Below are 144,179 nucleotides of genomic sequence, written 5' to 3'. Positions count from 1 at the left end.
ATTACACAGCCTTGTGGTGCACTAGTGTTGATGGTCCGTTTACTCGATACAGACCCTTTAACTCTCATGTACTGCACAAGAAGGTTTCGGCCCACTAATGATATATGTGTTAACGTATAATAATATGTGGCTGGATGGTGTTGAAGGCAGCTGAAAAGTCAACAAGAGGATCCTGATGTATGACTTGGGGGTCTTTATATGTTTTTAAACATTATTAATGAGTGGCAGTGTGACATCAACCACTGCTCTTCTTTAGACCCATAGGCGAACTGAAGCGGGTCCAGTATTTCGGCAACTTTCTGCCGGAGATGTCCAAGTAAGATGTGTTCCAGCGACTTCATTGCTTAGATGAGAGAGCAACTGGCTTGTAGTCGTTGAGCTTTTTAAGGTTGTGTCTTTTGAGGAAACTGATACAATCTTTGCTGTTTTCCAGATCGATTGTGTAAACATTTTTTGAAAGAATCTAGTGTAGTGTACATAGTTGAATTCTGATCTCCTTCAACACATTCAAGGTTGTCAGGTGTTGTTAGTTTCCCTATATTAATTATGGAGAAGCTTAGAATGACCCCCTTTTCTGACATCTGGATACGACTTTCATTATCTTATACGGCCTCACTGATTTGATCTCCCACTGGTGTATTCATGTTAATCAAACTGGCTGTAGAAAGTGTTGATCCTGAGTCCTCAGCAAAGATCTTTTTGTCACCGGTGTTGATTGTTTGTCGTCGCTTGATTTTGCCAGTCATCATGAACGCCTTGCCAAGTGTGTTGCAGACTGCTTTTGTGTCTTGCTTTGTGGTGTAGATTTAGTCAGTTAGTCAGTAGCATTATTTGGATAATACACTATATACATCGCCATCAAGTGAAGGTAGATTATCATACTAGGTTCCATTGGGACTTACGGTACTGGTTCCACTACCTGCAAGGACCCACCGCTACAGCCGATGGCGATTGTGCTGAAGTTTAGTCAGTATCAAAATAAGAAGTATTCTACGATTAAAGGTGTGATAGAGGTAAATAGACCTTTTGATTGTTGGGGCGTAGTACCCTATCAGGAAGACAATAATTTTACGCTCATTCAATCCCCTTTGGGGATACAGGCACTAAAGGCACTCACAGTTGCTAATTTACACTAACATGTTTAAAATACTAAAATGTATCTATTTACAAAACATGCTTTAAATTTATCACAGTAATCAACAATCATAGTCTGCCACTATTCATAACCTCTCAGAGTCATTAGATTACAAGCATTTTGAATCATTACTACATGAAGAATTCTACCTATCATTATCTATCTCTCCTTATTTCAAACATCTTTTAAAGGTCAGGTAATTTTGGCTGAGGCATATAGAGGCAGGATAGCATACCAGGGCTGCCAGAGTCCGTTTTTACTGTAAACTAGATACATTTAATCTTTTATAGCATTAATACTGTGTCCAAAATTATATGATGGTAGATATTTTACTCCATTTTCTTGCATAATACTGCTGACAGCAAACAAAACGTAATCCCTTTAACAGTAAAGGCAGAAATGTTCAAAGCAATTTTTTGTATTTTTAAAAATAATGTATACGTAAAACTGAAGCCTGTCACTGTCAAAGCATAAGCCTGTAATCTTTTATGTGCGCTTCTTTCAACATTGTAATTTGTTTGTATTTTGGGCATTTGAGATTTACGCTGAATGCACTGTCTGTCAGTCTGTCTTTTTGTCTGTCTGTAACTCTAAGCCCAGTATCGCAAAGCATAACGAACCCCATAACTGAACACAACTTAAATAAGCTAAAAGAAAACACCACCCCGTCCAGTATCTTCACACCTAAACAAAAATGCCTGAAATAATAACAAAACTCTAATAAAGAAATAAACAAACATGCCAACACATCTCCTCACACCAGCGAAAATTGGTGTAACATTTACACACAGAGATCCTCTGACACAGGTACAAAAAGCACAGGTTCCGGCACCTACATATCGCCACTCTCCAGACAAGATACATCATACCCCAAGATAGCCAAACAATCTTCATTGTAGAATTAATGAGATGGCCAATTGAGGTTATAAATGCCATACACAGTAATTAATGAAAATGACGGAGTGGTATACTATGACTGATAAGTCAAAGTACAATTGCGGTGGTGATGAGGATTAAGAATGCAGATTAGCGTCATAAAAAAAATTGCAATCAAGTACAGCATGTCCTGGCTAGATCATTTTTTTCCTTCGGAAATATTTGGACGATGGCTGTCTGGAATTACTCGCTATGACACATTCAAAATCAAAATTAGTATAATTTTTTTCTTTAACTGTGATACTTACAACGACGGGTAACAAAGTACCACAAGCAAAATTCAACATTCGCGCAATCAAATTTCGCCAGCGGTAACGCCATGACAGTTACCAAGTGGCTCGACGTTCATTCGTCCATGCCGGGCGACTGCCGGGCAAGGTAATTGTTATCGAAATGTGGCACAAGATCTGTGGCGGGTTCTTCCTGTTGAAAACACTGACCACTGAGTGTCCCAATTACTGTAACGAGCACCAAGTTGTAGTCACACGAACAACAACATTACAACATCACTGATCCACCATCAACAGATTCAACTGCATTAATTATCTCATCGTGATATGTCTCGTTAGGACGTATCCATGTGCGACAACGACCATCCATAACCTGTACCAGAAGGTAACTCTCATTATGCCACTGATGGCACCTGTGCTCTATTTGTTCAAATCATTCCAAGGGGAACAGGCACCTGTGTCGAGCCGCCACCTCGTGCTGGGTGCTGGGTAACGCTAAGAGCTCGCCAACAACCCCGTTGTGATGGGGCATATTTGGACCACCAACCCGTTTGCCGTGGGTTGCGGCACTGTGTCGGTGGAGGACGGGATCCTGGTGGTCGGGGGCACTGGTTCCAGAAACTGTGCCCAGCACACCACTTCTGCCCTTACTTCACCTATGCTCTGCCCTGAGTATGTATATTCTGAAGCATATATTTCCGAAACATTTTAAAGTTTATCAGATGTCTTGGCTACATGATTACATATTTGAATTTCAAACGAGTGACTTCAAGTTTGTAATTTGCCTATTCTTATGCCCAGAGGGCAGTGGCGCATGGGTCAATCTGGTGGAGTAATTACTTTGTGATTATTCTGCTTGAGTATATCATCCAAGTATCCTTGGTGCTGCGAGTTGGAGATCCGTGGTGGCTGGGGAGCTCGGATGATGAAACTATGCACAACATGGAACCTTACAAAAGTCAACTTGATAATGATCAAAGCACAAATGAAAGTTGTAGGTCATCAAAACAAATCGACTTCTGGCCACGATTTCTGGTTATATAATCTCCGGACAAACAATCAATCAAACTGAGTCCGTTATTATTTCTAAAGCAGTTTATGGTATAGCTAGTGATATAAAGAATATCAAAAGACTGAGATCTGGATCGTTGCTCATAGAATGCAGCAAACGACAACAAGCAAACAACCTGCTTTCAACAGATCCTTTAGCTGGATCTCCTGTTACAGTGCCTATCCACCGGACTCTCAGTTCAAGTAAAGGTATTGTTAGAGAAAGGGATAATCTTTTAGAGGACATGACAGAACTTGACAGCATGATAGAACATCATGTTAGATCAAAGTGTCACGTACATGAAACGATTTACTCGACGTCAGAACTCTACAGCAACTGCAAGTTGAACACTGCATTCCAAATCCATTGAGATGCTTTAAATGTCAAGAATTTTAATTTACGTGGATACAATCAACCTCACCTGAACTTGTCCCAAATGAAGACCTTGTGCAACAAGGAGCATTTATCTACACAGACTGGATCCTTGCCAGTTACATTGAAGGCATCTCAATCTCGGTCTATGTCTTCTTCCCCAAAGGATTCTGCAAACCCTAAGACACAATCAGATACAAAAAAACACTAACAGTGAAAATGTTCCTCAATACACAAAACAGGTTCATGTTCCTATAAAAAAAAGAAAAATGAATCTCCGGCTAAACAAACTGTAAAAGGAAATCAAAAGTTTAACAGAATCAACTAAAGTGATGGATTTGCTCAAGGTTAAAAAGTTATATAATACGTTTGGGTCCCTCGGAAATATGAATGCATGTGAACACATCCATCATAGCACGGTGTGTTTATCCAAAACGAAGCCGAGGCGTGATATGTCGCCCATGAACGCTCCTAAACCATGAATCATTCACAAAATATAGTACAGTGAAATTGTAGAGGCCTTAGAAATAATTCTTGATGAAATGCAATTGTTAGTTCAAGATTTTAAACCGTTTGCATTATGTCTGCAAGAGACGTATGTTAAACACACTGATCCATTTGATGGCAATACAACTGTCGTCATTCATTTTCTCCTCTAGGGGATAAAGTGACTGGAAGAGCTAGTAATACCAGTTAGAAATGGCATTGTCCATAGTGGCGTTCAGTTGAATACTACTCTTCAAGCGATAGCTGTTCGTCTGATATCGCACAATACATTTACTATGTGCTCTCTCTCTCTCTCTCTCTCTCTCTTTCTCTCTCTCTCTCTCTCTCTCTCTATGTATATATATATATATATATATATAGGTGAACACTGAACAGTGCAATGTATACAGGTGACAATGCATAAATAAATGCTAAAGTAATTGATAGATTGTGCTTGATGTTGGAGTTGTTTCCCTTCCATCATGAGCCAAGAAAATGCTTCCTCACTGTCAAGGCTTTGAAGATAAATTCTGCTAATAAAGACTGGTTCTCACAATTCATGATATATATAAACTTCATTTCATCTGACAGAGTATATAGGATATTTAACATATGAACACGAAGAACATGATACTGGTTGCAAGTTATAAGAAAATGGATTTCATCCTCAAGGATAATACTGTTGTATACAGACTCACAGAATTTACAAACTCTCTCTTCTATTGTAGTTCCTGTCCATCTCCCTGCTCCAATTGCACGATTGCGATTAATACACCTGAATCTTACAAGCGGGGTTCTATATCTTGTTGTTTGCACAACACTGAAATAGGATTCCATTTCCAGAGGAGATTTATATTTGTGATAGAGAGGTAACTTTCTGCTTTCTTTCATATCAGCCAGCCAGTTCTGTTTCCAACAATCAATAACTCTTTGTTTGAGGAGATTTAAGAAGAGTGTTTTATCTTCAACTCCTTGATTTTCCCACACAATGCCGAACCCATAGGAAAAGAGTAAGTATCTTACAGAAGAGGCCCATGTTTTTCTTCCTGTGCTGTCCAGAGCACACAGCATTGAATAACATGCTTTAGGATAACGTTGGCTGGACATACATAAACGTTTAAACCCAAAGTTCAGCAATCTGCACATCTGACCAATGAATAGCCGAAATCTCCCAAGTTCTCCATAAATGACTGAGTTGTTTGTACTAGATTTAACTGACAAAAACCTTTTGCAAAATTTCATATGAATGCTTTCACCCCAATAAGATTCTTCGAAGCCCCAAATTTCCGAAGCATAGTTAAGTATTGGGACAACCATTCTGTCGAACAGAAAGAGCGCATCTTTGGTTTTGAGTTTAAATTTGTTTATAAAATTCAAAAGAGTATACATGACTTTATCCGCTGGCTGTGCAAGAATCTGTCTAGCTAAACTCTATGACAGTTTGGATGTGAAACAGATTCCCAGATACTTATAAGAACAGACTACTTCGATCTCTTGCGACTTGATATTCCATTTCTCATTTATTTTCACAACTCCACCTCTTCTGAAAACAATAATTTTGGCTTTTTAAGTTGATCTTCATTCCGTATCGGTCACAAAATTCCACAGCAGTGTCAATGGTTTTCTGTAATCTTCCAACACTGTCACTCACATTTGAAATATCATCATCAAACATCAGAGAAGTAATGTTGTCAAAAACATCATTTACAAACATTCCCTTGCAGTCTTTGGCCTTGCACATAATTGTTAATTCATTGATAAAAAGAGTAAATATAAGAGGACTAATCATACAGCCTTGACGGGCGCCAACCGTGCAGGAAAAGTTGTCTGTTAAAGTCAGGTTTTTTCTGCAGGAACACAGGATTTCAGTTGATCATACACAGATGATATAGCTCTAAACATTTCCCACTTAGTCCATGAGGTGGTGCTGCACATTGTCAAATTCTTTAGTGAAGTCAATAAATATACAGAAAAGGCGACCTTTTGATTTGGATGGATACTTCTTGGCTAGGGAATAAAGAGTAAAAAATATGGTCCACAGTACCTCTACCCTTGTCTGTAACCACACTGTTCTTCACCCAGTATTTCCTTATCTTCACACCAAGCACCTAGTCTGTTATTCATTATTTTTGTGAAACACTTTCCCATCACTGAGAGATACCTCTATAATTGTTGGGGTCTGACTTAGTACCGTTCTTATGCAAAGGATATACAATTGGTTCACTCCATTCTGCAGGGAAGATTCCAGACTTAAGCACACTATTAAATAACCTATGGAAGTACGGTGTAAGCTCAGCAGACCCATGATTAAGATGTTCATTCAATAGCTCATCAGGACCAGCACACTTACCACTAGAGAGATTTCGGAGGGTAAATTCTATTTCCTGAAAAGAAATTTCAATGTCTAAGCCGTCATTAGATACAGAATACTCCTCTTCTGGAATGATTTCTGCAGAATTGTAACCAAACTGTTCATTTACCGTTTCAAAGTACTGCCTCAAAGTGTCTTGCGCATGATTATCTACAAATGTCAAAGTGGGTGTCTTGAAGCAGAGTCTTAAAATAACTATGCCATTCGCCTGGTGTAATGCGACTACACTGACTACTGCGGCGAAAAAATACCTTTACTTTCCTCCATATATCTTTTGTGTCAAAATTGTTAGTGGGTAGAAAATCAGTTAATGTCATGTTTTGGCGTCTTTTCTTTTGAAGACACAACATTTTAAAGGTATTTCTAGTCAGACGATAATTACAGCAATCTTTTTCCTTTCCAGCCTAACGAAAATTATCTAACCGATCATTTTTTTCTTTCTTTAGGGCTGTCAATTCAGTATCCCACCAGTCAGGCTGAGAGGCATACGTACATGTATTAAACTTGTAACATAACATTTCACACTGCACTGCTGAAGATGTAATAGCTGATGTTAATAAAATTTGAGCGCCTTTAATATCCGAACACACAATGGCATCTTCAAAAGAAGGAGACATATCCCTGAGACTGCATTTGTATTCCCTTTGTATTCATTACACACACTATCCATCCAATGTAGCTTATCCCACGCATGAGTATTGCAAGCAGTGGATTGAGACTAAGTAGACATATTTAGATTTAAGGAGCAAGATACATGAAAATAGTCTGACTCTTCATTTTGTAAGACCTTGAAATTTGAAGCATAGCTAAATATACTTGATGATAACAGGATATAGTCTATCAGACTTTTACCCAAATGAGAGAAAAATGTGAAACCTCCATTCTTATCTAGTAGCGACCTCTCATTTAGCATATGTATTCCAAGAATTCTACACATTCCTAGGAGCGAACTTCTAAATGAAATCACAGTTTTATCCTTCGAAGTGCGCTTTTGATCGAACCAATCACAATCATATTCGACATCTACATACTTCACAGAATCATCAAATATGAAATCCTGCTCCTCCCCCACTCGAGCATTCAAATCGGCCATTATTATCACATCACAAGCTTCAACTGCACAATATTGCAATATTAATGTTGTAATGTAGTTGCTCAACACCATTTGGTTCATGCTTCTCTACATAAATCTTGGAGTTTTCCGGAGGCACATAAGCAAAGCACATCATCAAGGAATTATAAACATCATTAACATTATTTTGGGGTATAGTTACATGACAATATATGCCATTGACAAAGCTGAAATTAATCCTCTTAAAATGGTGCACAATGGTTTTCCTTATGTAAACACAAATACCACCCGATCGTCTACCTTTCTCACTATAATCTCTTACTAGTGAATGATGTTCATATTCACCTTCTTCTGCTCTTAGACAATGTGATCTTCAGAATCTGTATGATCAGTTACCAAAGCCTTGCATCATCATGGGCGATTTAAACGGGCACTTTCCTCTTTGGGAAAGTACAAGTTCAAACAATAAAGGCAAAGTTATTGAAGATTTTGTTTCTGATAATAGTTTTTGTATTTGTAATGATGATTCAAACTGCTGTTTACATTCAGCTACAGGAACGTATTCAAGATCTTCAATTTGAAGATTCAGATGTCTATAATGTCGAGTGGTCTGTTCATGATGACCTTTGAGGAAGTGATCACTTCCCAATTGTCTTAAAAATTATAAAACCGAATGATGAACCCCTCACTGGTTTAGTGCCACTATGTGAGGATTTGTATAACAAAAGGTCTTCCCTTGTTTCGCCTCTCGGGCTCAGAATTAAGCCATTTCTTACTGCTTCTAGCATTGAACTGAAAAATATAGCTCCTTCCCGAGTCCTTTCTTCTCCTCCTTGGCAACTGGTTAAACCACAAGTTGACCTGACATTAACTACATTTAAAAAATTAGAAACGAATGAATTACAGTATAAACAAGAATATAATCAATTGAAACATAAATATAGCAATTATAAATCCTTATGTACAGATGGGTCCAAGGACGGTGGCACTGTGACTTGTGTCACTGTCATTGGATCCAGAACAATATCTTCTAGATTACCAGATAATAGTTCTATTTTTACAGCAGAAGCTAAAGCCATACTAACGCTCTTAAACAGATACAAAGACACCCTAAACATAAACAGTACATAATCTATTCAGACTCTCTTTCTTGCCTTCAGGCTACTAAAAATATTTCTTGTAAACATCCACTTTTCATTGAAATTATTGAATTGTACAATAATCTTGCTACTGGCCAGTGCGCCATAATCCTTTGTTGGTTACCTAGTAACGTTGGCATTTCTGGTAACGCAATGGCCAAGGCAGCACTCAACATATCTGTGACACCACTTCTTATTCCATACTCAGATGATAAAGCTACAATACGATCTTATATCCGTGATCTGATGCAGAAGAAGTGGGACACCCAGTCAAGTATAAATAGATTACATGAAATAAAACCTTATATCGGTTATACTTACTTGGGTCCAACTTTTCAGTCCAGATTTGAGGAGGTCATTATGCGACGATGTCGCATAGGCCATACGAGGTATACTCACGAATATCTATTAAAAGGTGAAGATCCTCCGTTTTGTATCCCTTGTGATGAAACAATCACAGTCAAGCATGTCCTGCTTGACTGTGTTGAATATTCCATCACAAGGGATAAATATTTTAATTCACGAACTTTGAAGGATCTCTTTAATAACGTTAGCTCTCATTTAATTACTGCATTTTAAAAAGAATTAGATTTGCTAAATCAATTGTAAATAGATAAATATTTTATGCTTGGAAGTTTGAATTAGTAACTTAGAGTGTTAGTGGATGTATCCTCGAGGGGGGTTAAAGCATTGTAAAATTATTGTCCTCACGATATTGCTGCAATACTGCCGATGTGACGTTAAATATTAACTCACTCACTCACTCCTTTCGAACTTCACCTGTTGACAGCCTGTATGTCGAGGCTGATGAACCATCTGTTTAGCGACGACGTATAAAATAACCTTTAGAGTATGTAACAAAACTATATTCCAGTGAGTCAAACCTTGCATATAACTGTGTTTTCATCATCATCATCAACTTTATTCCGTATTTCAGGCCTCATGGCCCATAGTACAATTGTATTATAAGGTATACAGTTATGTTCACGTGACCATCGTTGTATTAAGAAGATCTTAAGCTAAATATTTTTAACAGATATATAGCTGTTAGACGTAATACATTTACATCAGGTGTGCTGAATATTTGTTGCAATGTTAATCTAGTTTTGCAATATTTTTTGATGGACAGAAAGTATTCATTACGGAGCAGAATATACCTATCACAGATAAAGAAAACGTGGCATTCGTTTTCCACAACGTTCATATCACAGTGCAAGCAATTCGATTCTGTGTCGGATTTATCACAGCCTTTCTATTTACGTTGTTGGTTAACCCTGAAGTCATGGAGAGATATACGAAATTTATACATAGATCTAATTAAATTTCTATTTTCAAGTTTATGTATATATGTTTCACATGGAAATATGTTCTTAATACTAGAATAATGTGATAGATATGATGATTATTCAATATTCTGCTGCCAGGACAGGATGTACATATCAATCAGACGTCTTTTGAATATTGATATAAAAACAGTGGCATCCCCGACATCTTGCATAATCCATGCATAGCTACAACCACTGATGAACACCATCTCACGAACATGAGAAACCCAGTTAATTTTACCAAGTTCGTCATGTAATTTAAGCATTTCATAACACCGTAAAGGGTAACGTGAAACATTCATTCTTAATAACTTAATCCAGTATTTTATGACTTTTATCTGTGTTGTTATGAATAAACAGTATCGTCCGGTTTCTCCAAGAATAGCTTTGTTTGCTGCATATTTGCCCACTCCTAGAAATCTTTTGAAGTAGCTTGTTTGCACTTTTTCTATAACTTCGTGGTATTTTACACCCCAGATTTCTGACCCATATGTGAGAATAGGAGATATTTTAGAATCAAATATTTTGCAGGCACTTTGAAAATCAGTATGTTTGTTGCTAGTTAACAATGATAACACTGGTTCCATTGCTTTCCGTCCTTGCATTGCCAAAGTTTCACATGCTTTTGTCCATATCAGTCTTGAGGAAAACACAATACCCAGGTACTTGTAATAAGTCACAGTTTCAAGATTTATATTATTATAAGTCCATTTTTCATGCTTGGAAAGTATACCTCCATTTCTGAAGACAATGATTTTTGATTTGTTTATGTTTACACTTAGTCCCCATTTCAAACAATACTCAAATAAAACATCTAATTGCCTTTGCAGACCAACAGTGGCGAAAGAGAATATAACAACGTCATCTGCAAATAACATTAAGTCGTCAATACTCTGGTTAACAAATATACCATAATTGCAGGCTTCATACATTTCGTGCACAAGTTCATTGATAAAGAATATAAATAATACCGGACTTAGAATACAACCTTGTTTAACTCCAGCTGATGTAGTGAACGATGGTGTCTTATGATTACCGACTTTGACCGCTGCTTTAACGGAAGAATACATGTTTCTTAAGACATTATAGATTTTACCATGACATCCATTTTTTACAAGGAGACATAACAATTTTCTTCTGTCAACGAGGTCAAAGGCCTTTTTAAAATCTATAAATGCACAATAAAATCTACCTTTGTGCTTACTCAGATATTTAGTACATAAGGCCTGTAAAGTAAATATTTGGTCTGCAGTGGAATACGCTGGGCGAAACCCGGCTTGAGATTCAGCAATTAGTCCATTAATATCTAACCAAACTCTTAAACGTTTTTCTATGATTGATGTAAAAACCTTCCCACAGCAGTTCAAGAGAGATATGCCTCTGTAGTTGTTTGGGTTATTTCTTGGCCCTGATTTAAATAACGGGATTATCATACCAGTATTCCAGCTATCTGGAAATACGCCAGTATCCAAGACTTTATTGAACAACAAGAGTAGAAAAGGTAAGAAATATGAAGTGCTCAGCTTTAAAAATTCAGGTGGTATACCATCATCACCAGGGGCTTTACCTGGTTTTAAATCCCGAATACTGTTAAGTAACTCCTTTTCTGTGATTACACAATTCAGTATATCATTAGTAAGATCTATTGGGAAATTATCACAGGATTCACAAAGTTCACAAGTGTGGTTATCAACAAAACTATACGCTGCATCATCGAACCAGTTATTTTGGGTTTTATTGTTTAGATTCAGTAGATCGGAAAGTAGGAGAACCATGCGTCTGGTGTGATGTTACTCGTTCCTTTATCTGATAACAATCGACGTTTCACTGTTCACCAGAAGAATCTGCAATCACTTTGTGAGGCGGCATTTGAGATCTCATCTGCAAGCATTTTATCGTATTGGACTTTCCTCAACTTGCAGTAACGTTTAAAGTTTGCTTTAGCTTGCAAATAATTTCTTACGTTATTTTTGCAATGATACTTTCTAAGTTAAGTGAGATATTAATATTTCTCTGATTTCAGAAAGTTGCATTCATTGTCAAACCATGGTGGTTGGTTACTAGTTTTTTTCTTAAAATTGTTTGCATTATAGCCCACGCTGGAGCAGAGTATACGTAGTTGGAAAATATTTGTTAATTTGGAAACAGCGACATTAACATCAATGTCTAGGGATGAAACAAATTCCTCCATGCATGTATCTATAATATTATCAGAGACCACCGCCCGTAGGGGTTCATAGCTAGTATCATTCATTCTAAAGCGAGGTACTCGTACCATCGGTATGTCATTATGGACGTTTGTATTGCTGTGTAGGGAAAATATTAGTAAAGGTACAATACAAGTGGTAGGTGATCTAATTCTGCCCTTGTGAGGACTGACATATCCTCCATATTAGGAAATAAGCAAGTGCTGATGACAAAATAGTCTACTATACTGGTTCCAGTGTTAGAAATAAATGTCCAGTTAGCAGAGGTATCACTGGTGGTACGTCCATTGACGATATGCATGTTCATTGTTTTACAAAGAGTGAGCATCTCAAGACCATGCTTATTCACAACTGTGTCGCGGTTTTACATAGGGGTCTTCAGTATACAAGTCATTATCTACAGGTATGTAATGAACATTATCGTCAAAAATGAAATCATCGTCAGCTGCTGTTCTCGCATTAAAGGCTCCACATATAATGAAAGTAGAATTCACACCAAATTCTGTTTTCATTTGGTGAAGCTTGTTCTCCAGCAAGTTGATCCCACTGTCGTCTAGACCATGGTACTCCGTCGCCCCAGCCGGGTGTACGTATATACATATATAGAAGACGGGGTAAGGGAAATCAACATTAACTAATTGAATGACAATACAGTTGTCCCATGTATGTTTAATTCTGGAAAAATACATCTTTATCTGATCCCTAACACAAACAGTGACACCACCGGAGTATCTGCCACGGCTGTGGCGACGTTTCGCTTCGCTTGTAAAGCAGAAATAATTATGCAATGTAGTGTTAAGTAAAGCTTGTGTATCATTATACATAGTTTCTGTAAAGCCTATTACGTCAAACAGGTTAACAAAGGATACACAATCTTGAAAGATTAAAGCTGATCGCAACCCATTTACGTTCCAAGTACAGAAGGAAACAGTTTCATCAGGTGAGTCAATGGACGGGTCATTACAAGTACGAGTATCACTGGGGCCACGGCCATGCTCCAATGCAATATCCGGTCGCCCTGGACTGGACGTCACTGACGTCACGCTGTAAGAGTTATCGCCCGTGGGATTGTCAGCCTTGTCCTTACGTTGTGTAGATGAGGGTCTCTGAATCCAGTTACGTCGCTGACCGATCTGCTTTAGATCGTGTTTAAGTTCATCAAAAATATAGACGCTGCCGTTGAAAACGAGCTTGTCATAGCTCAAGAAGGCAGTACAACCCTCACTTCGTGCATGGTCCATGAATGGGAAGAGCTGTGATCTAAGCCATCTCACCCTCTCCGTGAAATCTTCTGAGATGCAAAAATTTGTATCACCTTTCAGGAGCGATTTTCCAGCTTTAAGGATGTTACTTTTATCCTTGTAAGTGGCAAACCTTACAATGACAGGACGATTTGCTGTTTTGGCTTTTAGTCGATGTGCCCGCTCTATCGGTACAGTATCAGCGTTTTCTAGTTTAAGGGTATCGCGAAGGAAGTTTCTCACTTTGGCTTCACTATCCTCCCACGATTCCCCCTTATGGTCAGTGAGTCCATGAAATATCAGATTTGATCTACGTGACTGTGCCTCGATGTTGTCAGTTTTAATTTCTAGATCAAACAGTTTCTGTTTCAAGTCCTCATTTTATGCCTTTAGGTCAGCTAATTTATCTCCAAAGTCTTTAGAAAATCTGTCAAACTTTGAGTTCATAGCTGATATCTCATCCTGGATTGTTTTCAACGTCTTTGCAATGGCAGCCATATTAGTCGGGTCGGACTGTGCCTGTTCACTCCCACCCGGTAAACATTCGCCCGCCACGTTTTTTGTTGACAATCTTGTTTGTACTCCGTTCTTACTGGAGTCACTATTATAGTACCGCCCACCAGTTCTGGGTCCAGGATTGCTTTCAACGTCACCCGACAAGACAACAAGCATACACATGTACACAAACACTCTTGCGACCATCTTGATACCCGGCGTTAGCGTAATAACGGGGGTCTTCCAGCCACGTTTTTTCAATCTTTGACAAAACGTTCCAATGGTGGCCCTCCAAACATCAGTTGAAACTTCCATGGTACTCACTCATATATCTGGCACGTCCTAGCGCCAAATATGTGGCAGTATGTTCCCTATTTCTTGACTTGTACCAATTTTATCTCGGACACAACACACCCAGCTGTCAACACTGCTGGTCACTGTGTTTTCAATCCTCTGTATGAGGATTTATACAATAAGAAATCTTGTTCCGCCTCTTTGTTTATGAACAAAACCACTTATTTTTGCTGCCAGTATTGAGCTGAATAATATAGTGGACCTAACATTGAAAACATTTAATAAATCAGAAACTAATGAACTCCAATATAAACAAGAATTCAGTCAATTATGTACTAAATATAATGCATATAAATCCTTATTTACAGACTGATCCAAGGATGGTGGCGCTGTAGCTTGTGCCACTGTCAACGGATCCAGAACAATTTCTTCCCGATTGCCTGATAACAGCTCTATATTTACTGCAGAAGCAAACGCCATATTGACGGCTCAGAGACATCCTAAATATAAACAATATATCATATTTTCATATTCTCTTTCTTGCCTTCAGGCTATTACAAATCTTTCTTGTAAACATCCACCTTTAACAGAAATTATTGAATTATATAATGAGCTTGCTACTGGCCAATAGGACATCGTCCTTTGTTGGTTACCCAGCCACGCTGGCATTTCTGGGAATACCATGGCCGATCTTGCTGCCAAGGCAGCGCTCAACAAATCTGTGACTCCAGTTCTTATTCCATACTCAAATTATAAAGCTACAATTAGACCTTTTGTCCGTGATATGATGCAGAAGAAGTGGGACACTCAAGTAGGTATCAATAAATTACATGCAATAAAACCCTACATTGGTTACACCTCATTATACGACTATGTCGCATTGGCTATACAAGACATACTCATGAATATTTGTTGAAAGGTGAAGATCCTCCGTTTTGTATCCCTTGTGATGACATCACAGGCATGTCCTGCTGGACTGTGTTGAATATTCCATCACTAGGAATATTCTAACTTTGAAGGATCCTTTTAACGATATTAGTCCTTATTTAATCATTTCATTTTAAAAAGAACTAGATTTGCTAACGGATTTGTAAATGGATAAATATTTTATTATCGGTAGTTTGAATTAGTAAATCAGATTGTTAGTGACTGTACCCTCGGCGGGGATTAAAGTGCTGTAAAATTATTGTCCTTCTGAGAGGGTACGTAAGTCCCAAAACATTCACAGTAAGTTTAAACTTTCCACTGTTTAGCATATGTGTATTATAAATTTTTGCCTAGATGTCTTGACTGTGTCGAAATAATATGTCGATAAATATTTCAAATCAGGAACTATGAAGGATCCTTTTAGTAACAAAAGGTCTCGTTTAATTCTACCATTTTTAAAACACATAGATTTGATAACAGGCTTGTCAATAGATAAATATTTTATGATTGGAAGTTTACATCGATAACTAAGATTGTTAGTGGCTGTGTCCTGAAGGGGGTTTAAAGTACTGTAAAATTATTGTCATCCTGAGACCGTACGTAAGTCCATAAACATTCAAAGTAAATTCAAACTCTCCACTATTTTAATCGTAGTATATGTGTCCTTTTAAATGTATGGCTAGATGTGCCCAAATTGCTAACGACTGAGGTGATGGTGTAAATCCAGCTAGGGTTCATGCAGGTAGCAAAAGTAGTGCAAGTCCCCGTGATGCCTAGTGTGGTGATCTGCCTTCAGTTGTTGGCAATCTATAGCACATTTTTACATTGTATTGTCCACTATCGTAAACTGTTTCAGATTTAATTACTAGTCTTAAATGGATATCTGTGATATACAGGGTTTTATTTTCTTATATTAATTCATTCTACAATGCCATTATTACTTGTTCTCGTCACGATATGGATGCAATATTGCCGATGTGACGATAAATATTAACTCACTCACTCACTTTGGCTAGATGTGTCTAAATTGCTAACAGCTGAAGAAATGATGTAAATCCAACTAGGGTCTATGCAGGTAGCAAAGTCACCATGGTCACAAGTATGGTGATCTACCTTCAGTTGTTGGTGATCTATAGCTCGTGATTTATATTGTATTGTCCCCTTAATTACACTGTTTTAGTTACACATGCTAGTTTTATGTTCATATCTGTGATAATCTAGTATTTTTACTGTCCTTCGATGGCAGGTTTTTATGCTCCAAATTTATTAATTTTAATCTTGATGTAAATTAAAATCTTGTCACGATATAGCTGCAATATTACCAATGTGACATAAACTATTAACACAATCACTCACTCCAAGGGGAACATATTGACAAATTTGATTAATTTATACGTTTTGTTCGCGTAACCTCTTTCCATTTAGATTTAAATCAAGTACCTATCTCCAAACATCACATTTAGCTTTAAGTTTTGAAAATGCAAGGTAATCATGGCCATTTGTAATATTCCGTTTTGAAGCCAGTTAAATATAAACAGATTAACCAAATGTGTTGTCGTCCCGATATGGTTCAAATATTGCTGAAGTGATTTTAAATTTTAATCTCACCTAAATAGGTTGCATAAGAATTTCATCATATCATTGTTACATTCATAGCGCAAAATAGTTAATGCATCGAGTGCGTCTTTCCGAAGCGAGTTTTCGATTTTGCATTGTTTACTAGGATTTAAGCATAAACAGAAGAATGTATTTTACTATAGCGTTTAGGCCACATCTCTTTAAACGTGTAGGCTTTACGTAAACCACCCTCTTCATATTTTTGCTTTAAATTAAATCGCTTTATCTTGTCTTTCTTATCGTTCCATATGAACTTTAAAAATAATATTTTCTGCAATGCATCTACCAAGGATGAACCCAAATTTGGTGTTTTTGCCGATCGTGAGCATGACCCTGACAGGTGGTCTGACTCTACACGCCGCCAATTTCGGACCTCCCTTTGGACACAAGACGATGCGTAAGATTACCAAAACATCTGTGGCAATAGCCTTGAATGACATGCCAGCATTTTGTTCGTCGGTAACTTTCCATCTTTAAGCAGTTGTCGGTTGAAGAGGCCCTGTGTTTTATTATCACCAATAAATTCAATTGAGGTTATAGTTTATCGAGTTCTAAGGAAGGTTTTACTTTACTTGATATTTGGTAGATTTCAAGTGATGTTTACCTCTGATCATAGCGGGTCCACATATAAAATCTAAACGTATTATGGTTAAAGGTTAAAAATAATCATACCAACAATGAATATCAATGCCATTAATCAAAGTATACTAACACATTTTAAGCGAAGTACCAAAGAGCTTATGACTTTCTATTTCTTGAACTAGGGATGTCGTTCATATAAAGTTTATACTGGTAAGTGTCATGCTTTGAGTCTTTTGTTAACCCGATTTTAACATTTTGGTGTCTACCACAGCACGATCATTTACGATGATTTGTACTCAGGGGCAGAAGACACTGTGACAGAGATGTTTTATTTGGTAATCTCGTGAATACATAACTGGATTTAAACCCTTGAAAGAGTGTGTTAAAAGCGTCAAAGAAACGCATCTGTAGTTGTTCTAATTGGACACAGTTTTGCAAGACGAGAGACATTATCAAGAAACATGGCCAGCAATGCACTTTCAGACGGCAGACAGTCAGATCGTTACCATTTCCACTAAATGTAGTCTTAAGACGTGCGGAAGTGCCTCAATTCTCCGTTCTGGAACAGTTTCGACATATGTCACACCTTGGGAAAAATAAGAGATGGAGCGCTAAATAGATATGCATCAGTTTGTACTCTTCTTCAACGTCCACAGAAACACCAATTAGCAATCCTGAACCTAGATTTTCGAAGTTCTCTAACCGCTAACATAGTCATAAGTATCACGTACCAAAACAAGTAATAGGGCGTCCCCGCAGTGGCCGTTCACCAGGATAGACGTCACGTCAAGACCGATGGATTCGAATCATGCACCTCCGACACGAGTTCTGACCAGTAACCTTGATGAATAAACTACAGCCGTGCAAAAGAGATCTGCTATTACAGCTAGACGACGTCTACGTGTCCACGGAATAGGTCCACGACGCCCAGTTTTCGAGTCTACGTCGTCCATTCAAGACGTCCTCTCAGACGGCCAATTCTGATGAACGTTAAATCACACCATATGTTTTGGACTGGGATCACTCTGGAGGTGTGAGGCCTTTTTTATGTTCTGCGATGGGAAAACAGCTGTAGCAAGGACACCAGTGACTGGGACTAAAAGAAATTTGAAAGCTGTGTAGTACCAAGACGAGGTGTTGCAAATGGCCACTCTAGCGTTCCTGCAATAAGACGACCCTAGACTTTTCAAAGCCATACACGCTGACCGAGATGAACAGCAGAACAATTAGGAGATAAACATACTGTGTTGGAAAATCAGAGGTAAAAAACGAAAATATAATAGCTCTAAATTTGATTTAAAACCGAAACCGTGTCATCACATGAGGTTATCTCCATTCTGCTCTCCATAACGTGATTATATACTAGTAAATCTGGATGACTTTAACCAATCCAGTATGTACTGAAGTCATGGTAGAATGTTATGTGTTTCCCTGGACCCGCAATAAGCAGAAGGTGCAAGGAGTCTATCATTGCATGAGGTGGATACACTCTCTACTGACCTTGTGGATTTACTTGTGAACCCTGCTCATGTGAACTGTTGGTCGTTAACATACTCATAATATTTTATTCGCGACAGTAAAAGTTAAATCTTCTTTTTGTTTGCTGTTGGAGGGTCACAATAACTTTTGTCGTATTTTCAACAGAAAATGGAAATTTGCTCTGTGTTCGTTCAACAGCATCATGGATGTGATAGATAATTAACAGTGGTTCCAGCGCAGATGTGTCATGTTCGCCAGTTAGTACATACGTGTATATTTATCTTGAGGTAATACTATAACATAGCACCTTCTCTAAGAAAGCTGCCGATTATGTAGCAGATGCCGTAGCCATGGATGCATAGGCGATACACACCCTATGCCATGATCTATCAAAGACATGACATTAGTCACTCTGAAAGATTCTTTTCACTCGTTAAAGGCTCTGGCGATAAGTGAGTGAATGAGTATGGTTTTGCGCCGTTTTACAATTTAGCAGGAATATCTCATCACGGAGGGGAACCCGAAATGGGCTTCACACATTTTACCTATGAGGGGAATCGAACCCGGGTCTTCATCGTGAACACTTTAACCATTAGGTTACCTCATACACCCACTCAACATATGTCGTATTTGGGATTTCAAATACAAGTACATGTACGTTTTTGGTTGAGTCTCATCCGGGATTCGAACCTGCCCCCTCAGAGTCACAGCAAAAGTTTGAGCGAGTTGTGTATCACGCCGCACAATTGACCGGACAATTCTGTGGTCAACAGCATGAGCGTCGATTACACAAAACATAAAATATAAAAACCGCTGCAATTGTATCATATTCTAGGTGAGTCTGACTACTTTTCGAACGTCCCTTCCTTATATGGATACGTATCAAAACCTCAACAGACATTTGCGAAAGGACATGACACAGAGGACAGTTAGAGATATTATATTGATCATGTTGGAATATCATTTTCATCACTTAGCTAGGATTTGTCCATTTGGGTTATCGCGGTAACAATCTTTATATTGGCAAAATCCTCAGATTGTTGCTACTCGTGAAGGCCCGTGTTAGAATATAAGCCACCAATAACTTGTGTTCAGTAACCCATGTCAGAAGAAGTTACTAAAGGGATCGGGTGGTCAGGCTTGCTGTAGTACATTGAAAACAAACACGATACGTGAGATCGGATAGGTTTTGCAAATAGGTTTCGGATAGGTTGTGTAAATATTTCTCGAGAAATATTCCACCAAGCATGTAAGAAATGTATGCTGGACCTATCTTAGAATATGCTTCTGAGGTCTGGGATATTAAATAATTATCCCGTGCTTAATGGTTTACCTTGAAGGAGCAAACATTGTAACCAGTCTGCCAATAATATTCGCTTTCTACAGTAAAACTGGTTGGTTACATTTATTAATTAGACTTAAACACAAGAAACTTTGAACATTTTGCAAAATGGCTGGCATGCAATCTTCTGATTAGGTTATAGACTTATTTCCACCATCTACTGAATGTTTTTCTCAATGCAATTTGCGCAACAAATTTATTTTGGCTATCCCCACGATTCAAACCACGGTTGTTCTTTTGTATACAATTGTGCTTTTTATGGAAACATCATTCCTCATATTTAAGTTTAAATTATCTGAAAAAATGATAAATTTCCTTTGGTGAAATTAAGATGAATACTCTAACGGGTATATCTAACAAGGAAAACTTTCATGTATTCATGTGTTCTATCCAAAAAAGAAAAGGAAAAGAAAAGAACAAAGAAAGAAAAGAAATGCGAGAGACGAGTTGCGAAAATGTTGTATTTTCAAACATGTATAACTCGACCACAAATACATTTTGGTGCACGATTTTTTTACACTATTTTAGAAAAAGGTAAACTCTATACAACCAAGTGGGGTAAACTCTATACAACCAAGTGGATACTTTCAGGTAAGGGAGACACCGAGCATGATGATGACGACGTAGCACGACCCCAACGTCGGGTCTAATGGCTCTCAGACAATCTCTTTCAACCTGTTCCGTATAGTCTGACCGGATAGTACAGGCACCTTTGCTGAAGTGCTCTCCCCCGTGGAAGTGCGATCTTGCAAATGTAGTACCCGGAAGTACCGATCTTGGGCTGCAGTGGTAACTCGAGGTCTGCCTGTACGGGGACGTTCATTTGTTATAATTGTTTGACTGCGTTCCAACCCCTGATATCTTGCTCATACTTAATATTAAGACGCCTGGCAACAAAAGTTTGGTAATCTCCAGCGTGTATTCTTTCAATGTCGATGTTCCGGGTCGCCGAGTCAAGACGTGGCGTAATGATTTGACTTTGAAGCCCCCCTCAAAAAGAATGCCAATAACCAATATCCAAAAGTAATTTTAATTATTATTTTGCCAAATAATGCAAGCTCTTCGCTGCACAGTTTCAACTGGTAGGTGGTTTCTGTTGTGTTGCGCCGATGCCTCTTTAATTCATGTGAGAATTCACATCACAATCAACATTTGCGGGTAAAATCGATGATATATTTATGACCCGAACCTTCTCTAAAAGGAGCTGGCAACAGATTCTTAACGAGCTTCATCCTTCAAGTCTGAAAACCTTTTAATATGTTTGAATGATCGGAACCAGAAATAAGATATGCCAATATCTGGGTCCTTAACACGATGTGGTCACAAATATGAGTTTCGTTCATTACCGAAGTCTTTAACTGAGGGAATTACGCGATAATCTACTTTTCAACAATAGCTGGCTTCCAGTTGAGGTTAATATCACAACCAAGTCAGCGAAGGTCAGGGTTAGAATATAAGTCATCAATAACTTGTGCTTCAGTAACCAGTGTCAGACGGGATCGGGTGGTCAGACTCGCTTACTTGTTTGAAACAGTTCATTGGCTCCCAACTGCGCAGATCGACGTTCATGCTGTTGACCACTGAATTGTCTGGTCCAGACTCAGTTGAATTCACTGACCGCCGCCATATAGTTGGAATATTGCTAAGGGCGGCGCAAAACACTCAAATGTTTGCTATGACCTTGCAAAATATTTCAAGGTCACTCACTTTAACGGGTGTTAATCTCGCCAATATACCTTGGAACCAAATTTGAACAATATCCATCATTTCTGTCTTGAGTTATCGTCACAACAATCTTATATGATGTATCATGAAATGCAAAGAAAAACAAACACGCGTTTTTTACGAGTGATTAAAACTGTTAGTAAATATTTATTACATTTTACCGCAACCAAACGTTATTACAAATTACATCTATTTTATTACAATTTGCGCTATCACGATTCACGTCAATTTGTGTTACAATTTACGTCAAGTTTATTACAATTTGCTGCAAGTATTACACCTGGCGTTTGTATTACAATTTACGACGTAACACCCTGATTGTATATTGTCAAGAAATTAAACGCGTACGTTTTCTATTAGTATCTTTGATAATCAGCTGGCATGGACTGCATGACGACAATTCGAACCATAATGTACATCACCATTTGGAACCATTTTGTCTTTGTTTATGTTGCTGGTCATGTATAATGGTTTATGTTATGAGTCCCATACACTTTGCTTTTACCTGATAGGCATATTTCTGACTGGAGAGGTCAAAGTGAAGGTCAAACCAACGTCAGACTCACACCTGACGTTTTGAATGCGGGCGGTTGTGGTTAGGGGCGGCATAAATACATGACAACTCCATAGTGTACAACAAAGGTACACTAGAAGTATTATCACGACAACTCCATAGTCGTTTTCTCTCTGTGGTCACCTCCAAAATCCACAGAATGTGCATCAGTGCCATAAGCATGCGAACACATTGAATGAACAATCGGTGGGAGTGGGAAAGACTCGGCCACATCGCAGTCGGGATATTCATACGCAGCTGTCTCTACGAGTGGATCAATGTTTGACAAATCGTCTGTTCAGTACCGATGATACACAAACCGATAATTTCCCATCCTTCCCTTACCGCCCTTCAAGACTATAACAGCAAACCGTCTTACTGGAAATGTTTAGTCTGTTTTCCGAGCGTCCATTCTTTAATAGGGGTCAGTTTGTAAATTTTCGCCAAAACACGAATTCAAGGCAATGAATTCAAGAATTCATTGTGGTAATTTGGACAACAATAAGCTGTTGAAGTAGTTTCAGATAAGCCAATGTGTGAAAACAAGTTGTCATAATTTTAGGTATTTTTGATAATTATTACTCACAATAATACATACGTGATTAATTTCTATCTCATTCAAATAGATAGCGCTTGTATCAGAGGCATTGTCTTAGTTCAGTTAATAGCTTTTCTAAATACCATTTGTGTTTCTTCTGTGTTAGCTTCACAGAATACAGATTCCACTATCAATCACATCCTTAGGCTAGTGTTTGATAATCGTTGTTTTGAGAAATTTGTGATTTTCAAAACAGATGCTACTACTTTGTAGGTTGCTACGAACGTAACTGTAAACAATCTATGATTATGTGTTGGAAAAACAGGCGGGAACACTATTGTAAACAGTGTTGAATGTACACATGCAGTCACTGCATAGAATGGACCAGTTAATTCTATGACATTCATTATATGTGGATCCCCATTCTGTATGGTACTATGTAACAATGTACAATTCCAGTCGAGCTAGGTCATCTTGTCCATCTGGAAGTCGATAATTACCTTCTCTGGTTTCCGATGTGACAAAGATTAGCATATTGTCATTGTATTGATTGTAGCCATCTATTCGGTCTGCGCGCTAGCTATACGTACTTGATAATTAACCATGTCACACTACCGGTTCGCTTGAAGTAGATGACGTTGGCTCGTATGTTCTTGTAATCTTGCCAAAATTAATCATTGCCAGAGACAAACTCGAGGAAGTGGGAATGCCACAATCGAAGCCTTTCACGACCAATATATTGTGAAAAGATCACGTTACGTCATTGACTATAGATTCCTAAAACATGCCACATTCTCTTCGCGCTAATATGTCTGAGAACGGGTTTAGGGAGCTTTTATCCAACACCTTTCCTGTCGCAAAACAAGTGCACAAGAGAGAAGACGAGTCTAGTAGGGACAGTATGGCGGTGATGCTTGTGAGGTCGACTGCATGCCAACCTGCAAGTGCCACTGAGATAGGTAGTCAGCCTGCTGGACACACTGGACACATGAACTTTGATCAAGCGACAACCTGTGCGACTGTGGACGGCATTAGTGGAAGGATGCAAGATGCGTCACGTGCATACACACCTCTTGTTGTCATTAATGGTGGGCACTCTTTCCTTACTGATTCTGGGCACTCTAAAAGCCAGAATCTGGAAATGGCACACCCCTCCATGCCTAAAGGGTCGGACCCTTCTTGTCTCAGGGTCCCCCACACACGAGAGGATCATGGTACCCAGAAGCCCACAACTGCCAAAGAGGAAAACAGTTTGTTCGATGGCCCTCGCCGCGAGGCAGGTTCTACCTCAAAGTCAATCATCTTCTTTGTTGTGTTTCTCTGTGTGGTGTCAGTGTGCAGTAACATATCTCTGATGATGTTCATTTCAAAACACGAAATCGACCTTCAACTGAGAATGTTTGTCCATGTCCAATCTGCGTCAGATATTGGCATTGTGATAACTACTGTGTGCATCCTGTTGTGGATTAGCTGGGAAAGGTACAACAAAGATCGTTTAATGGACGCCACAACGCCACCATCACAGCATCACCACACGCAGCCGATGGATAACGAACTACAACAAGTCTCATACCGTAAACGTGCCAACGGAGGGATCTCGTTTAACCGTTCGTAAGACGAGGTCGTTACTATCGAATACTGAGGCATGGGGGTAGCGATCTGATAATATCACAAAGTCTAGGGTGATATTTGCTACATCCACCAGACATACACCAAGTCGACCTGTCTATGACCATGGTTTGTGATATATTTGAAATAGGAAGATTACATGTGAAAGATATTGCTTACTTGTAGGATGTAGCTACTACAGACCTAGACATTTCATGTCATTTCAACACCCGAAGAATTACATTCTGTCTTAGTAGCTAAGACGTTCACTTCTCCAGAGGAAACTATTATTCAACCGTCAACAACATACTTTATCTCGACGTGCCCAGTCATGTCGGCTACCCATTGGTCAAAAACCGGTCACGTGCTGTAGGTATATTTTTTCTGTGTTAAACTGGATCATGCGAGTCCCTATAGTAACAACATGCCAAGAGTTACCTCGCTTGTTTACATTGTTTGTAAACAAATACTAGACGACGACATGAACACCATGCCATCACTAAGCAAGAGTTGTACAAAAATCACTCTATCCATACCATCGGGGTGACCGTATTGACGAGGTGTCACTTCGGTGCAGCTCAAATTATGGCCATCACTGACCACAAGACTGTATACATATTGTCTCACTGTGCTTATTGGCGATTCGGGACAAACCATCTAGACTAAACTAGCACAAATTCAACTTCTCTTATCCCATCTTCAACTCGCCCTGCCTTGATGCTATCGACCCAAATATTCTTTCTCGCAAGGTCCCGGAGTCCGCCATGACACTTCCAAGCGGTGATCATGACCGATGTGTTGCCTGCTACCTGTGAGGGGTCAGGGGTCATCGAGGGAAATGCTGTAAGTTCTGAGCCACAAATGCCACTTGTCCAGCAGTACACCGTAAACAGTCCCGACATTCATAACAATTATACCCATGTGTTTACCAGGTGTACGACATCGACCTGTCTACAGAATAACCTTTCGCTAAGTCTAATGCGAGTGTCGTCTTTGAGGCTTGTGCATTGCAATACAATGCTGACTAAACCTCGACTAACCCCAATTTTCATGTTAACTAAATAGCTCATATTGTTATGTGTAATTTGAGCGCTCCTTAATATACAAAAGTTTGACAATCAATGACAGTGTGGATTTCGAATGTTTGAATCCACCGTATCTAAGGTGGAATGTCTGCACGAGGTGACGTGAGGTCCCGTTCGCAGTTTCATCTATATACCATTTAGCTTAATTTGTATAAATACTTCATTGATACTGGACTTTTTTAACAAAATGCAATGCTATGAACCAAAACATTGTACGTTCACAAATAAGAAACGTGTACAGGCACGAAAAGTGCAATTTTAACACAAACAACTATATGTTTCTGTTAACGACTAATTGTGTTAAAAACAGCCTATAATTCTCACTGTATATATTTCGAAATCATATGAATGTGCTTTTGGAAAGATCAAGTTAGATCTGGTCCTTGTCATGATTTGTAATTTACAAATGTTAATTTACAACATGGATGATATGTTATTATCCCCACAACCGAATTGATTAATCTCTCTGTCTCTCTGTCTCTGTCTCTCTCTCTCTCTCTCTCTCTCTCTCTCTCATTCTCTCATTTTAGAGCAATAAGGTTTAGAAATAAATGTTTTAAATATTGTCTTGTGGGTGGATATGTTTTATTTGGATCCAGCTGTGTTTGGTCAGTTCTTAGGTGTGAAGGCTGCCGATTCGGTCGATGTGTATCCACCAGCTGTTACTCCTGAGACGAAAATACAGCCGTGTACACTCCACTTACTGCAGCTCCATTACCGAGAAACATTTTTTTCATAAAGTAATATTTTCATTACCATTTTAATATGGAAGGTTGAAATAGTTGAAACTATACAGAAGAAACCAACAAAATATTGCCAGAACTCCAATTTCCCTCCCACGCGTTTCAGCTTTATCTTCAGCTAGGAAAGTTCTCCCGGTCGTTAAGTTATATTCCAAGCACGTAGAACAGAGTCATATTCAAAAGACACTGATAACTATCTGCCAGACGTAAGCAGTCCTATTCAAAACATACAGACGACTATCAAAGACACCTAGAAGAGAATGTTGAAACGCTTTTCGTGCTGTCATTCTTTTTTTTACATAGACTTATGTACTCTGCTGAATTTCACCCCTTTATATACAATATTATGCATCAGAATGTAGAACATCTTTACGTGAAAGCTCTATTGAGCACTCACAACTCAACTTACAACTGAAAATACATGACTCACCTATATTCTTATTAGGACAAAGTTCTACCTCGCAACACTCAAATGGAACTTTCTCCCAGTGACACCCGTCTGCCATGTCTTCTGTTTCACGCTTTGGGCAGCTGTGTAGTTAAAAAACACATTTAGAATTAAAGCAGCCGTGCGAGCAGCCATGTTAACCATATGTTGCCTGCTGTAGACACCCGTATGCCTACATGCACACTAATCAGTCTCGTACGCAAAAACATGACAAAACGTCAGATAACAATTTGCCAAACGTGAAGATATCCACATTCAAAAAACGCAAGTAATGATCTGCCTAACGTAAAGATAACCTTATTCAAGGCTTACAGATAATAATCTACCTAACGTGATGATAACCACATTAAAAACATACAGATAAGAATCTGCCTAACATGAGGAGGGATATAATCCAGACCATACGAATACAGGTATATAATCCAGACCATGCGAATATAGATATAATCCACACCATACGAATATAGATATAATCCAGACCATACGTATATAGATATAATCCAGACCATACGTATATAGATATAATCCAGACATACGAATATAGATATAATCCAGACCATACGAATATAGATATAATCCAGACCATACGTATATAGATATAATCCAGACCATGCGAATATAGATATAATTCAGACCATACGTATATAAATATAATCCAGACCATGCGAATATAGATATAATCCAGACCATACGTATATAAATATAATCCAGACCATACGTATATAGATATAATCCAGACCATACGTATATAGATATAATCCAGACATACGAATATAGATATAATCCAGACCATACGAATATAGATATAATCCAGACCATAATTATATAGATACCTTCTGCCGAATTATTACTGGCTGCCGAACAGTTATCGCCATATTTTCGCAGGTATTTTGCTAAATTAATGAAACAGAAATAATTATGATACGTAATTAGCTATTCACTGATGTGTCCAGCCGCTTCATTACCGCCAATTGTGTGTTATAACGTGGCGGAAGGGAATCATGGCAGTACAAATATAATGAACTGCAAAAGAAACGCAACTCCGTCAAGTTTTTAAATAGAAGACATGAACATGACCACTTACTTTTATGAGATTTCATTTTTTTCGAAATTTGCGTTCCTTTTGCTATTCAGTATGGTTCTTTTCTCACGTTATTCGTGAAATAATATATATCTTTATCACCAAGTAACCTCGAATAACTGATTGCGTGACTTGTTGGGTGTGTTTTCACAGTAGATCGGAAGGAAATGATACGATTAATGACTCTTATGAAGTTGCTGTTATGTAGATCGTGTGAACCGTTTCTTGACGGTAAAGTCATCAGCGGCGAATTGTTTTGATTACTACGTCAGTCGATATTGGGCAGCAGTTATCAGAGCCTACAGACCCTTCCAAAAACAGGTTTTGATCTCTTAACACAGCCGTCACAAATTGCGTCACTGCAGAGTCGTTAGCAGCGAAGTACTCTGGGTCAGTGATAATGGATTCTTGCTGTCCTTGATTGTTATTAAATACCGTGGGAGAAATGACCGAAATTGCGCGCGCGTGACACTGATGTATTGGCGATAACTGTCACGCGGCGATAACACTTGCGGCAGCCAGCAGGGAGCTATAGTTATAATCATGCAGACAGCTATCTGTTAAACGTGAAGAGTGCTGTGTTCCAAAAGAGTTGGAGTTAACTTCTCCCGAGGGTCAAGAATTATATAATCCAAAATACCAAACCGGCACACAACTATCTACCAAATATGCAGAGACCGTGATAATTTAAGTCATTTGAGTTATGTGTAAAAAGCGGTGCGATGATTACCAACGGAAATATTAACATTTTCCACGGAGAAATAATATTATACACAAATAAAATACACATAATATTTGTCATTTACCATAGGCTATTGTGATTAAAGTGAAAAGGGTTTTTAATACAAAGTTCTGTCGAAAATACAAGAACGATTCAGAATCTGTTTTGATTTCACTTAATCAGCAAAGGGCATGGGTCTAAGACAATGAAACAATGTACGTAATAAAGAAAATGCCCCATATCTAGACCTGCCAGACACTGTGAACACTGTAGGGTAGAACTCACATAGGGTGGGACGTGAGACAACGTGTTGTGTCGAGAGCACACTTGCCTCGTATTTACATGTTTCTTTCTTTACAGGCTGCACGCATTTCCACTAGTGCCCTTATACAATTTGATTGTAGGCATCTCTCCAAAGTATCACCTCTGGATGTTCCGAGCAAGAAATATTGCAAACTATATGTTCAGCATGTTATTGGCCATGTATCCACCCATGTACAGGAACGGATTGGGTTTACCCTTACTACCGAAGATATTTCCTAGGTTCAGTAAACCAGCACTTACTATTCTGTACACGTAAAAAAGTTGTTGCTAGCGTCGACACATGTGCACTTATAGTCACAGCCGTCCTCCCATGTCTGGCCGTCGTGGTACGTCACGTTTTTGTATGTGCAGCCGTGACTGTGGGCGTTTTTTGAAGTGTCTGTGCGATAATACACATAAAAACACATAAACCACGTGAATAACGTTCACACAATGGCAACCTGGTGTGAATATCAACCAATGTTTCCATCAACTAAAATTCCCACCCACCTTTTCACCTATATTTTGAAAACATAACGTTTCGGAAACCCACTTACAAGAACCATCAGCACGTGCAGCCATCGCCAGGCTGTTTTAAGGTTACAGACTGACAGTACACAGGACAGGGCCAGTTCAGGCAACTCACAATAGGTAGATGCCACAGGATGCCATGTACATGCGTTGTTTTCAACTGTCCAGCATGACGACGCGTTGTGCTATGTCGCCTCCGTGTAGCAGACATACCACCACCCCTTCTGTTGAGTAACCTTGACCCAAGAACACAACCGTCGGGAAGACTGGACCTGGGTGCCTTAGCGCTACACCAGTAGTAAGCATATGTTTAGGTATGGGTGTTAGGATCGCCGTAGCTCTGTGATGGCTTCATATACAATGTCGCCCTTTACAACAAACGCTGGCAAATTCGTGACACAAGTCTGTTTTCCGTTAGTGCATACAGCTACATATGGTTGGGCTGATCAGAGACCATATAATATTATATGGTCTCTGGGCTGATTTGATGCTTTCAGAAGAAATATTGTTTCAGTCCATGGGGAAAAACTGTCATTATACTTTGCAGATTTAACAGAGATGACGCACTTCAACCAACCATCGCTCACAATATTGGTGATAGGTCTAATCTCAGTATATGTAAACATAGTTTCAGTATTATCCATTGCACTCCTAAACCCTAGTAGGAGGTCGCGTCAGATGACCTTTGAGTGACCCATGAGTGTCCAATAAAACGCGAGACGGCCGAACGGATTTAACCAGTCAAACAAAGGCTACTGTTTTTTGTTTGGCAGGTCTTACAAAATTTCCCAGTCACTGACACTGATCGTCCAACAAACGAAAATTTGCATAAACACAGATATTTTACCTGTAGCATATACACTTAGGGCATTCTGATGACATAGATACCATTAGCTAATATTTCTGCAAACTGACAACATTGAATACTGACAAAAACGCTATTTTAGCGACCGTTTATTCACTGTTGACAGTGTTGCATAGCATACTCCCATTCGTAACTACTCATCTCTTACCGTGACCTACATGTAGACTCGTACCCCTCTCGTACGTCATTATTGCCAAGAATGGCAAACCAATCAAATCGCGCTTAGTAAAACGCATTTCAAAACATGAAAATAGTGGAACCGTTGAACTTTGACACTTCCCTAAACTATGCAAAGCACTACTTAAACATAAACTTTGAGTTAAAGGCTAAAACAACTCTCAACTCTGAAACATATTTGCAAAAGAAATGACCGTTTTGCTAGTTTGCACACGGGAAGTAGGATATTCTAATAGTCATGGACTAAGGCGTCTAATTAGACTGGGTCGAACCTTGGCTTGGTATTCGCTATTGGGAATAACAACTGCTTCTATTTGCACATTCATTTGTACTGACACTGCGACAGTGAGATACCGATTGATATGATGGTTGTGATAGTGTCTGAAATCCTCATAAGACCACAGTCGCATAACCACCGCTTGTCAGTTCTAATTATAGCCACCATCAACCATTGAGAAAAACAATAAGATGTACATTTAATTTCATTTTCAGGCATGTAAGTAAAGTAAAGATCAAACATATACACGGACAGAGAAATATATATAAACACAAACTAAGAAAAAAGTAATAACGGAGTTGTCTCTCTTGAATGAAATCAAACATTTGATAGCTGGTTATGGTTGTTTAAATACAAGAAATGCAATTAAACATATTCCTAAAATTCTCAACCACCTCTGGCCATACTATAACACTATTAATTACTGACTTACCACAATACCCGCATGTTGCTTGGCAGTACGCTCTCGCCCAGAGCCCATTGTTTCGACTACACATGTCTGCACCATAGGTAGAGCATGTGCCAAGTTTATCAAAACATTCGCCCTTAACGTTATCTGAAACACACAACAAACTGCCATATGTGTTTTATACCACTTGTATGATTTGCAGTCACTGTCTCCTTGTCTCGCCCTTTTCTCTAGTTCCATACATTCGTGTAGATCAACTGTTCAACTGGTGAGTCGTCGGTTGTGCATGGCACACAGGGTTCTTGCCTATCTACTTGATAGCCTCTTGCATGTATTTCCTCCACTTCTGTCATTTTGCCAATTTTGCATAATTTATTATACACGAACGTATATATTTATTCTGATGTACCCCTGGTGGCTGGATTTCGAGAATAAACTCTTCTGTTTTAACTGTTTAATAAGAACAATATGCGAATGTCCCAAGAGTCAAGTTGTATAACTTGCAAGGTGGGTGTTAAAAGAGAGCCCGAAGGTGAAGCAAAGCAATTACAAGGATGTACCAGGATGTTTGAAACTAAATCCAAGCACATGGCAGTCTACCTGGACGTTACACATGTTCTCAAATGAGATATATCATTTATCGGGCCACGGTGAGTTACCTCACAAGGAGCTGCAATATTATGTTTGTGGCATACAATATGTGCAGAAAGTACAGTAGCGAAGTTGGTGAATCGATCGATAGACAGTTGTAATTACTATTTACCATTGAGAATGAACGCCCGACTCGTCATCGCCCACGCAAGCAGCAGGTTCAGAGTAGAACCTGAAACACATGCATGTGGTGTATAGAAACACAGCACGAACTGAAAGACGTTAACCTATAAAAGGAAGAGGAAGTATGAAGCCGGTGACTTACAAAACTCCAGGAGGACTACCAGTATGAAAAACGCAACACTGACCTGTTTGAAACATCATTGCCTCTTGTACTACACGAGTCGCGGTCAACAATGACGTGTAAATATATATGACAGACATACAATGCTCCCTATATATACATGTACGTGATCTTTTATCTATTTAGCAACCCACGCAGCTATAGACTTGGTGGCGACGGCTTACAAGAATATGGCTACATAACACATAAATATTTCAATAACGTTTCTATACACGTCATCGGGTGTTTATTATATAGTGAATATGCATAACATAATCTTTGAACGTCAACGAAAGAATTATGAAGATGCTCTGTATCTTAAGTACTAAGTTAAATAAAAAGTGAATAAAAAGAAAAGCTAGTCTATATCTGCTAAAGTAACACAGCTGGCGATTCACATCTCACTGGCATTGCAAAGCTTTATTACAGTAACTTTGAATGTTCGGCCATACGGGAATACGCTAGATACTATTCATGGTCTTGCAGAGACTTGGATGGTGTCGCGTGATGACATCTTTGATCTCTTATCTAATTATACACGCCGCCATTGCTTTAGACCTACTAACACGAATCGTCAAAGTGGTAACATTGCTGTATTTATTAAATCTGGACGTCATTAAAATCAGGATTTGTGATTCGTGGGTGGATAATATATTTAGATATAAGACGTACTAAACATGGTAAGTAAAACATCAAGTTCCAGAACTGTGTACATAAAAACAGTAACATTAGCAGCAAACGTCAATTGTAAGGAGGAATGCCCTTACTGGGAATGCACATCGTGTGGTGCTATTGATCAAATTCGACAGGCAACAGGTGAAGATAGGCCACTTGGGCGCAAGAGTTGTTATGAAGGATTTCAGTAAAGAAATTTTCAACTGTGTAGAACATTTAATATTTGTTTCCTGATAGATCAGTTCTCTAACAGTGGCGGTTGGTTGGTTGCAAATACAATAAGCACCTGCTAACACCTACGTAAACTATTTGTTATAACATTGTTTTAGGGTACTGATTTCAAGGTACTGGAAATCTCATCAGATGTCAACATTTTCCTTCTGAGTCACTAGAAACGTAAAGGATCATTATACAGCCTATAAAGATTTCGATAACAAAAACAAAATATTGTCATACATAATTGCAACATCCAAACGAAACTGCCAACAAAGTAGATTATCGAAGATGACATGATACCAGTATATCGTCAAAAAACGTCCTTTAAAGCAGCTTTGAAGCCTGCACCCTTTTCATACATAACAGATGATTATTTCAAACGAGCTGACAACATATTTGCGAACCCATATTGCAGCTGCTTCTAACGAAATTCTGTACCTGCATGGGTACACACATGCGACAGACAATCGTTTGTTGTTTGCAAAGGGGCATCTTTCCCAGAGCTTTAATTTAGATATATACGTTGAAATACCTGGCAGACATCTTCATCAAGTTTTGAGTCGAGATCCACCCGGGAAAATGTATAGTGTCACAAGTGACATATACTACAGATGCCTGAGATTGATACGTTTCGATTTTACGATTAGTTTGGAGTGTGCTTTAGCAAATGCTTGACGACGGGCCATTATCAAGGCTGTTGTTAGGCGACGTCATAAGCAGCTCAGCTGTTGAAGCTCATCACCCTAGGTCCCTTTGAAGTTGAGCTCATTATTGATGATATATAAGGCTCACACTCGTCACCTGTGCCATTGTGAACTTTCTTGTCTGTGTCAGCCATAACAATTGTACCATAAATTACAACATACAGCAATGAAAACATCGACTGGAACTCTAACGTTGTGGAGCACTGAAAACACTGGCGAATGGTAGTATTGGCAAAGGTCATGGCCGAATGTCGCCACTCTCAATAGTGACGCCTTCTGTCTTGTTCTCTGACATGTCCACATTAGTAAAAAGTGTGTCAGTGTCCTCCGTCGTTTGTTGTTAATTTCAGCAAACGCTTCAAAACCGATGTCTTTGTTTTCATTCTTATTTTATCTAAAGTTCTATCCAGTTTAGCCATAATAACGGTAACGCTGTTTTTCATTGCATTGTCATTGCAGTAGCCCGACGAAGGAGGGCAGTTGAAAAGACCGATGACGCCTTGAAAATAGCCTTACCCTTATAATAGCTAACACGGAATAAATCTGTGTTCAAAACCGACAAGAGAGTATCAAAAATTTAAATCTAAGTTTACTTCAAACATCTCGCAACGGGCTGTTGATCCAACACTGCATTCCTAACTACTCGAGTCTTTCCGTGATCTGCATAGGGCTTGGAGGAATGACACAGTACGAATGTCAACACTAGGGAATGGAACAAGACTTGTGACGTCATGACGTTATGACGGTATGTTGCTGTGACGTCATTTGAAGATGCCATGCTGACCCTGTCAGACAGCCTTCTCAGCACTGTTTTTCATATGCCAAAAAATCACAAACTTAAATTAAGTTATAGTATAATCTAAATAACAACTTTCACGGCATTTTACAAAAATACCTTTGACCTCACATCGACATTAGCAAGTTTTGGACACTCTGAACGATTCCGTGGACTATTTTACATCTCAAACCACGCCTTCGTATACCAATACCCAGCACATAATGAAACAAAATCGTTGTAATGTCTGTTTAACGTCTGTTGATTAACGTTTATTGAAGGAACACTCATGCATGAAAACTTGCAATCATTTATTGTCTGGATGTGAAAAAAGAAGCACTTTCAAAGCGACATAGACATAACCTTTGGTTTTCTTTGTGTCAGGAATACATAAGTAGTTATTATATGCGAATATATGTCATTTATAGCTAAAATGGATAGAATTATCGTTAAAACGACCGCACGTTATCAGAAATGAGCGGTCCACTGTAACTTGATAATGCCCGCAAAATGCTTAACGACGGGCCATTATCAAGCCCGTTGTTAGGTGACGTCATAAGTAGCTCAACTGTTGAAGTTCATTATAGCTAAGATGGATAGAATTATCATTAAAACGACCGCACGTTATCAGAAATGAGCGGTCCACTGTAACTTGATAACGCCCGCAAAATGCTTGACGACGGGCCACTATCAAGCCCGTTGTTAGGTGACGTCATAAGTAGCTCAGCAGTTGAAGTTCAATCACCTACGGCTCGTTTGAACTTGGGTTCATTATTGACCATATATCTGGCTCACATTCGTCACATGTGCCTGTGCCATTATGCACTTTCCTGCCTGTGCCAGCCATAACAATTGTACCGTAAATGAAACCATAGAGCAGTGAAAATATCGACTTGAAGTCTAACATTGTTGATCACTGAAAACAATGGCGGCTAGTAGTATGAGCAAAGGTCAAGGTCGAATGTCGTCACTCTCAATAGTGACGTCATCTGTGTTGTTCTATTACGTGACTATATTTGTAAAATGTGTGTCAGTGACCTCCGTCATTTTGTTGTTGGCAGTAAATGCTTCTAAACCGATGCCGTTGTTTTTATTCGAATTTTATTAAAAATTCTATTCATTTTAGCTATAATAACGGTAACGCTATTTTTCAGGGCATTATCATTTGCAGAAGCCCGAGGTCTTTTCATTAACTGCCCGACGAAGGAGGGCAGTTGAAAAGACCTCGGGCTTCTGCAAATGATAATGCCCTGAAAAATAGCGTTACCGTTATTATAGCTAAAATACATGGAATTATCATGATACGGACCTCCTATTATCAGAAATTTGCGGGCCGCTGCAAATGATATTGGACCGCTCAACCTTAACGACGGGCCATTATCAAGCCCGTTGTTAGGTGACGTCATAAGTAGCTCAGCTGTTGAAGTTCAATCACCTACGGCTCGAATGAATTTGGGTTCATTATTGACCATATATCTGGCTCACATTCGTCACATGTGCCTGTGCCATTATGCACTTTCCTGCCTGTGCCATCCATAACGATTGTGCCATAAATGACAACATACAGCAATGAAAGTATCGACTTGAAGTCTAACGTTGTTGATCACTGAAAACAATGGCGGCTAGTAGTATGAGCAAAGGTCAAGGTCGAATGTCGTCACTTTCAATAGTGACGTCATCTGTGTTGTTCTATTACGTGTCTATGTTTGTAAAATGTGTGTCAGTGACCTCCGTCGTTTTGTTGTTGGCAGTAAATGCTTCTAAACCGAAGCCGCCGTTTTTATTATTCTTTTATAAAAAAAAATTCTATTCATTTTAGCTATAATAACGGTAACGCTATCTTTCAGGGCATTATCATTTGCAGAAGCCCGAGATCTTTTCAAATGCCCTCCTTCGTCGGGCAGTTAATGAAAGACCTCGGGCTTCTGCAAATGATAATGCCCTGAAAAATAGCGTTACTCTTATATCACCTACAATTCGTTTGAACTTGGGTTCATTATTGACCATATATCTGGCTCACATTCGTCACATGTGAATGTGCCATTATGCACTTTCCTGCCTGTGCCAACCATAACGATTGTACTATAAATGACAACATACAGCAATGAAAATATCGACTTGAAGTCTAACATTGTTGATCACTGAAAACAATGGCGGCTAGTAGTATGAGCAGAGGTCAAGGTCGAATGTCGTCACTCTCAATAGTGACGTCATCTGTGTTGTTCTATTACGTGTCTATGTTTGTAAAATGTGTGTCAGTGACCTCCGTCGTTTTGTTGTTGGCAGTAAATGCTTCTAAACCGAAGCCGCCGTTTTTATTCTTATTTTATTAAAAATTCTATTCATTTTAGCTATAATAACGGTAACGCTATTTTTCAGGGCATTATCATTTGCAGAAGCCCGAGGTCTTTTCAACTGCCGTCCTTCGTCGGGCAGTTAATGAAAGACCTCGGGCTTCTGCAAATGATAATGCCCTGAAAAATAGCGTTACCCTTATAATATATACTTCACTGTAATTTTGAATTTTTCTTCAAATGTAGGGAGATCCATGAGTGGTGACTATATAAGACGAGTATATGGATGGCAGCTTCTTCTTTATTGTATAACATGACGTTTCTGGGCTACTTCTCACCCATTCTTCAGGTGATTGAATTGTAGTTTCTGCAAATGTTGTTTCGAAGCACGATCATCTTTCGTTTTCTTCTGACGCGGTCTTTTGGTAACTTCGATTCCAGCTTTTGAACCCAACAAGGAAGTGTCATGGCGTACCAAGCCATCTTATGCTACCTGTTCGGCTCACTGATTCGTTTGTGGTTATTCAGAACATCTTTACCCAAGTGGTTGTCGTCGCGAAATGAAGTTGTTACACCTCTTACATCGTGGGAACGAGGTAGCTCAAATGTCATTCACTATTCCGCAGGCATGATTTGGAAATCTTTACGCAACAGACAGTGATGAGACACATCGTTGAACAAATGTTTTGAGTAAGCCACAGGTCGTGAACATGGTCATGGATTTTATTTTCGGAAGTAGCGTGTGATTACCTGTTCTGGGCAAAACAATAATGCATTTACTCACGTTCCAAAGCGGTGAAAATAAAAAAAATGACCATGTACAGACACAAGAACCCGATATCGCACTGTTGGTTAAACATAGATCATAGATATACACTCACGTCAAAGATATCGGGTTCCTGTGTGTACCGACTAGGGTATTTTTCGGTTTCTTCCTAAAATGTTGATTGTCAGAATACTTACAGGTAAGAGTTCCGCCCGTAGCACGGGCTTGAAAGATATTCTATTTCTCGGGATTGTTTCGAGGTTTTAGGTTTGCACGTTTAATGAAAGAAATAACATAGGCCTACTTTCTTAGGCATAGACTCCACTTTTCAAGAATATATAATTTCGTACTAATAAACAACAATGTGGAGTCATTTGTTATTTAGCAGTGACTGCATCCTGAACAATGTGTAAGTGAGAGGTTTAATTTCTCTTTTGAATTGTAGCACACTTGCAGACATTTTTGTTTAGTGATTATTTTCATAATTTAAATTTTACAATTCTATTGATAGTGGCAAATGATGTTAGTTATAACACCAGCAAAAGGGAACAGTGTTCCGAGTGTCAACAATTGTCCCTGTGTGTTTAGGGTCACCTTTGTACAGCACAAACTTTACAAATATGTCATTATCTACCCTTTTACGTAACTTTATGTGATTTTGTTCCTATGAATGTTCTCCAAACAATGACTTATGAAGCCGGCAGAGCAACAAGGTTGTCCAGCTCAGGGTTTGGATATAAGCTCCACTCACTGATGTTTCATCTCTACTAGCTATAGCATAGAATAAGCCCAACAATTGTGAGAGTTTACAGTAGTTGTTTACTGGTGCATTTTGGCACATACCAGTTTATGAAAGCACTTTTCTTTTAAATATATTTATATTTCCCTCTCCAAACCAATCATATATGACTAAATGAATTATAAATATGAACTGATATATGTATATAGTTCTTATATCATTCAACTGTTTGCAACGTCTGGCAAGTTTTTAAATCATTACATTTGAAGCTGTAAGAATGCAGTACCCATCAGCCATTACCTCCATCACTTCTTAGTGTGATCCATATTATCCTTAGTTACAGTGTTCAATACAACACTTTTCTGTGACAGAATCACCAAATGATTTATTTTAAAGCACATAATTCATATACACCATGAATTTGACATCTGGTGCTTGACGTCAACAGCCACTTTCAGTTTGCCCCATATCAGCTCGTTCTACACCACACAATATGGGGTGAGTGTGTCAAATGACATCAGATCAGTTATCCGTAGATTCAAATCATGAGACATCAAGGCTACCCGCAACCTTCGTAATTGTTTATGATCTATTCGATTATTTCCTAAATGTCTCATAAATATGTGCATTGTGTAGCAGTGTGGACGAAGCTCAGGTGATTGGCTGTTGGGCTAACATTCCAAAGGACAGGGATGGATGGATTCCCACAAACTGGATGTGTGTCTCAGTGACATCTGATCTACAGTAGAGTACATTCTGACAATAAGTTGTGGTGCTGAATTCCAGAGGTGCTCTGTATTTTGTTTTATATACTTTCACAATACTAATCACACTAATTGAGGTAAAATACTGATACTGTTTCAGTTCAAGAAGGAATGGCTCTACAAGACACTTACATTTCCCCATACACAGGAGATATTTTTCATGAGGTAAGTGTGATAAAAAAAACCCATGCAAACTATTCTTATTTCTTGCCTGTCATTCTGTCTTTTTTAAAACCACTGTACCACAACCAGTGAACAAAGAGAGGCAGAGTGTGTGGAGTGAGTGAGTGAATTCATTTTATGCCACACTCAGCAATATTCTGTTTCAGAAGCACAACTCAAAAACCCTTTGAAATAAGCTTGATACCTTTGAACAGAACTTGGTGGATATGTGAGGCAATCCCTAAGGTTGTGCCTTTTGTTATTTGCAGATGTTTAGCCTTTTTCTTTTCTGCATTTCTGTGAAAACAATTCAGATTTAGTTTCAAAAGGGAGTGATGGGCTCCATTATTGATATTTGGCATTTATATTTTTCATGATTTTCATGGAACTTAGTCTAAAAATACATCAAGTAACTGTCAGATGCTCTTTCAAATATGTAGGTACTGGGGGATATGTCATCTTGTTACGACTCTTGTTTGGGTAAACTGTTGCACAAGTTAGTGATGCAGTATGATGAAGCATAAGTAATAGTACTATTCCTAGTGAAAATACACATTCTTCAATGACAAAGAGCCAGAAAACCAATAGCAAAAGTAGCTTCCTGTGTATGGTGGCTGACATATGGTCTTCAGATGGCTGGATCTTCACAGTTTAAAGGTTTTAGAGAATAAAATAATATTTCTGGATAAATTATCTGAGTAGATGTCTTGAAAATATTAACAAGTGGGGAGCTTAAATTGCACCCTACATAAAAAATTAAAGGATATGTGAATTCAGGCTTGCAAAGACTAACGAGCACTTACTACATTTTGTCAGCATTGTTGGAATCATTCTACCTACATACATTCAACCTGCTGATGGCTTAAAGTGTCACATGTGTTATATTGCAGACACCCCTCCTCCTGCGCTTGCTCCAGTGTGTGGCCAAGGTGCCACAGATGACAGACATACTCTTTGTTGTGAGTTGGAACAAGTCTTTTGAATGAACTGCCAGAGCTGCAGATAAGATTTAGCTCATGTGGGTACTGTACCCACTGAAATTTTTGGGAGTGGGTATTATGGATGTCTAGTGGGTATTTCATTTTCAGCTACCCATTGCTTTCAAATGTTTGGGTATTTCAGTGGTTTTTGTCTCAGCTAAGTATAATGTTATTGAGTAAGTTTACTAAGCAGGTATGTAGTGCCTTATGTGATACCTCATCAGAACTACCTGAAATATAACGGAAATGATTTCATATAAAATCACTCATCCTGTACTGACAGTACAGCACTAGTCCTATACTAACAGTTCAATGGGATAGCAATCAATGTCTTTTTATCCCCCCAGGCATGTAAGAGTTCTATATTTTTCTGAAAAACTAGGTAGATATATCAGTCAGAACCTGAAAAGGTGCGTTTTGGTACTTACAGGATTTTATTATATATTATGTTCTCGGTTTCAATGGAAACATTTTGGACTTTGTCTCAAAAGTGAGACGTGTGTTTCGTTTCCGGAGCAGATCTCAAAAAGTTCCTAATATCTGTCTGCAAAACTTGGTAGATATGTGTGCCAGACTCCAAAGTGGTGCCTTTTGCCATTTACAGGTTTTTGTGATTTATAATTTTCTTGGTTTCCATGGAAACGTTTTGGACTTAGTCACAAAATGGAGGGATGGGCTTCATTTCCAGAGCAGAACTCAAAAACTCTTCAATATTTTTCTGCAGAACTTTGTAGATATATCAATCAGAACCTAAAGTGGTGCCTTTCGGTACTACAGGATTTTATTATATATTATTTTCTCGGTTTCAATGGAAACAGTTTGGACTTTGTCTCAAAAGTGAGACGTGTGTTTCGTTTCCGGAGCAGATCTCAAAAAGTTCCTAATATCTGTCTGCAAAACTTGGTAGATATGTGTGCCAGACCCCAAAGTGGTGCCTTTTGCCATTTACAGGTTTTTGTGATTTATAATTTTCTTGGTTTCCATGGAAACGTTTTGGACTTAGTCACAAAATGGAGGGATGGGCTTCATTTCCAGAGCAGAACTCAAAAACTCTTCAATATTTTTCTGCAGAACTTTGTAGATATATCAATCAGAACCTAAAGTGGTGCCTTTCGGTACTACAGGTTTTTGTGATTGATTATTTTCTCGGTTTCAATGGAAACAGTTTGGACTTTGTCTCAAAAGTGAGACGTGTGTTTCGTTTCCGGAGCAGATCTCAAAAAGTTCCTAATATCTGTCTGCAAAACTTGGTAGATTTGTGTGACAGACCCTAAAGTGGTGCCTTTTGCTATGTACAGGTTTTGTGCTTTATCATTTTCCCAGTTTCCACAGAAAGGATTCTGACTTAATCTCAAAGTGGAGGAATGGGCTTTGTGTGTGGAGCACAACTCGAAACCTTTCACCCAAACTTGGCAGATATGTGAGACCACAAAGTGGTGCCTTTTGCTATTTACAAAGTTCTGTCATTTTTTTCTAGTTTCCATGGAACCAATTCTGACTTAATCTCAAAAGGGAAGGATTGGCTTTATTTCTGGAGCACAATCAGTTTTGATATCTTTCAACAGGTCTTGGCAGATATATGAGACAGATCTTGAAGTGGTGCCTTTTGCTGTTTACTGATATATGGCATTTATATTTTTCTTGATTTCCATGGAAACGAATCAAACTTAGTCTAAAAAATATCGTGTAACCTTCAGATGATTTGTCCTTTCAAATATGTGTTAGCCGGGGGCATATGTCATCTTCTGATGATTCTTGTTCAATGTGTAAGCGATTGTTATGAATCTATTCCTTTCGCATATGTTTTAAACTGTTCGGGTATCTAACATTTTAAACATGTAATTGGTGCGCTACAGTTAATCTGTAATTGGAAATTTTGTATGCATATTTTACCTGGATTTGCAGCTTATCTGGGCCTCTGGAACAGCTGATATATACCGCTACAGGAAAATTATCTTACAATAAGTGGAACTGATGGAATTGAGTCTTTTCATCGATTATTTGCTTGATTGACTGGCTTTTGTCTAAGTGTTGGGTAGTTTTTTGTTTTCCAGTAATATAACAAACCATAATGACTGAAACTAGGTATATATACATAATGTAGTGTGTATTCATAATTGTTCCTTATCCTGAATCTTACCAATTGCTGATCTCATTAGTCTCTCATTATAGTGGGTTCCCCAAGGACAAAAGAACATAAATAAACCCTTTGCTCCATGCAGTGGCATGGGAACCACGTGGTCTTTCAGGTTAACTGGTCACTCTCTCTGTTTTTGCCCAACAGAAAAGTTGGGGAATACTGTTTCATTGATTCAGTCTCAGGCATCCTGCCAGTCCAGGTGCATCACATAACATTTGAGGTGCAACACTATGTTTGGGTTGTCTGTTAAAGTGTCTGTTTGCAGCCAGCAAACAAATAGCAATTTTTCTTGTTTCGTCTCCATACACATTGGCTTGGACAAACAATACTTCAACAGCCTGCTCACAAATGTCCTTTTGTCCACTGGCAGTGATCCTGCTTATCTGATTTTGTAAATGAAGGATTGAGACTCATTTTGGCTTTGTCTTTATTGACCATTGACAACATAATTTATAAAATCAAGTAGCAACAGCAAGACATCCAATTCTGAGACTTCTAAACTGGCCAAATGATTTCATTGAAGACCAGAACTGATCAGGCTTCGTGTGTGAAGCATATAACTAATATTGTCACCAACCAAGGATATTTCTCCAGAGGAAATCTATGTTCTATGAGGAATTTATATGAGGAAGAATTGTGCCCAGTTCACAAAATTTAAAGAATTAAAAATCATTTCGCTCAAGATCACATGGACACGTGAAGTTAGGCATCCCATTACCATACTGTCCATAGACTGAGAATCCCTGGCCCATGTTATGCTTCAGAGCAGTTGTTAAGTCTACAACGTAATCTTTGCAAAGAGACCCAATTTAAGATCAGCTAAAATTAATTGCCATGCAGGTCTTACCAAATCCACAAAATCAAGATTTACTTTTTTTGCACCAAAATAAAAAAAAGAAGTTACCAAAGGAAGAATCATGTTTTCTGATCAACTCATGATGAACATTTTTGCAGTTAGTGTGATTATGCAGTTAGTGTGAGTTTGAACAAAGTACACAATATTATTTATACATATTCCTACTCTTACACTAAAACTCAAACCCAAGTATCTCCATTCTTCTATACTCTTCAGAAAAAGTAGGGGATAATGAACTTTCAGTTTGTATAGGAAGTGTAAATGTTTCAAGGACAAGCATCTTATGAACACACCACCATTTCCCTCTATTACCACCACTAAACACAACGCATGATATGCACATGCACAATGCAGTAGCCCCATACACATGCATGGGGTCCCATTCTTGATATTGACAATTTTGACACTCATCTGCATCACACATTTGTTAGTGTTCCTTTGTAGTCTTTTGTTTTGAAATGCACCAGTCATCTTTTAAAAGTGACTACATTCCAAATAACTATGGTTGTAAGGAAGTGCAAATTTTGATGCACTCTCAAAACATTCAATAATATCATATCAACATTGACTCCGATAAATCTCCTAAATATTTTTAATCGTAAATAAGTCCCCTATTTCTTTTGAAGAGTATATATGAATATAAACTCCTCAAAAATAGAAACGCAAAAGGGAAATATATCTGGTTAATGTATGCAAATGGAAATTTTGTGTTACAAAAGGTGAACATATGGCTTGAGACAGCCTAAGGAATGCATTTTCATCAAACAATGTTCATTAAGATCACACATTTCCAATAGACGTGTGCAAAAGTGACAAATCGCCAAAACGCAACTGTGTCTGTTTGAGTCACCACAGCAAGTTCATGATCTGCATGTGCAACATGCACAACCAGCTCTATAAAAGTGTAGGGTTCCCGAATATCCTCCACTTTGGTTACAACTGCCAGCCCAATGTGAATAATGCCAAGACTGACTGAAGCAGAGGAACAACGCTATTGGGCGAGTGGAAGCTGGCATAAGCAGATCTGAGGTTTCCAGATTCTTCAATGTGTCCCCTAGCACCATATCCAGACTCTGGAATCGCTACCAACAGCAGGGATCCACACATGACTGACCCAGGTCCGTCAGACCAAGGGTGACTACTCCAGCCCAGGGCCACTACATCCTGTTGCGCCACCTACGCCAAAGAACGACCACTGCCACCTCTACTGCCTCGGCAATACCAGGTCACCATAGAATTTTGGACCAGACTGTGCGGAACCGTCTGCAACAGGCAGGGTTGCATCCAAGACGACCCGTTCGAGGTGTCATTCTGACACTGAATCATCGACAGCGTTGACTCCAATGGTGTCAGACACACAGGGTCTGGCCTCAAGTACGATGGAGGAATGTCTGGTTCAGTGACGAATCCTGATTCCTATTCTGCAGAGCAGATGGAAGGGTTCGTGTCTACCGTAGGAGACGTGAACAATTTGCAGCGAGCTGCATACAGGAAATTGACAGATTTGGTGATGGAAGTGTAATGATGTGGGGGCGACATCTCTTACAATGCTATGACACACTTGGTGCAGGTGAGAGGCAACCTGATGGCACAGTGCTACATGGACGAGATTTTGCGTCTGCACGTTGTCCTCATTATGACCAACATCAACGCTGTTTTTCAACAGGACAATGCCTGCCTGCATACAGCACGCATCACCACAGCCTAACCTGCCAACAACAATGTCAGCGTTATGCCATGGCCGTCCAGATCCCCCGACTTGAACCCTATAGAACATCTCTGGGACGAATTGGATCGACGTGTGCGACGGCGACAACCCCAGCCACAGATACTGCAACAGTTGGCTGATGCGTTGACCACTTGGTGGGCTGCTATTCCTGATGATGAGATGTCAAGTAGTGATTGCCGCGCAGGGAGGTCACACCCGTTACTGACTGTGTGGGACGGTACATGTGACGTTGGGAATTGTACTGGCCACTAACTAAGGGTGCCGTCATGTTGTTCAAGTCTGTGCAATTTCGCATTCCTACTGCTAGTAATTTCTGAATTATATAAATTTGAAATTTACCATACAATATGGCTTTGCGTTTCCTTTTTTGAGGAGTATATTTCAGACTAATATATGTGAAAATGGAGTTGCTTGCTTCCATAGTGCCTGTGTGTGTCAAGGATGTGATTGGATGAGATGTTTTTCTGTTTTGGAGACTGAAGAGATACACAGTTATTTTGATCAGTTTAAGATTAAAATGATATGTTTACTCTTAAACAATACACCATTTGCAGTTACTGGATGTACTCATCGGTATGGTTCTCTCCAGAATTGCCAAAGAATTTGGACGATATATGGTAAGATTGTTGTTACATCAGGTGGCTGTCTTTGACTTGACTTCTTTCATAAATCTGGTACTAGCTGCGGTACATGTTATACTGGCTATGGAGGTATTCTACCACACTAGTTAAACAGATCAGTGCTTTATGTCACACTGTGTAATCTTCTGTAGTGCTACATGTCACACTGGTCATACAGGTGTAGTTCTGCATGTTACTCTGGTCATACAGGTGTAGTGCTGCATGTCACACTCGTTAGACAGGTGTAGTGCTGCATGTCACTCTGGTCATACAGGTGTGGTGCTGCATCTCTCACTGGTCATACTGGTGTAGTTCTACATGTTACACTGGTCATACAGGTGTAGTGGTGCATGTCACTCTGGCCATACAGGTGTAGAGCTACATGTGCCATGTTACATGTGAACAAATTGACACTTCTTATTCTTGGATGATCTACACTGACATGTCATGCTAGAGCTCTTTCTTCAGCTGGAGAAACAAGCACAGGGCGTATCCAACTATGCAGCAAATGTTGAGAAGCTAGTTCTTCGAGGCAGTGATCTCAGGTGGTTGCAGACATATGTTCTGGTGGCGTGAGTATGTTTCCTTGCTAGAAATTAAATCAAGTTATTTTAAATTGATATCTTTACAACAGTATACAGCTTTCTTTCTTGCTGTGATTTTAAAAACAAATTCAAAGCGTTCACTTCCCAGCATGCCCCGGTGTTAATGTGTCAACATTTCTTTCTTCGACCAAAGTGATAGGACATGTCAGTTACACTCTTGAATTATGATATAGATTCTCCATGTTTATCATTTAGGTTTTCTTATGTTAGTCTTTAGGGTCCCTCTAGTCTTTGTCCTAACAACTAGTTTCCCTGTTTCCCGTATCAGTGAGTGCTTAAAGTGTTTAAAGTATCCTGTGAGTCTCTTTGATGAATACTTGTCAGATATACCACTCCATAAGGCATGTCACCATGTCTACCCTGCAGACACATTCATTGAGTCTGCTATCCACTCTTCTGCATCTTAAGAAATGACATTTTAACACACCTGTGGGTGAGATTGAGAAACTAATGTGAGAAAACTGGTATCATGCATATGTATGAGATTGATTTGCAGTCCCATGATTGGCTACTATATGGTGACGACCTAGGGTCAGATTATGATAGACTACTTTCCTGATTAATTATTATTCATTGATAAGTTACTCATGTCAAAAACAAACAAGTTACTCATACCAAAAACAAAAACCTTCACACCTACCTGTTATTTTCGCGATTGAAATATAAACAGATATTTGTCCATGGAAAACAATAAGAATAATTATAAGACAATTCTAGTAATTTTCTAATTCATTTTATTAAAACTGTTCATTAATTAGAAATGGCTCGAACAATCAGTGATACATGTGTAAACAATTCTAAGAAAGTAGCTGTTAGAGATATGGCTGTGATTCCCTTGTAATCTTCAAAGTCTTCAACACAGATACTTTACTGGAGAGAAGTGTCATGTATCATCTTACAAATCATACTTGACATGATAATCTCAATGCCTGTCCATTTTGAGATAGATTTGGCTCCTGGTTTCTTTTATAAATATTAATGAAGATGACATTTTTCACTGATAAAAATGGTGATTCTTTCCATATAGGTCCATTCCTACAATTCTGCATTGTTCTGCTCCTTTATGTAATCATAGCAAGGAAGAATATTGCATACTGTTGTGTCCGGATAAGTAAACAAATAGGGGAAAAACTAAATGTTTGAATTTTTCAGGCATTTCTTGAACCCATACAGCATTGCAGTTTGTCTTTCCAAGTCAACAGCAGTGTTCACCAACCTGGCAACTGTGCTCACTATCCTGAATGCACTACAAGGTAGGCAGTCTGTACATTGTCAGGAATGTACAGAACCTTTGTGTTCTGAGATGGCTGTTGCATGTACTGAAACAATAACTGAGATTGGTATGCGCCCATATTCTTCATCTTACCATTGTAACATGATCATAGGTGGTTCTGAAGTATTTGTTTGTTCATGGGTCATTATTGAAAGTGAATACCCATGGCTTCCATTTGTCTAGAATGCTAAACTTCTATAAGAGGAATTTTTAAAATGTTTAGAAGATAGAATTGCATTTTTAGAAGACAGAATGTTTATCTTGCCAGATATGAAAAGTTGTAAAAAATACTCAGTCTGTTCGTGACATGAGAAACTGTCCAAATTTGTGTTTCAGGCAATGAGATCCTGTGTTCCCTGTTCCTAGCTTTGGCAGCCTACCAGTCACTCTATCCTTTTGTGTACATTGTGCCTGTTGCACTGCTATTTTATAAAGTAAGTGTCTCACAATGAACTGCAGAGGTTTTAAGACTTGTCACTTGTTTGAAATGAAACATTGATAATGTCAGTTAAAAGACTCATGCTTATTCTTCTTATCCCCACCCACAAGAATGATAGTGAAACACTTGAATTAATTGTAGTTCCCTTGAAGAGGATATGAAAGTTCACTCACCCATGACTTGCCTTCCTTGAGCGGCCAGCACAGTCACACAGCTAATCATGCCTGTCACTCTCTCCTTTATTGCCCATGTGGATGGTTGGGGGAGCACTGGAGTCATGTATGTGGCACTCTATTCTTTCATATTTAGATCCTATTATCCAGATTTAGCTGTGTTATGTGTATGGTTCTTGGTTATAATTAGCATTCTTTATATGTCAGAATTATGTGTATTTTGTGACATTTTTTCATCATGTAGTTTGTTTATGTATGATGAAATCTTGCAGTCACTGCAGGTTCCGGTTATCAGCAGCTGATCCTCACCCCCAGTGCCCTTCATGCATTTATCCATGTTCTTCCAGCTGGTGTTGCAATTAATTTATCAGATTCACTATTTAATTGTTATTTATATTGCACCAGTTGAGGAAGTCATCTCATGCTACTGGTGTTAAAACCTCTAGATAATGCCAGCAACCGTATGTTGTTGACTACTACTGAAATTCATAATCCAGGTGAGTTGCAGAGTACATTACAGTGGCAATCATCTGTTGCTGTCAGGACTTAACCATGTCGAAGGAGAGGCCTGCCATTACTGAGTCAGTGTTGGTGAAGAATGAAAAGCACACATTCATATTGTCTGCGGTGCAGACAAAAGTTGTTTTCATCTAGAACCTCGTTGAAGTCATCTCGTTCCGGTAAAACAACACATCAGAGGACATTTAATGAAGATATTGTACCTCCTGCCAAAGCAAACATGAAGCTGATCCTCTGATACTTTTGCCTGAAGTTCCAGGAAGATCTATTAGAACATCAACCCAGGCTAAATCCACGGCAAGACAATTGTCCCCTGCAATCACAACAACTGTTCAGTGGTTCGAAGACCAGCCTCCTGCAATGCAGTTTCTGTCACCAGAGACAACACCATCAAAGCTGCCATATGTAGAAGATGATGCTTCAGCATTCATCTACACTGCCTCAGTTCTAGCACATCAGAACTCCAACAAACATTCAGAGAAACACAGGCCTACAAGAACGTGTTTCTGAGAGATCTACATCCTCATCCCACTACTCCATTGTGGAATATGACATTTAGAAATGTTCTCGTTCCAGAAGATCCTAACGTTCGGAAGACTCAGTTGCCATGGAGGAAGAAGGTTCCATTAACGTTCCTAAGACTACAAGAGACTATGAAGTCAAGTCCGCAGATCTTCAGCATTGGAGAACATCAAGTAGATGGGAATACACTTTGAGATCTAGCCACTCCACAAATCTTCAGCATTGGAGAACATCAAGCAGATGGGAATCCTCTTCGATATTCATCAGAATCCCACAGCTCTCACAGAAATAGATCAGTGTCATCACAGGAGGAGGAGGAATATATGCGAAGGGAAGGTTCACAAAAGGAAGGTTCACGAGGGGAAGATTTACAGAAGAAAGGTTTGCAAAAAGGAAGGAATTGTAGTGTTTTCATTCATCTAACTGTACCAACAAGGGACACAACACCGTGAAACCTTCGTCCTTTTATTTTACAGCCACCACACATGGCTACCGGAGTACAGACGCTAGCGCGCCACACGCATGAACTGCACAGGCTTTTACAGCATACAGGGATGCTGTGGCCAGGCCATGGGACCAGGTTGCTAAACAAAACATGGTTGACAGCAGACAGATATAAAACAAACAAAAGGTGTATTCTACACTTTTCCCCTCTTTACGAAAAGTAATTAAAATTAAACCAATGAATTTGAAGTAAACTGCGTTTAGTGCCAACAGTTTCAAGGGAATCAAAACATTTTTTTAAATGTCTTTGTATCCCACTTAACTCTCCTGGTCACGATGACACTAGGTCACTGGAACGTCAGGTCACACAACACTAACTCACACTGCCCTACTGGAATGTTAATCAGAAAGCCTCTCTGGCTTTTTCCGCTCTATTGTGGGATATCTTTTCACTGGACTTCCAGGGACAGGTATCCTTTGTGCCGTATGTTTATGTGTAGTTTGATGCGATGCAGATGGCATGACATCACATTGGGAATTTGGCAGTGTTGCCGCCCTGATATCTGCACTCGAGTTAACATTTACCTGCACATCTGAGGTAGAATTTCTCACATCAGTGCTGATATCTTCAGTAGGAGCTGACATAACAATATCTGACGCACCTGCCAGATTAACCAGCTGGTCGACATGACGCTTCCACACCAGGTCCTTTACTTGAACTCTGTATGTGACAGGACCAAGGGCCTTTAGCACCACACCCTTTAACCATTTTTCTGTTCCACCCCTATAATCTCGCACCATCACCGGGTCACCCACCTGAAAGTGTCTTTGACTGGAGTTTCCATTTGATGATACTTTTTTCTGCATGGCTTCGTTGAGGTTTGGTTTTAACAGATCCATTTGGATTCGAACCCTCCTTCCTAGGAATAACTCAGCAGGAGTAGTCTTTGTTGCTGTGTGAGGAGTTGTTCTGTACGACAACAGAAATCTGCACAGCTTTTGTTGAAAAGTACTACTGTGAGGCTTCATTGCTTTCATAGCTGACTTGAAAGTTCGAACAAACCTTTCCACCTCACCATTAGAGCTTGAATGGTAGGGTGATGATTGAATGTGCTTTACTCCATTCTTCCTCAGAAAGGTAGAAAATTCATCAGAAGTGAATTGTGGCCCACTGTCTGATACAAGTTGTTCCGGGATACCATAGGATGAAAACAACCGTCTCAAAACTTGAATAGTATTCGCTGCTGAGGTCGATTTCATTGGTATCACTTCAGGCCATTTTGATCGAGCATCCACAACAATAAAAAACATCTCACCCATAAACGGCCCTGCAAAATCAACATGAGTACGCTGATAAGGATTCGTAGGCCAAATCCAAGGGTTGTCTCTGGTCATGGTTGGAGAAGACTGAACATTTTGACACGATTTACAACTCTTCACAACAGTTTCAATGTCTATGTCCATGTTGGGCCACCACACATGTAATCTTGCCAGCGATTTCATCTTAACTATCCCTGGGTGAGCATTATGTAGACTTTCCAAAACGCTGTCTCTGTACTGATCTGGTACAATTACCCTGACAAACAGTCTTCTTCAGTACTCAGCTCATCCTTCTTCCTGAAACAGGAGACAAGATCCGGAATCTTATCTGCATCTGAAGGCCACTCACAAATGGTGAACTGTCTCACACTCGATAAAAGTTTAACCCTGGATGTAGCAGCAGCAGTTTCCTTTGCTGTGATGGGCAGTTGCTCAACCTTGGCTGTGTGGACCGCTGTGGCTTCACTGGTCAAGAAGGAAAGCATAGTCTGAGGCTGATCTGTGGTTTTCAGAGGAAGTCGAGACAGACAGTCAGCGTTAGCGTTTTGTCTGATTGTCTTGTATTTGATGTTATAAGTATATGCAGATAGTTGTATGGCCCACCTCTGGAGTCGAGAAGCAGCAAGGACTGGAATCCCTGTTTTGGGTCCAAAAATGCTGGTCAGAGGCTTGTGATGCGTGTACAGTGTAAAATGTCGTCCATATAGGTATTTATGGAAATGTTGTATGCCAAAGATGATTGACAATGTCTCTTTTTCAATCTGAGAGTAATTCCTTTCTGCCGAACTGAGTGTTCTTGAAGCATATGCTATGGGACGTTCACCATTGTTTGTAACATGTGATATGACCACTCCAATACCGTGACTAGAGGCATCCGTTGCCAACACGAGAGGTTTTTCGGGGTCATAATAAACAAGCACATCAGATGTTGTCAACAAACACAGAGTTTCTGGAACGCAGCTTCACATTCATTGTTCCAATCGAAAACAACATCTTTTTGTAACAATCTGTTCAGAGGAGCACACAATGTGGACATATTTGGAATGAACTTCCTATAGTAGTTCACGCATCCGAGAAAAGACTGCAGGTCTGTTAGATTGGTTGGTGGAGGAGCATCTCTGATAGCTTCAACTTTAGCTTTCGTTGGATGAATTTCTTCATTGTCAACCCGACAACCAAGGTATTCCATTGAGGTGTGTAGAAATGAGCACTTAGATTTGTTCAGCTTAATACCATGAGATTCCAACAGTTCAAATACATTGTCAACGTTTCGCAGATGTTGTTTATCATTTTTCCCAGTTACGTAAAGGTCATCAGTGAAATCAGCGGTGGCTGGAAGGGCCTGCAATACTTGATCCATTACTTTCTGAAACAGCGCTGGTGCTGAAGCGACACCAAATGGCAGTCGGGTATACTGGTAAAGTCCTCTATGTGTGTTGATAGTAACATACTTTCGGGATTCTTCATCCAAGAGACACTGTTGAAAAGGATGAGATAAATCCAGCTTAGTAAATTTCTTGCCTCCATTCATGTTGTTCAGCAAATCTTCAGGTAGAGGGAGAGGATACTGAGGAACTTCCAGATCTTGATTGACTGTCAGTTTATAGTCTCCACAGATTCGAACCGCTCCTGACGGTTTCAGAACAGGTACAATTGGTGCAGCCCACTCAGAACAGTCTACCTTTTCAATGACACCAAGTTTTTCTAGTCTGTCTAACTCATCCCCAACCTTTTCCTGTAAGGAGTAGGGGACTGGTCTAGGTTTGTAGAACTTGGGTTTTGCGTCAGGCTTAACAGCAAGATGAAGTTTTACTCCCTTCACAGTACCCAGGCTTCCATCAAATAGTGAAGAATACTTTGTCATCAGCTCTTTAATTTTCTCACGAGCAGGATCCATTTCTGATGCATTGATCCTCTTGATTGAAAACAAGTCAATCTGTATTTTGGATAACCAATTTCTACCCAACAAAGGTGGTCCTTTCCCCTCAACAACATGTAACGGAAGAGTGAAAGTTTGAGAGTTGTAATTAACATCTACTTTTATTGTTCCTAGCAGTGGTAGCTTCTCATTTGTGTATGTTTCCAGATGAGGGACAGGTGAAGGTTTGATTGACACATGTTTGAACTCCTGTATGTACAGATCTGCTGAAATGAGTGAAACTCCAGCACCGGTATCCAATTCCATGGCAATTTCTGTCCCTTCTACTGATATCGGAATGACAATGGGTTTGTCAACTTTCACAGTGTCGACAGAACACAGTGAAAATGTCACTATTACTGTCACTATCCGAACTCATTTCGTTGTCAACCGTTTCAATGTGCTTCACCTTAGATGATTTTTTCTTCAGTTTATCTGGTTTGTATGACTTCGAGACTTTGATTTAGTCTTATCTGGACACTTCCGACTCAGGTGCCCATAGTTACCACATGAGTGACACTTCGATGACTTGTGAAAACAGTCATCACTTTGATGGTTTGATCTACCACATCTCCAACATTCACGAACAGGACACGAGTTATGATTTTCCTGTTTCTGTAACCTTTTTGTGAGTACTTCTTGTCTGTATGTCTGGTCAGCACATTAACTTTGTGACTAAATTCATTTGTTTCCTTGTTAGTAGCTTCCATACCCAAAGCAATTTCAGTGGCTTTCTTTAAGTCCAGATTCTTTTCAGCCAACATTTTTCTTTGCGTAGCCGATTCAGTGAGCCCACGTACAAATATGTCTCTCAATGCATCATCAAGAAAGTTTCCAAAATCACAGTACTCACTCAGTCGACAAAGCTCTGCCAGGAATGCATTCACAGTTTCACCATGGCGTTGTTTCCATTGGTACAACTTAAATCTCTCAGCTATCACCAATGGTTTGGGATTTATGTGGTTCTTCAGAATACCACACAGGCCATTGTATGACTTTTCAGAAGGTTTTGCAGGTGAAACTAAAGTTCTCATTAGAGAGAATGTTTCCCTGTCCTACTACAGTAAGCAGAATAGCCTTCTTTTTGTCAGAATCTGTAATGTCATTAGCCACGAAATATTGATTCAGTCTTTCAATATGCTCAATCCAATCTCCACTTTCGGATAAGGAAAATTCTTCCATTCTACCATTTGATGAAACAGCAGCCATCTTTAACCGCACAGCACTCACTACATCAAATGCTTTCAGTCTCACCTTAACGCAGACGAATGTTCGTTGCCAATATTACGTTCTGAGCAATTCCCATCCTCGTCGCCAATTTGTAGTGTTTTCATTCATCTAACTGTACCAACAAGGGACACGACACTGTGAAACCTTCGTACTTTTATTTTACAGCCACCACATGTGGCTACCAGAGCACAGACGCTAGCGCGCCACACGCATGAACTGCACAGGCTTTTACAGTATACAGGGATGATGTGGCCAGGCCATGGGGCCAGGTTGCTAAACAAAACATGGTTGACAGCAGACAGACATAAAACAAACAAAAGGTGTATTCTACAGGAATGTTCGCAAAATTAAGGTTCACGAAGGGAATATTTACAGAAGGAATGTTTGCAGAAGGAAGCTTCACGAAGGGAAGATTTACAGACAGAAGGTTTGCAAAAGGAATGTTTGTGGAAGGAGGATTCACGGAGGCACAGTTCGGTAGACCTGGAATTATCTGAGGGTATATATGCAGAGGAAGAGGGCGACTATTTCTTTTCTGAAGCAGAGATCACATCTTTTGACAGTTGACTTAGCATCCCCTTATAGGAATAGAAAGCAGTGTCCAATTACAAGAAGCAGGAAGAAGACTTTGACACCCTCATGATTCCACCAATTGAACCGATTTTCAGGGTGCCTGCAAACTTCTGTACAGTTTTCGAGAAAGCAACTCAGAATCAACACAATGTTCATTGCTAAGAAGTTTCCTCTTTATCACATGGACCCCTTTATGAGAGCGACTGACCTAGATGATGACTTAAGGCTGATCAACGAATCCGGTGACAAGTCATATAAGGTAGAACATTGCTCAGCTTGACACCACGACTACAAGGACGTTCTTTGGCCTGGCAAGATTTAGAGCGATGAATGAGGTGTTGATATCTAGGTTGAAGAACCCTGAAACTGAATTGGATAGGATGATGCTTTCAGCACTACATACTCAGAAGAACCAGCACTCCATGTCTGATTGCCAGGCCTCGACGTCGAAGGGTCTCACCCAACTATGGAGACAAGGTCTTCTATCGTCATGTTCCTGCAGTGACAGGTTCATGTAATCTCTACTAAGGGCTCTTTAGGCAGTGCCTGCTATCTTCAGCTGAGCGATCAACAATGTTTCAAAGGAAGTCATGTGATTCCAGAGAAGTCATGATAATCAAGTCGATTGACATGTTGGCCAATGTCATCTGTCAAATGTAGCAGAGGCACAGCACTAAGTCAAAGTTGTAAGTTTGAAGTTTATGCAGTGCTTTTTACCCGAATGATGGGATACAAGTTCATCAAGAAGTTAATCAGCTAAGACAGCAGCTAAAATCAGAGTTGGAACCAAAACATGACCTTCAGATACTGGGAATTAGGTTCATCACAACACTGAATCATATTGTGGTCCCAGAAGATCTTTGGGTCAGTATTGAAACCAGGATTCCAGAAGCAGCCATCCCTCAGTTGCCACTACGAACATGGCAATGTCTCTTTGGTCTACTCATGTCACACAGGACCTGACTTGTAGGGGAGGACTACATACATACATACTTGTTATGGTGGATTCACAAGTGGAATGTCTGCGAAAAGACCAACTGAGAGGAGCCAGTCTTTGACATGCACCTTTCCGTAGATGAATCCCTATATGGATGGGGATGCCTCTCAATAACAGAGTGACATGAGGGAAGTGGTCAGTGAGAGTCTGGTTTCTAGATCTTACACAAGAACTCAGAGGTCCAACCCTGAAACTACCTTGAGTGGCCAAACCTACTTGTACATCTCTACACCAAGCAAGTTTTTGTAAATGATCTAACATTCAAGCTACACATATGGAGTGTATGAAGACTTAATTGAAGAATAGAGGATACTCTTTTTAGAGCAGCGAAAGTAGTAACCTAGTGAAATCCCAAATATGGCATATGTTGTATTTGACCACTTTCAAAAAATGGCATTGTGTAATCATAGTAACCTTAGTTTTGCAGATCAACCTGCAACTTGCAACTTACAATGACAAGTGGCAGAGATTTCAACAAAATGCAGTGCGGAAAGGCTTCACAGTGAGGAAAGTGATTCATCCTCAAGTGGTGGAATATCTGTTTCACCTTAGATATTTGAGGCAGTTGAATCTTGCAGCAATCAGTTCAGTCATCACGATGAAGTTGAGCTAAAAGCTGATGAAAGTACCAGAATTACTTGCTCTACTACACTCCATCAAACTGGAAGACCAGCAGAAGAAATTCATAGCACCAACCTGGGATTTGAACGTAGTTCTACAACATCTCACAAGTGATGTCTATGAACCACTAGAGCAATCAACCTTCAAGCTACTCACACAGAAAACTCCTTGCCCCGGCCACAACAGCATGGATGTCAGAAATACATGCGCTGGACTTTGGGTGAACTAGATTTGACGTATGAGACCATGCTGTTGTACAGCACTATCTATGACCCTCGGAGTGAGTGAGCATGTTGAGTTTTGCGCGACACTCAGCAATATTCCAACTATATAGCGGCAATCTGTAAATAATTGAGTCTGGACCAGATAATCCTGTGATCGACAACATGAGCATCAATCTGCGCAATTGGGAGCTGATGGCATAATAATAATATAATAATATGTCGTATATTATGGCGCCAAGTGTCCAAGTGATTGCTTTCGGCGCTTCGATGCTTGCTTTGATTAGCTGCCAGTGTAGTTTGACAAGGATTGGTGTGATGTGTAACCACTTCCTGCTTTTGATGATGGTGTGTGCAGCTGCATTCTGAACGTGCTGTAATTTGGTGACAAGATCCAGACATACATTACCCAGTAGACTGTTACAGGAATTCAACCATGAGAGGATAGTGGGTCTGGCCAAATATCAACACGTGACGGATGTTGGCAATGTTCCTCATGTTGAAGTAGCATGTGCGACATACAGTATTTACATGGTCCTCCATAAAAGGTCCATGATGACCACAAGATTTCTTACTGTTGTACTGAAAGGTAGCATGGAATTACCAATCTTGATCGAGTCCACTTTAATCTTGGCCTGATTCATGCAAGATGTCAGGTTCGATGTCATTCCATTTTAGCTTATTGATTGACATCCAGGATTTCACATCAGAAATGCACTGTGAAACATGAGCTATCTGAGATTTGGACTGATTAGGAAAAAATGACCTCTGAAGCTGAGTGTCATCTGCATGGCAGTGATGATGTACAGAATGCTGGTTGATCAGCTCACCAAGGCTATGCATATAAAGAGTAAACACCAAGGGTCCCAAGACTGACCCTTCTGGAATTCCATACTCCATCTTCATGTAAGTGTGATCAGACACCATCAATGAGGACGAACTGTGGTCTGTTTTGCAAATATGATGAAAACCACTTTAGCATGTTAACACATAGCCCAAAACGGTCCTGTAACCACACAATGAGCTTGTTGTTTAAAGTGTCAAAGGCAGCAGACAAGTCGAGAAGGACAAGCACACTTGTCTACGGTTTCAAGTAGAGTATCCATAACACTGATCAGTGCTGTTTCCGTGCTATAATTTGGTCTATAAGCTGACTGAAAAGGATCATAAAGACCATTGTCACTGAGATGTGTCACAAGATGAGTCTTCACAGCCTTTTCCAAGAGCTTCGCCACATAGGAAAGGTTAGATATGAGTCTGTAGTTAATTAGATCTTCGGTAGCTAGTCTATTCTTCATCAGTTTAGGTTTCACTAAAGCACATTTTAAAGAAGATGGGACATAACCAACAGAAGGACTGAGGTTTATCATCATGGTAAAAACTGGCAAAAGAATATCCAGGAATTCAAGCATTAACCGTGTTGAAATGGGATCCAGAATGCAATAGGTTTGTTTTGATTGAGCAGTGATTTTTCTAACTTCAACCTCACTCAAGTGTATAAAGTTGTCAAGATGAGCCTGGCAGGAAGAATGTGAGAGTTGTGGAATGAATGCTGGAACAGTTCCATCTAAGTCCAGGCAGATCTTGGTAATCCTGTTTGAAAAGTGATTACAAAATTCTTCTGTAAGAGATGATACATATGAAGTGTAGGGAAGACTAGAGTCCTTCTTCCCCAGAAGGGATGACATGAAGTCATAGAGTGCCTTCGTAGATATAGACTCCTTCACATGAGACAGACAATAACCTGCCTTGGCTTTCCGGATCATCATGGTTGTTGTGTTCCATGCTGACCTAAAGATCTGTCTGTCGACTTCCAGTTTAGACTTTTGCCAATTCCTCTCAGTCTTTCTGCGATGCTTCCTGGCAGCAGCGACTTCCTTGGAGTAGAATGGGATGCTTGATCTCTCTGCGATACTATTGACAGTACAGGGCTCATGTTTCTCAAGGAGTTGAGTCATGGTGGTGTCGTATGACTCAGCATCTGAAAAATTCTTTTGTAAGAGGTTTGACTGCAGAAGATCATGACGAAAATCTATTCTATTCACGCTTTTGATGTTACGACAAACAACCTTCTTGATCGGTCGTTCAGGAAGTTTCATGAAGAGGATTTGCTAATACAGCATGATGATCAGACATCTGACTGTCGACAACTGACATGTTCTTTACAAGGTTATCATCTAGCCGGGTGATCACCCAGTCAAGAGTGTGTCCAGATCGATGGGTTGGTTCTGCCACATGTTGGACTAACTCATGAGATTCCAGTAGCTTGACAATTTTCTTCACTGTTGGGTCATGGGGGCTATCATATTGAAGATTGAAATGTCCCAGTAATAGAAGATAGAAAAATAGAGTGGTTGTCAGTTTATTTTTCTTGGATGGAGGGGGCTGGTAGATGCACACACACCTGAGTGAATACTTTTGACAATCAACAACATATTCATTAATTCAGAGGAGTCATGTGATGAAATAAATGTGTTATGACACTGTTTCACATTCAAATGTGACCTGTGAATGAACATTGCCAAGGCCACTGCCTTTTCCACTTGTCGTCGGAACATGCTTAAATGTTTAGGTCGGCTGGGTTAACTCTTTAATTAGAGCCTCATCACCATGGCAACGAAACCATGTTTTTGTGATAATAAGAATGTCAATCTTATTCTCAATAATAAAATCTACTATATCCAAAGTTTTGTTTCTGGCGGATTGTGCATTCCACACACACAATTTGAGCGACTGCGACTCATAACACATATCAGTGGTGACGTATTTCTCAGATATTGTCACATTATTTGATTGTCCAGTTTTAGCTTTATTTCTGCTTCCACCCCTAGTGCTACTCCTGGTAGGTTTTGTAACACAGACACTAAGAGCTCTGATTGAAGAGAGTACACTTGATGAGAGTCTGTATCTGTTGCTGTTCAACGATAGGAGTTCATCTGAGGTGTAAATCGTGCTTGCCTCCCTATTCAGTAAGTAGGGCCTGTTGATTGTCTGAGTCACACACGTCTTGTCCAGCAGATTGACTCCAATCATGCTCACACTGTCCCCAGCTGAATCTGGCTAATAAATAAATTGTGTATGTACCAAAATAGAAAACAAAATTTTCCTGAAAATGCACATAATCCGGATCTTAAATGCTTCTAATTTTTTTAAGAATGATCAGAAACTGATTGATAAGTGTCCATGCCACAGCTTACAATACTGTAAGCAAAATAGATATCCAGAAATGTCACTTGATGTCAGAGCTGTCACAGCGTGTCAACCAAGTCAGCAAGTCTGACCACCCGATCCCGTTAGTCGCCTCTTATGACAAGCATAGTCGCCTTTTATTGCAAGCATGTGTTGCTGAAGGCCTATTCTACCACTGACCTTCACGGGTCTATGACCCTCGGACCAGAGGACACCTAACACTTGTTCTGGAGTCCTGACTGAGCCCTGAAAATTTATCTTCTAAAGACTAAAACAAGGATAAGGAAATTCAAGTGCCTATTCAGCTTGTTGTCCACACAGAGAACCGTAGAAGTCTCAAGAATGATACTTTGAAAGAAAAAAACCTTACTAAGGGCCTATAAAAGCAGCAGGACTTTGAATCTCGAACCTTCCAGCCCAGATGAAGTCAGAGTACTGGCATTCGCATTCACTCTGCAGAGAAACTGCTTCATGTCATCGATAATACAGGGCTGCCTTTGGAAGTTGGATATACTGTTTGCCAGCCACTACATCAGAGACATTACCTCTGAAAACGTATTGGGTATTAACCAGTTTGGGCCTCTTGTTGTAGCACAACAACATTTCCACGAAGGCACTGAGTTGGAAATTGTACCTTTTATCATGTTGACTTGATAACCTTCACTCTGGAGAGTTTTGGTTGAGAGTCAATGCACACGGTCTAGACTAGACTAGAATGAGTGATTGAGACTCTGTACTGGTAACAACATTGGTTGTTGATTCAGGGGTCATAACTTATTTATGGTAAAGATCTTATCATAATCTATGGGTTGTTATAGATAACTAGTAAGAAGATACTAGTATATCTAAAATCCACACGAATGTTTGAGCAATTCACTTGGGTTAGAGAAGTATGACATGATGTGATCCTGCGAAGTTGGCAACAGAAGTCTGACGAACCGAATCCAGGAAGTGCTGTTATGCAGAACCCACGGGAGGGAAAAGGATTATCTTATGACAGCTGATAAATCCAAGAGGTGGCCTGACTCAACACCGTTCTGTCGGATTCTGGAGGCATAATAAGTACAATATGTCAGGATAAGGAAAAATGTGTAATTTATTAGATAAAATTGATTGTAACTATTTTGGCGCGAAAGGGCTCAAGGGAGGCAACTCAATGGTGCATGAACTTTTACATGTTCTTCATGGAAGTGATTCAAATGTTCCACTATCATTCGCATGAGTATAAAATATCAATTTTATCTAAAAAACTTACATTTTGTGCAGAGGTAGAAACTCAACTTAACGTAGAACTCAGTTGTATGAAAGTGTATTATTAGGTTCCAAAAATTAAATTTTAGCACCATCAAAACTACAGGTAATATTGAAAATCCACTTACTATCAACTATCCTTTAGCAATGCTGATATAAAGCTTTACAATAAATTGAAGAAATATTTGATCAGTTGGTTAGATGTATGTATACCACACAAAGTAATCAAACCGACAACCTGCTATTATTTCCAGAGAGCATACCCGAAAGCCACGTGTTACACATCAGCAGAAGCAGTGGGCAGTTATCTGTACACTTGTGCCGGCTTCCTCATTTTCATCTTGCTACTGATAGGAGTCTCATATGGCCTGGAAAATTCCTGGAACTTCCTGTACTCAACATATGGATTCATGTAGGTTGAGTACACAATACTTTTGATCATGTATCCCTACCTGTTTGTGGAAGAGGTAGAGCAGTGCTGGGCAATATGGTTCATTCTTTTGTTTGATCCAGAGGGAAAATTGTACAGTATATTGTAATAGAAAACTTCCATCTATGTTATCTACTGCTAACGTTTGTAGAATTTCATTATCACTCTTCCACTTGCTGCATATTTAATGTCCATTGGTATAATTAGAGACAGGGTTTAATGTGTCTGTCTCATGAATATCAAGCTTTTGTAGTCAGTAATGGTAAACAAAGATCTGGGAACATACCATTATAGGCCATATTGCAATCACCTGTCAATCAGTAAAACTGCATGTTGTGAAAGTATTTGTCGATGTGTTTCCTTGTCCTGCAAACTCAAATCTAAAGCTTGCTCAATGGAATATGGTATGTACTTGTCCATGGGAAGTGCTGTCATACTAATTCATTTACTATTGATTAGTCACTGATTTGACTAACGTTAACTTCTTTTTAGACAGTTTTCTCGTTGGATAAAGTTCCCTAACATAGGATATCTTCAGATCTTTGTTGAACAGTTGCAGGACTAACGCCTGAATTTTGTGAGAGTGTGACACTGTTTATTCATTCCCTGCATTAATACACAAATTTATTCAGATATCTGTCTCTGATATAAATGAATGAAGCTACACAGAAAGAATGAGTGGATTATGGAAGTGAGCAAGGAATATGTGTTCAGTCAGTCAGTGCCATTATCCCTACAGCTGCTGCAGTTTATATTTGCACTCTTGAGTTTTGTGGGGCATGTTGTTATATTTGGATTAAGCGATACCTTACGACAAGCAATCTTCTTACAACTTATCTCCATCATATATCAGATTTGCATCTATCAAAGAACATATATCATATGAAGTAATATGTCAAAATACTGGGTCTGTGATTATGTTAAGATTCAATCACACTTGTCAAATGTGAGAGGAAGAAAACACAAACACTCTGACGAGGTTTGAAATGTAGAAATGTCTACATAAAGTGACCTATCCAGTTTGAACTTAAATGACAGGGGTAACTTTAGTGTTTCAGGTGGTTGTATTTTACTTGACATAGTTTTACTGTACAAGAATGTACAGAGTAGCAAAGCAATGTAAAGTACATGTTTAGTAGTATAGGGAATAGCGGTTCTATGATGCATAGGTGCACCAAGGCCAAGGAGCCTCCAAACAGCCACCTCAGTTCCCGCAGCCCTGAAAAAAAGTTTTGTGCAAATCTAGTTCCAGAAGACAAAGAATTCTACTGGTGGAAGTGCACTCCAATAAGAGATATTGTGGGTTCATGGATATAGAAATGCCAGGAACCAAAGCCTATGCCAAGATCCAGTCAGGTCGTTTGTTCGTTCATGAAGCAATGAGGAAATACCACATATCACAAACCAGATATACGAGAATCGGAGGCCCTGCTGGAGATGTGTTCCTGTGTCTTGCTATTTGTGAGAGAAACAAATCCTTGAGTGATCAGGCCACACCTACTAGTGCTACCAGATACCTCACCAGTTTCTGGAACTGTATTTGCTGTGCTTTCGCAATTTCATAGAGGACGGCAAAATAGTGGATTTCGTCTACATACACCCAACCAACCAATTTCGGCCCGCAGCGGGCAAACACCAAATCATTTTTGCCAACAACTGCTCTCCAGAACCCAAGGACAGATGCAACCACTGATGCACGGACTGCCTTGCTACAATATCAGGACTTCCCACCATCTTCGAATGGGACAACTCAACTTGCAAGTGCAGAGCCATTGACCATTGCATCGACAGCAAGAAATGTGTTCTGTGGAAAAATAAAGTGATAGACTACATACCCCGGGATGGCCTCCCACTGGAGATTTTGGAAGAAATCGAGATCCCCAACTGCATCTAGAATATACAGAACCTGTACGATGACTGTGCTCTCTGGAGCATTCGACACAAATTACTCCTCGACAGATTGGCGGACAAATGTCCATGCATGAAGAAAGATTCTTGTACCTTCCGGCAGCTACAGGGGAAAGCAGAACTGTCTTTTACTGTCTAGAAAGCAGTCTTTTTGGCCTTCCCCAGCCTTTTCTCGTAGCTTTTCGTTCTCAGAAGAATGCACCATGGGATTCTCCTTTCATGATGCAGCCTCTGCTTTGTCGCATGCCTCGAGTTGGAAGCAAGGAAGATTTCCTCTGTTGTATACAAGATGGATGCTCAAAGATATACAGTGTATGCACAGTACAATATATATTTCCAATTGTGTATGCATTTTTTCTACCCCATATAATGGAGGCCCCTGTGTTGGACCGTGGAAACTGGTTTGGGTGTTGCTGTCTTCTTGTGTACCTTTCATTCGACTGGACCAGTGTGCTGTGCTCCCAGATCTCATGAACAACTTTTCAGAGAAACATGGCGACCATCAAAAAGTAGGTCCATCTTTGGATTGATTGTGCCATCTGCCCCACTTTCTGGATATGGAAATGGGTCTCTTTTGTTTCTCCTCGATATTTTCTACATCCACCTCTAATTTGTCATTGTTGTTGTCATCCAGCCTAGAGAAGATGATGACCAGCGAAGTCACTGTTTGCTCCACACGAGACGGCAACATTGACTCAGTTTGCAATTCCATCGGCGGTTCTGCGGCAGTCAGTAATGCCGATCTGTACTTTTTTTTCGGGCTGTGGGAACTGAGGTGGCTGTTTGGAGGCTCCTGGACCCTGGTGCACCTATGAGTCATAGAACCGCTATTCCCTATATTACTTGCTTGTTCGAAAGAGATTCCTGTTCAGGCAAACTGAGAATGAGAGCACATACAAATCCACCTGACTGCTTTCACGTTGCTTTACATGAAAGTTTCGTATTTGAGAGCTGAAGGAGCTTGCTAATCATAAGCTTGATGTGCTTCTAAATGCCATGCATTTTATATTTCAGCCTGACTGTCCCTGATCTCAGTCCCAACATTGGAGTCTTCTGGTATTTCTTCACTGAGATGTTTGAACATTTCCGAATCTTCTTCATTTGTGTTTTCCAAATCAATGCAGTTGTATATACTGTGCCTCTTGCAGTCAAACTCAGGTCAGTCAACAACACGTTTTATGAATCTGTTATAATTTGCTGTTAAGTAGATAATTATGGATAACATTGCAACAGACCAAAGTGGGCCAACTACATGGAAGATGAAATGTGTCAATACAACCTGCTCTTGTAACTTTTACCTAAAAGGAAACTGCCAAGTTAGACAGAAGGTTCATTCAGTCAAAATATTTGACTGTGAATACACAGTGCCATGTACAGAGGTAAAGATAAACTGCATATCCACATAAATTACACAAATATTTATCTGAAAACGCAATTCCTATTAAGTATGTTCCGTACAAGTATGCTTGTATTTTTATTCTCCGACATGTAATGCAGGGGAATATAGTCGATGCCTCCTCAATCTGTCTGGCTGTCTGCCTGTCCCTCTGTCCGTAAAGTAGTATGGTTAATAGTGGTTCTTGACCATGCCCAATATAAGCTATGTAATTTAAAATAATGTGGATCTAGACCCCTTTTAAAAAAACTCCAAAATAAAAACACACTACTCGTCTTCCTTCACACAAGCCTATTCCCTTTACTACTCAAAAGTTTAAATGTGAATCGATCGACATTGGCTGAGAGAGTTGGGGTCACACAATGCAGATGGCCTCGATAAAGTCTGCGCCGGCTGAGAGTTGGTTACAACCTTATCAGTAATCATGTGCTATATTCAGAGTAACTATATCTATTATGGGCTCAGTGTCATATTCTTGTCTTATCATGTCGTTTAGGTAGCCGGATATACACATATGCAAACTATCAACAATGAATTCAGTCAGAAAATACTCTTTGAATGCATGTTCATTAATAACAATAGTCAACTGATAGATGCAGTGCCCTAATTCTTGTTAACAATCAGAGGTTCAACATCAGTCAAAGATATTTTTTGTCAATGGTTACTTATGGTGAAAAGTGAAATTTGTGGTAAAATAAACCACAGTGAGGGTTATTGTTCTTATCACCGAAAAGATAATATCAACTATATGTGCTCGGTGTGTGATATAGGGATGAAAGGTCATTACCGATTATCCCATAGCGCGGATAAAAAATGATTTCAGCTTATTTACGAGAAGAAAAAAGACTACATCAGTGAAGTTAAACGCTTGTTTAAGATCAAGGTATGATTTGTAATTCCTCACGAACGAATCCTCTACATGGCCCATTTTCCAAGAAATACAGGTTAGGTTGCCTGTCGATCCACTCGATCGATATTTATGTTTTCATAGAGCAGATAGGATCTATAGCACGTTTACGGGTGTCTCCCTCATGTTCACCTGGTTGATATAAATATCTAACGAGTGCGCGATCTGGATTTTTTTGTTCTTTTTTATGACGGGGTGCTGCCACCTCCACTGCAACGGATTTCATATGGATTGCGTCAACTGGTCTTGTGGGGGTCCTGTGGACAGCCGACTGCAAGTCACCCCAGAGTAGTCTAGTTGTTTCATGATTCATAAGGTCAACCACCCGTGGAAGTCACACTACCCATTCTCTATTCCTATGAGGGGGCCTAATTCAAAATCACATGAATATTGGTGTGCAAACAAATGTTCAGCTATGGAGCAATTGAATCTTCTGACTGTGGCTTGACTTCAATGTTCTCCTGCCACACCCCTCCTTACCTTGACATGGGTCGACTTGCAACACAGAGGGCCACGTCAGTGGAGTGCATTTGTATATGCGCTCGAATTCACGGGCTACTTGCACCGTGTCCTTTGCTGTCAAGGGTTCGGCTTCCTTATAGCAGCTTGCTACATCTACAACTGTCAGTGCATACTTGTAGGTTTTACCTCTGACTGTGTCATGTGGAAGAAACAACAGGTCGGCCTGGTGAACTTGATTAGATGTATGAATACCAAATTTTCTCCTGGCTGTATATTTCGGTGCTGGTAAGTATACTTGCCATATAGCTTGTTTTTGTAACTAGGTTTTGGCTTTTTCTTCTGAAACATGTGCAGCTTTAGCTAATTTTTTAATAGTGTCTGCCCCTTTCCAGTATCCCCGCGGGCTGTTGTAAACCTTCTCCATTATGTACATGTTACTTAAATATTTGTATGCCCATAAGCGATAAGTGTAGGTATTGACACCACCTGAGCCTAGTCATTATTTAGTATCCATCACTAGCTTCATGTTGACATGTTTTCGTAAATTCTCCATCGTTTTACTGAATACGGAGTTGTTCATTAGTTTGTACAGGTTTTTCTCAAAGTCGTTAGTGGCCAGCTTTCACAGATCCGTGTTCATCCTCATGTATGATTCCATAAATGGGCTTTGATTGAACTTCAGTATTCTATGTACTTTAGTCAGCTTCATACCCGGCGATAGATACAGCTGTAAATTACGATAGAGAACGATATACTTTGTTTTATTCATCAAATTCGCTACCAGTTTTTCAATGGGGGATACCCCCATTACCCCCAAGCAAGTTATGTTGGTACTCAGACAACCAGTCTTGATCAACCCTGAACCGTTCGGTGTTCTAGTGGGTAGCTGTTGTGAGACTGATTCAATTCCACTGGGTACTCTAAGTCCACTTCGAGTATATAGCCAGTGGGGCAATCCAGCGCTACGCTCATGACATCCACCAGTGGGGACACCCCACACCCTATGCCCACAGACTGGACCCATTCAAATCCCCCTGTCTCATAGCCCAGCCGTATATGTTGTTTTCATCGAGGTAGAGTAGGTGGTTTTTAGGTTCATTAGGGTTACAGCCTTCCACATACATGTTGTCAGCTTTATCATAACTTTTTGATACCATGGAAATACCCTGCGTAACCCTTTCTCAGTTAAGAGATGCATAATGTAATCTGTGAATAATTCTAACTTCACACCTGTTTTCTTCAGTAGGGTATCCCACGATAACCCAGGACTCAAATAATACCATGCGGGGTCCAACCCGTATTTCTTTCGAACAAGTTTTTCTGAATATCTCAAACACATCAGCCAATAGCAACACATCCATTTTTAAGTATAAATCTTGGTAATCACCTAGATTCTTACAGTTGTTCTTACAGATTCGCCTAGTTGTTCCCATACATTTTTCGCGTGTTCGTAATCATCTTGCGAGACAGACGTGTCTGACAGCTTGTTATAGAAGTGGTCAATGGGAGGTAACTCTGTCTCATTAAACTTACCCTTATCTAGCAGCAAAGCTCTAGTTTTCTCTTCTGTGTACTGATAAGTTATAGCTAAACCGTCTGGGTTATTAACCTTTGCCAAACTGTCTAGAGGCGACAACAGTAAACTGAACACTGTCTATGAATCTCAACCCATTTAGTGAAAAGGATATATATCTCTTCATATTGTTTGGGATACAGGACATGTTGCCTTCTACCTTTACCTGGCTCTAGGAAACCAGTGAAGGCAATTTTCGCAAAAGTGTTTCTTTCCCTCATACTTCCATTGATCATACAACAGTCTACTAAAATTCTTAATCCGTGTATTGTGATATTTTTCACCTTGTTACCTTGAGGTATCATAAATATATTGATTTTTCTACACCCATCCTTATACAATAAAGGACTTATCCAACTATTACATTTTTACCTTCATGTCCAAATACATTTATAGCTATGTCTGGATTCTGTTTTTCTATTTCATTGATCTGAGAGATGGGGAAGGGTTCAGCTATACCTGCCCAATTTATCCCATCATCTTCCGGATAACAGGAAAGTCTGTCAGAATGTGTTTCAGCTGGAAATTTAGCAGATCTTGTCACTATCCTCATACAATTGTTACCATGTTTCTTAACATGAACCATATCGTGTTTATCCTTAAAATGTTTAGTGAGCTGTAAATACGATCCACCTCTCAATGGTACATAGTTTCCTATATCCAGGTAGATCATATTAATCATATCAACAACCCAACCAGACCCCCTATTAGTGTAACATTCTAGTGTTTCTCGAATTTTCCCAAATGATCTGTCTATAGAAGAGTTGATAGTATCTGGTTGCATTGTTACTTCTTGATAACCTCTGAAGTAAACATTGGTCTGGTCAGTTGCTTCATTCGCCTGTTGTTTCTCTACTGTCTTCTTTAATGCGAGTTGAAATTCAATACCTCTTAAATCTTTCAGTTCTTCATTTACTTTGTCAAATACCAATTGTTTTATATCTTCAACGTCTATATTTCTTCCATTTTCCACCCTCTCAAATATTTTCCCATAGCACGCTCAGTAGGCGTGAATTGTAATTTTATAGGCTGTTGTACCTTTCGTAATTCAGTAAGCTCAGAGTTCCTCATACGTGAATAACCTCGCATTCCATGGTCACGTGTTTGCTTTTTCAACTCTTTCATAGTAGGAGGTTTTTGATATCTTACCCCTAATAAAGTTAGTAACTCGGACTTCCTCATATGAGAATGCCCCCGCATACCACGTTCACATGCTTGCTTTATCAACTCACGCAATGTAGTCATGTTACAGGGTTCATACTATATGTGAATCATTTCTCTAATTGCTTGTCACTTTATTGATCGTGTGAGGCCACAACCAACTCTCAGCCGGCGCAGACTTTATTGAGGCCATCTGCACTGTGTGACCCCAGCTCTCTCAGCCGATATCGATCGATTCACATTTAAACTTTTGAGTAGTAAAGGGAATAGGCCGGCCCACAGTGGAGGCAACCCCCACAGTGGGCTTGTGTGAAGGAAGACGAGTAGTGCCTTTTTATTTTGGAGTTTTTTTAAAAGGGGTCTAGATCCACATTATTTTAAATTATATAGCTTATATTGGGCGTGGTCCAGAACCACTATTAATAATATTACTCCGTAATCATTTTGCTTCTGGGACATAACTCAAAAAACGTTCAGTATTTTTAGACTAAAATTAATATATTTATTAATCTGAACCTATGGTTGTGCCATTTGCTATTTACAGATTTTGGGCATTTGTATTTTTTTTGTTTTTTCATGAAACATTTTGGTCTTTGTCTAACGGTAGAGTGGGCTTAATTTCCGGACCAGAACTCAGAAACCGTTCAGTACTTTTCTGTAAAACTTGGTAGATGTGTGGGACAGACCCTAAAGTAGTGCCTTTTGCTATCTACAGGTATTTATGATTAATTATTTTCTCAGTTTCCATGGAAATGTTTCGGTTTTAGTCTCAAAATGGAGTAATGTGCTTCGTGTCCAGAGCAGATATAAAAAAATGTTCTTAATTTTTCTGCAAAACTTGGTAAATATACCAGTCAGAAGCTAAAATGGTGCTTTATTTTATTTACAGGTTTTTGTGATTTCTTAGTTTCTCGTTTTCCATGGAAATGATTCGGACTTTGTCTCAAAAGTGAAAGGTGTGTTTCGTTCCAAAGCACAACTCAAAAAGTTCCTAATATCTGTCAACCATACTTCTTAGATATATGTGGCAGAACCAAACATGGTGTCTTTTGCTCTTTACAGGTTTTTGTGATATATAATTTTCTGGGTTTCCATCAAAATGTATCGGACTTAATCTCAAAATGGAGGGATGGGCTTAGTTTCTGGAGCACAACTCAAAAACTTCTAAATCTCTTTCTTCAAAACTTGGCAGATATGTAGGGGAGACCCTTAAGTGGTGCCTTTTGCTATTTACAGATTTTTGTGATTTATCATTTTCCCAATTTCCATGGAAACGATTCTGACTTAGTCTCAAAATGGAGGGATGGGCTTGGTTTCCGGAGCACAACTTGAGAACTATTTAATATCTGTCAGCAAAACTTGGCAGATATTTGAGGCAGACCCCAAAGTGGTGCCTTTTGCTATTTATAGTGTTTTGGCATTTTTATTATTCCTGGTTTCAATTGAAACAATTCTGACTTAGTCTTAAAATGGAGGGATAGGCTTCATTTTCCAGAGCACAACTGGAAAACCATTTCATATCTTTCAACAGATCTTGGCAGATATGTGAGACAGATCTTGAAGTGGTGCCTTTTGCTATCTACAGGTTTTTATGATTAATTATTTTCTCAGTTTCCATGGAAATGTTTCGGTTTTAGTCTCAAAATGGATTAATGTGCTTCGTTTCCAGAGCAGATATAAAAAAATGTTCTTTATTTTTCTGCAAAACTTGGTAGATATACCAGTCAGAAGCTAAAATGGTGCTTTATTCTATTTACAGGTTTTTGTGATTTCTTAGTTTCTCGTTTTCCATGGAAATGATTCGGACTTTGTCTCAAAAGTGAAAGGTGTGTTTCGTTCCAAAGCACAACTCAAAAAGTTCCTAATATCTGTCAACCATACTTCTTAGATATATGTGGCAGACCCAAACATGGTGTCTTTTGCTCTTTACAGGTTTTTGTGATATATAATTTTCTGGGTTTCCATCAAAATGTATCGGACTTAATCTCAAAATGGAGGGATGGGCTTAGTTTCTGGAGCACAACTCAAAAACTTCTAAATCTCTTTCTTCAAAACTTGGCAGATATGTAGGGGAGACCCTTAAGTGGTGCCTTTTGCTATTTACAGATTTTTGTGATTTATCATTTTCCCAATTTCCATGGAAACGATTCTGACTTAGTCTCAAAATGGAGGGATGGGCTTGGTTTCCGGTGCACAACTTGAGAACTATTTAATATCTGTCAGCAAAACTTGGCAGATATTTGAGGCAGACCCCAAAGTGGTGCCTTTTGCTATTTATAGTGTTTTGGCATTTTTATTATTCCTGGTTTCAATTGAAACAATTCTGACTTAGTCTTAAAATGGAGGGATAGGCTTCATTTTCCAGAGCACAACTGGAAAACCATTTCATATCTTTCAACAGATCTTGGCAGATATGTGAGACAGATCTTGAAGTTGTGCCTTTTGCTGTTTACAGATATATGGCATTTATATTTTTCATGACTTCCATGGAAACAATTCAAACTTAATCTAAGAAAACATCAAGTAACTGTCGGATGATTTGTCCTTTCAAATATGTAGGGGTAGGGGGATATGTCATCTTCTGATGACTCTTGTCTTAATAAATGTAAAGGGATACAGATGGAGAGCTAAATACCGTGGAAGCTGCCAATACCAGCATGTGTTGGGACTGAATAAGTAAACTTGTTTAGTCTGTGTGCCGGATTGTAAAGTTGACAAGGTTATCAACAGGATCAATTTGTGACAAAAATACAATAGACACCTGGCACACTCCTTCCTCACCATCTGCTTGAGATATGTGAGATGGTCATTTCATGGAGAGGTCAGGAATTGACAGCTGGTAGAGTACAGAGGTTTTAAATGATGATAAACGTACAAGCCGTGGACTGAGATTTTGTGCCAGTGTTGACAACTTGTTGTAATGGACAGGTCTTCATCTAAATTCCTCATGAGCAGAACCTTTCTGCTCACTTTCATATATGTGCCAGCAAGAACGAAAAAGATGGAGACTTAAGATATATATGTTCATGTGCAAGCTGTAAAAAATTCTAATATGACATTCCAGACTTAGTTATAACTGCACAATGTTTGTTAACTGAAGTGCTTATCAAAAATGGACATTTATCAAATTCATTGTTTTAACATTTTTAGTTTCTTACAATACTTTGATCCTATATAATATTTTTCAGCAGCGACTGTTGTTTTCAGTCAATATGCACATATTGCCTGATTATAGGTGGTGACTGTAACATGTGCAAATGCAATAACTAAATATTTTTATCGGTTGTGTACGCTTGGAATCGGGATATTGTACTTTTGTTGTGAATTGAATGTTATGTTACTTTCAGGGACAGTCCAGTGTTCCAGTTGTACATGTTGATATTCCTGACCAGCATCTTCAAATCCTATCCGAGTTACGCTGATGCAGCACTCTTCTTGTCTCTGCTGCCACTGTGGCAACACTGCTTCTCCTGTGAGTGAAAGGGTCATGTTATAGTTGCCATGTTGACACCATCACAGCTCTTGCTGCACAAGAAGTTAAGGAGTGTAGTGCATGGAAACTTTGCATTCAAGGTTGTCAGCCCAAAATTACCATTTTGTTCACTGTACTCACTGCTTAGTGGTGAGTAATTTCCCATACGACTGACCTCAGAAAAGACAGACTGATTAACACAGCAAATTTTATGTTTGGATGCATAAGGCTCAATTAAGTTGTACCCTTGATAATAATGATATGTGCCTACATTTAGTATTACCTATAGTTTCATTAATTCATTTAATGGATTATGAGTGTTAAATTAAGACTTGCTGCCTAAACACAAATATATACATCAACATATATTTACTTGTGAATATTATCACTACAATACTTTATGTACATGTACCAATCAAACATGAGACCAAGCTTATCTCCAGTGTACACGTTTTCTGCTGACACCTTGTTCTTGGCATACAAGTAGCCATCAAGATGTACCAGGGACACACCTTTCTTGGAGGGGTTAAACTTTTCGAACTTGCACATCTTTGCTTGTGTAAATTTATAATTTAAATATGAAACAATCAACACCAGACTGGTTTATGAAGAACTGGGGCATTTTCCCCTCTCAATTAATGTCAATGTTCAAGTGATTTCCAGTTGGGCTAAATTATTAAAACCTAGTCAAAAGTTATCTCATATCATCTACAAACATATGTGCTGTTTGATAGTTAATAACATCAATTCTAATGTCATTTTGTTAAATAATGTTAACGCTACATTAGATGAAACTGGAATACCTAACCTATGGACCTCTCAGTATATACTGAGTCAAAAAAGAAACTTCACATTCTTTCTTCAAGGCACTATAAAGAAGAGGAGATGGTAAGATGTTTAAATTGTTATTATTTCATTGCTGAGGTCTGTGTGATGTACTCGATACAGTGACAGTGCCACAATCATTAGGCTACACTGCCATTCAAAAACTTGGGTATACACAATGTCAAGACACATGAATAAAAAATTGAAATTTCCGAGTTCAGTATAAGTGTATGGCCTCCCCACGCATTCACCACTGCCAAACACCGTCTCATCATCGACTGCGTGATGCTTGTGAACATGTGGTTGGGGATTCTACACCATTGCTCTTGCAAGGCAGCGCCATGTTCCTGAAAATTCTGAGGTTGTTTTTTTAAGACCACGAGGCCTTCTACCAAGTGCATCACAAATGTGCTCTATTGGATTAAGGTCAGGGGACCTCAATGGCCAGTCCATGACGTTGATTCCAGTGTTTGGTAGGAAATTTCATGTCAACATCGCGGTGTGCGGCCAAGCATTATCATGCTAGAAGTGTGGACCTGGGCCATGTGCCGCCATGGAAGGAATGAGTTCAGGAGTGAACACCTGGCTGCGGTAAGCAGCAGCTGTGAGGTTTCCACGAATGACCAGAAGTCAGGAACGATTCACACAGAAAGCACCACACCATACAACTTCCGCACTTGAATCTGTTGACTTCCTGTACACAACATTTAGCATACCATTCACGATGTTGTCTCCAGACCCTATTCCTGCCGTCTGCGAAACCTGGATTCATCGTTAAAGATGACTCGTTTCCAGTGTCTCTGGATCCATCTGAGGTCACGAGCAGACATTGACAATGAAATGGCGTCAATATTGGACCACGATTTGACATCGAGAATGGAGATTGGCAGTCTGCAGCCGATTTAGAATGGTCTGTGAGGACAGTCAGCCTATAAACATTTCAGCCCTGGTTCTTGTAGCCGGCAGAAATCTGTCACGTAGGTGACGTAGGATGACCTCACAAGTCATACACAGTACGAAGGCTGCATTCCATTGCTCTTGCGACGTCAATAACTGATCTTCCGGCTTGCAGTATGCCAACAGCATGTTCGCTTTCCACATTTGACTATCGTGGCATATCTTTAAAGTACCGTTAGAACTGTCCTTTAGAAGTGTTTTTTATATTCTTGAGGCCAATGGAAACACGTGCAAATGAAGAAAACTTTGATGCAAAGATCACATGATCGACTGCACGTGCAAAACCTGATTTGGCACTAACGTCATTTGCACAATGAATGGATGGGTTTGAGTGGGTTTCACTCACATTTTTCTAGAGTCGAAAGACAGGGATCCCATTGATACATAGATGTATCAACGGAGGAACATTATTCATTATTTTAAAAATTACATTTTGTGAAGTTTCTTTTTTGACTCAGTATATTAATAATGTTACTTTGTTCAAGAATAATGTACAGAGGACCCTTTCAGACCAGCTTGTACAATCTTGGAAACCAAGTATTATTCAATAATCAAAAGGATTTTATTACTTGATAAAACTTACTGTATAAAAATGCATTTTTCCTTATCCAGACTCATGCATATAATGCTCGTCTCCTGCTCTAATAATAGGTAAACCATTGAAATCCCTTGTAGTTCCCTTGAAGAGGACCTAAAAGTTGATTCTTCCGCAAGTTGCCTCCCTTGCACACTTTCCCACCAAATCAGTCACATGACCACCTGTGCTTTCCTTCATTGCCCTGAGGGATGGTTGTGAGAACCTTACCTGAAATTTCCCTTTCAAAGTAGAATTTTGCTCACAAAATACAGGACAAGGAATCATAGCTTAACAGTAGATGCAATGGTCTGGCTAAACACGCACATGTGTGCGTGCGTATGCATTCAATCTGTCTCTTTGGCATTATTTTTAGAATAATGTTCTGTTCTGTTAATAAACTCTGTAGTGACACTGGGTCAGCTCATTAATTAAACATGGGTGGACAGCATGGGTCAGCTAATTAGTGTACTCATTGAGCACCCCCCAATTACATTTACAGTCATGAGAAGTACAACCTCATGAGAGACACAATCCCACATCATGACATAAACTTCACCAGAGGCAACATTTGGTTGAGTAGAGTGGGGACAGAGATTTGAGCTCTGTCCGTCTGTCCGAGATGATGGGGACAGATTTTCCAAAAGGTTGTTATAAGCAGGGAAGAGAAATGTGGTATGTGTTTTCAGGACATGTATGCCTTGATGGAGTTCAAAAGAGAAACTCTGATATAATATGTAGTTTTGGAGCCCATGTCAAGTGTTTCTTGACCATAGGATGTGGCCAATGGAGACAGATTTTTTCAGGAACTGTTACAGATTTGGAAACAATATTTGCTATGTGTTTGCAGGACACAGATGCCATGATGGAGTTTGAAAACTTGGTCTCTCCAAGCATTGAGTATATTTGTAATGTCCTCTGAAGAGCAATGACAATTCTTTCTGACACATAATGAAAGTTGTTGGTCATTGAGGGCCTTTAATTGAGCTGGTCTTCAACTTCTTGGACAATTTTCCCCTGGTTAATCCATGATCCCTCTCACGTTCATCTGTCATACACATGTACTACTTCCAGTGAGCAGAGACTTCATTTTTATATCAAATGATGCTTAAAAATTGTGGCAAGTATTAATGGTAGTAATATTAGTAAATCTGAATCAGATCCAAAATGCCCTGGTTTGTCATCAAGTACTCCATTTGAAAGTAACACACAATGGTGATGAGGATTATGTCAGTTTCTTTTGATCTATTTCAACACAATACTAATTGTCGTGAAAGAAATGAAATGTGTCAGTAGATACAGTGTTCCCAGAAATTATTGAGAAAATCTTTGTTTTTTTTCTAATGATGCTAAGATTGGAAAAACGGCTTTCACTATGCACTAAGCATACTAAATAAGGGAGACAACTCTTGAAGGCTTAGAAGGCAGCTCATTACGTCAAGAGTTATCTCCCTTGTCTGAGCAGACAGCTTCCTGTGTTGACATGGCAGAATTTACAGCAAGAGAGAAAAGAAAGCTCATTCTAGATGATTTTGAAAGGGATGAGGCTGATGCTAAAGTGTTAGCTTGTAGACATGGTATTCCTCTGTCTACAGTATACAGAACTTTGAAGAATATTCAAACAGGAACTGGGATAGAGCACAAAGCAGGGGCAGGTCGGCCTAGGAAATTCAGTGTTGTGGATCGCCGAAGACTTGGCCAGATTGTGAGTAGGGGCAAATTGAAAAGTGTTGAGAACATCAGAAATGAAATGATTAGCAGAGGAAGTCCTCAGGTATGCAATGAAACAGTTAGGCAGGAATTACAGAGACTTAATTGGGTGAAAAAACGTGGAATTCCCTTGCCTTTGATGAAAGATGCACAAAAGGAAAAACGTTTAAACTGGTGTCGGGCTCATGAAAATCAAGATTGGGATAATGTTTTCTTTTCGGATGAAAGTTCTGTTTGGCTTTTCCCTAATTGTGTGAAAATTTGGACCAAAGATACTGTCAAACCTATCTACCAGCGACCAAAACAAAGCCCGAAGTTTCACATGTGGGGTGGCATATCGGCTCGCGGAGTGACGCCATTGTGTGTTTTCACGGGAAACTTGACAAAAGAAAGATACGTTGACATTCTAAATGGTCACCTTCTTCCGACAGCACAAACATTGTATGAAGATGATTGGATTTTCCAGCATGATAATGACCCAAAACACACTGCGCGCTACACAAAACAGTGGTTGTCGGGCAAAAATGTTCAAGTTTTAGACTGGCCCAGTTACAGCCCAGACCTAAACCCAATTGAGAATGTGTGGGGAGTCATGAAGGACAGAATAAACCAAAAGGGACTGAGAAATATTGAAGATATGAAGGCCGAGGTGGTCCAATATTGGGATACCCTGTCACACGATTACCTACAAACTTTGATGGGTAGTGTGCCTAGGCGTATTCAGGCATGCATTGCTGAGCGAGGAGGTCTAACAAAGTACTAAAACAAGACTGAGACTGTAAAAGGATGATGTTTTAACATGTTTATGCAAGTAAAACGCCAGAAGTTAATAAACGTAATGAGTTACATGACGCAACATGATTCTCAATAATTTCTGGGAATACTATATAATCCTATAGAATCCACCCATCATCTTGTTTCTTGTAATGTAACATTATATGGCATTTACACTAAAGACAAGAAAATCAAAAATTTATAAAAATATTAAAATCAAGAAAAGGGTACCTGTGTATAAGACTGACCAGTGTCTGAAGTCACAAGGTCATGATGTCTTACCTTTCCCACCTTATTGCCATTGAATCTGACTGAAGTGATCTGGGGTATCATCAAACCCCATTCCCTTAAACAAGAACATTTAAAATGACAGATGTTCAAAATCTAGAAGAATCAAGAAGAAAGAATGACCTCAGCTGTGTGTCTCATGGTCAAGTTATGTAAGCAGAATGGAAGTCACCATTGTGAAGTGTAAGAACTATGTTATGCCAGTTCATATTAGAGTGTCAAATCTATACTTCTGTGTATGGAACAAAATAGTGTTTAATTTGTGTGCCATGGCAGATTCAGTTGTCAAATGGCAGGGATATGTACCCTAGCAACATGAATAAACTTATTATAATAATACAATAGTGTTTACTACATTTTACAGGTCGACATGATGTTTACAGATTTTTTAAAAACAGATTTATTAAGACATATGGTACACCTTAATTATCTGTCTGCTGCCCAAGGACACCCTTTACAAATTGCATTTCTCTCTCTGCTGCGTTGTGTTTTGTGTTTTATAGATGACATCAGCATTAAATAATTATTACCTGAAGAAGGGTATCACCATGATAACATTTTGGAAATAATTGTCATGCTTGGTTGAATTTGTATTTTTCAGATATGAGGAACAAGTTTGTTGTTGGATGCATGTTCCTTTCCTGCTCTGTGGTGGCGCCAATATTGTGGCATCTCTGGATTTATGCTGGTAGTGCCAATGCCAACTTCTACTTTGCTATTACTCTCACATTCTCCACAGCTGAGGTAGGCCCATGTTATTTTTTACGCAATGTTACCTTTATAGAGCAGGCATTCAGTTTTTTGTGTTGCTATTATGTACAGTCTTTAAATGTCACATGCAACCAGAAGAACAAGTATAATTAAAACACAACTATCAATTCTTCATGACATAGTATACATTACTGATCATGAAAAAAAAATAAACAAAATTATAAGCGTACAATTGCAAATCAAAAGTGCAGTATTTGGTACTTGGGTTACTTCCCTTGAAATGAAGCACCCAGGAGACCGAACCAGGTTCGAGCAGGTGGGTCTGCAGTCAAGTGTAATAGTTTTCATTGGCTGAATCATGTGCCAATACACAGAAAGCTCAATGATTAAGTTGTGTATTGCATATTGCCATTAGCAGACAGGCAGGCAGACATATAGGTGTCAATAAAACAGACACTGAGTTTGTAAGTGACAGAGACAGCTTGTCACAATCAAGATATTTTTCTATGTTTCCATGGTTACGGCTGTGAACGTGAAATCTGGACCAATCTTCCTCATTTAGGTTTCGCTTTCGTGGGAATGGTCAAGCTACAGCGAACACAGAAATATGTGTTGTTGTCTGATACTGTAGTCATGGTGGAAATTTAAAAAATATATAACAATAAATGATTGAGTAACAGGCTGTTCACCAATAAGTCACACTGAGCTGGATCACTAAAGATGGATCATGTCAGCAACGTGATCTGTATAGTCCATGACACCAGTGATGTTGACCAAGTTGTCCTTCAATGTCCGAACGTCTCTTCCTGGCAAGCTTGTTTATCCTGTGGTTCCATCCCTCGACGTTGATGGCTCAATGTCCATCATTGCAGAAGTGGTTCCAGACTGAACTGGTGAAGGTCCACCCTTATTGTCATAACATAGTCCAATAATGTTCTGGTTTTAGGATCTGCAGGACTGTCAGCAATGTTATCAAGCCAGATGTCATTGACCTAGTCCAAGGGAACCAGAGGCAAGGCTCGAATAGGCCTTCAGCAACCCATGCATGCCATAGAAGGTGACGATGCTTGTCGTAAGAGGCGACTAACGGGATTGGGTGGTCAGGCTCGTTGACTTGGTTGGCAAATGTTATCGGTTCCCAGTTGTGCAGACTGATGCTTATGTACTTGATCACTGGATTGTCTGGTCCAGACTTGATTATTTACAGACTGCTGTCACATAGCTGGAATATTGCTGAGTGCAGCGTAAAACTAAACTCACTCACTCACTTGAGTGATGCAAAGGAAGGTATCTTCTTAGGTAGGTTGTCAGAAACAGCGTTGTGGTGATGTTGCAGTCGAGATACCTCTCCTCTGTAGATGAGTCAGTGTTGTTTCTGTCTTTGCACGTTGGAATAGCATGGACTTCAAGGACGCCACTTCCATCTCAAATTGCACTGGTTGGGTGTGGTGCAACTGTAAATGAATAAAATTAATTAAATAATAGAGACAAATAAGTCAAGCGACAGACAAATATAAATTAAACAATTTTAAGTCAGACTGGATGTACATTTGATAAATTTGATAACACATGATAATATTACCTGCAAGACCTATTGAAGAATGTCATTCTGGGTAATCACAGACACTTTGCATCTGGCAACTCCACAGCTCCAATACTTCTTCTCTCGGATGGTTTTCTTACACTGATACTTAAACATATCATAGAGCAAGTGCTGGCCCCCTCTCAGAGTGTCAGTATGTGTAACCCTGACCTGCTCACTATATAGAACATTTCAGTCTTACTTATTCTAAGTTACCTTAACAGTACAAAAAGCCAAATTTATTCCTTTACTGTATCTTTATAGGAAACAACTATTCAGTTATGTCTCCACTATTCAGTTAGGTCTCTCAGACGCATACTGATCTGAAGTACGGTAATCCAGTGTTTTCATAGCAATTCACTTTCATGGCACTTCTAGCACAACTTCAGTTTTCTCTTTGATGGGAATGGGGGTTATTGAAATTTTACTGTACCAGAGCAACACCTTTCCATAAACGTATATTAAAACATTCCAAATTTCAAGCTGAGCAATGAAGATTTACAAATCTGCATGTAGTGGGCTAGTGTGTATTTATTATGGCAAGACCCAAGATGCTAGTAATGACAAGAAACATCTCTTGTTCTCCAACTTTGACCATAGTGATAATCCTTGCATGCATCACTGGCTGTGTTTGTATGAGTCACCTTCCCGGTTCAAGCCGTGTGAACCTAATCAATGTACATGCACTATGGTTGTAGCGCAACTGGAGAAACCACTTTTCCACCCAGTAATGGTATAAAATTAGTGAATCATTTGAAATGGGACTTCGCAGGCTTTTTTCACCTCCTTATTTTTCAATTTTATATGTTGAATTTGCATTTTTGATGATTTGTTTCTCTAACTCCATATGGAAAGGTATCAGAATCTGCAAACTTGTGTTTTGCGTTGCATGTCACATTTAAGGAAAAGACAAGTAACAGAAATGGGAAGTGTCTTCAACACTATGTTTCTAACTTTCTTATGTACCAAACCTGTATGTCTGTGGTAATTTGTAGTCAGATGGACCAATGTTTATGTCCTGCTACCCGGCTTTTTATTGCTAATTGTTTAGTAAGATGTGATGATGTGACCGAGACAAAAAGTGGACCACATGGTAGGAAGTAGGCTTGCTGTAGCCCAAGTTATGTTTTGGGTGTAGCCTTTGATAAACATTAGCTTCTAGTCAAGCTGGCAAATATAAGTGTTTTGTAACTCATTTGTAAGGAAACCAAGAATTTTTTTCAGCTTGCTTGTAATATGAGAAGACTGAAACCAGTTTAGTTTGCTAAATCTTTGCAGATCTTGATTTTTGTTGTTGCTGAGAATTTAAATAGTCATGATTGTCCATTTAAGTCAACCCAAAATAATGAAAATAACAGACATATGCATCTAAAATGCAGGTTGTAGTTATACTTTCATGAGATTTACTTTGGACTCAGTAGTGGGATGAAATTTGATATTGAGACTTGATTTATTTATCACCAGCTAAATAGATATCTTTTTCATTTACACTATGAACCTAAATTTGTTTTTAAAAGTATCAATTTTCTTTTCATGTTATACAAAGGGGCTGTTAGATAGCCTAGTGGTTAAAGCGATTGCTCATTATGCTGAAGGCCTAGGTTCAATTCCTCACATGGGTACATTGCGTGAAGCCCATTTCTGCCGTGACATTCCTGGAATATTGCTAAAAAGTCAGTATAAAACCCAACTGACTCACTCATGAGCCCGTGAAGGTCCAGGTTAGAAAAGGCCTTCAGCACCCCATGTTTGCCATAAAAGGCAACCGTGCTTGTCGTAGGAGGCGACTAACAGGATCAGGTGATCAGACTCGCCGACTTGGTTGACACATGTCATTGGTTCCCATGTTTCACAGATCGATAGTCACTGATCACTGGATTGTCTGGTCCAGACTCGATTATTTACAGACCGCCACCATATAGCTGGAATATTGCTGAGTGCACCGTAAAACTAAACTCATTCACTCATGTCAGACTATTTCTTTCTTGGATCTTTGAGTGGCGTTTAGAAGTGATACACATGAGAAAGTTTTATGAGTTTCTTCTTCTTTATTGTGATGAAGCAACATGTATACTTACACCTTCATCAGGTGAATTGCATGGATGAAGGAGTAAGTTACAATTCCGAAATGTATTGTTTCTCATAATAAAGAAGTTGACATCTTGAAAAGTCTCTTCCTTATTTCCCTTTTTTTGCCCAACTATCTATTCATTCCTGTTCTTCAGATAATATCTTTGCCAGTTGTCATGTCTTGTACCCTATTAAACAGATACAATATGAGGTGGAAAACAAACAAAACTCCATGGAATAGAAATCACTTGAGTTCTGCCCAAACCATGTAGTTTTATGTAACCAGATCCCAAAAGAAACCTTTGACCACCTCCTTTTGAAACAGAATATAATGCATATTGACAGTTTATTTATTCCAGTGTGAATATTATGCTGATTTAGCTGAGTCAATCACATTTGCATAATTAAATTATGATGCTTCTCACTTGACTGTGATCCATCCCCTTATTTTTTCTTCTGTTTTCAACAGATATTTTTGGTGACCGACTTGTTGTTTGCCTTCTTGCGACGCCAGTATGATCTGACACATGGGATGGATCAGAAGCTTCATGATGGAAAACCAGCACAGATAGTTCTTGACTGACTTCTCACACAGCAGTACTGGCCATATCATATGCAGTAATCTTACAAGTTACATTCACAGCGTTATGTGAGGTTGTAGAATTAGGTATCTGGATCATACATATCTGTGAGGATTGCAAGTATGTAAATATATGATTTAGTTGAGACACATTTGGTGTTAAGAAACAGCTTCATTCCATCTTCACAATATTAGGACCAGCACTCAGTGTTTGTTCCTGCATCACTTTTGACTAAGCAAGGAACCTATTGCCATGAAACATGGTAGTTGGTAGATTCTAAACTTTTGGAATTAGATATTTACAGGACCTGCAAAATGGTGACCTCCCTGTGGTTTTGAGACAACCTAACAGTGTGAATTGTTCAAGAACAAAGACCTGTTCCGAGAGATTTTCCATGTAATCTAGTCACCTTTGGTTTCATACTATGTTTCAGTGCAGATAACCATTTTGTAATAAATGAAAAATTGTAAAATGTAAATGTGAAATTGGTTTTTAATATCATATTGTTATATTATAACTTTTCCAACCATTGAGTTTTATATTATTGCTGTCCAGTATAATTCATGTTTAAACAGACAGAAATGGAAAGACAAAAGAACAGACTGAAGTCTGTGCCCAAATATCCCACAGTTATCTACCTTGGCCCCTAGCTCATGTCATGTGCTTCTCTCTATAATGGAAAATAGACATGTCCTGGAACACTCTGTGACTTTGCTTTAATTTTGGGCCCCTGTACTGGAGGTATTTTTTAATGCTGTTTTGCTAGGTTTTTATTGTATAAAAAAAAATTTATGACAGCCTCAAAACTTTGTATATGCTCATGCCATGGAGGCCATTATGCTTTTCATCTTAGCTAGACCCAGACTCTCATTAAACAGAAAAAGGAACTTGTACAAGAGAGTATGTTGTCAAACACTCATGTCTTTGCTTCCCTTCACAAGCACACACATCCCTTTCAATCATTGTACTTCACAGACGATCTGCCATCTTTTCATGGGAATGTGTGGTTGATAGTAGGGACAACTATATTACGTTTATCTCAGACAGTCCCAGATGATGGCGATGTGAATCTTTCTACTGTTAGCAAACAGTACCTATCAGTGCTGGGCTGGCAACAGCATTAGGTTGTTCAGGGACCCATTTCTCAAAACGATTGTAGCACCATGACAGTTGTAGGTCTGTGTCAAAGTATGGGAATATGATTACTTTGTGGAATAGGGCCTGGATTACTTGCAATATTATCTCATCTTTGCTGAATCAGTTGTCATGGACAAAGACATCTTTGCTGAATCAGTTGTCATGGGATCCTTACAGACTCTTTACAGGCATGATAAAACTGTCACCTTCCTCCACTAGTTGTCCCACGCAATGTGTTGCCTTCAAGAGGGAGACTTCATATATTTATTGGAGGATTTGGCAAATGTTAGTTACTCTTTTTACCAACATCCTGAAAAGGGTTTTTCTGGCTTCACCTCCATTCTACTCCTTCAATCAACAAACGGCCTTTGCAGCATTGTTGTCACTGTGCCAGTACAGACTTTCTTCAGCTGCTGATGCCTTGGATGTCATCAAGTGCAAAGCTATCATTATTAAAAAAGAAACAGGATTATACATGAATTTTGCTATGAGAGTTTGAGATGCCCTCAGTATTGTCCAAATATTAATCTGTGCAACCTATTGAGCTTACATGAATACTTTGGCTTACTACTCGTCTGGTCATTGATTTTTACAGCATCATCCTAGACTCTCTAGCGGTCGTGATCCTCAAGAAAGGCCCAGTACTTCCAGTGAAATCTTGTGTGGTGGCTGACCCCATCATACTTTTTGAGCAGTATCTCATTAATCAGCTTCAAGGCTAAATCAACACCTATTGCTCGCACAGTCGCACATTTCAGACATTGAGACAACTGACATTATTTTCATGTTTTTTGCTTATCTTGTCATATAAATCTGTGACTGTGTCACTCTTGAGTCACCAAGAATACCATATTACTTTGACTTAGCTTGGCAAACTTATCTTTGCTTGATCTGTCACCACCTTTCAACAATGATCCTTCATGTTCAAATCTCTGTCTGAACCACTATGCAAATGTGAATGAGTAAGTTTAGTTTTATGCCGCACCCAGCAGTATAATAATCTTTACAGGTCTGTAAATAATAAAGTTTGGAACAGACAGTGCAGTGATCAGCAGCATTAGCATCAAACTATACAATTCAAATACGATGACATGTGTCAACCAAGTCAGAGAGTCCAACCACCAGAGAGTCCTAGTCACATTTCTACAAACATGAGTTACTGAAGATCAGCTCTTCAGTAAAATTATGAGGATTCAGAATCTTGATTTCAGTTTATTTGATTTATTTTGGTTAAAGTGAAATTCATGGCAAACAGTCTATAAGTGTCTGTGTTAGGCATGACAAGAACTGATTAAATTTAGTCCTTGCTAGATTATGTCATTGTATCTTACAGTGTCATAAATCATATTGCAAACAAGAAATTCATTAAGCTGTTTTAATCCTTTTTGCTCATTTCATATATTTTCCCACAGACATGTGAGAACAATTCAGTAACTTGCAGTTAATGTGTGTTTGACTCTTTTCATATAAGGTGTGCTTAGAATTGATTGGATATAGCATGATGTGATTTGTTATTGTCAAAGTATATTGCTTTTGACATAATAGAAGTAGTGTCAGTTACGCCAGTCTGGTTTACTTGAAGTGAGTTGAAAGTTTGTAGAGTGGGGGGCGTGATGGTAAACATGGAAGGAATTTGCAAGCACAATTGAGAAGACAACAGTTGGACTATAGTTGGATTGTGCAAGTGATGTGATACAATGTGATTTTCCAAAGACAGAGTTGTTCTGGTTCCAGATTAACCATGTTTCAGACACCATGAATTGATGATTGAAACAATCATGTTGTACTAGGACCCAGCATGTCATCATCTGGCAAGTTGCCCTTTCAACAAATTGAGTTACAAACACGGTCAACACTGCAATGCAGATGAGTGATACTATGTCATTTATGTGAATCACCTATTATTTCCTGATTGTAGACAGACAGATTTCTTACAGCATTATTTATCATTACACTCATTATATGACAGACCTTGCTGAATGATTGTGTTGTTGTTAAACAAATGGATCATGAGACACCTTCCAATAATTAAGAGTATTGTGTTATCTGTGAATGTAGTATCTGTTATGCTTTCTCCTCCACCCGTCACTTCTATGAAGTTAATCTTTAGAAGTACTGCAACAGTGACCAAACATTATTTATTTGACCATCCCTATTTTAATGCAGCGCAGGTGGTTTTATGGAGGGTTACTTTGTTTATGTGACAGTCCATATTTTCAGGTGGTGTTATGGTGGAATATGCGTTAAGTTATCCAATGCACCATGTATTCTCATGGTTGAAATATATTCTGATCTTTACAGTCATGTTGTGATTTTTTTCAGAAACTTATGAATTTTGGAATTTATTATTGAATGCTCAGTTCCATATGTTGCTGAAAAGTGCCTTACTGGGCCATCATAGAGGCATGGCTGATGAGTTGCCACGTGAAGGAAAAGACACATTGTCATATCTGTTGTCATTGTATAGCAAATATCTTTTATGAGATGGAACACATTTTAAGATTAGAGTATCATGTTCACAAGTGTACCCCACAATACATAAATCTTGTATCAACTCTCACAGTTTTTATTTGTGTATGTATAAGTGTCATTGTTACTTTAATCTTTGTGGAATATTTACTTAGTATTTATGCTTATGTGTTTCACCAAATTAATTTTTCCTGGCGTGAGAATAATTATTTTCTACGAAGTAGAGAGCCTTTTCTTGTTTATTACAACTGTTTCCTTTTGAATAAAAACCCTGTAAGGTAAATTCTTTCCCCCAATTTTTCCTAGTTACATTTCTTTTGCCAACTGGCTCACACTTTTCAGTACTTTGCAAGGAACCTTATTTGCCAGTATCAAAATTAATTTAGTAGTGCTTATAGAGACTAATTATCATTCTTTTGCCAACAAGTTACTAATGATGAACAAATCAATATTGATCAATTACAGAACTGCATCACAGTCCAGTGTAAACACATTATGTGCAAATGTGCTGTATCTGCTCTGCCTAAACTATTAATTATTTTATTTCCATTGTGACAGTAAGCAGTTAGTGATCAGCAAAGCAGGGAGCCTATATAGAGGTTGTAGAGTATCCCTGATCGAAGGAATAAAAACTTATGCCTACGCACATTGAGGATTTTTTGAAAAAGTTTACAAGTAATCTTTGTCGCAGTCCATCTCGGTAATAAATGGTAACAAGCAGTCAAATAACGACTTGCACAGAGATATAAGATGTTTAACCTTTAGAAGTACCTTGTTTAAATCTTTTGCAATTTGCCTGACGTGCAATAACCAGGTATCGTGACAGGGGGACGAGGGCGATTTGAGGTTATTAAGCCTTACTTGTCCCCCCCCCCCCCCCCCCCCGCTCTATACAGTTAAACTTGCAACCAGTTTCCTGTCCCACCCAGCCAAATTTTACTATACGTCATGCATAATATGTCATGTATAAACTAGAATTAATTGTTCAGGAATGGTGGTGTTTCATCTTTGAATCTATGTTATTTTCTGCACTTGCCATCCAGTTTGAAAGCTTTCCACGGCACACAGGTGTTGACCTGTAAAGCACTGTTTCAACTCGGTTTATATTGGATCCATGGTTGTTGATGTGGAGGCGGCGGGAAACCTGCGTGGCGCGTAGCACGTGTCCGCGATCAGCATTAACGTAATAATATAGCCAGATTGCCGCTAGCGGTTCACCTGTCCAGATGATCTGTTCCGTCTGTTGCAGAAAGTCGTACGGTTCAAGTTCTTGCCGCTCGATGTACATCAGCTCTATTTCGTGAGACACTAAATACAGATGTGTATGCCCAAGTGCACGTCCACAATACTTCGTTCGACGGAGCGATACTAGTAATTTCACGTCTCTAGAGTCTTGTTTGTTGCAATCGTTTGCTCTGGAAACTTCAAGTGTTTAATATATGTGTATGAATATTTCACCGACCAATTCTCCCGTCACAATCTGGGCTACGATGTTGAGTATCTATGACTGGTAAAAGTCTTTTGTATGAAGCAGCACACGCAGATAAAATATCATGAGGAGGCACCCAAAATAGTGGACAAGATTAACCCATAAGTGAAGCCGGTTCCATGTACTGCCTGTGTAGTCTTATATGTCACTTGTGTGGACACAACTGCAAATGAAATCATATTATTACATTTGATTTCTTCCAGACAGTTTGATTACCTAATGAAGCAAGTTTGGTGACACCAAGGAAGTGATGATGTCCTACTGCAGGACATTGTGTTGTATGTCGAATGCCGTGTATGTCCCTGTGTAGGGGATTCAAACGTCTTTATCGATTCCATGTCCCATTGAACACATATTGACTGACACCATAGAGGTTTGGAACTTGGCTGTCCGCTAATACGATTTCTGTACATCCGGCTGTCAAAGACAAAACGAATTATGTAAAGAATACTCTGTACAAGTAATATTTTAGGTTGCTCGAATACAACAGCTTGAATAAATATATTCAGAGGAACAGGACTGTAAATGGTACCCAGCCTCGCCATAACAGAAGCTGCTACAGTAACTCCATCACCCGGAGGGAGAAAGCAGTGATATGAATTATAATATGTAACCAAACTGAAAATTTCTTGAAAGCAATACGCCGATGGTAATCTTTGATTAATAACTGAATATCATTTAAATCCCCGGGAACATTATATAATGCTTTCTGTTGGTCAGTGATCCAGGAAAATGCAACTGTTAGTTTGAAGAGTAGCTGCTGCAGATAATGACCTTAATTGGACAGATACTTTCTTTTGAAAATAATATAGGCCCAGCATTTCATCTTGAACAGGAGCAAACTGCCACACGGGCAGTTAAAACATTGGAGCGCATTTTGTTTTTACACATCCGCTCCGATGTTGAAGTAACTAGCTTGAACTTGAAGTTTTGAAAAAGTAAATGTTAACAGACACGTCTTTGTCTTTGTAACGCTGTCATGATCGTTTCTTGTGAATCATGTCACAGATGCCACTTCTTGAGCTTCTAGTACCTGTGTATTTTTTCTCTTTTGACATGTCAGAGACCGATTTGGCTTGGTTGCGTACGATAACTCTGTATGAATTAAGACATTTATGCACGGAGACAGCAATAGGAATATTTGCAAGATGATAGGCTTTAAGTAAATTGCACATTCTATCAGTGAGAACCTGACCGGTGAGTGGAATAAGAGTCATCTTCAGAATAGGAAAAAATATCTTTTCTTCTTGCTACACGTCATTAATGTTACTTAGGTCATCTGAAGTAAACAACTTAACATGTTCAGTTTTGAGGTCGTCACAACGAGTTGCATATAAGGGCCAGTTGGCCTTAATTTGATCTTGATGATGGAGGAACATCAGACGGGTTCTCAGTTTCTGTATTGAAGCGAAATTGACGAATCACGAACTGAATATCTTCCTCTGCCAGGATGTGAATATGTATACACATGAGCATTAATTAAGCACCACCAATAATAATTGTCAAAAAAAAAAAAAAATAACAAAAAGGTATCAAAACAGAAGTCGACCAGTTATATCTAAATACACATGCGGTTAGCATGAAATTCATGTGCTGACTCAAACGCATGCTTTTCAAGCTTAAGTTCTGTCATGGTACAAGCGAGTGAGGGGTATAAAAAGGTGAAATGAAGTATTCTCATTTCTTTCTTATCGACGCATCAATACATGAACAGTTCTGAAATTGGACCTTTTTGGACATGCCGAGGCGTAGGCTTTCTGAAAATACCAGATGGCTGATTATTGGTATGGATGAAGCTGGTTTGTCCTGTTGTAACATTGGGTCCAGATTGAATATCAGTCACACTGTCATTAGTCGCCTTTTTAAGGAAACATGTGGCCACTGGTTACGTCAAGGATCATCCACGATCAGGAAGGCCCACAAAGACCACTCCTCGTGATGACTGTGCCCTAGTTCGCCTAGTGGCCCATGACCAATGCCTAAGATCTCCGGGAACAATGGAGAATGGGTGTTCGTCTTTCAACCAGTACCATCCGAAGGAGGCTCACGTCCGCTGGACTCCGTGCAAGTCGTGCAAATAGACGTTCCTTGCTCACTGATAGACACAAGGCTCATAGTTCGGCGTGGTGTAATCAACGGCAAAACCACAATCTGAGGACATGGCAGGGAGTAGTATAGGGAATGACAGTTCTAAAACACTTTCAAGAAAAGTCTCTACAAAGCCTTATTTAGTAAATAAGGCTTTGGTTGGGACCTTAGTTCTTGCTACTATTACCCCTACTACAAAAAGGTTGGGTGCCTATGTCACGTTTATATCGATGAAACAGTTTAACGTGAACCGCCTATGATCTCTTTGGTGTTCGTAATAAAGGCTTGCTGGGCTTTTTGTATCCCCTGTTCTATGTACTTTTTTTCTCGTCCTCGCTGATAGCAGACTTACGAGACTTGGATCGAATATCTTGTTTCATTCCGTTATATTTTTTGAGTTCAGAGAGGATTGAACGAAACTCCTCTTCTGAGATCTTACTATCAGAGAGTGCCGTGGAAATACGCTCACTCACTGTGTTCAGCTTTGCTTCGGCCAGAACCCTGATCTCGTCGTGTTTCAATGCCTTACGATGCAGTCTGCCTGATACCAACTTAAGCGCCAACCCTAACACCCCCGCTATCCCAGCTGTTATTTCAAAACCTAGCACTATAGGTGCAGCCACGATGGTGGTTAACAACCCAACACCTGCAGCCCCTAGTCCCATGCTGGTTGCCATAAGGGTAGTGTCAGCCCCGTCCACGATATTGAAAGCTCTATTGTACTTCTTACATAGTGCTTTCCGCGTGTCACGGTCATGTTCTAGTTGACGTTTCACATCACATAACTGCCTCAAGCGGAACCCATCTACGGTTTCCAACGTCTTCGCTACTTCCTCTACGACTGGGTACAGGCCCATCCTATAATATATATTTTGAAAGAGATTTTAATTGGGTTTCAGTTAATATTCTATTAATGAATTTGAAGTCTACAAGTTCTAGACTATTAGTCAGGGTAATAGGTGAGAGGCTAATAGACTTTCCTGTTGTAACAAAAACCCCCCTTAGGCTTATTAAGCGGTTTATAGGACCCGTGGTATCCTGTTGTATAACAATATGACAATATTGGTATATGTGTTGTTGGTCATACCAGTGTATTGACACCCCGGGTAAAATTTGGTGTACTCTTGAGATGTTTTCATTTTCTACAGGCGAAAAGAAGACTTCTATGATGAGTGTGAAAGGGGGGAATATATCAAGATTTTTGATATAAGGACTATTGCTAAATGTTAATTTATTTTTTCCTATAGACCTTAACCTACTTTTTTCGGTATCAGTAGATATCATGGGTATTAATTCCCTCTCCGGAATGAAATCCCCGGCCCAGATACCGTTGTTCCTAATCTTAGTGATATACCACGTATCTACGTCTATTGTGATATAAGGTGAGGTGAGTGGTAAGTTGATCAACCATTTAGGCTCTTTAAAATCTGATAACGACACCCGTCTGTACACGTTGTCTTTGAATTGTAGGATATATAAGGCGTCTTCCTCACCAGGCTGATCGAATCCCTCCGTATCTCCTAGGTCGTTAAGAGTAGTGTTGGGGCGATGACTGGTCATTATTATACTATTACGATATAATTTCCAACTGGTTTTTTGATAATAGTTCAGGGGTGAACTTCATACCCATGAAGTGTATGTTGGCAGGCAGGAAGATATTGGTTAGTGATATATTGTTTTCCACGATCACGTTGACCCCCTGCAGACTGGTGTTGGAGTCGGCACCCACCCGCACGTAAACGTTGCAAACTTGATACTGGTGTCGTTTCCCCCACCCGAGTTTGATCCCCTTCACGATCTCGACATCTAATAATAGTGACCACGCCTTCGAATTCAGACACCAACTGCAACTTCACGTTTTGTATGGTCAGTTTACTTGATAGCATGTGGGCTGCCATAGTGTCGAGTGGGCTGACGACTATGCTACGTCTCTGAGTTGGGACGTAAGCCACGAGCAGGGTTCCATTGTTCACGACTTTGTTTAGGTGGTTGTCTTTGTTATCCGTGAACACGTAGGGAGAGACGAGTCTAATATTGAGAAACCAGTCATCGTTATCGGGTAACAACACCCACTTGTCATCTTCAGTGAAGACGAGCATATATGGTTTGTTTTGGACGACGGTAGTGCTCTCAACATCGTCTAAGTCGAACAGTTTACCCCCGAACGATGGGTATATTATCCAGTTATTATCACCGGTGTTGACAAGGGCGTACTTAGTGTTGACTTTTGCTCTTGTGGTATCTATTATATCACTTAGGGCTCCACCGGAGGGGACTTCAACGCGTTTGTAGATGTTGTTTTTCAGTTGAAAGGCGTATGATGTACCATCTACTCCGGGAGCGTCGAAACCGCGCGTGTCTCCGAGGTCGGAGATCCCGATATTGACGCATTTTTTCACTCCGGGCCCTTGTGCGCTGGTCATTTTACATGAAGCGTTAAGCTGAGGTATCCTATATTTACAGGATTATGATTTATATCTAACACTGATATTGTCAGCTCAGGTATGTTGCCCTGGATTAATCTCTTATACTGCCGTGGTGAAAACGACTCGGTTCTACCGTCGTTGAATTTCTCAGTTTTCACCGGCACTGCTCTCAGTATAGTGGAAGGGTGACCTCCTTGAATGTTGTACGTTGTGCTCACCTGACCGAGATGAATGTACAGCTCTCGGTACGGTACTAGGTCGGGTAACTTCGTGCCTGTGACGGTTGTTGTTGGTTTTATCTCGTCAGGAGACATACCGAGTATCCTCGCTAATGGTTGGCCGAGCCTCAATGAGGTTCTTCCGTTGTTGATTAACACCACTGTGCCGTTTGAGTCGTTCATCTTGAGTTCGGCTCCCAGGGATTTGAAGACCTCGTCGTTTAGAGAGCACACGCTGTAGTAGCCGTCAGTTATCTGGCTGCGAGTTCCACTGACGAACAGCTTATTGTTGCTGATATTGATGTTAGTCCATTGCGGTAGGTAGGTGATATCGCAGAGTGCGACTTCGAGTTGGCCTGACGTGTTATCGATCGCGTGCGTCAGCTGAACGGCCTCACCGCTCATTATTCCTGGAAGTGTTATGTACATGTTAGAGTATATATGCTCATTATATAATAGTTTTAAAATGTATTCCCCTGGTGTGTTTTACCCTAAACTGGACGTAGATTTCTCCCCCATGAAGATCGTGGTTGCTCCTGAGTTGTATTTCAATGCCCAGCTTTTAGATGTGTTCGATAAGTATAAGCTTTCGGTGACTAACATCAAGGCAGTCCACGCTTGGTTCAACAACCCTATGCAGTTCTGGCAGAATCAATTAAACTTTGCCGTGTGGTGCGCTACAACGGGGTGTGGTGTGATATTGACCGACACTCGGCGTGGACCGCTGAGTCAGTCTGTGTTCAAGTTCCACGTGTACTACCAGGTCAGACGTATCCTTAAAGAGATCAGCGCCCCCCTCCCACAGGACAAAGCGTGGGACGCAACAAACAACCCGTACGATAGACGGGTCTACGAACGTATTTGCAATGAATTCGAAATAAACCCGAAGATGGATTGGCGTTTGCCGGGGCCGAACCACGGGTTGGGTATTCCTTATGATGGCGCGCGATCAGTGAAAGAAGTCAGTGATGATTTACTGAAACGAGATATACTACGCCAGGACTTTGCTTTGTCGAGTAATGAATGGAGGGATGATCGTATGAACTTTAAAGGTGGTGTTGCTTTCACAAACCGCAGACGGGTGGAAAATGTTTATGCTGGACAAGTCGAAAGGATTCACTCGTGCTGGGGTAGTCAGGTTGAACGACTCGATTCGAACGTACGTGTGGGCGCTGTTGGGTGCGCAGTCGATGACGCGTTCCAACATCCTCGGTAAGGGAACTGCTTACGACGCTCAGAAACAGTTCGTTTCCAACGTTGAGGATGCTATCAATTCTCCAGTTGATCTCCCGCGGGCCATCGACCGTTACCAAAACGTGTTAGAATACGCCAGATCGAAAGTCAATTACGTGTTCGGCGTGGGGCTGTACATGGCTCCGAGTGATATGCAACTGAGAGTAAAAAAAGTGGTGGGTTATAACAACAAAATAGTCATAGCCACGGCGGGTCAAAAGTTGGGTATCAACCCCGATATTAACACCACCTATATCCCACACATCCCACCACGTGAAACGGGTATAGTGACGTCACCCCCGGAGTCTAAAGTTAATGTGGAGGTACCCCCCACACACCCTAATATGCAGGCTCAGCAGCATATTGATAGTAAAACGGCCCTGGTGGTTGGTGGAGTAGCTTTGGGACTTATTTGGTTAAAGATTTCTTAGCCGCTACGTACACCAGACCCGCCACGGCGACGATGGCTGCCCACAGGTTTTGACTGAGCCACATGGCAGTTTTAGACAGAGCGCTCAACAACCACGAGACGATGCTACCCAGGATGCCGGGAAGGGCTTCGGCGGCTTTACCAGCCAGTTTAGCTAGGCCTTCCCCGAGTTTTTTTATCCAGTCTTTAACACCTCCACCGCCACTTGGGGTTCCGCCGCCGGCAGGCACCACAGTACCCCCTGTCAGTGACACCACCAGGGTTGATATGATGAAACCCAATGCAGTCAGAATGCTGGCGATGGTGATCCCTTGCTCCCGGAACAATATCCGAATCCTGTCTGCTAACGTGGTGTCTCGGTAGAGGACTTGATTGATGGTTTCCCGCACACGGTTGGTCTGGAATCGAAGCTTTTCTTTGTAGCCGGACGCTGTTTCCAACCAGACCTGCCTTTCATCTTCCAAAGTACGTATTCGTTCCTCGATGGTGGCTTTCAGAGACTCGTCCTCAGTTTCACCTAGTTTTTTCTTTTCATAGGCGATTTTGTCGTCTATCTCACTCACTTTGGCCGTGCTTTTCCAGAGATGACCATGAATGGTTTGCATCAACAGGTCCAACCCCTTCAGTTCCCGAAAGGTAGTTTCGAGGCCAGGGAAGGGCTTGTTCTCGTAGTCGACCAACACCTTTTCAATATTATAAGTCATGTTTTGAACCGATGTGGCGTCCCTGATGACTTCCAGATCTTGACGGGCCTTCGGGGGAATCTTAGGCCGCGTGCCACCGTACTCTGTGAAACCTAGTTCATTTTGGACAAAGCTATTATAATATCTACCGGCCAATGTTGATAAAGCAAGCGGTTCTCTCGTTTTTTGATGAAAGAGATCGATCCCCGGGTGATCCTTCAAACGCAGCTTACCCTTGTCGAGGGTAAACTTGTTATAGTCTCGCCCCAACGGCTCTACGTAATTCTTATCTTTTTTTAAATCATCATAAAATTTGTTGACGGCGTCCTTCAAGAGTGTGGTCCTTGGTGAGGTCTCCTGCTCGACAGCCGGCTGTAGGCTGAATGAGGTCTCCTGCTCGGTCTCTGCATCATTCTTAGGATAATCCCACTCATTATTCATAATCTCATCCCCCATATTATCCATAGGTATGCCTTCAGCCATTATTTAGTATTAAAAATATATTTCGTTTATATATAATAATGTACGGCAGAAAATTAGATCCTTTCAGAAGATTAAGAGAGCCATTAGGAGCCAGAGCCGTGCGTCAGTCGGTGACCATCACCAACAATCCCAGCAAGATAGACCAGAATCAAACTCTGCTGGTTAGATTTCCAAACCTTGGTGAGAATGACCTCATTGTACCAGGCACTGTTCGACTGGCGTTCAATATCACGTTGACCTCCGACAACGACAAACGCGCGCTAGTGCGGAACGTGGGTCGAGCTATCATCAAGAAAACGACCGTCAAGATCAGCGGTAACGAGGTGCTGAGCATCGACGACAGCGACGTGTTTCACTGCTACAAGGATCTCTGGAAAAGCGAGGGAGAACGAGTCAATGATGTGTACCAGGGTATCAGCAAATCAACCCGGGTGCGCATAGGGTATGTCTTCACGCCAGACCAGCTAGACAAGCTATCGGACGGTGAAAAGGCCATCGCTCGAGCATACGGGAATCGATTCTGCGTGCCGCTCGACTTCGAGTTGCTTACGGGACACGCGCCGTTTTACCAGGCCGCACTGGGTGATAGGCTCGAATACGAGCTCACGTTTAACGACTATAGCAAAGTAGTGGTTACGTCGAACGGTGATGAGGCCAGTTATGCCATAGACAACATCTCTCTGGAGTTCGACATGGTCACTAGCCCGGAGCTGGCCAGGCAGGTTCGAAGCCAGTACTCTGGGAAGATGGCTATCCTGTACGATCGCGTACTGAGGCATAGATCAATCGTGCGAGATAAGAGCGACACTGTGTGGAATATCAACCTGAATGTGCCGGCGCGATCGATGAAAGGTATCCTGGTCGTCCCCGTGGAGGATTACGAGCCATTCCAGAGGAACAGCGAGAAGTTTTTCAACCCCGAGATTGAAAAGGTGGAAGTGACCATCGAGGGCGTGCCAAACCAGCTGTTCAGTCATGGTATGAGACCACACCAGCAGTGGGATGAGATAAAAAAGCTACCAGTGGGGAATTACATAACAAAGGACCTGGACCTCGGCTCCGTGCAGATCGGTGAATACCTGACCACCAAGTACGCCCTATGGTTGGACATGCGATCCACGGATGATGATAAACTGCACGGTAGCGGGCGCCGTATAGATAATGGCAGCGAAGGGATAACCATCCAGATTACTAAGAAGGCTCAACCCGCTGGTAAGTTGAAATTATATCTGTACGTTATTATGGACGCGCAACTTAATATAGACAATGGGAGATTCGTGCAAGCCATCTACTAGTGGGGGTACCCGGGGGTACCCACAACTACCCACTGACCCACACTGCGCCATAGTGTGCGGGCAGACTGGCTGTGGGAAGACCGTTTTCGTGTTGGATATGTTGGAGGGTTACTACAAGGATGTGTTCGATAACATCGTTATCATGTGCCCTACTCTGAGCATGAATAAAACGTACGCGCGACCTTGGGTGATGACGGACCCGGACGTACACAAAATCGACCCTGGAACACGCCTGCAGGACTGGTTGAAAGCTCTTCACGAGAAATTTAAAGGGGAACCGACGCTGTTTATACTGGACGACTGCAGCGCTAATCGCGAGATAACAAAAAAGACATGAGACATGCTATCGTACCTGGCCTTCTCCGGCCGGCATGCAAATCACAGCATCTGGGTGCTAACGCAGAAGTTCAATTCGGTGTTGAAAGACCTCAGGGAGCAGACGCGATGGGTGGCCTTATTTCACTGCAAGGACAGGGATTCGTTCGAGGAGTGTTTGAGAGAGAACGATGTGATGAGCAAATTAGAACGGGAACGGGTGAAGAAACAGCTCGCTGAAACTAAACACGCTAAGCTCGTGCTCAAGACCGACCAACCAGTAGCATATATAATATGCTAAAGCTAAGCAAAGCTAAGTAAAGCTAAGCTAAAGCTAAGCAAAGCTAAGCATATAGCTATGATATTCGAAGTGTTTGTCGTGTGCAACTTAACCTTCATTTCTCTGTGTTTTGTCTGCATCGGGTATTATATAGTTAAAACTAAATCTTACTTGTTATATTATAAGATGGAGTGTGAGGAATTGCTCGAACAGTTGGTACCTGGGGGTACGGCAGGCCCCACTGATGACAAGCGAGAGAAACTGGTGGCGTTGGCTGTTGGTGGCAAAGCCAAACATTACTTTGGAGACTACACTCCGGATAAAATTCACAAAATGTCAGCCGAAGAAATCGATAAGCTGTACGCTAGATACGAGTCCCGGCTCGGAGCAGAAATGACAAAGACAATAGGATCGGCTATGACCCAGATATACACCGGTATTGTGTCATACTTCCTTCCCATTCCACCAGAGCGCCGACTTTACCTGTGGGAGGACCTAGATAAAGACCCTTTTATCGAACACGCCGTGAGCTCTATCAGCTGCGAGCTGTACCACAAATATGGTATGTTGTTGGCTCCAGTGACGGCGGCGATTATCACAGCAAAGCATTGTCAATTTGAGAGAAAGAATAATAATAATAGTATAGATGGATGCTGCACAGGAAACCCCAGTGGAGGTACCCCCAACAGTGATGGAGGAGACCCCAGTGGAGGTACCCCCAACAGTGAGTCCCGAGGTGACGGTGGAGACCCCTTCAGTGGGGGTACCCCCCACACCCCCTACAGTAACCAGGCAGAAGAATCCTAAGAGAGTAGCTGCCGGTAAAAAACGGTGGTGTAACCAACATAAAGTGACCAACCCAACCCGACTGTTGTTGGCTGTAGGCGTAACTGCTGCCGTGGTTATAACATTGTTATACGTGGGGGTACCCTCCCACAGTGAGCCACCACCCAACAGTGAGCCCCCCCACCCCCACGGTAGACCCGCATATCATGTTATAATTTTAATATTTTATATCATATACATAATGTCTGAGGGGAAAACGTTCGTCAACGACGCATACCACGCCACAGTGGTCGCCAGTCTAGCCGTAGGGTACGCTCAGTTGACTAAAATGGTGCTTAAACAACCAACTATCAAGCTAGATTTCAACCTGCAGGATATGGGTATGCTCATAATGAACCTTGGTATGGCGATGGCCACAAAAGACATCCTAGTAAAACAAGGAATAATACCTGATAATATAATGAAATAAATATAGGATGGCCACGATAGCTATGATGGTCGGTGGGGCGTTAGTGAATGCCCTGGCATTTTCCGGGAGTAATTTCCTCTTCTCGAAACTACGAGATGATCACGCGGCTGAAATACAGGAAGAAAGGAAGCGGCACGATCTCGCTACTGAGAAATTACAAAGAGCACAGGCCGAGTACGCTAAAAAACGTCTCCAGAGGATCGATTTTATTAACGAACAACTCCAGCGTGAAAACCATGCCGTTCAAACATTCAACGATGTCGATGAAGCAATGAAAGAATACTACCTACTAACTGGTAAACAATTGGAACCGCTAAATAAACCCACACTCGCTCAGTACTACACACCATCCAAGGGACAAATGAATCGTGAACTGGTCTTCATAGTGTTGGGTATAGCAGCTACTGCGTTGGTTGTGAAGCAATTAAATTAAAATACCTATATAAGTAAACATGAGACCCGCTCCATACCGATGCGAATACATACTTATGGGGAAGACCGACGCCTGTGGTAGGAAATGCAGGAATCAGGGGTTCTGTTGTTTCCATATGGGAAGTCCTAACTACACGTGTTCTGTGTGTGGTATCGGGGTTAAAGGGCACTACTGTCTATGTAAAGCTCACAGAGCGAACGTAGTCAGACATCAACTCATCTACGAGAATAAAAAGGGCTACATAAAAGAACGTAGGCGACTGCTCAAGATAGACTCCAATTAAATGTTATCCAACAGTGCGTGAAACAGCCACTTAAGGGTTACCTCCCTTTACTGTGAACCAATTAGACATTGGTTCTCTTAGGTGTAAACACTATGACTACTGTGCGCGAGCTGAAGCGGGTCGCAAAACAGAGAGGTGTGATCGGGTATTCTCGAATGCGGAAGTCAGCATTGTTGAGATTACTAGGTTTAGAAGCCCCTCCTACAGTAACACAATTAAAAGCTCAAGCAAAACAGCTTGGATACACGGGTTATTCAAACCTGGGGAGAGCCGGGTTAACCGCATTGTTATCACATGCCCCCGTAGCAAAACCTCCCACTGTAAAACAACTGAAAGCCGAGGCACACGATTTGGGTTTAGGCGGGTATTCCCGTATGAGAAAACCACAGCTTGTAGAATTATTACGACAGAATAGAGCTATTGACCTACAGGTCGTGTGCACTGAGCGCGCTGTAGGCAACTATTTGAGAGGTTGGCGCATGCACGTTGATAGAAACATAGACATTACAGATATCAAGCCTCTGATAGCTGATAAGGTCAACCAGGAACTAAATAACCTAGGAAGTATCAAGTTTCAGATCACAGTGAAAATGTCGCTCGATAAGCAGGTTGGGAGTACCACTGAATATGTTCAGCCTTACTTCCGAGCTCAACAAGAGGTCGTCACACATACAGAGACCATTGACGCATCAATCGATACCAGTTTTCAGCAGATACGAGAATACCTAGAACGCTACACACACTTGGGGTCCGTGTGGGCTGTAGATAAAATCGATAATGTCTCTCTAGACATAGCTAACTACGTGCCGTTCAGAGGCGGGTCATACCTAGCCTTGCCTCCCTACTATAGGAACAAACATGCCATAGTAAACGTTAAGAATAGAGGAAACAATTGCCTGAAACGATTGCTATCAGGTCAGCCTTATTTCCAGCTGACACTAATCCGAACAGGCCTTCTAATTATCCTCAGGATGATGGGCTCAACTGGGATGGTATAGATGAACCCACCCCCATATCCCAGATCACTAAAGTAGAAAAACAGAATAATCTGGCTATAAATGTCTTTGGACAAGAAGGTAACAAAACAATAGTACACAGGGTCAGCCCGGTGAAGGATCGCCAAGTTATCAATATATTCATGATCCAACGAGGTGACAAGTATCACTACACGTGGATAAAACATCTCAGCCGGTTGTTGCACGACCAGTCGAAACACGATGGGGAAAAACACTTTTGTGTACGATGCCTACACGGTTTCAGTCGAGCTGATTTATTAGAATCCCACCGGGAGGATTGCCAAGGTGTGGGGCAGACGGCTATACGAGTCGACATGCCTAAGGAAGATAACAAAATCCTAAAATTCAGTAACCACAAGAACCAAATGTCTGTGCCTTATATCATATACGCCGACTTTGAAGCCTTAGTTGTGGGTGGGGATTCCCCCAGTGGTGCCGCCGGCGAGGCTCCCTTCACCCACAAAACACAAGAACATAAAGCCTGTGGGTTTGGATACATTGTCGTCCGTTGTGACGGGGAAACGAAAGCTCCGGTAGTGTATAGGGGCCCTGACGCGGCTGAAAGGTTTCTAAAGTGTTTGCAGGAGGAAGAAAAAATTATTAGGAATGCATTGTATAGAATCGCTCCCATGCGTCTGACCCAAGACGACAAGCTAGCTCACGCTAGTAGCACTAACTGTCACGTGTGTGACTCACCACTTAACGGTGATTCGGTGAGAGATCACTGCCACATAACTGGTAAGTATAGAGGCGCCGCTCACAGCGCGTGCAACCTCAAGCTTAAAATCAACCCTAAGACAATAAACATCCCCGTTGTCTTTCACAACTTGAGAGGGTACGACTCACACTTGATCATGCAGGCCATCGCGAAAATCGATGGTAATATAACGTGCATCCCCAACAACATGGAGAGATACATCTCCTTCAGCTTAAACGGACTTAGGTTCATTGACTCGTTTCAGTTCCTCCTGTCGTCACTCGACAGTCTGGTCAAGGCCAACAATACCTTCCCTATCACCGATCGATACACAGACGCCGAGACTAGACCCCTGCTTATGAGGAAGGGTGTGTACCCCTATGAGTACATGGATTGTTGGGTCAAGTTCACCGAGACCAGACTACCCCCTATTGACTGCTTTTATAGCAAGCTGAATGAGGCGTCCGTCTCACGAGATGATTACTCGCACGCGACTAACGTATGGAATAAACTGGGTTGTAAGAACCTGGGTGATTATCACGACCTGTACTTGAGGACAGATGTACTGCTGTTAGCAGACGCGTTTGAGACATTTAGGCGGACGTGTTTCAAGCAGTATAAACTCGACCCCGCATGGTATTACACCAGCCCAGGTCTGTCGTGGGACGCCTTGCTTAAAAAGACCGGAGTTAATTTGGAATTGCTCACAGATTACGACATGCACCTATTCATTGAGAAAGGCTTGCGAGGTGGGATTTCCATGGCATCCAAACGATACGCGAAAGCAAATAGTCAATACGTGAAAGGTTACGATCCTAACAAGCCAACCAATCACATTCTCTACCTCGACGCAAACAACCTGTACGGCTGGGCCATGAGCCAGTATCTACCTACAGGGGGATTCGAATGGGTACCCCACGTTGATGTTATGGGGGTTGCACCAGATTCGAACAAAGGGTATATCCTCGAGGTTGACTTAGAGTATACCAAGCAATTACACACATCACACAACAGCTACCCCCTGGCCCCCGAACGTATGAGGGTTAACCCAGACTGGATGTCTGAGTACCAACATAACTTGTTAGGTGGGCGTGTGACAGACGTTGAAAAACTCGTGCCTAACTTAATGAATAAGACCAAGTACATCGTTCACTATCGCAACCTACAGCTGTACCTGTCGTTGGGTATGAGGCTGACCAAAATACACAGGGTGCTCATGTTCGACCAGAGCCCATGGATGGAGCCCTACATCAGAATGAACACAGACCTACGAAAAAAAGCCACCAGTGATTTTGAGAAAAATCTCTACAAGCTCATGAACAACTCGGTGTTTGGTAAGACTATGGAGAACCTGAGGAAACGCGTGACCGTGAAGCTGGTTCGGTCGAGTGAGGAAGACAAGCTCAGGAGATTGATAGCCAGTCCGGCATTCAACCGTAGTAAGATATTCACAGACAACCTGGTTGCCCTACACATGAAGAAAAGCCACATAAAATTCAACCGGCCTGTTTACGTGGGGATGAGCATCCTCGATTTATCCAAACACCTGATGTACGACTTTTACTACAACGAGCTCAAGAAACAGTACGGCGACAGGTGTGAAGTGCTGTACACTGACACGGATTCCCTGCTGTTGGAAATTCGAACCGAGGACGTGTACGAGGACATGAAAAAACACCTCGATTTATTTGACACCAGCAACTACCCTAAGACCCATGCCATACACAGTACGGTAAATAAAAAGGTCCTAGGTAAGATGAAGGACGAGTGTGCTGGCACGCCCATAGCCGAGTACATAGGTTTGAGACCTAAGATGTACTCCATACTGAAAGCCGACAATAGTGAGATCCGGAAGGCTAAGGGGGTTAAGAAGTATGTGGTGAAACAACACATCAAACACGCCAGATTCAAGGAAGCCCTGTTCAAGACCCGTACCTTTAGGCATAAAATGAACACACTTAGAAGTGATGGACATAAGATATACGGACTGACTATAAACAAGACGTCCCTGTCGCCTATGGACACTAAACGTTGGATAGCTATTGATGGGATAAACACATACGCGTATGGACATGAAAAAATTTGAGGCTATTTACTACAGCCCGCGTGGGTACTGGAAAGGAGCTAGCGCAGTAGATAAGCTAGCTAAAATAGCGCGAATACCCCCGGAGGAAGCCAAAGCGTGGCTTGAAAAACAAGCCCTGTGGTAGATCTATTTGCCGGCACCACGCTACGTGCCTAGAAGGAGGTTCGGTATTAACATACCTAATAGCGTTCACCAGGCAGACCTACTGTTCCTACCCCACGACAAGAGGTACAAGTATGCCTTAACCGTAGTGGACGTAGCCAGTCGTTACAAGGAAGCCGAACCCTTGACCACGAAAGATTCGGCCCAGGTAGCCAGAGGATTCGAACGCATATACAAACGCAGTCCGCTGACGTGGCCAACAGAGCTGCAAGTTGATCCCGGACGGGAGTTCATGGGTGCCGTGTCACAACTGCTAGCCAAACACGATACAAAGGTCAGGCGTGGCACGGCTGGAGCCCATCGCAGCCAAGCCATAGTTGAGAGATTTAATAGGACTTTGGCTGAGCGCTTGTTCGGCTATCAGTATGCTAGGGAGATGGCCACCCCTGGAAAACGATCGACTGAATGGGTCACGAGGTTACCCAAGGTGGTGTCGGCAATCAACCATGAAGTCACCCGTCTCACCGGTAAGAAACCGGCAGACGCTATCAAACTAAAATCAATAGTTGCAGAGTCGGCCGCTCCATTGCGTGGGAAGGAGAAACAGATACCAGATAGGGCCCTAGTGAGGTATCTATACCAGCCGGGGGAACACGAGGGTGATAGCCGTAAGCGGGCCACCGATCCTATATGGTCAGTCAAAACTTACAACATAGATAAAGTGGATATGAAAGCCGACGAACCTAACTTATACTACTTGAGGGATGGGCCGGGTAGGGGGTTTGTAAGAGAAGAATTATTGATCGTACCGTACGGCACAGTGTTACCTCCAACACACGTTAAGTAGTAGGGGTAATAGTAGCAAGAGCTAAGGGCCCAACCAAAGCCTTATTTAGTAAATAAGGCTTTGTAGAGACTTTTCTTGAAAGTGTTTTAGAACTGTCATTCCCTATACTACTCAGGGGATCCATTGGTCCCATGAAAACCGTTTTTTTCTTCGTTTTACTTACTCTCCGTTGGCGAGTTTGGAGAAGCAGTAATGAGGCTTATCAACAGCGGGTGATCCTTGCAGGTGACCCTTTGGCGATGGCATTGTAATGGTGTGGGGGTGTATCTCCTATGACTTTAAGCTGAATTTTATAACCATTCAAGGGACACTCAATGACCAGAGATAGCAACAGGAGGTACAGGAAGGTGCTGTTGTCCCGCATTTTGATAACCACCCCCTCGCCAGTCGGCCAGTATTTATGGACGATGGTGCTGGGCCCCATCGTTCAAGTGATGTTTTTGCATACTTGCAGATCAGCGCGCTTGACAGATTACCTTGTCCTTTGAGAAGCCCTGATTTCAACCCAACTGAGTATTTATGGGACCATCTAGGGCTTCAGGTTCAAGTAAGGGATCCACCTGTTCAAAATCTACATGAATTAGTCCAGGCTCTTCATGAGGAATGGCAGAGGATTCCAATGATGCGCATTCGGCGTTTGATTTCCATCATGAGGAGGAGGGCTGCAGTAGTGATCCGTGAGTAGGGAGGATACACCAAATACTGTCGCCATTACTGTTGGCTTAAGATTCAACAGTGAACGTTTTTTGAGAACTCTGTGTTCGTTGGACCATAGACATTGTCTGTGTGACCATAGGTTTGGACATGATTTTTGATAACGTTTTAGTGCTCCCATATGACCGTCAATAAATTACAGACACAAGTAGCAGCAGTGTTTGTAGTTGATGGATTGACACTTTAGATGGTTCAGTTACCGAAATTATAACCATGCGTTCGGTTTCCATATCATGAATGACCAGTGTGTTGTGTTAAACACAATCTAATAGCATGCTTAAAGGTGCTTAATTAATGCTCATGCGTATATTTGCACCATCATCATGCTTGCATCATGCATGAAAGTAAGTTTTATTGGAAGTAAAATCCTGTAGAATTAATTCGTCTAGGAACCCATTGAAGAACAGGAAACATTAGGCTTGAGAAGAAACAAATTGTGGTAGTATATGTCGCACCTGAGTGTTCATGTGCATTTTTTTGCTTGTGAGAATGAACAACTGCTCTCATGTTTCACTTTCGAAATTTCAGATTGTAAGTAATAGGTGGGCATTCTTTGGATAAAGATGGATGGCAATCAGAATAGTTTGTGCAAGCAGGAGTTTTGTTACAGAGATTGCTCTCTTCACATGTTCCAGCACGTCGTTGGCATGTAGCCAAACAAACCATTATTTTGATTTTATCATTGATCAAAATGTATTGTACCCCCATTGGAAATCTAATCTTTTTAGATGTTTGAAAGCTCTGGATATCGTAAAGGTGGTACCAAGTGCTAAATGGCATGGAGATAAAGAAACACGGTTTCATATCGACATCAGTGGCGAAATAGCTCGTATATCAACATTTTTAATAAAACCCATGTTACGAAGCAATTGATTAAAGGTCACATCAATTCTGTTTTTTCCTCTGCATGATAAAATCGTTTTGTGCACAGATACATGCTTCTAACAAAACTTAAGCAACAATTATTTTCAGTGTAATATCTTGATCAATCTATATAGCAGGTTTTGCCGTGTTGGCATGTTACTGAAAGGTAAATATACAAAGAATACATAACCTTTAGTGACTGGCATATTGATTTATCTGATAACATTGATATCATCACCCGAACACAATCACTCTCAGAAACATGTACAGGAGCATTGCATGAATGCTCCACATTTGCAGTTTGATGGGTAAGAACCTACCTGTAACCATTCCACTCGTACAAGTGGGTCCTACCTTCAAGTGTATGAACGATAATGTCCGTCCACGGGTGACAATGCCCAATGAAGAGTTGTAATGATGATGTTTTGATCAACAACATCACACATATGGACTGACCTGCAAGATCACCAGATCGTTGAACATGTTTGGGGTATTACCGGACGATGGGTCTCAATGTTCATCCACAGACTCTCGTTGAACAGGCGTTACAGAGAGATGGCAGAACATTCCACAACAGCAACTTCAGTGAATCATTTGGTCAATGCAAAGGCGTGTTGAAGCTTGCATTCATGTTGATGATATTCATTCGCTGTTTTACTGTCCAAAACTGACTTGAACTTTAATGGTAACAGTTGCCCCATCAATGCTACACATTTTACTCTACTGTTGCATGGTTCCATGCTTTTGGTGATTTGTAAGTCTATTATTGCTCAACAGAATTTCATTTCATTGTGTTAATGGTGTGTATATATGTTTCATCTTTCTGTAGCATCACTGATTTGCGATTAACTGAAAATGTAATGAGACTAAAAGTTTGTGTTGCTTAACTTTTGTGAGGAGAATAATACACTTACATTATAGACAGAAGGTGAAGATGTACCTTTATGCATCCTATGCAGTAGTTATATAAATAACTGTCAAGAACATTATACTGACTCTGAGCCGACGAGTGGATGCGCCATCGCCTTCGTGCCGAGCAACGGGCAAGGCATCAACATGTGCTTCATCACAACATCATCTTGCTGCTCGAGCACGCGGGAGCGCGAGCACGCTCTCTCCAGTAGACCAACTAATAAAGCTGACATTACATGCGATGTACGGTTGGTGTATCGACCGCACAACTTTCCATAGCAAGGTTGATCCTTAGCCTAAACGTGTCGACGAGAATCTAATTCAAGTAGAGATTAATCAATGAACGTTAGAGTGAAGGTGCGAGAATTTAATTGGACGTGCTTTTATAGAGTATAACACCTCCAAGAGAGTGCAAAAACCCACTGCAGATTAAATGGTGAGACGCGTTGCCCTATTGACACTAAGTGACTCGGATGACATACAAAGAGCGTTTTGTATTCAGTCATTGCATGATCGAGAGATCTAAATTCTACTTTACATTTTGTTCCAAATGCGCTCCCAAAATACCGACCGTACAAACTAAAACGATTAGTTAACGATCCAGTGAAAGTAATGAAATACTCTTCAGACGTTTCACGTGATGTTAGTATGACTACAAAATAGAACCCTGTTTGAATTTCCTTACGACAAATGCAAGTTCATTTCCTTCTCTCCTTTGACGGAATCTCAAGTGTGTACCTTCAGACACCTCCACAACTTCAGATGCGGCATAGATTCTCCAAAGGGTCTCGTGATCAATGTGCCCAGTTAAGAAAATGCTCGCAGCTGTTCGAAAATGTTCGAAGCATTTCTTTGAAGAACAATCTGTACTGAAGAATAATATACTTCGAAGGCATACGCCCAATGACAATCGATGACTTAACCAAACCGAAGAGCAATAGATTCTGAATAGCAATATGATTGACATCTGAGCAAGACTACACTTAAGAAGATTCTCTACCGAGATCTCTGTCATCATCTATTTAACGAAAGAGATATTCAAAATTAAAGAGCTAAAACACACTTTAATATTGATAACGAATGTGTACGGAAGAACAGTCTACATTGAAGTGCGGTCAACACTTAAAAACACTGAGAACATATGTACAGAATAGTATTCTATTAACGAAGAACATTTCATAATAAAGAGGACGTCCTTATTATAAAAGAAACTGTACGGAAAAAGAGTATGACATTCGAACACGCATATTTGATCCTACGACGTATAAGGGAGGAAACTCAGAGTAATGAACGAACACATCTGGTAATAAGAAGATTTGATTCTAAGGGTGCAATTTCGGATATAAAGTTTTGCTGTGCGTGCGTAGAGATAAAACTCATTTTGCTGCCTGTCGAAACTGACGCTAATGCTTTACTTAATTAATCAGCGCTCACCAGCAGACTTAGGGTCACTGTTTTGAGAGTAATTGAGCTTATTCGTCTTCGCCCTCCGAGCCTACCTCTAGTATGTTGATTCCTGTAAGGTGTTGCATGAAAGGGACGTATTCATGTTCCTGTCTGTTTGTTGGACGGATGTTGGTTGTCCTATTAACATATTACGATAATTTTGCTTTCGCTCGCTTTGTATTGCCGGTTTGTTGATAATTAGATCAGACTAATATACATGTCCTATTTTGATTATCTTCACCTATATCAAACGATGTCAAAACGTTGAATGGAAAACTTGATTTTGCTCCATAATCTTAACTTGAGTTAACTTCCTTGAGATGCTTTGATCAAAAGCACATATATGCCATTTTGAATTGTGAACATAGAAGAGAGTTTGCTTCTGATTTTTGATAATTCAGTTATAAACGACTTGTAGTATCCATATCAGAACCACACCAAAACACTTTTAGAAGAGATGTACTTGTATCATCATCAACGTCATCAATCTATGTTCTGTCTCTCTGTCTGAGAAAACACTCAAACACTCGTTCGGTCTTTGTCAAACTAGACAGAAGTGGCTGTATGTCAAAGGCATATTACTGTAGCTAGTACATAACAGTACATTTGTCAAAATATCACGGCGGACATGGTGCGCTCTCGGGAGAGGTGATCAAAAACATTCAGTGGTACTGACTACCGGACAAAAGCACACATGAAAAGTGCAAACATTGAAAACGTTTATACACCATTTGGTACTGAAGAAACGTATCAAAATAAGCGATGCACTACTTGGTCAACATATATACTTGCAGTACGCGTTTAATCAAAAATGGAAAGAAATGCCTCCTGCAAATTCTGCGTTTGGTACAGTCATTGAGGAGGAGGGTTAGTGATGTTATTACAGCAGGCACAGGTTACACCAGATACTGGTCTTGTGCTAGGTTATTAGATTATTGATACTTATGCGATTAGGATTATGTGCATCCTAAAGATAACATCACATATTACCGTCATATGACCATAGTTATCAGCACCACACAGTCAGTGTTTCATTCTTTTTGCGTATAGATTTGGAATTGAATTATTCTCTGAGAGCCATTTTAACCATATAGTAAATCTAATTTGAGGTTTGGATCAGTTTCTTGGCTATGGTTAATAAAACGAAAGGAATGCCGCGAAATGTTTGTTGTGTGTTGGTAAGATGAGTAAGGTCTAGCCGTGGCCTTTCCATCTCCTAGGGAGCAGAATAGAGAATCCTTGCAGTGATATGCCAGATATACCATTTGCAAAAGATATGCTCTCAATTCTGCAACTATTCGGTGGAAATACGCTGTACAAACCTCAACGCAGGTACTCATGAAGAGCGTTCAAGACGCAAGAGATCGGTTTAATGGATTTGAACGCACACACAGGCACACGCGTGCGTACACGCACACACACACACACACACACACACACACACACACACACACACACACTTTACACAGCAGAAGTTCCAAGACTCAGCCTTATACTTTAGTGTTGATATGACAATAGCCATCACCGACAATAGAACCACATCTATAAAGCATATTAATGATCTGTACACGCGAAGGAATGTATTTTCCCTTCCCTTCATGAATCAGGCCTTAGGTGCGGTAGGACGGTCATATATCGGGAATTTGGTTCCATATGTTACAATGAATCTAGTAGCATCTTAAAGTAATTCTGATGTGGTTTGTATTTACGATAAAAGTGAATATTGAAGCCATTTTCGAGCATCCACTTTGAAATTAGTGCGACATATCGTATGCAAATTCTTACCATATCAAGAACTGTGATCCATCAACGCAAATGTTCAAATCGTGAGACTGTTAAGACTGTGTGATAGATAGGATCATGCCATGATTGAAGCCCTGATCTTAATTGGAATTGATCGACGGCGCAGATTCCACTCGTAATGGAAATTGTCTGTGCAACACTGAGGTATGAGGTGAGGTAATCTCTTTATTCCACGCTAGGCCATGTCCCTTAAAATGTCATTATCCTCTGTTTTGTCATAAACCTTCTCAAGGTCGAAACATGTTGATACAGTTTATAATTTGTTGACAACGGAAATTTTAACTAATGTTTCGAAACGTTACCAAATACGTTACGACAAGTATACTAGCGGCCAATAGAAACGCCACGGAAAACGACTGTACATTGTCAAAATAATTATCAGCCTATCTGAAAATAGCTAAAACATGTAACACAACATGTCTATTTCAAATGAACATTTGCACTTGCATTGTGTATTTTGTTAAAAAAACAAATTTACATGAATAAAACGAAAACTCTGCACAAAGTTGTCCGTATCAAATTAGGATATAAAAACTAACCCGATTTATTCTCTTACATCATTTTAATCGTCTGACAACCAGAAAGATGCCTCGTTTAAAACCAGGGCAGAGGGAGAGAGCAAATCGGTATGTTACAGATGGAACAGAAAAAGAGCATGTGGCTAGGACCAGGATGCTGCAAATCCATCATCGGAATACGAGTCACACCTCTGCGACAGACTGGTACTACTGCAGATAGGCCACAGAGTGATAGACTGAAGTTCTCTGCCCAGCATGATCGCTTGAGGAAACGATAGACCACTGTTACGTCATTATGCGCCAACAGTATTGGACATCCAGTCAGCAGACTGAGTGTGACCAGACGACTCCACATTCATGGTCTCTGTGCTGTGCCGATCGAGCTTTCAAGGACAAGACGTTGACGTGCCAACACCGACGTGCCAGACTGAGATGAACCAGGACCGTGCTGCACTGGCAGCAGCGTAACTCGCGAAGATAGAACTTTGGTGACGAAAACAAGTTCCAACTCTTCAAGATCTATCCCCAATTGAACACCTTTGGGAATAACTGGGACGTCATATTCGGAAACGCCAAAATCAGCTATTGACGAGGTTTGCTCTGGCAGATGCTCTGCTAAAGGAATGGCGTCGGATCCCTAGAAGACTCACCTACTAAGATCGACGCCGGGTTCGGACCTGTAACAGTACTAGAGGTAGCCAAACCCGGTACTGAACAATATGTGTTGCCCAGAAAGTTCCAAAAGCTCCTAGGCGATTTTGCATTGGTGATCGAATACTGGATAATACCAGTCATTCATGTGATCTTAGATCACGAGCTGCGGCGTGTATCTACTTGTTATCCATGAAATACTGCTGCTGAATGATTGATTTTGCAATAAAACATTTAATGTCTTACGATTTTTTAAGTGTTATTTTGGACCCGAAAAATATTTTGGACGCTATTTTATTACTTCTGCCTCCTATTAACATTTCATTATTATACACACTGTGTTAATGAGGGATATCAGCAATTTTGTTGGCGATTTAAGATTCAGTTGTTGCTGGTGTGTTTCCACCGTTGACATACTGAACTCTAGATTTTGACATCTGCCCTTAATCTTTGAATACGATTCTGCATATCAGACTTAGGATTGATCTTTACGAATTTATTCGCACATTCTGACTGTAACATTACACGAGGGACACCAAAACATCATGCCTCAAAAGCAGAGAGACAGAGAGCGAGAGATAGAGACAGAAAGAGAAAAAAGAAAGAAAGAAACAGAGGGAGAGAAAGAGAGACGCGGAATATGATAAACAAATGTCAAGTTGAACGTGGGAATTACGAAAACCAACAAGGAATAAATTATCGAGTGTACGCATCACCAAGGTGACTGTTAGAGAGGGATTACAGTGTCAGTAGGCTGTAGAGTATCAGTACACGTCACCACAGTGATTGTGAGAGAGTGATTACGGTGTCAGGCTCTAGAGTAGCAGTACTCATCACCACAGAGATTGTGAGAAAGGGAATACAGTGTCAGTAGGCTGTAGAGTAGCAGTACGCATCACCACAGAGATTGTGAGAAAAGGAATACAGTGTAAGGCTGTAGAGTGCCAGAACGGATCACCGCCACCAAAGAGAAAAAAGAAAGAAAGAAACAGAGGGAGAGAAAGAGAGACGCGGAATATGATAAACAAATGTCAAGTTGAACGTGGGAATTACGAAAACCAACAAGGAATAAATTATCGACTGTACGCATCACCAAGGTGACTGTTAGAGAGGGATTACAGTGTCAGTACACGTCACCACAGTGATTGTGAGAGAGTGATTACGGTGTCAGGCTCTAGAGTAGCAGTACTCATCACCACAGAGATTGTGACAGAGAGAATACAGTGTCAGTAGACTGTAGAGAATATCAGTCCGCATCACCACAGTGATTGTGACAGAGAGAATACAGTGTGAGTAGGCTGTAGAGTATCAGTCCGCATCACCACAGTGATTGTGACAGAGAGAATACAGTGTCAGTAGGCTGTAGAGTATCAGTCCGCATCACCACAGTGATTGTGACAGAGGGAATACAGTGTCAGTAGGCTGTAGAGTATCAGTCCGCATCACCACAGTGATTGTGACAGAGGGAATACAGTGTCAGTAGGCTGTAGAGTATCAGTCCGCATCACCACAGTGATTGTGACAGAGGGAATACAGTGTCAGTAGGCTGTAGAGTAGCTTAACGCATCGTAACATTGCGACTACTGGAAGTCGCGGTAGCTGACCGGGTTAGTCTGTGGATTTTGAATGGTGGGGATTAGGTGCCTGACTTTGAGGGTTGGAATCCCGCATGGGACTCAATCAAAAACGTACTGGAATTAGTAGTGTACTAAGAAAGCCTACTCCTAAATATGAGATATGGTCATTTTCTGCCTGTTGCGCAACCTTATTTACGGTACAGTTTGCCTGTGACAGATCTAACCAGCCATAGACTGCATTGGATTCATTGGAAGCTGTTTTAGAAATAGACATGCATTGTCTATGAAGTCTCTTATGTCTCCGCCTACACGTTTTACAAGTCCCCTCTAACAAATGATGGAGCCGGAACTAATCCAGCTTAGAATGGATCGGTGCTCTACACAACTGAAGAGATTCTTTTTAAGGTACAAATCGTGCCCAGGAATCACCATTAGTGTCATGACAGCCATCAGTTTTGACAGTGGTTCGACAATACTGTTTTCCACCCACTACAGTGTTCCATGAAGGACGGTTTCCATTGGTATGCAAAAACCACGTGATTAGATATTGTCTTCCAAAGTTTAGAATGTATTCCTCTCTTGATTGCAATGTACTGATTGTGGCTGATCATTCAAAATGCCAATTTGTAATCATCACATTAATATACTAACTTGAAAAAGGTAACTGGACATAATACAAAATTGTATAAAGTTATTTAAAAAGTTACAAAAATAACCCTAAATATATGGCGAAGCATCCTGCATGACATTTGATGTCACGTATCGCACTTGGAAAAATAACCTTACTCACTTTTTGTAAGTTTCTGGCGTATCTGATATTGAAGACTGGAGAACGGTTGATTACTCCCTAGCCTTTAATGTTGTGGAAAACCTCTTAATTTCAATCTAAACTGCGCGTCATGTCATGACTTGCAAATACATTAGCGCCTGCGCTATAATGCTATATACTGGAGTGACCCAAACGGAAGTGTCCGTACATTTTGGTGTCCATCGAAACGCGATCTCATCTATGGAGACGTTTTCAACAGAATGGGAACACGAGATATTTCCCCGCGTGACGTCACGTCAGCAATACAACCACTTTCGGTTGACCCATCGTTGAAATAGATTCCAGTCTGCCCACTTCAGTGCTTGGATATGCGTTCATAGTTCCTGCGAAAATAATTACTGCAAAGAGGTTATAAGATTTTAAGGTAAATGTCTCCCATAGAATATGGTGACAGAACAGAGGCAATTGAACTTAAAAACAATAATTTTTTTTATTTCCTGAAATCTACTTATCACTGACAAAGACTCATATTGCAAATACCTCTCTAACCCACACATCCACCCCCTCCTCCTCCTCCTCATCTCTCCTCTGCATTTTAGCGGCAATTGAGTATACAATAATTGACACGACTGCTTTGTGGATCTGTTCGGTAGACATTTCCCTTGGATGCTGTTCTGCTATATCCATCAATGCTTGGGAACTAATGTAATATACACGAGCACATGTTGCATCCTACAGGGGCCTCCATTACCGTCGAGCCTAATGGAGAATAGCACCTGTCCCTCCTCTCGTCTCGACTATCACAACTTTGCCCTTTCAGTGGAAGTATGAATGTCTGTCCTTCTATTTTGCCGAGATATGAGTATATTAGGGACGGATATTCATTTATATTACAGTCACTCTATTTCAGCTATACTGAGCAAAATTAGAAACATCACACCAACATCATACTGCTAAAATGTTGAGAGGGCTAATTGTTTTTATGTTGCAACACGACAATGACATGTAATCTGTTTGAACATGGCCTTGTTGACAGACAAGTGTTAAGTGTCATGTGATCAACATAATGGTCACACGCGCTTTTGGAATACAGTCGCATAGACATTGATCAACTGATTGCTAATCGACATTCTAGGTGTTGGTGAGTCAGTAAAAGAGTTCACAACTTAATTGATAAATGATTATTTTCACATTTCTGCATATATGATAGCAGAAAAAGCAACTTCTTTTGGTTCTCAATAAAGTGTTACTTTTATATCGTCCTATCTTTTGAAAAGAAGATATGAAAACAAAAAAAACAAAAACAAAACAAGACAAAAACAGTCTTCAGTAATCATAATGTTGCGAGTTATCTCCCTTTCACAACATTGACTTTTCTTTGGAGAAGTTAAACTGGACTTCACAGTGTTTATTGTGCTTCAAGACATTCTTTTCTCAGGGGAGACGTAAGCACATGCATTAATAGATTTTATAAACCCAACTTAAACTGACGAAGTTAATTCATAAATTATTCATAATTCATTGGTGTGTCTGGCTTCAAGCTGACACTGGTTTTAAGATTACGAACTGCAGTCATTACACATAGTATTATGTACGGCATTTTTATTGAGAGACTTGGGTGCAAAAGGCGGATACCCCTGCATATATCCCTAGGCCTTAGCTAGCTGGTGATGTCACAAAACCAATTCACGTTATCTCCGTAACATATTTGGGATTTGCAAGATCCACTAACAGTTGTTCAGACATTTGGTGACCATCAGGAATCGACAGCGAACGCAGGTATCCAATGACAAGTGTTAAATTATTAATGTCTGAGTATGTGACGAAAGTCATATTCTTTGTCCAGTTTTGGACTAAGTGACACCAGGATTAACAATCTATCACGCACTCGGGCAGATTGTGAGTGAGGGAACGCACACAGCAACACTATACAGCGAACAATCGAACAGTTCATACGCTGTAACAAGCCGACAGGTTATACGTTATAACAACCCGACAAATCATACAACCCGAGCTCCCACACAACTGTAACAATTCAATCTACAGTAGTGAGCCCATATCAACATTCTGGAGGCAGATGTAATGTCTTGCAGAATTTAACATATTTGGTCACGTGGACAAGTCGTCTGATTTCGGGAGAGACTGTCTGTGGTTTGATTCCTTGTAAATGGACTCGAAAACGCCTTTCATTAAGCATTATTGGTATACAAAAAATATTGAATGGAATATTTTACCTGTCAAGCTAAGAAAAAGTTTTGTTTTATCGTCTAACAAGCCACCAGCGTCATCTGAACTAACACTTTGATGTGATGATGTTTCAGCGACTATTGCAAGCGTACCGATACAATACGCGAGGACACGCATGCACACAGCTTACATCACGTCCACGATATGAAACACTAATCATGAAAGCGTGTCGCTCGCACGCAAGCGACCATGAAGGTTGCTTAAAATACGTGCATACGCAGTGGAAAAACTTATTGTGACATGTGATGTTACTAATCTGGGCCTGGACTTTCGAAGCTCTAAGCGCTAAGATTGTCGTAAGGTGCCATACATTACCATTAACATACGTCTATCTTAGCGCTAAGGGAGCTTCGAAAATCTAGGTAATCTTTTGAATAAAATGTTTTTTAAGAGAAAGATTGTGTTCAAGAATCGTAGAAATGTGACCAGGCAGGTGTTCGAATTGGCAGAAATGTCAAAAAGCCTCATGTATTGGAGAAAAGGCCAGCGATGTTCATTTTGATAGGCGAGACAAACAACCATTTCCCCTCAAGGCATTCATAGGAAGTGTATATGCCAGAGGAAAACAAGACCTCTGTTAAAACGGCGGTGGCTGAGCGAGTGTAAACGACAAACTGCGCACTGGCGAGTAGATGCCAGACGTAAGTACTCTATTGTGTACTTTACTGGGAGAGAGAGAGTAATCCCAAATTTATGTTACATATGACCACTTTCTAAATCTAAATGGCAGTGTGCATTCATGTACAGAATGTTTGTTACATTTAAGCCATACTTAAACCACTTTTTCCAAATATTTACTTTAGCTTTGAGTGGCATTATTTAGAAGTTGAAGAGTAATATGTACACAAACTTTATGGATGAATAACTTCTTTATTCAGATGTTGTGACGTTTCGATACAGAATCCTGCATCGTTGTCATGCTTGTAAGCTAGATAAGCTAGATACTAGTTTAACAACGATACAAGAATCTGTATCGAGACGTCGTGTCACCTGAATAAAGGACTCATTCATCCATAAAGCTTGACCGTCCATATATTAAATATTTACCTTGATATTTTTTTGAAATTATCCCAAAACACTTTTTGTGTACGTTTCCTTTGAACGTCAGGTCACGGACCCCATATGAGTGGAGGACCTCAACTCGGGCATGTATGATGACACATAAAGAACTATAAATATTCTGAAATAAAGCTTCACATCATTGTGATTGTTTCGCCATTAAACCTGAAGCGTTCATAAAAGACGTAAAACGCTTGTAGCAGGAATGAATTGAAACTTTGTATTAGTATATGTGCTAGGAAGTCTTCTTGAATACCCATTAGGTACATAAAAACAAAGAAAAAAAGAAGAATTTCTACAAGGCATAAATGTTAGTACGGATCATATCTAAAACTAATCGATGTCATTGGGTAGATACAGAGTACGCTGCACAGCTGAACCTGATGTGGCGTGCTCTCCAAAAATAAATACCTATACAGAAGCGATCATACACATTCCGTACCCATAGTAAACATCTGCTAAGTGAGGAGACAATTGTGCATTTCTGACAATGTAATGAGTATGTATTTGTTTCAGCAGTATTACAGGTGTGCAATGTTATTTGTAAACAATGGTGTCAGAACTCAGACAGTGTCGTGATTGTGGCATCCGTCATAAACACACGCCAAGTCTAGTAAACTATTCTCATGAAATGATTAGGGAACGTATGGTACAAGTTAAAATGGGGAATTACATCGGGCATTAATTTTGTCACTGATGCATCAAAGTGGAAATTTCCTCAACATGTCTTCCATAAACCTTTGAAAGAAATACGCTTTTGTGATCAGTTTCATAACATATTCGGCTTAATCATTTTGAAACCAGCCAATAACAACCAACACTGATCGATCTCGTGCACTATCGATTCCAATACAATTATCGACGATGACGTTTACTGGATCAACTTCGTGTAACACATATCTTTCCTAAGGCAACTCAATCATAAGCCTCCTGCATCATCAAACTACCTCGAAACAATTTCTTAAACTTGTGTAACATCCAGTTGTTGCTTCAAAACAACAATATGATCAACCTTGTTTAACCTCAAGCCAAACCTCTCAAGAGATTATTTTCAGGTAGCCACGACATACTAACTTCATATAAATCCAGTACCATTCGGTACAATGAGTCACGAGGTTCTCGTTCGTTTTCTTAAAAAAACATGCCCGGCATGAGACTTGTTTTTGTTTCATTTTTCACAGGGAGGGACTATTTGCTTTTAGATGCAAAGACTTACAGGGATTTGTGCGTAATACATGCTTGTCATGAATTGTAATGATTTTCCCGAATGTAAAACATTCTCCACACGTGTCACTTTGAAAGAAAAAACCAAAAAACATGTTTCAGCTAACTGTGCAAATTTTGTACAAGGATGAAACGTTGCATGATGACAGTCATTTGTTGTGTACACATAATAACAATACTGATTGCCCTGTCAAAAGAAACTACGTCCAGGAGATGGTGTTCGGTTCAGTACCTGGTTTGACCACCATCAGATGTTATCCCTACTCGAACATGGCTCTAAGGATTCTTACAAATTACAAATTTATATTATATTACTGAATTTTTAGAATTTTGAAGACTGTCGACAGGACTGTCGACAGTCTTCAAAATTCTCCCGGCAACACACTGGCCATTTATGCAAGTATCTGTGACTTATTGCGTTCACGTTGACATACATATCTATCAATTTCATCTCTCTGAACCTCTGTCGGGTTCAGATTTTCGGAAGACTATGGCGTTCGTATGAGGAAACAACCACTAGTGCTGGTTGACAAAACAGAACACAAAAGTGTGACGTTCGAGAACATGGAGGACTTAATAATATGCTGTCAGGTACGTGTACCTCGAATCACAACCACTTCAGATCTCCGTATAAGGGCCATGGCCCTTGTTATGTGGCAGTAATATAAATTTGTAACAATGTTCCAAATGTAATACATGTACCTGTGGATAATCACTGAGGAGCAGTGGTGTGTTATATTTGGACAAATTTTCTGTTGTCCTACGGTTCCTCTCTTCTCACGTTTCATCTAATATTACAAGGTTTGTTGTTTTATGCTTTCTTGTTTCACGGCAATATTGCAGCTTTATGAAGAATCGAGTCTGGACAAGACAATCCAGTGATCCATCACATGAGCACCTATTTACGCAATTGGGATACGATGTGTCAACCAATGCAGGTAAGCGAGCCTGACCAGTTTCTTGCAACACGCATGGGTTTCTGAAGATCAATTCTAATCCGGATGTTCACGGGTTAATGTTATGAGAAGACCAGGAATTATGTGGGGATCATATATTACCCTGGACACTCAACCTTTTATGTGGTCATTTGATCATTGTGGCAGTGTGGTAAATTTTGTCATCTCAACCTATAATGCTAGAATCAGCGCTTTTATTAAACTGCCTTTGTGTTTCTCCTGCCACTCTGTTTTGTACTGTACCACGCCAAAGGTTCATTCCGATGTCTTTACACACGCTGTCGACAAGATATCTCGATTCATCACTGTTCCAGACCCACCGTCAGTTCCCTAGAATCCATTTCATATTTTGTTCATGCTACCTTTCAAAAGAGAAATATCAGTCTTCTGTGTCCTATCTATTTCTCGCAGACGATTGTTTGGAGGTATACCTTTCTCAAACCAGGCACCTATTTGATTAAGTGGCAGGTCGAAGATGTAGATGAAAGATGAAGCGACCCGTGAGGGGTTCTGTGTGTCTAACACTTCTCGGATGATCATTTGGTTGATTTGAGGCGATTATAAGGATCCATTGTGCGCGATATGATGACCTCGAGTGGGTTGAAATGCCGTGTGTCGATGTTGATATTGGTACTATTCAGTCTCAGCATTATCCCATCTACATTAAATCGTCATATGTAATGCAAACAGTTCATTAACGTTTGAACTTGTACAGTCGAGGAAGTTTCCTTTGGTGGACAATACCAATGCACTGATTTCGACTGTAACATTAGAAACTCTGAAAAGCTATATATATTTAGGGTAGTCAATTTGTGACCTTTGTAGTTGCTTTCTTTTTGCTATTGTATACAGTTTCATGTTCTTGTTTACTGTATTAGTCTAGTAGTAGGATATCAGTGCATGTAATAGTTAGTGGCATTGTTACTATTAGGATAGCAGCATTGGTTTTAGTGTAATATTGTCGTTGTTGTAGGACAATACATGTGTACAAATATATCAAGTCATTTGCCAATAATGTTTCTTGGGATGGTTTAGTTAATCAATCCAGTGAGTTTAGTCTTGTTTAGATACCCTGGCTATGGAGTTTGTTGGCGGATTACTGGGGTTGTCGCTGGTTATGGAGCATGATTGCTGGGGTTGTCGCTGGTTGGGGAGCAGTAACTCCAGCCACAGCTGACCGTCAATGGTGCCCCAAGGCAGTGTAGGGTTGCGCTCCATACACTGTCTGAACTGAATGTCGTACTGTGCGCAACAATCCCCACCAAAACGTGCCGCTGCCCCTCGTACCGTCTCAATGTATGCAAGCAAATGCTGCACAGTGTTGGTACCCTGGTGCTTTTCAATAGCAGACGTCCACTGGCCTATGGTCTTGGCCACGATTTATCACAATTGCGTCAGTTGATGGGAGGCCATTAAAACATAACCTCAATAGGCATTAGAGGTGTCCGTGGAGATGTCAGGAATGTCACACGACTAAGGACTGGTGCCTTGCTGGTGGAGTATTTAAGGAAACAGCAATCAGTCAATCTGTTGGGCTTACAACAATGTGTTAATACTCCCGTTGTTGTTTCAGTGCACAAGACACTGAACACGAGCAGAGGCATTATCAGATATGTTGCTCGCTGTCTTTCTGATATGAGCGAGGAGGAAATTACTGTTGAATTAAAAGCTCAAGCAACCACGAATGTAAAACGTTTTTCCAGAAGAGCACAAGATGGTACCTTTGTTAAAACCAACACCTATCTTTTCACTTTTTCTCAACCTGCAATACCTAAATCACGAAAGGCTGGATATTAAACTTCTGGAGGTGTTTATGACTAATAAAGACCTGTATATATTTAATGATGATTCCCATACTTATTTTCATCCTGCTACTGGCATCTGCTCTTCTCTCGATTTGTCTCTAACTGATGCGAACCGTGGGAGTGACCACTTCCCAACTATACTTTCAGCAGTAAATCCATCTGATACTCCACCTTGTACAATTCGGAATTTCACAAAAGCAAACTAGTTGATATTTAGTTTGCACACGCAAACTAGAACCTGACTTGTTCAGTGGTGTTGCAGACCCAATTCAGATATTCTCTGATGTTTTGAATGAAATAGCCGATGAATGTATTCCAAAGTCCTCTATCAATCCACATGTAAGAAAACCATGGTTTAACACGGATTGTAGGCAGGCCAGAAAAGGGAGGAAAAGGACAGAGAAATATTTCCTCCATCACCCGACTGTCCACAACTTAAACAAATTAAAACGCTCAATGCAAAAGCACGTCGTACCTTCAAACAAAATAAACGACAATCTTGGAGGAACTATGTCTCCAAGATTAATTCACGTACGCCAATATCCAAGGTATGGAACATTGTTCAAAGAATTAAGGGCAAAGGTTCAAAATCTGCTGTTCACCATCTTAAAGAGGATGATAATTTACTTACAGACAAATATGAAATTGCCAATACAATTGGCGACACTCTCGCCAAAACTTCTTCATTGGCAGATTATGTCCCTGAGTTTCAGCGATATCAGAAACAACAGGAAAAGGCAAAACTTAATTTGGACTCAAATAATGGTAAAGATTATAATGAAGTGTTTTCATTACATGAGCTGCATACTGTTCTTGAGCAAGTTCACGGCACCGCAACTGGTGATGATAATATACATTACCACGACTGAAACACTTACCTGAACCTTGCTTGATGACACTTTTAGATATATTTGATCAAATATGGACATCTGGAGAATTTCCTCCTTCATGGCGTAATGCCATTGTAATACCAGTACCTAAAACTGGCAGGGATCATACAGATCCATCAAATTACAGACCGATACCTCTAACTAGCTGTGTCTGTAAAACCATGGCGATTAATAGATTAATTTGGTGTCTTGAAACCAATAACTTTACAACAAACATCCCATGCGGTTTCAGGAAAAATCGTACTATCCACTGTCCATTTGGTACGTTTAGAATCCTTTGTTAAAAATGCTATATTAAATAAACAACATGCTGTATCAATTTTCTTTGATCCTGAGAAAGCTTATGATATTAGTGAGTGAGTGAGTTAATATTTAACGTCACATCGGCAATATTGCAGCCATATCGTGACGAGAACATTCTTCAAGAAAGAAATTTATGTACATGGTAAAACACCTGTCAACAAAGGACAGTAAAACAACTAGAGTATCACAATAAGAATTAAACCTAGCGCCAAAAGTTAAAACTAATATCATTATTCAGACAATACAATATAAAACAGGCTGAAGATCACCAACAACTGAAGGTAGATCACCATACTAGAGGCCATGGGGACTTACAGTACTTCTGCTACCTGCATGGTCCCTAGCTGGATTTAAACACACACACACACACAAACACACACAAACACACACACACACACACACACAAACACACACACACACACACACACACACACACACACACACACACACACACACACACACACACACACACACACCTTTCCACCCACCCACCACCACCCCCAGCTGCTGGCGATTGTACGCAAGATTAGCCACAGATTAAAATGACAGAAATACTACGGCTAAAAAAATGGAAGACTAAATGTAACGTCATATGTTTTGGGACCTACGTATCCTCTCAGGAGGACAATAATTTTACGGTACTTCAACCCCTCTCGAGGATGCAGCCACTAACAATCTTATTTACTGATCAACTTCCAATCATAAAATACTTATTTATTTACATGTCAGTCAACAAATCTAATTCTTTTTAAAATGCAACAATTAAATGAGAACTTACGTTACTAAAAGGGTCCTTCATAGTTCTTGATTTGAAATAAGTGTCTCTTGTGATGGAATACTCAACATAGTCAAGCAAGACATGCTTGACCGTGATCATCTGATCACAAGGGATGCAGAACGGAGGATCCTCGCCTTTCAAAAGATATTCATGCCTTTACCTGGTGTGGCCAATACAACATCGTCGTATAATGACCTCTTCATATCTGGACCGACAACCCAAGTGGGTGTAACCAACATATGGTTTTATTGCATGTAATTTATTGATACCTACACGGGTGTCCCACTTCTTCTGCATCAGATCACGGATATAAGATCTAATGGTAGCTTTATAATCAGTATAGGGAATAAGAAGTGGTGTCACAGATTTGTTTAGCGCTGCCTTAGCAGCAAGGTCAGCGAAAGTGTTACCAGAGATTCCAACATGGCTGGGTAACCAACAGAAGACGATGTCGTATTGGCCAGTCGCAAGATCATTATACATTTCAATAATTTCTATTAAAAGTGGATGTTTACAAGAAACAGTTTTAATAGCCTGAAGGCAAGAAAGAGAATCGGAATAGATTATATACTGTTTATGTTTAGGGTGTCTTTGAATATATTTAACAGCCGTTAGTATTGCGTTAGCTTCAGCTGTAAAAATAGAACTGTTGTCCGGTAATCTAGAAGATATTGTTCTGGATCCAATAACAGTGGCACAGGCCACTGCGCCACCGTCCTTGGACCCATCTGTAAATAAGGATTTATAATTGCTATACATGTATTTATGCTTTAAGTTATTATATTCGTGTTTATATTGTAACTCATTAGTTTCTGAATTCTTAAACTGTGTAAGAGTTAAATCAACTTGTGGTCGCACTAGTTGTCAAGGAGGAGAAGAAAGCAAACGCGCAGGAGAGATAGTCTCCAGGTCAATGCCAGCACCAGAAAGGATTGGTTTAACTCTATACCCAAGAGGTGGAACAAGAGAAGATTTCTTAGCATATAAATCCTCATAGAGGGGATTAAAGACACAGTTAAAAGCAGGGTTAGACTTATTAGAAAAGAGTTTTGTAATATATTGGACGGATAATTTTATACGGCGTTGTGAAAGAGATGGTTCATCAGCCTCGACGTAAAGACTGTCCACAGGAGAAGTTCTAAAGGATCCGAGACAAAGTCTAAGTCCTTGGTGGTGGACAGAATCCAATAGTTTTAAGTTGATTTTACAGGCTCGCCCATATACGATGGACCCATAATCAAGCTTGGAGCGGACCAATGATCTATATAGGTGAAGGAGGGTAGCTTGATCACCTCCCCAGTTTGAATTGGAAAAATATTTTAGTAAATCCAGAGCCTTCAAGCATTTATTTTTTAGATATTGAATGTGCGGAAGAAAAAGTAAATGGGAGTCGAAAATTATACCCAAGAACTTGGCCTCCTTGACCACTTTGATGGGAGTGCCATTTAAAAAGAGTTCTGGGTCCTTATGTGGCTGATATTTTCTACAAAAGTGTAGACAATTAGTTTTTGACTGAGAAAATTTAAATCCATTTTCGAGACACCATTTATTTATTTTGTGTAAACACAACTGTAGTTGCCGTTCAATAGTATGCATATTTTTACCTCGACAAGAAATATTAAAATCATCCACGAAAAGCGATGAATCGATTGAATCATTTAAAACCTTGGACAAACTGTTGATCTTAACGCTAAAAAGTGTTACAGACAAAATACTGCCTTGTGGAACACCTGATCCTGATTGTAATGATCAGACAGGGTTGAACCCAAGCGTACTTGAAATTGTCTCTCATTTAAGAAGTTAGATATAAATTGAGGTAAACGACCTCGTAATCCAAAGTCATGTAAATCTTTTAAAATTCCATGTTTCCATGTTGTCATACGCTTTCTCTAAATCGAAAAAGATAGACACAGCATGTTGTTTATTAATTATGGCATTTTTAACGAAGGATTCTAAACGCACTAAATGATCGATAGTATTTCTGTTTTTTACGGAAACCACATTGTATATCTGTTATTAGATTATTGGTCTCCAAGTACCAAACAAATCGATTATTTATCATGCGTTCCATGGTCTTGCAAACACAGCTAGTTAGTGAAATAGGCCTATAATTTGAAGGATCAGTATGATCACGTCCACGAACAATTATTGCATCACGCCATGATGAAGGGAAATTTCCAAAAATATATAAGAGTGTCTCTAAACACGAGGCTGGCAAGTGTTTCAGGAGTTGATAATGTATACCATCAGCTCCAGAAGCAGTATCATGAGCTTGGTCAAGAGCAGTGTGAAGTTCATGTATCGAAAATGTTTCATTGTAGTCTTCCCCATTATCTGAATTGAAATTAATAGATTTCTTTTCTTACTGTTTTTGATATTTTTGGAATTCAGGAAAGTAATTGGATGAGGAAGACTGTTTGGCCAACGTCTCACTAAGTTTATTTGCAATATCTGATTTATCAGTTAACAATATGTTCCCATCTTTTAGATGGTGGATGGTAGATTTAGATCCCTTACCCTTGATCTTCTGTATCATATTCCACATCTTGGATATCGGCGTGCGTGAATTAATTTTTGCTACATATTGTCGCCAAGAGGGGCGTTTACTTTGTTTGAAAGTACGCCTTGCCTTAGCATTCAGAATTTTTAATTTGTCTAAATTGTGGACCATAGGATGGCGACGGAAATAATGCTCAGTTTTCTTCCTAGCGTGTTTGCAATCATCGTTAAACCATGGTTTTCGAACGTGAGGAACTGCTGAGGACTTAGGGATACACTCGTCAGCTATGTTATTTAGCTCATCTGAAAAACGTTTTATGGCATCAGGAATATCATGAAAAAGTTCCGGTCAGAGCTTGTCAGCGCAGAGAACTGCATATAAAGGCCAGTTAGCCTTTTTAAAATTCCATCTTGATGATGGAGGGACATCAGAGGGATTCACGGGTTTCAGTATTGTGGGGAAATGGTCACTTCCACAGAGATCTTCATGGACAGACCATTCGAATTCATTGAATAGGTTAGAGTCAGTAATAGACAAGTCAAGGGCTGAATATGTTCCTGTTCCAGGATGTAGGTATGTCTGTGATCCGTCATTATAAATGCACAAATCGTTATTTGAAATAAAATCCTCCAGTAATTTACCTTTGGTGTTTGTATTAGTACCGCCCCAGAGTGGGTTGTGGCCATTTAAATCCCCCATGATTACACAGGGTTTAGGTAGTTGATCATAAAGAGCTTGCAGATCAGGTAAGTGAACAGCCGATGATTGTGGGATGCACAAAGAGCATAAAGTAAAAGCAACTTGTAAGGTAAGTCGAACTGCAATGGCTTGGAGGTTTGTTTTAAGTGGAACTGAGCTATGAATAACATTGTTCCTCACCAGGATTGATGATCCACCAGACGCTCTATCACCTGGAGGAGAAAAACAGTGATATGCATTGAACTGACGAAGATCAAAATGATCTGTCTCTTTCAGATGAGTTTCTTGTATGCAGGAAGCTGACGGCTTAAAATCTTGGACGCGTACCCGTAAATCAGCTAAATTAGACCTCAGTCCTCTACAGTTCCAATGTATTATGTTTGAGGACATTATGTCTCTGGAGGATGGACTGGTGATTTACCCCTCACCTTCCTTGAAGGCGACAAGCTATGTGTCCTACCATGGCTTTGCTCGGACACATCCATGTCGTCAAGGGATCCAAACTTATTGAAGATTTTGATCGAGTTGTTAGTCCCCTTTGGGGCTCTGCCCCTATGATTCTTTTTGTGTGTTTCACTGTTAGGTTTGTTTTTAGACGTTGGTTTTAAAATTGCCTCTGAGTTTGAAGAATGTTTCTGTGATGCCGACGGATCGATCTCAGATGTCTTAGACTGACTAATGCTTTGTGATACCGTTAAAGTTTGTGAACTGGAGCTCATTTGTTGGGGCGTCGCTTTTACTTCGGTTGACAGCAACGTTGGAGCAGAAGTCTTTGCCCATGTGTACTCTGTCTGGCAACTTACGGAGACAAGTTTTGGTTTTGGAGCCAGGATAGATGTAGAAACAGTGGTAGAGTACAATGGACCCGACTGTTCTTGTGTAAGAATGATCTTCTTCGCGTCTGGGAAGGAAATATTCCGTACATGCTTCAATTTAGATATTTTTTTGTCACAAAGATTACTGTTTTCACATGTTCCAGCACAACGACAACAAGCAGCTTTATTTTGGCACGATCTAGATCCATGACCGTACTTTTGACAGGTGTAACATCTTAAGGGATTAGGGATAAATGCATCCACCCTTAAGTTGCAATACCCCGCTGTCAGTGACTGTGGGTGTGTCGGAAAACAGCATGTGACGAGATAGGTGTTCGTTTGGTAACAGCATCATTCTTTCTAACGGTAAAACGTTTGACATCGGTAACTCCTTGGGTGCGCAATTCCCTAAGAATGTCAGTTTCGGTCATATCGGAAAGGCAACGTCCGATATCACGTATGATGCCTTTACTGCAATTCAATGTCCTGTGAGGGGACACCTCAACAGGAACATTGGCCAACAATTTTGTGGAAAGGAGAACCTGCGATTGGATCTGTTTCCAACAGAGAACCAGATAGTAGCTTTTTCACTTCTTTTACTTCGCCAGCCAAACCGTCAATGCCCTTAGCTATCGCGAACGGATTCAGCTTTATAGGACCACCTTCGGGTGAAGTCATGACGAGAAATCGAGGCCAGTTATCAGTATTGATCGGAGCAGCAGGAGTCTCATCCTCAGATGAGACCGAATCATCTGACTCGTAAGAGCGTTTTTTAAGTGGGGGTGCCATAGTGTACATATATATGATTCACCCTCCTAGCTCCCCACCCACCATGGAGTGTCAACAAGGACGATGTCTAATGTCAGTGGATCTCCAGCAGACGACACCAAGGATACTAGGAGGGTATACTCAAGCAGGAAAAATCTAGAAAAGAAAAATCCCACCAGATTGGCCCATGAGCCACCGCCTTCTGGGCATAAGACTATAGGCAAAGTTCATTAGATCATATTTCTATATAAGTGTTTAAAGAACACAATGGGCCAAGACAAACATTGAGATAATTCCAAATCAAAGCTGTGCAATTACAGAGATAATCCACGCACAGGGCTTGGCGTGACCAGCCGATTGGTTGAACCGGGCCCATTCAACCACCCGTCTAGGTGAAGTCAGGGCCAAAGTGGTGTGTTGAGCAATAGGAATAATGGTCCTGCTCCCGTGCCCTCAACCACCAGGATCCCTTCCTCCACCGACACAGGGCCGCAACCCACGGCAAACGGGTTGGTGGACCAAATATTCCCCCGGGTCCACAACAGGGGTGAACGGCTCTTAGCGTTACCCAGCACCCACCACGAGGAGGTGGCCGTTCACGGGTGCCCACACAATTAGAAGAGGACGAATGTTTAGCGAGAGTTTCAGCCAGTTTATTTGCAATATCTGATTTATCGGTAAGTACTTGATCTCCATGTTTAAGATGATGGACACTAGATTTAGTACCTTTACCGTTATTTTTCTGGATCATGTTCCAAACCTTGGACATGGGTGTCCGAGAATTTATTTTGGATACATAATTTTGCCAAGATTGGCGTTTATTCTGTTTAAAGGTATGCCGCGCTTTAGCATTTAAAATTATAAATGTATTCAAATTATGCACCGTGGGATGGCGACGGAAATAATGTTCTGTTTTTGTCATTGCCTTCCTAGTTTGTTTGCACTCATCATTGAACCACGGTTTTCTAATATGTGGAACTGCAGAGGACTTTGGTATACATTCATCAGCTATAGATTTCAGTTCATCAGAAAAGCATTTGATAGCGCCAGGAACATTAATGAAATATTCAGGTTGAAGCTTGGTAGCACACAGCGTTTCATATAAAGGCCGGTCAGCCTTTTTAAAATTCCATCTTGTTGATTGGGGCACATCAGATGGTGTTACAGATTTTAGTATAGTAGGAAAATGGTCACTTCCACAGAGGTCATTGTGGACTGACCATTCAAATTCGTTTTGTAAGTTTGAGTCAGTTAGTGACAAATCAAGAGTTGTATATGTTCCTGTGCCAGGATGTAAATATATATTTGTACCATCATTGTATATACATAAATTATTATTCGAAATGAAATCTTCCAGAACCTGACCTTTTGTGTTTGTGGTCACACCACCCCAAAGAGGGTTGTGCCCATTTAAATCACCCATGAGTATACATGGTTTGGGTGATTGATCATAGAGCGTTTGTAGATCAGCCTGCATAAGAGTTGATGAAGGTGGAATGTACAATGAACACAAAGTAAGAGTAACGTGCAATGTAATTCGCACTGCAACTGCCTGAAAATTAGTTTTGAGAGTCACAGGGCTATGGATAACATCATGCCTTACAAGGATTGACGATCCTCCTGTGGCTTTATCGCCTGGTGGAGAAAAAGAATGAGACGCATTATAGTGACGAAGATCAAAATTATCCATCTGTTTTAAATATGTTTCTTGCAAGCAGAATGCTGCAGGTTTAAAGTCTTGGACTAACAGGTGTAGTTCTTTCAGATTTGTCTTCAGGCCTCTGCAGTTCCATTGAATAATATGTGAAGAAATTATTTCTTCAGGGGTTTATTGGGGATGTGCCCCTCGCTTTCCTTGAGGGCGACAGGCTATGTGCCCTAATTTGGATGTTTTCAGACACATCCATGTCCTCTAAAGATCCGAACTTATTATAAAGTGGGACTTTGTCATTCGAAACCTTTGAGGCTCTTCTACTTTGACATTTTTGTAAGTCATTTCTGGTTTTGATTTTAGTTTTAGTAAGATGTTTCCCACTATTTTGAGATTCATATTTCGCTATGGATCGTGATGATGATGATGACGATGACAGTTCCTGAGATGACCGTGACTGAACTTGAACTAGTGCTGTTGGAAGGGATTCAGCAATGTGAAGGGACTCAGCAGTCTGATTTGGTGAGTATACTTCAGGTTTTCTGTATCCACCCATCAGTTTGACACAGTGTTGATGAAGTGGACACGGCTGTTCTGTGGCTGATAGTAGAGGGTGCTCTCGTAATTGAGGCATAAGATGCAACAGTGTCTGGTGTGGAAACAAGAAGTTTCTTAGCTTCAGCAAAACTGATATTCTGTGTAAATTTAAGTTTGTTTGTCTCCATTTGTTGCTTCCAGATTGGACATTGTTTAGAAAAAGCAGAATGTGTCCCAGAGCAGTTGACGCATTTTTAAAGAGTATTATTGCAGTCCTCAGTAACATGAGTTTTCTCTCTAGAATGAGCGCATGTTACTGAGTTAGTACACCGTACCCGTACCTTTGGCATGTGAAGCATCGCAGTGGATTGGGAATGTAAGTATCAACACTGATATTACAATATCCTGCTCTTACTGATTTTGGAATACTTGGAGAAGAGAAGTGGAAGAGATATGTGTTAGTTGGTTTTGTTTCTGAGTTTATCCGAGTTGTAAATCTTTTAACGAAAGTCACCCCTTGATCTTTCATTTCTGATACGATATCAAATTCAGTCATATAAGCGAACAATTGATTTCGGTCTCTGACAATCCCTTTGCTCATATTCAGAGTCCTGTGTGGAGTAACTGAAACCTGAACTCCAACAAACAGCTCAGTTGACAACAGGTTGGTTGACTGCTGTTTCCTACAAGTACGGAACCTGAACGCAGTCGTCTGATATTTCGTACCTCACCTGCGATACCCTGTATACCTTTTGATACCGCATACGGGTTTAATTAGATAGGTGACTTGTCAAGTGTCTCGATCACTAGAAATCGTGGCTAGAAGTCAACGGTCGGATTGGACGGTCGTAGTTCATCACCATCATTGTCAAGTTGACGTTTGTTTCTTTTAATGGGGGTTGTGTAAGCCATAGTTAGTTTAATATGGTTCATCATCTGAGCTCCCCACCCACCACGGAGTATCACAAGGACAATGCTAAAAACAAGTGGGCCTCCGACTCCACCAGATTGGCCCATGAACCACCGCCTTCTGGGCATTAAGACCCTAGGCAAAATGTGTATTTCCTAAAGTTTTAAATCAATAGAAATTTAGTGAAGTATTTGATCAATACCTTTATCAGGATCATTTATTTAAATCAAACGTCTGCAATATCAAATACAATGCACATGGGCTTGGCATGACCAGCCGATTGGTTGAACCGGGCCCATCTAACCACCCGTCTAGGCGAAGTCATGGGCCAAAGTGTTGTATTGAGCAACAGGAACACGGTTACAGGCCCCTATTGCCCTCAACCACCAGAATCCCTTTCTCCGCCGACACAGGGCCGCAACCCACGGCAAACGGGTTGGTGGACCAAATATTCCCCCGGGTCCACTACGGGGGTGTTGGCGAGCTCTTAGCGTTACCCAGCACCCACCACGAGGAGGTGGTTCGCCACGGGTGCTGCGAATATGTGGAACCATAGAGGACTTTGGCATTCAGTCAGTGAGTGTGAGTGAGTTAATATTTAACGTCACATCAGCAATGTCTCAGCCATATCGTGACGAGAACATTTAATACTGAAATGAAGTACATGTATCGTATAAAAAACCTGTCAACGAAGGACAGTAAAACAACTAGAATATCACAAATGAGATTAGAACTAGTGTGGAAAGTTAAAAAAAATAATATCACTATTCGGACAATACAATATAAAATCAGGATATAGGTTGCCAGCAACTGAAGGTAGATCACCATACTAGGGACCATGGGGACCTACAGTGCCTTTGCTACCTGCATGGAGCCTAGTCGGATTTACATCATCCTCTCAGCTGTTAGCAATTTAGACATATCTAGCCAAACATATATAAAATCAGGCTATAGGTTGCCAGCAACTGAAGGTAGATCACCATACTAGGGACCATGGGGACCTACAGTGCCTTTGCTACCTGCATGGAGCCTAGTCGGATTTACATCATCCTCTCAGCTGTTAGCAATTTAGACATATCTAGCCAAACATATATAAAATCAGGCTATAGGTTGCCAGCAACTGAAGGTAGATCACCATACTAGGGACCATGGGGACCTACAGTGCCTTTGCTACCTGCATGGAGCCTAGTCGGATTTACATCATCCTCTCAGCTGTTAGCAATTTAGACATATCTAGCCAAAAATTAAAAATACAGATATACTACGACTAAGAACAGTGGAAATTTACTGTGAATGTTTTTGGTCTTACGTACCCTCTCAGGAGGACAATAATTTTATAATACTTCAACCTCCTTTGAGGGTACAACCACCAACAATTCAAGGTACCAATCCAAACTTCCAATAATTAAAATACATCTATGTACAGAAAATAATTTCAAAATTCAACCAAAAAATCAATTTCTTTTAAGAAATTAATAATTAAATAGGACCTAACGCTGGTAAAAAGATCCTTAATTGTTTTAACTGTAAAATACTTATCCCTTGTGATGGAGAATTCAACACAGTCAAGCAGGATATGCTTGACTGTAACTCTCTCATCACAAGGGATACAAAATGGAGGATCCTCACCTTTTAACAGGTACGCATGAGTATATCTAGTGTGGCCAATACGACATCGTCGCAAAATAACCTCTTCAAATCTGGACTGACAACCCAAGTGGGTGTAACCAACATATGGTTTTATTGCATGTAATTTATTGATACCTACCCGGGTGTCCCACTTCTTTTGCTCAGATCACGGATATAAGATCTAATGGTGGCTTTGTAATCACTATAAGGAATAAGATCTGGTGTCATAGATTTGTTGAGTGCTGCTTTAGCAGCAAGGTCAGCCAATGTGTTATAAGAAATTCCTACATGGCTGGGTAACCAACAGAAGACGATGTCGTATTGACCAGTAGCAAGATCATTATACAATTCAATAATTTTTATTAAAAGTGGATGTTTGCAAGAAATATTTTTAATAGCCTGAAGGCAAGAAAGAGAATCGGAATAGATTATATATTGTTTATGTTTAGGGTGTCTTTGAATATATTTGAGATCTGTAAATGTGGCGTTAGCTTCAGCTGCAAAAATAGAACTATCATCTGGTAATCTAGAAGATATTGTTCTGGATCCAATGACAGTGGCACAGGCCACTGCGCCACCGTCATTGGACCCATTTGTAAATAAGGGTTTGTGATGGCTATATTTATGTTTCAATTGATGATATTCTTGTTTGTATTGTAATTCATTAGTTTCTGATTTTTTAAATGTAGTTAATGTTAGGTCGACTTGTGGCCTAACCAACTGCCAAGGAGGAGAAGAAAGAAGACGGGAGGGAGCTATGTTTTCCAGCTGAATGCCGGCTGAAGAAAGAAAAGGTTTAATTCTGTGCCCTAGAGGTGGAATAAGAGAAGACTTTTTGTTATATAAATCCTCATAAAGATGGTTAAAGACACAATTAAATGTAGGGTTAGATTTGTTAGAGTATAGTTTTGTAGCATATTGTAAAGATAATCAATGCCATCCGAAGAAGAAAGGGTTTAATTCTGTGCCCGAGAGGTAGAACAAAAGAAGATTTTTCGTTCTACAAGTCCTCGTAGAGAGGATTGAAAACACAGTTATATGCAGGGTTAGATTCGTTAGAGTATAGCTTGGTTATATATTGTAAAGATAATTTTATACGGCGTTGTGTAAGAGATGGTTCATCGGCTTCAACATATAGACAATCAACAGGAGAGGTTCTAAAGGACCCAAGACAAAGTCTTAGACCTTGATGATGAACAGAATCTAATAATTTTATGTTGCCTTTGCAGGCTCCACCATATACGATGGAGCCATAATCAAGTTTTGAACGGACAAGTGATCGATAGAGATGGAGGAGGGTAGCTTGATCACCTACCCATTTAGAATTTGATACGACTTTCAACAAATCAAGTGCTTTCAGGCATTTAGTTTTCAGAGATTTAATATGAGGCAGAAACGTTAGGTGTGAGTCAAAAATTAATCCCAAGAACTTGGCCTCCTTGACAACTTTAATGGGAGTGCCATCTAGAGATAGGTCAGGGTCTTTATGTGGTTTATATTGACGACAAAAATGTATGCAATTAGTTTTGGATTTAGAAAATTTAAAGCCGTTTTCAAGACACCATTTATTTATTTTGTTTAAACACAACTGCAACTGCCGCTCTATGGTATTCATATCTTTCCCACGACGAGAAATATTAAAATCATCCACAAATAACGAACCGTCAATTGAATCATTTAAAACTTTCGATAAACTATTTATCTTTATACTAAAGAGTGTGACAGACAAAATACTGCCTTGTGGGACACCCTCATCCTGCTTGTAATGATCAGACAGGGTAGAACCCACGCGGACTTTTTTCTATCATTTAAAAAGTTGGCTATGAATTGCGGCAAACGACCTCGCAAACCGAAGTCATGTAAGTCTCTTAAAATACCATATTTCCAGGTTGTGTCATATGCTTTTTCTAAATAAAAAAAGATAGACACAGCGTGTTGTTTTTTAATTAGTGCGTTTTTAACAAATGATTCCAAACGCACAAGGTGATCGACAGTACTTCTATTTTTACGGATACCACATTGTATATCTCTGATAAGGTTATTAGTTTCCAAGTACCAAACAAATCGATTATTTATCATGCGTTCCATGGTCTTGCAAACACAGCTAGTTAGTGAAATAGGTCGATCATTGGACGGATCGGTATGATCACGTCCAGGTTTAGGTATTGGTACTACTATAGCGTCACGCCATGAAGACGGAAATTTACCTGAAGTCCAAATATCATAAGAAATAGATAAGAGTGCCTCTAAACAGGACTCTGGTAAGTGCTTCAGGAGCTGATAATGGATGTTATGGAAAGAAGACTAACGGCTTGTTTGTGTCGTCTACATTTTATCAATAGACACCCACTACCGCAAACGTTTGGCATCTTCAACATCACCAGCGGTTCTTTGAATCGCCTTTTCAACAGCAAAAGGATTTAGTTTCAATGGATTACCATCTATTGAAGTGATAACCAAAAATCTTGGCCAATTTCATAAGTCACATGAGGCGTTCCCAGTTCATCAATATCATACAAATCATTAGATTCGCGTGAACGTTTTTTCATCGTGGGTTCCATGGTTGTAGTGATTTTTATTCATTCCTCTAGGTCCCCACCCACCACGGAGTGTCAACAAGGACGGTGCCTTACGTCCGTGGATCTCCAACAGGCGACACCAGGGATACCAGGGGAGTATACTCAAGTAAAACCATTACAAAAATGGTTTACCAGATTGGCCCATGAGCCACCGCCTTCTGGCATGGGACTCTAGGCAATATAATATATCCAATAAGGTACACAGTAGATATCAGAATTGCCAACACCGAATAACAAGTACAATGTGCAATAACCAATAAGATACGCAGTTGATATCAAAATTGCCAAAACCCAATAACAAGTATAATGTGCAAAAATATTCACCATGCACAGGGCTTGGCGTGACCAGCCGATTGACAGAACCGGGCCAGTTCTACCACCCGTGTAGGTGAAGTCAGGGCCAAAGTGGTGTGCTAAGCAACAGGAACATGGTTTCAAGATCCTATTGCCCTCAAACACGAGGATCCCTTCCTCCGCCGACACGGGACGCAACCCACGGCAAACGGGTTGCCCAACTTGGTCGCTCCTTGCGACCAGCAATGGGGTGCTATTGACCTAGTTGACCCTGGTCCACACGGGAGTTTGAAGAGCTCTTAGCGTTCCCCAGCACCCACCACGAGGAGGTGGCTCTTCACGGGTGCCGCTTATGATATTACCTGGAAGCATGGTATTCTAAAGGATTTACATGATTTTGGTTTCAGGGGCCGTATCCCTCTTTTTATATTACAGTTTTTAAAAGACAGGCAATTTCAAGTCCGAGTGGGTTCAACCATGTCTGATCATTACAATCAGGATCAGGGTGTCCCTCAAGGTAGTATTTAGTCACTTTATTTAGTATTACGATCAACAGTCCCAAGGTTTTAAATGATTCAATTGATGGATCATTATTTGTGGATGATTTCATTATTTCTTGTCATGGTAAAAATATGCACACTATTGAACTGCAAGTGCAGTTGTGTTTAAACAACATAAGTAAGTTGTGCCTCTAAAAGGCTTTAAATTGTCTAAATCCAAAACAAACTGCATACATTTTGTAGAAAATATAAGCTGCATAATGATTATCTTTAAATGGCCCTCCATCAAAGCTGTAAAAGAGGCTTAGTTCTTGGGTTTAATTTTCGATTCTCATTTAACCTTACCACACATTAAATCCCTTAAAGCTAAATGCCTGATGGCACTAGATTTGTTTAAGGTTGTTTCTAATTTGTGGGGAGGGGATCAACCTACCCTCCTTCACTTATACAGATCATTGGTATTATCTAAACTTGATTATGGTTCCATTGTATATGGTGGAGCTTGTAAAAGCAACCTTAAACTTCTTGATTCTTTCCACCACCAAGGCCTAAGACTTTGTCTTGGGTCTTTCAGAACTTCACCTGTTGACAGCATCTATTTTGAGGCCGATGAACCATCTCTTACACAACGCCATATAAGACTGTCTTTACAGTACATTGCCAAATTATATCCTAATGAATCTGCTAATTATAGGTGTTCAGTCCTCTTCATGAGTATTTATACAACAAGAATTGTTTTCTTGTTCCGCCTCTCGGGCACAGAATTAAACCATTTATTTCTTCTGCCGGCATTGAGCTGGAAAACATAGCTCTTTTCCGTCTTTCTTCTTCTCCCCGTTGGCAATTGGTTAGGCCACAAGTTGACCTAACATTGACTACACGAAACTAATGAATTACAACATAATCAAGAATATAATTAATTTAAAAGTAAATGTAGCAATTGGAAATCCTTATTTACAAATGGGTGCAAGGACGGTGGCGCATTGGATTGTGCCACTGTCATTGGATCTAGGACAATATCTACTAGAATACCAGACACCAACTCTATTTTTACAGCAGAAGCTAACGCCATATTAACGGCTCGTTAATATATTCAAAGACACCCTAAACATAATCAATATATAATCTATTCAGACTCTCCTTCTTGCCTTCAGGCTATTAAAGATCTTTCTGATAAACATCCACTTTTAATAGAAATTATTGAATTATATAATGATCTTGTTACTGGCCAATATGACATTGTCTTCTGTTGGTTACCCAGCCACGTTGGCATTTCTGGTAACACAATGGCCGATCTGGCTGCACTCAACAAATCTGTAACACCACTTGTTATTCCTTGTTCTGACTACAAAGCTAGCATTAGAACTTACATCCGTGATCTGATGCAGAAGAAGTGGGACACCGAAATAGGTATAAATAAATTACGTGCAATAAAACCTTATATCAGTTACACCTATTGTAACAATACAATTTTTACAATATGCTTACATTTCATTTAAATGTTAAATGTTCTCGTCACGATATGGCTGAGATACTGCCGATGTGACGTTAAATATTAACTCACCCAGCCACTCGCTCACTCAGTCAGTCAGTCAAAGGATTAGGGATAAATGTACCCACCCTCACGTTGCACTACCCAGCTGTCAATGATTTTAGATGCACGGGGAGACCAAAATAGATATTAGTGTTTGTGGTGATCATTCTTGCTGTTACGTGAAACCTTTGACACTAGTGACTCCTTGGGAATATAATTCTTGAACAATGTCAGCTTCTGTCAAATGGGAAAGGCAACGCCCATTGTCGTGGACGATGCCCTTAGAATTATTTAGAGAGGAGAAACCTCAGCTGGAATATTGGCTAGAGATTTGGTTGAGAGCAGGATCTGTGATTGGATTTGTTTCCCACACTCGATGAGCAGAGAACCAGATCCCAGTTTCTTAATTTCTTCTACCTCACCGGCCAATCCTTCAATACTTTTAGCTACAGCAAAGGGGTTAGCAAAGGAGTTTCATTATTCATTCTCGTCAGAGGATGAGGCTCCCACAGCCCTCATCAGCAATGAAAACTAGTCACGTTTCGTTGCCATGGGAGCAACGTTAAACTGTCCTCTAGACCACCATATTAAATCATATTAAATATCAAATCATCCACAAAAAGTGATCCACTGATTGAATCACCTGAAACTTTGGGTAAACTGTTGATCTTGATGCTAAACAATGTAACAAACTACTTTCTTGACGGACACCCTGATTCTGATTGCAATCGTCAGACGGGGAGGGTGCAACCCACTCGGACTTGAAATTGCCTGTCCTTTAAAATCTGTGATGTAAAAAAGAGTTAAACGACCTCTTAAACCAAAATCATATAAATCCTTTAAAATATCATGGTTCCAGGTCGTATCGTGTGCTTTCTCGAGATCAAACCATACTTCATGTTGTTTATTGTTACAGCATTGTAACACAAGATTCTAAACGTACCACATGATGAACTGTACTACGATGTTTCCTGAAACCACATTGAATATTTGTTATAAGGTCAAATAGACTCAAGATACCAAGTTAATCTATTATTTACCATTCGTTCCATGGTTTTACAGACACAACTCGTTAAAGAGATTGGTCTGTAATTAGAGGGATCAGTAAGATTTCGGCCAGGTTTCGGAATGACGACTATGGCGTTACGCTACGAAGAAATTCCCTGAAGTCCATATTTGATACAAAATATTGAGAAGTGATTCCGAACATGATTCAGGTCACCAGATGATTTGGGTATCACGTGGTCACCAATATTATTGAGTATAACAACTGTATAGGACCTATTGCTGTATCATGAGCTTACTAAAGGGCAGCATGGAGTTCATGTAAGGAGAATAATTCATCATTGTCTTTGTTAAAATTGAGTGAGTTAAATTGTATTGTCTTCTTCTCCTGTTGTTTCTGAAAGTTTTGAAATTAAGGGCGTAATTGGACGAAGAAGAATGCTTGAAGAGAGTACCACAAAGCTTATTGGCAATGTCAAACTTATCACTTAATGAAATGTCACTATCCTTTAGATGATGGAGAGTAGATTTGGAACCTTTTCCTTTTATTTGTTGAATCATGTACCTTTGAAATAGGTGTGCCTGAATTAATTTTGAAAACATCGTGCCTACAAAACAGAGGCTTTTTCTGTTTAAAGGTGTGTATTGCCTCTTCATTTAAAATTTTACTTTATCTAAGTTATGGACTATAGGATTTTGGTGAAACATATCAGCTGTCTTCGTATTCCTTCTGACCACCATCATGTAGGCAAATTTGGAAATACAGATGATTTTGGTATCACGTGGTCACCAATATTATTGAGTATAACTGTATAGGATCTTCGCCAGCCATGTTTTAACTTTTCAACACAAACAGCCTCAAATAATAACCAATCAGCCCTTGTGAAGTTCCTTTTTGACGAAGGTGGATCATCACTAGGGTTAACTGTTTTGAGAATGGTGGGGAAGTGGTCACTCTCACATAGGTCATCATGAGGCCTCTATTCAATTTCATCATATAAGTTCCAGTCAGAAAGTGACAGATCCAAGGGATAAAATGTTCCTGTAGCTGGATGTGAAGAAGTGGCCGAACCATCGTTAAATATACATTGTTTATTATCTGAAATGATATTTTATCTATGTTATTAGTTTTGAAACTTCCTGATAGCATCACCCTCGAAGAGATATGGCTTCGAAAGTTGATCGTACAGATTTTGAATATTGGAAGACGGAGATATATACAAGCTGCAATGTGCAGTGTCAGACGAACAGCAACAATTTGAAGATCCGTACTTAGGGTGACACTCTGATGTACATAAAAAAAGACGCACCTCCAATAGCTTTATCGCCTGGAGGAGAGAAGGAATGATAATCATCAAACCGTCTTAAGTTAACGTTATCAGTATTTTTAAGATATGTCACTTGAAGACATAATGCTGACAGTTTAAGATCTTGAATGAGTAGTTGTATTTCATCAAAGTTATAAAAGATATTAAAGTACCCTACTTTCATTGAATGAGGTATGGATGAGTGGGAAAACGTCAAGAGATATGTATTAGTTTTCTCGATGATTCCTATTTTCTTGACCTTGAAATGTTTTACACCTGTCACACCCTGATCTGCGAGCTCTGCTGCAATGTCCTCTTCTGACATGTCCGCGCCCTGTCACAGATGATGCTATGACTGGAATTCTTTGTCCTGTGCACGGATACAGTAGCCTCAATTTGGCAAATGTCTTGATAGATAACAAATTGATAGATTGCTGTCTCTGAGCACATTCAACCAGAAGTGAACCACTGGGATTGAGCGAAGTTGAGTTGAGTAGGGTTTTACGTGACATCGGCATTATTCCAGCCATATAGGGACGAGATTAAGTTTGCATCCATTACCATTTTAGGAGCATGATCCAAAAGAGTTTGGCTTTCATTTCACCTTCTAAAAACATAAGATGTCATAGCATAAGGGCTTGTCAAGAGCTGCTTTAGCTGCGGAATTGCCCTTTGTGATATCTGCTATGCCGATATGACCTGGCAGCCAACAGAGAACGATGTTGCATTGGCCAGTAGAAAGATTGTTCTAAAGTTCTGAAATGCACAGGGTGATAGGGTGACTTGAAGTAAGATTTTGGGTCGGATGTTTTATATAGGTCAAAGCTGTAAAGATAGCTTCCCAGAGCTGTGCTCTGGGATTCCACGGGAGACAGTCATGGATCCAATGACTGTAGCACTGTCACCTTGGCCAGCATCCTTGGATTCGTCTGTGAAAATGGATCTATGGGCGTTATACTTGGAACGTAACGTAACGTTGTAATCTTGTTGGAACAGGGTTTGTTTCTGACTTTTTGAGTCTGGTGAGGGTAAAATCGATATGTGGCTTCACCATATGCCAGGATTACGAAGATAGAAGCTGGAAAGATGCTATGATATCGAGATCAAGTTTGGCTGCAATAATGTGGGGTTGAACTCTGATACCAAGAGGTGGAACAGGGCTTGGCAGTTTAGGAAATAGGTAGTCGTATTGAGGGTTGACCATGAAGACAAAGTTGGATGGTGAAATGGACTCATTTGAATGCAATTTAGGGATATATTGCAGTGCAAGTATAGTACATAATTGTTTGAGGGAAAGCTCGTTAGACTCTGCACATGGGCTGTCTACCGGAGAGGTCCTAATGGCTCCGAGGAAGAGCCTAAGGTCGTGATGGTGCATAGAATCTAGTTTAGAGTGAACCGATGATTTGTACAGGTGAAAGGAGGGTAGTTTGTTCTCCTCCCCATTTCGTATATGAAAAGTTAGTCAAGGGCCTTCAAGCATTTTGTGCTCAGGTATTTTAAGTGTGTTAGGAATGTCAAGTGACGATCGAATATGATTCCCAGGAATTTGGCCTCTGCTACAACCCTGAACCAACCATCTTAAATAGGTCTGAATCCCTGTAGGGTTTGTACAGAAAGTTTGTTTTGGATTTTGGTCTCCAAGTTCCAGATTAATCGATTGTTCACCATGTGTTGCATGGTTTTACAAACGGTGGTTTGAGAGACCAGTATGATCCCGGCCAGGCTTTGGTATAGGCATGATAATGGCATTGTGTCACGAGGGAAGAAATTTTCCTGTTGTCCACATGTCATTTCCAAACTTGAATCAGGGAGGCGTTTCAGAAGCTGATACTGAATATCATCATCTCCTGCAGCAGTGTCGCAAGCCTGCCCCAGGACAGTACGTAATTCATGGAGAGAAAAAGTTTCAGTGTAATCTTCTCCTTTATCAGAGTTAAATTGACTGGGTTTTTTCTCGTTGGGCTTTGTGTTTTAATAAAAGAACGTCACCACCTTTGAGATGGCGGACACCAGCTTTGGATCCTTTGCCCTTTATCTTTTGAATCATGTTCCATACCTTGGACATGGATGTGCGGGAGTTGATTTTGAACACATATTTCCATGACCGGAGTTACAAAGGTACATCTGGATCCGGCATTTGTCATTTTAACGGCATTTAAGTTATGCACATTAGGATGTTGTCGAAAATATTTCTCCACCTTCTTCCTACTTTTCCTAACTTGTTTGCAGTTTGTATCAAACTACTGAAGAGGTGAAAACATAGTCGGGCCTTTATCTTGAACTCGTTTATTATCCATAGACTCTTACTTGGCGCCGCAGCATTGACTTTAACTTCGTACGTTCATACGGTTCAAACTGTTTAAATGAAACAAAACATTATTTAGACACAGATAGATAGTTTTGAATGCTACATGAGCATCTCACTTCTTCCCATTAACTGCATGTACAACGGCTACATAACAAAAATAGGATACACAAATCCACGTACGTGACATGAGAAAGCCGAATGTGTTACAAACTAACATAAATTCACCAAACTTTACGAACTTTGTGGCCTTGTAAAAAATGTCCATCAATATAATCAATATTCATCAACTACTTACAAAATTTCTTGGCCCATTGTACCTCCACAAGACAATAATTGCAATGACAGCAGCCATGTGTTTTCGACCTCAGTCATCCTGATAAACTACCAGCCAGGACCACTTAATATCCGGATCATTACCGGAACAACGAAAACAAACCCTGGATCAGACTACCGGTGAAAAAAAACCAAATTAAATATTATTCTTAACACAACCATGGTTTGCGTAGTGTGTGTTTGTGATTCTGAGGTTTGGATTGTTGGCTCTGGAGATAAATTGGTTGAGATAGGCTGAGTAGAAGTGACCCATGTCAGATCAGTTTGGCACGAGATAGTTGCAGTATTGACAGAAGGGCTGGAGACGGCAGGAGAGTAGGAGATGATTGAAGCTCCTACTTAACTTCATAAAAGGAGATATTTTCAGTCTATACGTTTGATCTTTCGAATCTTTGATTCATGTTGCCACACTGGGCAAGACTTGGAGGAGGCCATATGGTTACCACCACAGTTTGAGCACTTCACTTCCTCAGTACAGACATTGTCCGCATGTTTGTCACCACAGCGGTAGCAAACAGCAGACGAATGACAGAACTATTGGCAGTTGTAGCACCAGAGTGGACTGGGTACTTACTGCGTCACACATGTGCTACAATACCCAGCTTTAATCGATTCAGGAATTTTGGATCGGGTGTAAAGGCAAAAGAGGTAAGTGTTTGTGGGTTGGACCACACCATCTTTCTTGATTGTGGATCTCTTTACCGCTGTCACAGACTGCTGGGAGAGTTCCTGGACAATTTGTTCCTCAGTCATGTCGGACAGGCATCGGGCTCTGTCACGTATTTGGTGGTGTGTGTGTTGAGAAAGCAAAAGCAACCTTCACATTAACAAACTCTTGTAATTTCATTAGATTTAGGGATTGCTGTCTTCAGACACATCCTACAAGAAAAGGACCAGATTGGAGTTTTGTGATAATGGCAACCTCTCCGCAGATACCAGCGATACCCTTGGATACTGCAAATGGATTCAAAACTGCAGCAGTTGTGCATGTCGCTCGCAGTATTTCCTGAAATGACAGGTCTCCAATAAGGATTTGAAGGCATCAAACGAGGTTGCTTTTTTGGTGGCTATGGGAAGGAAATAAAGATGCAACGAAGCTGAATGATCTGAGACCATAGTTTTTGAGATGGACAGGGGGTGTTGTTTGCATGAACTGTTGAAGTGACCTCAAAGGTCGTTGTGGTGTGTACACTGAGATAAGTTGTGAGAGGTATTGAGGTGCTGGGTCATGTAGACATGGGAACACCACTGCCATGGTCTTGAATTCGATTCTGGCTTGGATGAGCAACCAGTGAAGAGACTTTAGAACAGGGGTTATGTGAAATCTTTTACGTATTAGAGATACAATGTGGGCTGCTACATTTGAGTATTTCTGGAGTTTTGTTAAGTGTGCAGAACTGAGTCTATACTTTTTGAATAGTCCAGTCCAGTCTAGATAGAACAAGAGACCTAATGAGTGTATGGGTTTCGTCTGTTGTTAAATTCTGACGAATGGTACTAACAGCTTACGGTGGGAGAAGCAGATTCTTGAGAGATGGTTGATTTGATCATCAATTGAGACATCTTGGACTATGAAAACTCCAAGATCTTTCATGAATGGGGCTGGAAATATCTGCATCAGCTATTAAGATTTTCTCAATCGTGACCTTGTATAGACGATGTTTACTGGCGACAAGCATAGATTTTGTCTTGCCGTCGTTAATTTTGACCATCATAGATGACATCCAGGATTTGGTGGATTGCTTGCAGATAGCTGTGATCTCCAAAGAATGTTGAATCTGATCTAAAGCAAGAGTCTGCTGGATGGGTCTTGTCTGCAAACGAATGAAAAGGAGTGTCATATTTGCCAGATATGTCGCTCAAGGGTGACATGTAATGGAGTAAGAGGATGCGCCCCAAAACACATAACTGCAGAACTCTACATGTGAGAGATGCTGTTGTCAATGACGACTGCTTCATCGAGACTCTTTGAGTGCATCCTGGCAATTGTGTCGAATGCTGCACTCAAGTCAAGTAGTACAAGTGATGCAACATTCCCACTGTCTGCCGAGCATCTGAGATCATTGAGCACCCACAGGGGAACTGTCTCAGTGCTGTGTCTGGGCCGGTAGGTGGATTGGAACTTGTTGAATAGTCGATTCTGAGTTAGGTGTGATGACAGTCTGATATTCATTGCTTTTTCAATCAACATGGAAGCGAAGTATAGGTTGGAGACCAGCCGGAAAGTTTTTAGTTCATTTGAATCAACATTATACTTTTTACGTGATGGTCTTTGAAAATCTGGAAATATGCCAGACTGTAAACTACCATTGACAGTCTGGGTGATGACGGGTAGCAAGACATTCAATTTTTCCAGAACTAGCTTGCAAGACAGTGGGTCAAGAGAGCATGTAGTTTTCTTTGCAGATTTAATGGTTAATACAACCTCTGATTCTGAGAATGGTTCTAAGCAAAGATGGTGATGTTCATTGAATTGTTTCATTTCCCTTGCGTCTGCAATAGAACTGATTTTCTTGAGAAAGAGTGAGTTGAACTTGCTGGCTAGATCAATTTCGAATTGGTGATATGTCAGTCGGGTGATTTTATGAGTTCCTTGGAGTGACTTCAGGAAAGTATGCAGAGTTCTGCTAT

General features: G+C 40.2%; 2 protein-coding genes across 2 annotated transcripts; one reads left to right on the top strand and one right to left on the bottom strand.

Annotated features, from left to right (window-relative positions):
• Positions 1-26,378: 26,378 nt before the first annotated feature.
• Positions 26,379-32,418, bottom strand: LOC137259048 (uncharacterized). The gene is made up of 6 exons (XM_067796757.1): positions 32,325-32,418; positions 32,129-32,188; positions 31,390-31,512; positions 29,368-29,506; positions 26,984-27,084; positions 26,379-26,478 (listed from the first exon to the last, which is right to left on the bottom strand). Exons 1-6 carry the CDS (start codon positions 32,398-32,400, stop codon positions 26,420-26,422), a joined length of 558 nt encoding a protein of 185 aa, XP_067652858.1. The 5' UTR covers positions 32,401-32,418; the 3' UTR covers positions 26,379-26,419.
• Positions 32,419-37,389: 4,971 nt separating this feature from the next.
• Positions 37,390-86,297, top strand: LOC137258046 (phosphatidylinositol glycan anchor biosynthesis class U protein-like). Its single transcript, XM_067795591.1, has 12 exons — positions 37,390-37,559; positions 39,333-39,397; positions 40,285-40,353; positions 45,654-45,716; positions 46,188-46,291; positions 47,477-47,577; positions 47,934-48,031; positions 61,269-61,426; positions 64,367-64,510; positions 72,199-72,323; positions 78,053-78,195; positions 82,284-86,297. Exons 1-12 carry the CDS (start codon positions 37,430-37,432, stop codon positions 82,395-82,397), a joined length of 1,314 nt encoding a protein of 437 aa, XP_067651692.1. The 5' UTR covers positions 37,390-37,429; the 3' UTR covers positions 82,398-86,297.
• Positions 86,298-144,179: the final 57,882 nt, after the last annotated feature.

This window comes from Haliotis asinina, chromosome 12 (assembly GCF_037392515.1).
Source record: "Haliotis asinina isolate JCU_RB_2024 chromosome 12, JCU_Hal_asi_v2, whole genome shotgun sequence".
Classification (NCBI taxonomy): domain Eukaryota; kingdom Metazoa; phylum Mollusca; class Gastropoda; order Lepetellida; family Haliotidae; genus Haliotis; species Haliotis asinina.
The sequence above is the reverse complement of the archived record's forward strand: the minus strand, read 5'-3'. Positions and strand labels throughout refer to the sequence as shown.

Bases quoted from the DNA above. Each gene is read 5' to 3' on its own strand.
- LOC137259048 (XM_067796757.1), bottom strand. From the start codon at position 32,400: ATGTCTGTCATATATATTTACACGTCATTGTTGACCGCGACTCGTGTA. The intron at 29,507-31,389 runs GTAAGTCAGTAA...ATTATCGCACAG, and splicing joins AGCAACATGCGGGTATTGTG to ACACTTCAAAAAACGCCCAC. The intron at 26,479-26,983 runs GTGAGTCATGTA...TTTTCGTCTCAG, and splicing joins TTGTCCTAATAAGAATATAG to GAGTAACAGCTGGTGGATAC.
- LOC137258046 (XM_067795591.1), top strand. From the start codon at position 37,430: ATGGCGTACCAAGCCATCTTATGCTACCTGTTCGGCTCACTGATTCGT. The intron at 37,560-39,332 runs GTAGCTCAAATG...ATACTGTTTCAG, and splicing joins TCTTACATCGTGGGAACGAG to TTCAAGAAGGAATGGCTCTA. The intron at 64,511-72,198 runs GTCAGTCAACAA...TGTTACTTTCAG, and splicing joins CCTCTTGCAGTCAAACTCAG to GGACAGTCCAGTGTTCCAGT.